At 46.2% G+C, this 143,690-nt stretch overlaps 2 protein-coding genes, 3 long non-coding RNA genes and 1 pseudogene across 5 annotated transcripts; 1 reads left to right on the top strand and 5 right to left on the bottom strand.

The window, feature by feature from the left end:
- Window positions 1-4,065: 4,065 nt before the first annotated feature.
- Window positions 4,066-5,292, top strand: LOC147344648 (uncharacterized). The gene is made up of 2 exons (XR_015155081.1): window positions 4,066-4,272; window positions 4,468-5,292. It is a non-coding gene; the product is annotated as an uncharacterized LOC147344648 (long non-coding RNA).
- A 46,874-nt stretch (window positions 5,293-52,166) lies between these two features.
- Window positions 52,167-68,943, bottom strand: LOC147344647 (patched domain-containing protein 3-like). Its single transcript, XM_086376953.1, has 4 exons — window positions 65,980-68,943; window positions 64,777-64,898; window positions 58,028-58,173; window positions 52,167-55,268 (listed from the first exon to the last, which is right to left on the bottom strand). Exons 1-4 carry the CDS (start codon window positions 67,006-67,008, stop codon window positions 53,764-53,766), a joined length of 2,802 nt encoding a protein of 933 aa, XP_086233079.1. The 5' UTR covers window positions 67,009-68,943; the 3' UTR covers window positions 52,167-53,763.
- Window positions 68,944-72,368: 3,425 nt separating this feature from the next.
- Window positions 72,369-73,279, bottom strand: LOC147344646 (olfactory receptor 8U3-like; annotated as a pseudogene).
- A 7,853-nt stretch (window positions 73,280-81,132) lies between these two features.
- On the bottom strand, window positions 81,133-103,820 carry LOC147344645 (uncharacterized). Its single transcript, XM_086377038.1, has 6 exons — window positions 103,801-103,820; window positions 103,402-103,445; window positions 102,946-103,068; window positions 97,787-98,150; window positions 91,282-91,446; window positions 81,133-81,900 (listed from the first exon to the last, which is right to left on the bottom strand). Exons 1-5 carry the CDS (start codon window positions 103,818-103,820, stop codon window positions 91,317-91,319), a joined length of 681 nt encoding a protein of 226 aa, XP_086233164.1. The 3' UTR covers window positions 81,133-81,900; window positions 91,282-91,316.
- An 11,026-nt stretch (window positions 103,821-114,846) lies between these two features.
- Window positions 114,847-126,747, bottom strand: LOC147344644 (uncharacterized). Its single transcript, XR_015155080.1, has 4 exons — window positions 126,428-126,747; window positions 126,011-126,190; window positions 125,333-125,427; window positions 114,847-115,578 (listed from the first exon to the last, which is right to left on the bottom strand). It is a non-coding gene; the product is annotated as an uncharacterized LOC147344644 (long non-coding RNA).
- Window positions 126,748-137,917: 11,170 nt separating this feature from the next.
- Window positions 137,918-141,770, bottom strand: LOC147344643 (uncharacterized). Its single transcript, XR_015155079.1, has 2 exons — window positions 141,566-141,770; window positions 137,918-138,960 (listed from the first exon to the last, which is right to left on the bottom strand). It is a non-coding gene; the product is annotated as an uncharacterized LOC147344643 (long non-coding RNA).
- Window positions 141,771-143,690: the final 1,920 nt, after the last annotated feature.

Here is a 143,690-nt window from a genome sequence, read left to right as displayed (position 1 = left end):
TGTTATTCCCAGGAATTACTCAAGAGTAGATGAAAACAAAACAAGGGAGTTGTCTATAAAAAAAAATGAGCACATAAACAGGGCTTCTCAGTCACGGAAAACACTTTTCTGCCTAAATTCGAATGGACCGGGACAAAAGGTGTGCGGGCCCGGAGGGGACTTGGACCTACCCACCAGGGTGGACATTACTGCTCACATCGCTGGAAAAACCTGTACTGCAGAGTCCTGGGAGCAGTTCCCTTTGTCTTTCATTCTTCCCTTGACCTCTGAAAGCCTTTCTCTCCCAGAATTTAGGTAGTGGTTCTGGAAGAAGCTGCAGAGGCAGCCTGGCTGACTGGGCTGCTTAACTCCATTCAAGTCAGTGAAAATGAACAGATCGCTTAGAGTCATGGGTACTTGATTTCATTCTCCATTTGCAACAGTGAAATTTGCTTGATAGCATGGTTAAATATCCCCCAATTATAATTAATTCTAATTAGCCAATAAAATCTTAGTGCACTAAAATCTTGATTAACCAGAACTGAAATAGCCAGAATTGCCATGCTGTATTCTATTTTTAAGAGAGCGACAGATCAAGTAGAAATACAATCTAAAACCAGATTGTGATACAAATTTCAGGCAACATTCTGGGATTGGTTTAGCACTGCTCTCACCTGGAATGCAAGCCACATTCAAATTTGCCCATGGGAACCATGCTTTGGCTGGCCAGTCCCTTCCTCTGTCCTGCCAGGCCCAAGTCCCCTGACCCCTTTGAAGCCGTTTGGTGTCGTTTCAGGGGGGCAACAAAGAGCGCTGGGACCATAGTTCTCTTTGTCTCAGAGTAGAAAAGAATTTAGTGAAACAAAGTGGTAGATAAGAAGTGATTTATTAGAACAGGATGTTTGTGAGGTTTGCAAATAGGTGGGTGAGAAATGCTGTGCCCCAGAACTTACTGGGCTACAGATTTTTTTAATTAATTAAGCTATGCATTCTTGTCTGTGCTGGGTCTTCCTTGCATGGGCTTTTCTCGAGTTGTGGCAAGCGGGGGCTACCGTCTAGCTGTAGTGTGCGGGCCTCTCATCGCAGCGGCTTCTCTTGTTGCAGAGGACAGGCTCTACGGCGTGTGGGCTCCAGTCACTGTGGCATATGGGCTCAGTAGAGCCCAGGCTCAATCGTTGTGGCACACGGGCTTAGTGGTTCCGCACAGTGAGATCTTCCTGGATCAGGGCTGGAACCTGCATCTCCTCCATGGGCAGGTGGATTCTTCCCCACTGAGCCACCAGAGATGGGCTACAGTTTTATAATCAAAGGAAAAGTGGGGAGAGGGAGAACTTGTCTTTCTTGAAAAGATGTCATACTTCCATCATCAGCTCCTCCTCTAGGCTGAGCAAGGACTTTGCTCGTTCCCACGTAGTCAAGCTAGGTCCACAAGTTGCTGTTTTCTGGGCAGAGATCATGTTTGAGGGAGCATTAACTTACTGAGCTCAATGGGCAGTATGTGGGTCCCATGCTGTCACTGCTCCTTGTTTGAGGGCATGTCTGATGCTTCCGCAGCATGGTTTTGTTGCTGAGCAAGCTTGCTTGGTGTTGTGGTTAAGCAAATCTGCTTTCTTGAGTAATCATTAACTTACAAGGGTCTCTCCTATTTTCTTCTACTTATAACCTCCAGCAGGATTAACTATTTAATCATCTACTTTGTCACTTCTGTCTCTATCACCTCCACACCCTGGGAGTGTCACGTCTTCCCCTCTCCTTCCTGGCGGGCCTCCTTCCAGCCTATATTTCTGCCTCAGTCAGTTCAGTTCAGTTGCTCAGTCATCTCCGACTCTCTGCAACCCAGATGTCCCATATTCCTGCCTGGACCCAGCCAATCCTGTTCATTTCAAACAATGGACTGAAGGCCAAGCTGGTATCCTTCCTTGACCTTTGTTTTCACTGTCTTTGATGAATACACCAGGTTTGCCTATGAGAGTTTAGGACAAGACACACCTTCCACCCCCCATCCCAATACTCTTGCACCTCACAGGCCACATGCCCCAATTCTCAAGAAACAACTCAGAGGGAGTGGGGAGAGCTGAGTGGGTGTGCTGTCTGGGCGCTAAGTGGCACCTCCCAGGTGGGCAAAGCCTGAATAGGTAAGGCCTGTGTAACTGCCCCTGGCTCACCTCCCACACAAAGGGGAAAGGAGGCATCACTCTGACCCGTAGCCCAGACTGCATGGAGCACGTTTGGAATGGCAGTCCTTCTCTCCCCATTACTGGGTAGGTTAACTTCACGTGGAAAGGAAGACACCACCCACCTGAAAGTGGAAATGACCCTGGAATCCCCTCTGGAGCGAATAACTGTCCCAGTCTGGGCCACCCATTCCTGGCCGTAAGGCTGGGGGGGGGCGGGGCATGTGTGTTTGTGTGTGTGTGCGTGTGTGTCTGTGTCCATTTCCCAAGATTTCCTTTCCCCAAACTCTTCCCTGGTATCCTGACTGCACACTCCCCTTGACCCCACCCCCCACCCCCGCACTCCCCTGCACTGTCCCTGGGAGGGACAAGCTTCGGAGTCCTGGCAACCAAGATCCCTACAGAGAAACGAGCAGGCCCACCTCCCAACAAAACAAAAAAGGTCTAACAAGGATGTGAAGACTTTAGTTGGCTGCAGGACTTTTGCAGCGAAATGGAGCTAAGATAAATAGTAGTATGGAGGCCACTGAAAGTGAAAGTCGCTCAGTCTTCTCCGACTCTGCCACCCATGGACTATACAATCCATGGAGTTCTCCAGGCCAGAATACTGGAGTGGGTGGCCTTTCCCTTCTCCAGGGGATCTTTCCAACCCAGGGATCGACCCCAGATCTCCCGCATTGCAGGTGGATTGTTCACCAGCTCAGCCACCAAGGAAGCCCAAGGCCACTCAGTTCAGTTCAGTTCAGTCACTCAGTCATGTCTGACTCTTTGCGACCATGGACCATGCGACCATGAAGCGCAGCACGCCAGGCCTCCCTGTCAATCACCAACTCCGGGAGTTCACTCAGACTCACGTCCATTGAGTCAGTGATGCCATCCAGCCATCTCATCCTCTGTCGTCCCCTTCTCCTCCTGCCCCCAATCCCTCCCAGCATCAGAGTCTTTTCCAATGAGTCAACTCTTCACATGAGGTGGCCAAAGTACTGGAGTTTCAGCTTAGCATCATTCCTTCCAAAGAACACCCAGGGCTGATCTCCTTCAGAAGGGACTGGTTGGATCTCCTTGCAGTCCAAGGGACTCTCAAGAGTCTTCTCCAAAAAAAAAAAAAAAGAGTCTTCAACACCACAGTTCAAAAGCATCAATTCTTCGGCACTCAGCTTTCTTCACAGTCCAACTCTCACATCCATACATGACCACTGGAAAAACCATAGCCTTGACTAGACGGACCTTTGTTGTCAAAGTAATGTCTCTGCTTTTCAATATGCTATCTAGGTTGGTCATAACTTTTCTTCCAAGGAGTAAGCGTCTTTTAATTTCATGGCTGCAGTCACCATCTGCAGTGATTTTGGAGCCCCCCAAAATAAAGTCTGCCACTGTTTCCACTGTTTCCCCGACATATTAAATGATGACGGTCCCTTCTTGGTTATTAGCATTCACTTAGCTAAAGCTGAAACTCCAGTGCTTTGGCCACCTCATGCGAAGAGTTGACTCAATGGAAAAGACACTGATGCTGGGAGGGATTGGGGGCAGGAGAAGGGGACGACAGAGGATGAGATGGCTGGATGGCATCGCTGACTCGATGGACATGAGTCTGAGTGAACTCCGGGAGTTGGTTATGGACAGGGAGGCCTGGCGTGCTGCGATTCATGGGGTCGCAGAGTCGGACACGACTGAGCGACTGAACTGAACTGAGAAACAGGGACTCGTTGGGAGTCCCTGTTAGAGAAAACCTTACGCTGAAGATGAAACACTGCAAGTATCTTGTATCCGTGTTGAAGATAACCTGCACAATGAAGCTTAGGCCCAAAGGCCGAGGGCAAGCGCAGAGCTAACTGCCGGCCAGGGACGAGGCCGAGGCCCCCGCGCATGCGCAGAGCTGACTCCCCGCCAGGGACGGTGCGGAGGCCCCCGCGCATGCGCAGAGCTGACTCCCCGCCAGGGACGACGCGGAGGGGTCCCACGCAGGCGCAGAGCTGAACGCTGGCGCACCGCCAGTCTCGGCTGACAGGAGAGGTGACTGGGTCGAGTAGGAGGGGTTGCGGCGGACACTCTGGGGAGAAGGCCCAAGATGATGGTCAGGAGAGCTGAGGGGCGGGCGCTGTGCCGGCTGGAAACCCAGGTAGAGCGTCTGCCTCCGAACTAGGCAGTCCTAGAAGGCCTCGACCGAAGCGGCCGGGAGCGCGCGCCGGCCTGGCGGCGGAGACTGCGCAGGCGCGGGAGGCGGCGGCCCAGGCGCGCGCGGGTTGCATGCTCGCGGGCTCTGGGCAGGTTGAGAGGCCTCCCCGCCTGCTGTCGCCTGCCCCGCTCTCCGCAGGGTCGTTTGTGGTCTGCAGCCGCTGCCAGCCAGGAGCCTCCGCTGGGAGCCGGCCCTGCCGTTCACGCGGAACAGCTCGGGCGCGGCCTGCCTCCGGTGCGCTCTGTCCTCCCAGGCCGCGAGCGACGCTGACGCCATCGGAAGGCGACCGGAAGCGCCGCCGCTGACGCCATCGGAAGGCGACCGGAAGCGCCGGCGCCGCGTGGCCCTGTGCCCGGTCCCCGAACCCTCTCCGCGCGCTCTCTCCGTGTCCCGTCCTTGGTTCCCTTCTCTGATTGCAAAGTGGGTCTCTTTGACCTGTTTCTGAGCCCCGTGGGGAAGGATAAGAAGCGGAGTAGCAGGCGAGGGAGCAAGGAGTGAAGGAAGGGCCTCCTTGCAGACTGTATGCTATCAGGCCACGCTCCGGTTGGGACAGAGGCGTGGGTGAATTTGTCTCTTTCAAATAGACAAGTGTTTTAAGCTTTCACATTTACATTTAGTGTATCTTCCCCACTGTTGAGTGACCTCCCTGGCCAGCAAGGAAATCACCCAGGATGACCCACCTCCCGGGGGCTCGGCCCTAGGTGTCCTGTCGGAGAGCTGGGGTCCTGGAAAGAGGGTTTGGAGAGGGTGTGTACCTGGCGTCTGCCCTCTTCTCTCGCAGCCCCTCCTAGCTAAGGTCTTCCGTCTCAGACAGTACTGTGTAGATTCAGCCTCCGACTTCTTCCAGTTCTCCAGGCACCCGTGACCTCGTGCACCCAGAGGAAGGTGCATGGGCCATGGGACAGTGAGTGGGAGGAGTGGATAAGACTGGGCATTTGTGCAAAATAAACGTTGACATCTTGAGCCGCGTGTGTTTGCTTTATGTCTTTCTTTTAACCGTCATTTCAAGCCTATGGTTTTTGTAAGTCGTTTCAAGGATTGTAGTTGGTTCTAAATCAGAAGCACTCTGAAGTTAATAGATCAGCAGAGTCTCAAACTGGATGGGGAGGGAATGCAAGTAGAGTGCTTTTGAGAAGTTCTGATCTAAAAATACGCCCCAAACCACCATTTCTGGCCACCTCCCCAGGGTGGTGGTGGTTCAGTCGCGGGGTTGTGTCCAACTCTTTGCAGCCCTGTGGACTGCAGCATGCCAGGCTTCCCTGTCCTTGACTGTCTCCTAGAGTTTGCTCATACTCATATCCATTGAGTTGGTGGTGTCATCCAACCATCTCATCCTGCCATCCCCAGGGTAAATGATGCGTGTTGTGGGACAGTTGCTTTGAGGCTATGCAGCATCCTGTTTCTTTTCAACTTTTTGCCTAGTAAATAAATATTAGGAGACTGTTTCCCTAATGGTGATACTCTGTTTCCCCCATTCCTTGTTTATTTTTGGCAGCACCTGGTGGTATGTGGGATATGTAGGATCTCAGTTCCCCAACCAGGGATCAAGCTCATGCCCCCGTTCCTTGGAATACAGTCTTAACCGCTGGACTGCCAGGGAAGTCCCTCTTTCCTCATTTATTAATAAGACTTTTCTGTAGGAGAACACTGCTCCTTCCATATTTCTTTTTTTGAATGTTTTTATCAGTGTGGACCCAGACGGTATGATCTATGGGAGATTAGTCAGTACTGGCACACTCATTACAAGTAAAGATTATTTTTGCTTCAGATCATTCCGGCTTTGGCCATTAGGAGCTCTCTCAGACTCCTTGGTGTGTGTGTGGCGGGGGGTGGGGCTGGGGGTGACCTGTGACTCCGTGAAGTTCTCCAGGCTGACCTTTCCAGCAGCCTGTTTGCAGGTGAGGAAGTTGTGGGAGAAGCCGTGCAGACTGTCGGTCCTGGGAGAGGGGATTTACTACGTAAACGGCCAAGTCAAAGGATGAAGGTGGCGGTAATGGTAATAGTGGCCATCTGCTGGTGTGTTGGGTAGTGGGTGAAGCACTTGGGGCACAGTTTTTATTAAGCCCGCATCATAAACCTTCATTTTCCTGGTCACCCATGAGGAGACTGAGTCGGGGGGGTTTGGGGCCTGAGCTGGGTTCTCTCTGCAGAAGAGGAGGACAGGCTCCAGGCACTCTGCCTTCCCTGTTTGCCAGGCATCTGCACTGGGAGGGCATCCCCACTGGGAGGGCAGTGCTGTGCTTACCTGTGTCCTTGGCGACGGTGCCATCCTTGTGGGGCGTCTGATAAAAAGGGCCTTTCTGTGTGCACGTTGGCACACGCTACACCCATTCCCAGTGGAGATGGGAAACATATGTTTTCTGTTTTACTCAAAAAAGAGGAAATAGGCAGTGTTATTTCGTAACATTTTCTGTTTTGGAAAACCTGAATTTTTCCCACATGTATTTTTAAAATTCTTAGGAACAACCCTTGGAGGGAAAGACACGACGCAGACTTCACCAAGGGTTCTTCTGCTTTTCATCCACATCTTCAAGAAACAGCTCCAGCAAGAAGGGAAACCTTCCCCCAACACTCATGGCTAAGGGATGGGCTTGGAAGCACCCTCCCAGATCAGCTCTCACGGGGCCCTGGGGCCTGCAGCCCCGGCCAGGGTCTTGGCATGGCCTTTTCTGTGTGTAAGGGGAGGTGTGCTCTCCCAGGGTCACTGGCTGCCTGCGAGAGAGCCAGGCCTCCGGGCTCAGCGTCGCACCACCCTCTGACCCCTCTTCCAAAGGAAGGGGTCGGGCTCTGTGCTGGGTCTTTGTCCCCTGAGGCTTGTTTGCCCCTGTGCCAGCCAGTGCCGCTGACCCACTGTCCTGCTGGTTTCTCAGGCCGCCCAGCAACGGCAGGAGCTGACCAGGCTGAGGTGGTCACAGGCCGGTGTACCAGTGCAGCCCCATGCCCTTCCTTCTCACGGGGGCTCTGTGGAAAGTTAAGAAATACAGAGAGGACAAAGTAAATGAGACACAAGTCTCCCACAGGAAGCGGGGAATGTGGTGTGTAATCACCGAGACCACAGGGATATTTCCGCTGAGCCCAGGGCAGAAGTACTGTGGGCGAGTGTGGGTGCGGTTGGACGTGCAAGAGCGTCCTTCCCACCCAGACCCCTGCGTGTGCAGACGTGAGGGGAGACAGTGAGGGGCTGGGCGGGGGGCTGGAGTACATGGAGAGAACAAAGTGCACGTGTGGAGTGAGCGTGTTTCCTGTAGAAAGCCAGTGGTGACTTGAGTATGGAACACGGACAGACAGAGCTGAACAGGACAGGCTCAGAGCAAGCTCACCCAGGAGGCAGAGGCTCCCCGTGAGACAACGGTCATGGAGGTTACAGAGCGGTGTGAGAGGGAGAGACAGCCGCTGACTCTGGGCTCTCTGGTCTGGATGCTGGGCAAGGACAGGAGAGCAGATGGGTTCTCTTGGGTTCTAAGGACTCAGGATGAGTCCAAGCGAAACGATATCTGAATATTTCTAAACCCACTGTGTGGTTAGACTCCCCCAAACCAGCTTCCTTGCTGTCTCTGGTCGTCCAGTCCCTGCCTTACCCACACTCACTTGCACTACTGACCTTCCCTCTCATCCAGGAGCCTAATTAGGGAAAACCTCCCTGCTTGCCCTCTGCTGCCCACCTAACAAGTGTTCTAATCTTAGATCCAAAAACAATGCAGTTGGTGGCTCCTTGGAAGAAAAGCTATCACAAACCTAGACAGTGTGTTAGAAAGCAGAGACATTACTTTGCCAACAAAGGTCTGGTCAAGGCTACGTTTTCTCCTGTGGTCATGTATGGATGTGAGAGTTGGATCATGGAAAAAGCAAGAGAGTTCCAGAAAAACATCTATTTCTGCTTTATTGACTATGCCAAAGCCTTTGACTATGTGGATCACAATAAACTGTGGAAAATTCTGAAAGAGATGGGAATACCAGACCACCTGACTTGCCTCTTGAGAAATCTGTATGCAGGTCAGAAAGCAACAGTTAGAACTGGACATGGAACAATAGACTGGTTCCAAATAGGAAAAGGAGTACATCAAGGCTGTATATTGTCACCCTGCTTATTTAACTTCTATGCAGAGTACATCATGAGAAACGCTGGACTGGAAGAAACAAGCTGGAATCAAGATTGCCGGGAGAAATATCAATAACCTCAGATATGCAGATGACACCACCCTTATGGCAGAAAGTGAAGAGGAACTCAAAAGCCTCTTGATGAAAGTGAAAGTGGAGAGTGAAAAGTTGGCTTAAAGCTCAACATTCAGAAAACAAAGATCATGGTATCCTGTCCCATCATTTCATGGGAAATAGATGGGGAAACAGTGTCAGACTTTATCTTTTTGGGCTCGAAAATCCCTGCAGGTGGGGACTGCAGCCATGAAATTAAAAGACGCTTACTCCTTGGAAGGAAAGTTATGACCAACCTAGATAGCATATTGAAAAGCAGAGACATTACTTTGACAACAAAGGTCCGTCTAGTCAAGGCTATGGTTTTTCCAGTGGTCATGTATGGATGTGAGAGTTGGACTGTGAAGAAAGCTGAGCGCCGAAGAATTGATGCTTTTGAACTGTGATGTTGGAGAAGACTCTTGAGAGTCCCTTGGACTGCAAGGAGATCCAACCAGTCCATTCTGAAGGAGATCAGCCCTGGGATTTCTTTGGAAGGAATGATGCTAAAGCTGAAACTCCAGTACTTTGGCCATCTCATGCGAAGAGTTGACTCATTGGAAAAGACCCTGATGCTGGGAAATATTGAAAGCAGGAGGAGAAGGGGACGACAGAGGATGAGATGGCTGGATGGCATCACTGACTCGATGGACTTGAGTCTGAGTGAACTCCCGGAGTTGGTGATGGACAGGGAGGCCTGGTGTGCTGCGATTCATGGGGTCGCAAAGAGTTGGACACGACTGAGCGACTGAACTGAACTGAACTGAGTCAAACTATGGTTTTTCCAGTTGTTTTTCCAGTTGGATGTGAGAGATGGAGTATAAAGAAAGCTGAGTGCCAAAGAATTGATGCTTTTGAACTGTGGTGTTGGAGAAGATTCTTGAGAGTCCCTTGGACTGCAAGGAGATCCAATCAGTCCATCCTAAAGGAGATCAGTCCTGGGTGTTCACTGGAAGGACTGATGTTGAAGCTGAAGTTCCAATACTTTGGCCACCTGATGTGAAGAACTGACTCATTGGAAAAGACCCTGATGCTGGGAAAGGTTGAAGGTGGGAGGAGAAGGGGACAACAGAGGGGGAGATGGTTGGATGGCATCACTGACTTGATGGACGTGAGTTTTAGCAAGCTCCAGGAATTGGTGATGGACAGGGAAGCCTGGCCTGCAGCAGTCCATGGGGTCACAGAGAGTTGGACACGACTAAGCAACTGAACTGAACTTAATCTTTAGATCTGCACGTCTCCGCCTTGATAGCTTATCACAGGGATAGTTAGGGCTGTGCTCCTCCACTGATTCCCAGCGGATGAGCTAACCTGGCGTCAGGTCCCCCACAACTCCCCCTCCCTCCAGGGGGAGAACAGTCCTCACGTCCTGCCCTGCGGCAGTGGGCATCACTCCAGGACCCTGCTTCAGACCTCCAGGTCTGCCTCCGTGAAGTCCCTGATGTCTCTGCTGCTGGCTCTGGGCTCTCTCTGGTCTTGAAACTGGCCAAGGACAGGTCTTGCAGGCCTGCAGGGGGCAGCCCACCACCTACTAATATGATTCAGACGCTCATCTGGAAAGATAGGTGCAGAGGAAGAACTATGGCCCTTTTAAAATATTTACTTTTAACCTTTACTTGGCTATGCCTGGTCTTAGTTGCGGCATGCAGGATCTGCCACTAGTTCTCCGACCAGGGATCGAACTCAGGCTCCCTGGGTTGGGATTGTGGACCCTCAGCCACTGGACCCACAGGAAGGTCGCAGAACCACAGCGTTTTACCAGAAGAATGTCAACGACAGATACCCTTTATCAAGTATCACACCATCAAATGTGCCCAGCTGTGGGCATCCAAACAGGGATGAGCTGACTCCAGGGATCAGTGGCTCATGGTCCCGTGGGGGCTCCGGCATGGACTGCAGGGTGCTTGCTGAGGGTCAGCGGAGGAGCCCTGCTGCCTCCTGACCTGCTGACCTGGCTGTGTCCAGGTTTTCAGAGAAAGTGTGGGGCTGTGGAGCCTTCGGGCCAGCCACGTGCCTTCACGGCAGCTAGGACATTTCACTGTGCCCCGTGGGTTTGAGATTGTCACTCAACAGCCTTTGAAGTAAGACGGACTTTTTGGCCCAGCAGTTCTATTTTGGGAGTCTGTCCTGAGAAATAATGAGTGACGCCAGTGGAAAGACGGGTAATTCTGTGTAAAACGTTAGAAACAATGTAAGTTCCTACCAGTCAGGAGACACGTGGTGATGAAATCATTCCATGTTGAGTCGTGTTTGTGGAATGTGTCCGAGGTGTGATAATCACTGGAGTAAGTTTAAAGAACAGTACATACACAAAAATCATAGCTCAAGAAGATGCACGGAAAGGCCTGGAAGTCAGGGAGGTTTAGGAAAGCAGGCTGACTGTGTGTCAAAGGAGGTCGAGGGACGGAGGAGGGGTCCCAGCAAACCGGGGAGAAGCTGGTGGAAGACAGGACCCTCCCCGCCCTTTAGCCACTTCCTGACATTTCTGCCTGTGGCTTGGCCTTCCCTTCGGACACCAGCCCCAGGAATAGGTCAAGGTCAGGAGCCCAGTGGCCTTGGGATCCTGAAGCTGGCACAAGCCTGGCAGGTTCCAGGGTGTGAAAGGAGGTAGGCCTTCCTGGCTGTGGTCCCTACATCCCCAGGGTAGCTGGGCGCTCCGGGCAGTTCACCGGGCTGGACTGTGGCTCCTTGCCCACATAGCCCCTGGGAAAGGACAGTCACTCTCCCCAGGCCCCTCCATTGCCCTCGTATCCTCAGTGGGAGCCCTGTACCCTGTGGAAGCGAGGTCATGGCGGCCTCGGAGCAGGCCTGGCCCGTGGCCGCCGCGGGCTCCGTCTGGGAAGGAAGTCCATCCACAGGGAGGCCCGCTGTCAGCCCGGGCAGGGCTGAGGTGGTGGCACGGGCACGGGTCCCCGTGGCTGGCAGTGCCCACCCTGCGGGGGCCGTGGCACTAGCCCTGCTTGTCTGGGGCCCTGCCTGCACCTGCCTCTCGTCGGCTGGGAACTGGAGACGCAGAGGTTCTGTGATGAGCCAGCAGCCGTCACCTCCGTTGTGTCCTGGCCCCAGGGACTCTTGGCAAAGGTTGTAACTGAAGCCTGCTCCATGGACAGAGGAGCCTGGCGGGCTACTACTACGGGGTTGCAAAGAGTTGGACACGACTGAGCAAGTGACCCTACTTACCTGAGAGTCAGCCCATTCTGGGGGCTGTGGTGCTTCTGCTTGGGGTCTCTGGCCCCCGTCAGGGGGTGTCTCTACTGTGTGTGTGTGTGCGTGTGTGTGTGTGTGGTCTCTGCACCCTGTTGGGGTGGGCGTGTCTCTGGACTGTGTGTATGTGTGGAGGGGACCTGATGGTGACCCAGGGGTGTGTGTGTGTCTGTGTGGGTGGACTCTGGACCCTGTGTGTGTGTGTAGGGGTGTGTGTGTGTGTGAGGGGTGTCTCTGGACCTTGTGCATGTGTGTGTGTGTGTGTGTGTGTGTGTGTGTATGGGACCTGATGGTGACCCAGGGGTGTGTGTGTGTCTGTGTGGGTGGACTCTGGACCCTGTGTCTGTGTGTAGGGGGGGTGTCTGTGTGTGAGGGGTGTCTCTGGACCTTGTGCGTGTGTGTGTGTGTGTGGAGGGGACCTGATGGTGACCCAGGTGCAAGAGAAGGAGCCCCACACATGGGTCTGGCCGCAGCCGGCAGCACCCACGGGCCGGCGTGAGACCCTGCTGGTCACTCAGCCTCTCGGGGCCTCGGGCTCTCCGTCTCTGCAGTGGGTGTGGCAGCAGCACCGATGCTGAGGGCCTGTTAGGGGACATCAGCACCCAGCACGTGCAGGGACGCCTGGAGCAGAGTGTCAGCTTGCTGTGAGGACCAGCCTCCGTCCTGATGGCAGCAGCCGGTAGCGGGCTGCCCCTGGGGGCCTGGGGTCCCCTGCAGGGCTGGTGGAGGACTTGGGGCCAGAGCTGTGCTGTTGCCCACGAGTGACAGCTACTCTCGCTGGTCACTTTAAAGGACGGGCAGTGAGCAGGTCCGGGCTCAGCCCTGTGGATTCGGTCGGCATGACCTGCCCCATGCACCCAGTGCCCCTGTTGCTGTGTCTGTCACCCCGACCCCAGGAGAGGGGATCTGTGTGTCTGCAGCTGAGGGTGGGCTGGCCCATCCAGGACAGAAGTGGGGCCTAGCCCTCGACTGCTCACCTTGAAGCTGTTCCCTGAGCCCCATCTGGGAGCAAGGATGGCGGAACTTGGGTCCCCAGGATGCCTGAGCCCAGCAGTGGGGTCAGCATGTGTCTGACGGTGGATCTGCGTGGTCTCTGGGCTCTCACTGGAGCGCAGATCCGGGAGCCTCCAGACAGGAATTTCACAGGGGGCCACCTGCGTCTCCTGTAGCTGGACAGGGTGTGGGGCACCTGGAGCCCTCTCGTCCTGTGGGTGGAAAAGCTAGAGCTGTTCTGGGCAAGTGCTCAGCCATCTCCTTAGGCGAGTGCACACCCAGCCCAGGACCAGTGACTTCAGGAGTCGGGTGCCCCTTGAGAGCAGAGTGAGCACGCACACGCGGGGAGTGCACCTCCCAACTGTCAGTCCCGTGGCGGAAGAGGGCGCCCGCAGCATGACCGTGACAGGCAAGCAGGCCACGATGGTGGGAGTCGGGGCAGTGGCTACTCTTGGGATCTGTGACTGAAAGGTGCTTAGACTTCTCAGGTGCTGGAACTTTGTATGTCTTGGTCTGGGTGTGGACGGCACACGTTCTCAGTTTATAAAGCCGTGCTTTCAGCATATCTGTGCTTTGCTCTGTAAGTGTGACACTCGAGAAACCAAAGTGCCCTGACCGAGGGGCTGCGGTCCTGGCCCGCGTGAGATGCCTGCAGGCCTGGGCTGGCCCATCCCGCCTGGGCCTCAGTTTTCCCAGCTGGAGCAGGGGGACCCACACAGCTGGGGAGGCTTGAGCCCCGCCCACAGGCACGTGCACCCTGACTTTGACCACGCTGCTCCTGTGGCCCCCACGGCGGGGCTCAGTGTTGGGAAATCGCCGACTTGCTTCCCTCGGCTCATCCAGAGCCAGCTGGGGCCTGGCCGCACTTCTTCCACTTGGAGGGGACAGCGGGGGAAGGCCCTCCACGTGGTGGGTGGGGGTTGGGGGGAGGCCCTGTGGCTGCCCCGGCTGGTACTTAGGGGGGCCCTGGGGACACCGGCTCAGGGCCGTCTGAGTCCCTCTCAGACCCCTCCCTGCCGCAGGAAGGGCCCTCTGACCACCACTGAAACTTGTCATCACAGTGGTTCAGAAAATCTCAGTCATTTATTAACACTTGGCTCGAGAAAACAGCGACGGTTGAATGCCCTTTGTGTCAGACTGCTGAAGACAGCAGCCTTCAGACCCCTCCCCCACTGGGAGCCAGCCTAGGGTGGACAGCTGGCACACCTCCTTCCACGGGAGAGTAAACGAGGCCACTGGCTCAGGCTGCCCAATCCCGGTGCCACGGCAACCTCCAGCATCACGTGCCAGGCGCTGACGGATTCTTTCCCTTCCTCTCTTTTATTGTATTTGATGTTTCTTCATCCCTTTATTTGTTCATTCATTTTCAACAGCTTCATTGAGTTTTAATTCACAGATTACACCACGCACCCACTTAAAGGGTCACCTCGATGGTCTTGGTTGATCCGTGGACGAGAGCAGCCATGACCTGGTCCATTGTGGGGCATTTTCATCACCCCAGAGAGAAGCCTGTACCACTTACTGACGCTCTCCCCCGCCTGGCCATGGGCAGGTGTGCCTGTAAAGCTCAGCGTGGTGGTGATCTCTACCCAGGGCTCCCTCTGGCTCAGTGCGCTGACCTGCGGCCCAGGCCGTCCCCGCTGGTGGCTCCTGCCTGGCTCTGCTCTGCTGCGTGTCTGCCCGGCTCTGTCGCTGAAAGCCACTCAGGGGCAAGCGTGTGGGCAGGGCCTCCACGTGCCCAGATCTGCCCGTGCCTTAGAGTCTCCCTGGAGCCACTGAGAACATGAACACAAACTAGGAGAAAAGGGGGTGCCTCGTCTTCACCACTGGAAACTCACCAGGCCCCCAGGTCACAGCACAGTTTGCCCTGGAATCTCCCATGGTGAGCGCGATGCTCCACCCAGCCTGGGGCTCCAGGGACCACACCCCAGGGGAAATAGTTTCTGTGGCCCAATGTGAGTCCAGAAGAGGTCCTCAAATTTGCAGCATGTTGAGCTGGTGAAGGAGCAGTTATTCCCAAGCGTCTCCGTTTGTAGGTCTCTTGTCCACTGTGAAACCCAGGTCACTACTTCTGTGGGCCCATTGCAGCCGCGGGGGCCTCAGCCTCGGGGTGCCAGGCAGGTGTTTGCCCCAGCTGCTCCCCCCGCGCACCCCTCTCGGCTCAGATGGGCCTCAACCCTGCTCTCATTGCAGCGGTGTTATTTTGATTAAACATTTATTTTTCAAACTGGTAGAAATCACTGTCTTTGACCAAAACATACATGATTTGTGTTTTTTAAGTCAACTGTGCTCTACTCAAAACATATTTAAAAGACGGGCAAAGTCAGTCTGGACTGTTTAGGTGATACCATGGCGACTCCAGGAAGAAGCTCAGGGACCAAGAGCTGACCCAGGGCCTGGAGGGTCCTTTCCGAGCGGGTCACAGGCAGTGAGTAAGAGGGTCCAGCCGAGAAGCCTGTCCGCCGCGGCTGCTGCAGGCCTGGCCTCCTGGGAGACGCACGCAGGGTGGGGCAGGCTGCAGGACCCCGCCTTCTGGGGCATCGGGGTGGCCTCCTCAGACCTGTCTGCCTCCCCCTGGATCCCCACCTCCCTCAGTCACAGACCCTCCCTCACTGCCCTTCGCAAGGCTTGGTCGGCTGGGCCCGCCCTCATGCTTCCTGCTGACCTGGTGAGAATGGGCCAGATTTTCTGTTCATGAGAGTTTCCTTGGATCCCGGGTAATTCTAGGCAGAAATTTGGGGTCAGCCTTGGACTATTTCTCTCCAGCCACACTGAGTTCTGGATGACCCCCCATCTGCAGAGACAGCTGTTTGTGACAGCAGCTGTTCACAGCAGCACCTTCAGCTGCAAGAATCCGGATCCCTGCTCCCAACGCCCAGAGCACACCTCTCCATCCCTGAAGGTCAGAACTGTGCTCCTGGCCCTGTGGTCGTTTAGGGCCAGACCTTCTCTTCTTGATGACCATGTTCTGTGGGTCCCTGGGGTCTGGTGTGTACATATGTGTGTGTGTACTCACTTGGGTGTGTGGAAATGAACACACCCAAGTGTGAGCAGCCAACACACGTGACATTACACAGGTGGATAAACGGCCTCAGGCACCTCGCTCAAGGTCACAGTGAGGACGGGTGGGAGGCAGGGCCCTGCTCCAGCTCCGTGTGGCACCCAAGCCCGGGTGTGCGACCATGGCTGTCCTACCTCCCCACGGGCACAGGCCCCCAGCCCGTGTCCGGAGGATGAATGCCTGGGCGCCTACCTTGAGGAACTGTTTTGGGAAGAAGTGTTTTTTGTCAAAGAAACCACCGATCCCTAATTAAAGCGGGAGGAGCAGTGGTAAGTGTGTCAAAGGCGCTGTCTCTGCACGTCTGGTTCCCAGGCTCACGTGTTAAGTCCCAGCATCCAAGGTGACGCTGTTGGGGGTGGGGCTCAGCCTGGCAATTTTAGGGGTGGGGCTCAGCGTGGCACTGTTTGGGGTGGCTCAGCTGGCACTGTTTGGGGTGGGGCTCAGCTGGCACTGTTTGGGGTGGGGCTCAGGATGGCACTGTTGGGGTGGGGCTCAGTATGGCACTGTTTGGGGTGGCTCAGCTGGTACTGTTGGGGGTGGGGCTGTCAAGGAGGATCTGGGCCCCTGATGAGGCCCCTCAGTGCTCCCTCCCTGCCTCCACCTGGTGGGTGCACAGTGGGAAGCAGCTGGCATGAAGCAGGCAGGCTCACCACCGTGCTGGTCGGGGCTCCCCGCCTGCAGACTGTGAGCAGTCCATGTGCACTGTCTGCCAGCCACCAGGTGCAGCATTTGGTTGTGGTGGCCAGAGCTAAGACAGGGAAGACCAGGAGCGGGAGGAGGGCCCCCAGCTCATCCTGGGGCTGGAGAGCCTTTCTGGGGAGCGGACGTGGAGATGGGCCTTGAGCTGAAGGAGGGCCAGATGGATGGAGTGGCTGTAGGCAGAGGCAAAGGGGTGGGTGAGGCCTGGGGCAGCCTGTGAGTTACAGGAATGCAGAGACCTTGGTGTGACTCCACGAGGTGTTTGGGGCTGGAGGAAATAGGAAGACCCCCGAAGGTGCGCGGGGTGGAGGTGGGCGGGGCAGGTGGGCACAGTGGAAGTGGTTGGGTGTCCAGCAGACACTCCTCTGATTTACTGGGGAACTGTCACTGGAGAGTCCATTAGGGGCTGACCACAGGGGCTCTTTGAGGGCAGGGGCAGGGCCAGGGAGTAGCCATGGAGAAGGAGGGCTGGGCAAGTCAAGGAACTCCTGGGAGAGCCTCTTCACATGATGAAGGTTTGTGGGGAGAAAAGATTTGCTTCATTTTCCCTAAAGACCTGGAAAAAGGAGAGCAGACGGCTGGTGGAAAAGGCAGGTTGCTGTGCGGAAAGTGGGAGTCTGGAAACGGAGGTCTGAAATGCTTGCAGGAGGTGCCCTCTCTCCCTCCCTCCCTTCTCTCCTCTATGCAGGCCCAGTTCTCTGCTGGCAAACATCGGGGCTCTACAGCTTCCCCACTGCACTGCAGCTGTGCCTCTGTTAAGACAGTAGTCTATTTTTTCCAGTACCTTGCAGTGAAACCATCGTGACCTTTGACATAGATGAAATGTATGCTTTTTCCGAGTGTGACTCAAAGCATGTGACGTTTGTGACCAGGCAATTCTAAAAGTGGATGGGTAATTGCTGGTTCTCCTTCCTGTGAGGACTTTGTAAGATCACGTACATTCACCCCCTCACAGAAGACAACTAGAAAATCTGCACAAAATGCAAAAAGGAGCTGCTTGAAGGCATCAGCGGGTGAGCAGCCGCTGCAGACAGGTTCTGGACAAAGGTCTGTTTGAAGAGCGTTCTGTGGCTTCCAGTTTGGGGCGCGTGGACAGTGCTTCTGGGATAAATGGGTCTTCACCCAGAGAACGAGAAGATGGAATTAGGGGAGCAGTGGCCTCTGGAGAGCAAGGGGGATCCCAGACAAGGAGAACTTGATGGGAACTCTCAGATGGCCCACCGCCTTTCCTGCTGGCTGGACCACATGCACACAGCATTCTAGAGTAGCCCAACACACACAGACAGAGATCTGATCTGGGCGTGGAGCTGAAGCCAGACCCCAGCTGTGCTCACTGCCTGTTAACTGGAAGGGATGCCCGTCACTGAAGACCTGTTTTATGTGCAATAATTGGTTTCTCCAAATACTCATACCAGGGTGATCTGTTGGTGCCCAGGAGTGGGATTGCTGGTTCATGTGGCAACTCTCTTTTCAGTTTTTTGAGGAACCTCCATACTGCTTTCCGTAGTGGCCACATGACATTCTCACCAGCAGGGTAGGAGGCTTTCCTTTTGCTCACACGCCCTCTGGTGTTTGTCATTTGCCATTCTGACCACCATCAGGTGGGTTCTGATTGGCATTGCTCTGATAATTAGCAACGTGGAGCATTTTTTCATGGGCATACTGGCCATCTGTATGTCTTCTTTGGAGAAATGTCTATTTAGACCTTCTGCCCATTTTTTGATTTCTTTAAAAGTGGTATGAACTGTTTGTATATTTTGGATATTAGACCCTTGTTGGTCACATCATTTGCAAAGTTTTTTCTCCCCAAAGTTAGCATAGGTGCCCCATATGCAAAAGAATAAAGTTGGACCCTTGCTTCCCCCTGAATACAAAGTCAATTCAAAAGGGATCAGAGCCCTAGATGTAAGAACCAAAATTATAAAACTCCTAGAATAAAACATGAAAGTGAGTCCTCATGACCTTGGATTTGGCCATGATTTTTTGATCTGCTATCAAAAGCACAAGCAACAAAAGACCAAATAGATGAATTGGACTTCCTCAACAGGATAAACTGCTGTGCATAAAAGGAGCAAGGAAAAAAATAATCCACCATCCAAAATGGCACAATATGTTTGTAAATCATGTACCCGATGACGTCTGTAGCCCGCCCACCAAGCCCCCGCTGGCCCAGTGGGGTGCCTGTGGGGTCCCTCCCATCACAGGTGATAAGGGGGTTTCAGGCCCCGGCACCCATGGGGTGGACACTGGTCACCCTCAGCACCCTCAAGGAGTGAGTGCTGGATGGTTTTGAGTGCAGGTTCCTTCTCATCACTGCCCTCAAAGACTGGAGGCTTCAGCAGCCTCCAGAAGAACACAGAGTCTCTGGGAGTCTTTGAGAACCAAGAGAACATCCTTCATTTTCCTGAAGAGTACGTCTTACTTCACCTGCAGACAAGTGAAGTAAGTGGTGCTCTGTGCTGGTGAACTGTTGGGGAGGACACACTCCGTGAGTCTAGGGTTAGCTCTCAGTGTTTACTGAGTTTATGCTTTTGGACTGTGAACTTCACAAGTATTTCTTAGTTTCTTTAGTGCTGCTGGGAGTAGCCAGCTGTTGGCTGTGGTGAAGTGTAGTCCAGCGCACACATGGCTGCACGCGCCTTTTCACAACCTGGTCTGCAGGATCTCAGGGTGGCTCTTTTCATCCCTTAAGTGCTGTTCCGTACCCTTTATATAGTGACTGTGACCATTTACATGCCACCATCAACATAAAAGCTTCCCTTTCTCCATGCCTTTTTAACCAACTATTGTTTGTAGACTTTTTCATGATGACCTTTCACACTGGTGCAGAGTGACACCTTGTTCTGGTTTTGATTTGCATATCTGTAATAATTCTTTACAGAGTTTTGCCAAGAGAACACACTGGTCATAGCAAACACCCTGTTCCAACAACACAAGAGATGACTACACGCAGACGTCACCAGATGGTCAACACCAAAATCAGACTGATTATATTCTTTGCAGCCAAAGACGGAGAAGCTCTATACAGTCAGCAACAACAAGACCAGGAGCTGCCTGTGGCTCAGATCATGAACTCCTTATTGCCAAATTCAGACTTAAATTGAAAAAAGTAGAGAACATCACTAGACCATTCAGGTATGACCTAAATCAAATCCCTGATGATTATACAGTGGAAGTGACTAATAGATTCAAGGGACTAGATCTGATAGACAGAGTGCCTGAACAACTTTGCTCAGAGGTTCATGACATTGTACAGGAGGTGGTGATCAAAACCATCCCCAAGAAAAAGAAATGGAAAAAGGCAAAATGATTGCTGAGGAGGCCTTACAAATAGCTGAGAAAAGAAGAGTAGCGAAAGGCAAAGGGGAAAAGGAAAGATATATTCATCTGAATGCAGAGTTCCAAAGAATAGCAGGAAGAGATAAGAAAGCCTTCCTCAGTGATCAGTGCAAAGAAACAGAGGAACCAAGAACAGTAGAATGGGAAAGACTAGAGCGCTCTTCAAGAAGATTAGAGATATCAAGAGAACATTTCTTGCAAAGATGGGCACAGTAAAGGACAGAAACAGTATCAACCTAATAGAAGCAGAAGATATTAAGAAGAGGTGGAAAAACTATACAGAAGAACTGTGTAAAGAAGACCCAATGACCCAGATAACCACAATAGTGTGGTCACTTACCTAGAGCCAGACATCCTGGAATGCAAAGTCAAGTGGGTCTTAGGAAGCATCCCTACAAACAAAGCTAGTGGAACGAAGCAACTGGAGCTCAATTCCAGTTGAGCTATTTCAAATCCTAAAAGATGATGCTGTGAAAGTGCTGCAGTCAATATGCCAGCAAATTTGGAAAACTCAGCTGTGGCACAGGACTGGAAAAGGTTAGTTTTCATTCCAATCCCAAAGAAGTTAGTTCAGTTCAGTCGCTCAGTCATGTCTGACTCTGCGACTCCATGGACTGCAGCACGCCAGGCTTCCCTGTCCATCACCAGCTGCTGGAGCATGTTCAAACTCATGTCCACTAAGTCAGAGATGCCATCCAACCATCTCGTCCTCTGTCGTCCCCTTCTCTGCCCACCTTCAATCTTTCCCAGCATCAGGGCCTTTTCCAAGGAGTCCATTCTTGATGCCAGGTGGCTACAGTATTGGGGCTTCAGCTTCAGCATCAGTCCTTCCAATGAATATTCAGGACTGATTTCCTTTAGAGGGACTCTCAAGAGTCTTCTCCAGCACCACAGTCCAAAAGCATCAGTTCTTCACTGCTCAGGCTTCTTTATGGTCCAACTGTCACATCCATACACGACTACTGGAAAACCATAGTTTGACTAGACTGACCTTTGACAACAAACTGACGTCTCTGCTTTTTAATATGCTGTTTAGGTTTGTCATAATGTTTCTTCCAAGGAGCTAGCATCTTTTAATTTTGTGGTTGCAGTCACTATCTGCAGCGATTTTGGAGTCCAAGAAAATAATGTCTGTCACTGTTTCCCCATCTATTTGCCGTGAAGTGATGGGACTAGATGTCATGATGACTGTTTTATGAATGTTGAGTTTTAAGGCAACTTTTTCAGTCTCCTCTTTCACTTTCATCAAGAGGCTCTTTAGTTCTTCACTTTCTGCCATAAGGGCGGTGTCATCTGTATATCTGAGGTGATTGATATTTCTCCTGGCAATCTTGATTCCAGCTTGTGCTTCATCCAGTCTAGCATTTCTCATTATGTGCTCTGCATATAAGTTAAATAAGCAGAGCGACAATATACAGCCTGACATGTCCTGTTGAAGCCTAACTTGAAGGATTTTGAGCATTACCTTGCTAGCATGTGAAATGAGTGCAGTTGTACAGCACTTTGCACATTCTTTGGTGCTGGCTTTCTTTATGATATATTGGAAGAGCACGGGTTTGTGACGCAGGTTTTTAGGTGTCCAGGAACTTGACTCAGATATATGTAGATGTATGTCTACTCTTGCTCTGAAGAGTGTGTTCAGTGGGTTCTCTGTGCAACTCGGTGTGTCTTTTCTGATGACCTGTTGGGTACGTATCAGTGTGTCTGGGGCAATGCCAGTCTTAGCTCATCCTTCTTCTTTTTTTTGTAATCGTAAGTTGGTTTTCGAAGTTCCTAAGCCTGTTTCTGTTTTGTACAGTAATTCATTGGTATAAACTGATAGATTCCATGTGCGGGTGATACCTGATGAGACTTCTCTCTCTGTGTCTGATTGACTTCATTGCGCACGATCATGTCTTGGTCTGCCTCTGCTGCTGCATGACATTATTTATCTGATTACCCTGTTTTATATGTGAGGAGTATTCCAGGATCTAGCTGTCTCACTTAGTCTTCATTTTTCACTCTCTGGCCTTGTTGGTTGATTCTCTATCTCGGCTCTAGTAAATAGTGCTACTCTGAATATAGGGGTGCGCGAGGCATTTCAAATTATGATTTTTCCCCATGTCTGAGCCCAAGACTAGGACTGCTGGCTCACGTGGTGCCTGCGTGTTGGGTTTTCAGGGAACCTCCGTGTTGTTTCCCGCAGTGCTGTGCCCATCTACACCCCACCGAGTGTGGGGAGACCCCCTTTGTCTCCGACCTCTGCAGCATTTAATCTTTGTGGCTCTTTCTGATGATGGCCATCCTGACCATGGTGAGATGATTCCTCAGTGTTGTTTCGATTTGCATTGATTTGATAATTAGACATGTGGAGTGTGTTTTCATGTGCTTTTTGATCTTATACAGTGTGAGTATAGTTTACCTGTTGAAATTGGCCTCTTGAACATAGACCCGGTTTTGAATTCTTTTTTTGGTGCTTTACCCTAAGGACGTTTCTTGAGGGCGTTTCTCCTTTCCAGCCCTGCATGCCTTGTGAATACTGAGATCATTAGCACCGGTTTTAAAGTTGTTGTTCTGGAAAATGGCCACAAGGCGGCAGCATTTCTTCCTGCCCAACTCTGGTTACTCAGGCAACCAGGGGCGGGGCGGGGCGGGGCGGGGCGGGGCGGGGCGGGGCGGGGCAAGCCTTGCTCCCGGATTGTCGATTTCAGCGGCAAGCGGCCTGAGTAACAAAGAGCCAGGTCGTGTTGTGTCTCTCGATTTCTTCCCCCTTAACCTTTATTCCCCGGACACACGCTAATTCCTGCAACTCCACTCTGTGGAGGGTGATGTCGTCTGTAATGGGGTTAACCCCAAGGAAGGAGGCTGGAGTTGGGATCCCCACCACCAGGAGTCTTGGAGACCAGGGGACTTTTCAAAGCTCTCCCATCCCAGAAGTTCCAGCAGCCTTTGAGTGCAATAGGCTTGGCTTGGCTGCAGGAGGACCCCCGCCCCCCGTGCCCACACACACGCACACACTCCCTGAGCTGGAGATTCGCCAGGTCCTTGGGTAGAGGGCTCATTGCAGGCACTTCTTTCTAGACCACTCAGATGCAAGACACTCCAGCCTTGGAACCCAAGTCTGCTCAGCCTCCAGGGATGTGACACCAGCCTAGGCCACCATGTCTGAGGGGCCTGGAGCTAGCATTTCCATTTCTTCTTTTTTTATTGTATCATTTGAATTGGGGTGTGTAAGTGATTTACAATGTTGTGGATTTTTTTCCTGGTAGACAGCAACTCTGTTCACTTATTGGAGAAGGAAATGGCAACCCACTCCAGTATTCTTGCCTAGAGAATTCCATGGACAGAGGAGCCTGGCAGGCTGCAGTCCATGGGGTTGCAAAGAGCTGGACACGACTGAGCGACTTTCACTTACGTATAGACTGTGTGTTCCTTTCGTGTGCTTTTCCATATAGTTAATTGCAGAGTGTTGACTAGGGTTCCACATGCTATACAGTGGGTCTTTCTGGATTATTTCGTAATTAGGAGTGTGTATATGAACCAGCTAACTTCTCCCCACTCCCTTGCCTTCTTGGTAACCATGTTTCTTTTCTATGTCTGTGAGGCTGTTTCTCTTTGGAAAAGATGTCATTTTTATCCATTTTTAGAATCCACCTAGAAGTGATGCCATATAATCCTGGTCTTTTCCTGTCTTTCTGCTCCACTTAGCATGATCACCTTTATTTTCTCCTTTGTGACCAAACATGGCATTATTTCATCCTTCCTTACGGTTGAGTAATATTGCACTGAGTCCATGCACCCTGTCTCTTTACCGTTCATCTGTCCTTTCCCACCTGGGCTGCCCCGTGCCTTGGCTACCGTGCCCAGTGCGGCCGAGATTGCAGGGTGCAGCTGTCCTTAAACTCTGGGGTCCTCAGGACCCAGGACCGGGCATAGGATGGCTGGGTCCATGGACTTACACGTTGAGTTATTTAAAGAACCTTCACACTCTTCTCCCTAGTGGATGTCCTGATTTACATTTTCAACAACACTGTGGGCGAGCCCCCCTCTCTCCACACCCACTTTAGGACTCATTGTTGGAGATTGTTTGAGATGGCCATTCTGATCTCAGTGAGGCAGCAGGGATCAGTGGCATGAAGTGAGATCTTAATTCTCTGCCCAGGAATTGAGCCTGGGAAGCCTGGATGAGAACCAGGACTCCTAGCCACCAGGCCAGCAAGGGCTAGAGGCTAGAAGCTCTTTTTCCCTGGATCTTTGCCCCCAGTGAAAAATGCATCTGTCGCAGAGGCAGAAACTGTGAATGCAGGTACAAAGTTTATCCTTAGAGATATCGCACAACAACAAGTGGGAGAGCACCCAGAGAGACGTGTGTTTAGTCAAGACAGAAGCAAGGCGGAGTCGCAGCCCAGAAAGAAAGGCTGTGGGCACCCTCCCTGGTGAGGAGCGCAGTAGAGAGGCGGCCAAGGCGTTTACGTAGGGCAGTTCTTCCAGGACTTTGTCCTCCTTCAGGCCAATTATCTTGTTTCTTTGTCCACATCTGACCTAACCTGGGACCCTCCCCTGGGTGTGCACGCACCCCTCAGCCACGATGGGTCTTGAAGTGAAGGCTTCTGGGAGAAGCAACTCCTTGTGGCCTGGCATTATTCCTTGACCTTTGACCCACAAGGAGCCTTTCTGCACATGCATAGTGTCTCCCTTGTCCAAAAAGTGGGGGAAGGGAGATCCCTTAATCTTTTACTCACATGGGTTTCGACCCCTCTTTGTCCTTGCCTTGACTACTGCCATGACTACTACCTTAACGCGTTTACAGAAGACAAGCACCGGCTGTTCACCCTGTTTCTGTTGTTCCTTCCATTTCAGAGGGCAAACGAGGCTGATGTTAACGCCTTGACTGGAGCCCCCTGTCTCTTGTCTTAGGAAATGAGCCTGCAGCCCACTTCTTCCTGCCCCGTGGAATGTGAACAAGAGGCCAGCTGTAAAAGTCTAACCGGAGCCCATCTGTCTCCTAACTCATCCTGACTGGTGTGAGGTGATATCACTTTGGACTTGATCTGCTTTTCTCTTGTAATTAGTGATGCTAAGCATCTTGCAAGGAGATCAAACACGTCCATTCTAAAGGAAATCAGTCCTGAATATTCATTGGAAGGACTGATGCTGAAGCTGAACCTCCAATACTTTGGCCAACTGATGGCCAAAGAGCTGACTCATTTGAAAAGACCCTGATGCTGGGAAAGATTGAAGGCAAGAGGAGAAGGGGACGACAGGATGAGATGGTTGGATGGCATCACTGGCTCAATGGACATGAGTTTGAGCAAGCTCTGGGAGTTGGTGATGGACAGGGAAGCCGGGCATGCTACAGTCCATGGGGCTGCAGAGAGTCAGACACGACTGAGCGACTGAACTGAGCTGAGCATCTTTTCATGTTTTTATGGCCCTGTGTCTGCCTTATTCAGAGAAATGTCCACTGAGATCTTTAGTTCAATTTTTAAAAATAAATTATTTATGTGTGTGTTTTTTATATTGAGCTGCACAAGCTATTTATACATTTTGGAGTGAAATCCCATTTAGAAGCTTGTCTTTTTCTTTCTGTTAGGATTTCCTTTGCTGTGCAAATGCTGTTAAGGTTAACTAGGTCCCATTTTTTAATTTTTGTTTTATTTTTCACTAGCGTAAGTGGTGGATGAAGAACAACTTGCTGAGATTTATGTCAAAGCGTGTTCTGCCTGTATTTTCCTCAAGAGTCATATAGTACCTGTCCTTTTGTTCAGATCTGTTTGGAATTTATTTTTGTGTATGGTGTTAGGGAGTATTCTAATTTCATTGTCCTTTTCATTGTTTAAGGAAGCTCCATACTGTTCTTCAGAGTGGCTGTTCTCAATTTACATTGCCAGCATCAGGGTTGGAGGGTTCCCTTTTCTCCACACACTCTCCAGCACTTATCATGTCTAGAGTTTCACCAATGGCCATTCTTAGCGGTGTGTGGTGACCCCTCGGTGTAGTGTAGATTGTAGTTCTCTATATTTATCGATACAATTTTTCGTGTCATTTTCTGAATGGATTTGAGTAAAACATGCTTCTCAAGCATCTCCCCTTTTGAATCCTTTTTTGATGACCACACCTAGGACATTTCTTGAAGGCAAGAGTTTTTTACTGATAGCCCCACAGGCCTTGTGAACATTAAACAGTCCATGGAATTCTCCAGGCCAGCATACTGGAGTGGGTAGACTTTCCCTTCTCCAGGGCATCTTCCCAACCCAGGGATGGAACCCAGGTCTCCTGCATTGCAGGTGGATTCTTTACCAGCTGAGCCACCAGGGAAGCCCTAAATGCCCATCAGCACAGCTTTTAAGTTGTTGTCACAGAAAGTGGCCGCAAGGCTACAGCTTTCTTCATGCCCTACTTTTTTTTGTTGTATTTTTCATTTTTATTATATATTGTGGTAGCGTAGATTTCCAATGTTGTCTTTGTTTCAGGTATCTGGGAACTACTTCAGATATACATAGACATGCATCTATTCTTGCTCTGGGCTCTTTTTCCCGCATAGGTTATTACAGTGAGTTGAATAGGATTCCCTGTGCAGCTCAGTATACCTTTTCTGATTATCTTTCGGATATATGTTAATGTATATGTGTTAATGCAAGAGTCTTAATTTATCCCTCTTCCTGACTTTTTTTGATAAGCAGAAGAAACTCTGGTTTTCGGGGTTCGTGAGTCTTTCTGTTTTGTATAGTAGTTCCTTTGTACAGATTGATAGATTCTACCCGTAAGTGACACCTTATGATATGTTTTTCTCTCTGATTTACTTCACCGCATATGACAATGTCTTGGTCCATCTGTTCTTCTGCCAGTGGCGTTATTTTATTTTGGTTTGTGACTGAGTAGTCGTCCAGGGTCTTGGATCCCACTTAGTTTTCCTTTCTCAATCTCTGTACATGCTGGTTGATTGTCTGTCTTGGCTCCAGTAAATAGTGCTGCTCTGAGAATAGGGATGCCTAACTCATTTCAAATTTTTATTTTCTTCGGTTTTGACCTAGGAGTGGGCTTGTGGGGTCATGTGGTGCCTCGTGTTGGGTTTTTAGGGAACCTCCATGCTGCGCCCATCCACACCCCCACCAAGAGTGCAGGGAGACCCCCTTGGTCTCCGACCTCTGCAGCGTTTATTCCTCGTGGCTCTTTCTGATGATGGCCATCCTGACCATGGTGAGATGATTCCTCAGTGTGCTTTTGATTTGCACTGATTTGATAATTAGTCATGTGGAGTATGTTTCCATGTGCTTTGTGATCTTATACAGTTGAGTACAGTTTACCTGTTGAAACTGGCTTCTTGAACATCAGCCCTGTTTTGAATTCTGTTTTTAATGGTTCACCCCTTGGGATTACTTGTGGTCAGGTGTTTTTTCCAGCTGCAGGCCTTGTGAATATTCAGAGGCCTTCATCCCAGGTTTTAAAGTTGATGTTCCGGGAAGTGGCCACAAGGCGGCAGCATTTCTTCCTGCCCAACTCCGGTTACCTAGGCAACCAGAGCCTGTGAGAAAGCCGTTCTCCTGGACTGTCACTTAGGGCAGAACGTTCCAGAAGAAACACCTTAGGCTTCTTGTGTTTCATGACATCTTCCGCCTTATCTTTTATCCCCTGGACATAGCTAATTCCTGCAACAACACTCTGCGGAAGGTGGTTTCAGCCGTAGGTAGGGCGACCCGTAAGGAAGGAGGCTGGAGGTGGGACTTCACCCCCAGGGACTTGGCGCCCAGGGGACTCGCTCAGATCCAGGACACTGCAGCCTTGGGACCCAAGCCTACTCAGGGCTCCAGGGGTGTCACCTCAGCACTGGTAACCACACCCAAGGGGAATAGAGTCCGCATTTCTTTTCCACTTTTTTAAAGATATAATTTAAAAATGTTGTGTTTTATTGAAGGATAATTGCAATATTGAGCTGGTTTCTGCCATACATCAACATGGATCAGTCAAAGGTATACATTGTCCCCTCCCTCATGAGCCTCCCTCCCACCTCCCACCCCATCCCACCCCTCCAGGTTGTCACAGAGCCCTGGTTTGAGTTCCCTGAGTCATACAGCAAATTCCCACCATCTGTTTTACATATGTTAGTGTATATGTTTCCACGCTACTCTCTCCATCAGCCCCACCCTCTCCTTCCTACCTGCCACGTCCACAAGTCTGTTCTCTATGCCTTCTTCTCCATTGCTGCTCTGCAAATAGGGTCATCAGTACCATCTTTCTAGATCCCATATACATGCATTAATACACGATATTTATGTTTCTCTTTCTGACGTAATTCACTCTGCATAATAGGCTCTATTTCCATCCACATCCTTAGCACTGACTCAAATGCTTTCCTTTTTATGGCTGAGTAATATTCCATTGTGTATATGTGCCACAGCTTCTTTATCCATTCATCTGTCGATGGACATCTAGGTTGCTTCCATGTCTTAGCTATTGCAAATGGTGCTGCAGTGAACATTGGGGTACATGTGTCTTTTTCAATTGTGGTTTTCTCAGAGTATATGCCCAGTAGTGGGATTGCTGGGTCATATGGTAGTTTTATTCCTAGTTTTTAAGGGAATCTCCATACTGTCTTCTATAGTGGCTGTCTCAATTTACATTCCCACCAGCAGTGCAAGGGTGTTCCCTTTTCTCCATACCCTCTCCACCATTTATTGTTTGTAGATTTTTTTTGATGGCTATTCTGACTGGTGAGAGGTGATATCTCATGGTAGTTTTGATTCCATTTCTCTAATAATGAGCGGTGTTGAACATCTTTTCATATGTTTCTCAGCCATCTGTATGTCTTCTTTGGAGAAATGTCTCTTTAGGTCTTCTACCCACTTTTTGATTGCGTTATTTTTCTGACATTGAGTTGCATAAGCTGTTTGTATACTTTGGGAAGTAATCCCTTGTCAGTTATTTCATTTGCTATTATTTTCTCCCATTCCAAGGGTTGTCTTTTCTCCTTGTTTATAGTTTCCTTTGCTTTGTGAAAGTTTTTAAGTTTAATTAGGTCCCACTTGTTATTTTTTTTTTTTTTAATTTTCATTACTCTAGGAGGTGGGTCACAGAGGCTCTTGCTGTGGTTTATGTCAGAGTGTTCTGCCTATGTTTTCCTCTAAGAGTTTTATAGTTTCTGGTCTTACAATTAGATCGTTAATCCATTCTGAGTTTATCTTTGTGTATGGTGTTAGGAAGTGTTCTGATTTCATTCTTTTACGTGTAGCTGTCCAGTTTTCCCATCATCACTTATTGAAGAGACTATCTTTGCCCCGTTGTATATTCTTGCCTCCTTTGTCAAGGATAAGGTGCCCACAGGTGTGTGGGCTAATCTCTAGGCTTTTGAGTTTGTTCTATTAGTCTATAGTTCTGTTTTTGTGCCAGTCTGGAGGGTTGATTCCTCCAGCTCCATTCTTCTTTCTCAAGATTGCTTGGCTATTTGGGGTCTATTGTGTTTTCATATTAATTGTGAAAATGTTTTTTCTAATTCTGTGATTGCACTGAATCTGTAGATTGCATTTGATAGTATACTAATTTTCACACTACTGATTCTTCCAACCCAGGAACATGGAACATCTCCCTGTCTGTTTATGTTGTCTTTGATTTCTAGTATCAGTGTCTTATAGTTTCTGTACACAGCATTGTTAAAAATATATAATTTGAATTGTAGTATATATGTAATTTGAGGGCATCCCTGGTGGCTCATTAGTAAAGAGTCCATCTGCAAAGCCAGGAGACGTGGGTTTGAACCCAGGGTAAGAAGGCTCCCTGAAGAAGGAAATGACCACCCACTCCAGTATTCTTTCCTGGGAAATCCCATGGACAGAAGAACCTGCTGGGCTACTTTCCATTGCAAGAGTCAGCAATAGCTTGGTGAGTGAACCACCGCCGCACGCAGGCGATTCAGTGTTTCGGGTTCCCCTGATATACAGGGGGAAACCCCTGTATATACACCCTGTATATACACCACCACACGCAGGCGATTCACAGTGTTGCGGGTCCCCCTGATATACAGCAACTGTGGGGCTTCCCAGGCGGTGCTGATGGTAAAGACCCCACCTGCCAACAGAGGAAACATAAGAGATGCAGGTTCGATCCCTGGGTTGGGAAGGTCCCCTGGAGGAGGGAATGCAGCCCGCTGCAGTGAACGTGTCGGAGAATCCCGCGGACAGAGAAGCCTGGTACGTTACAGTCCACAGGGTCGAAAAGCGTCGAACACGACTGAAGTGACTCAGCACGCACACACACGGTCTCCAGAGTGGCTCTACCCGACTGACGTCCCAGCATCAGTGCAGGAGGTCGCTCATTTCTCCCCACCCTCTCCAGCCTTGGTTCTTTGTAGAGTGTTTGACAATGGCCAGTCTGACTGGTGTGAGGTGATAACCTCATTGTAATATTGATTTGGATTTCTCTAATATTTATCAATGTTGACATCGTTTTCTGTGATTTTTTTTTAAAGAATATGAGTAAAACATCTTGCAATTGACTCTTGAACGTCTGCCCTGTGTTTTGATAAACACTCCTAAAACATTCCATGAAGGCGGGTGTTCTTCACTCACAACCCCACGGGCCTTCTGAATATTGTGTCCATCAGCACAGCTTTTGACGTTGTTGTTACGGAAAACAGCCGCAAGGCGGCAGCATTTTTCATGCCCATTTCTTTTTTCATTTTCTTTCTGTGCAATTTCATTTTGATCTTATTGGAATAGAGTTGATTTTCAATGCTGTGTTTGTATAAGGTGTACAGGAACTTAATTCAGTCATGCATAAACACATATCTGTTCTTTTCCAGGCTCTTCTTCCCATATAACGAAGATCCTAAAAAGTACTGAGAAGCAAGAGTCGGAGGAGAACAAAAATGCAGCAAGAGGTGGTGCAAACAAATGCAAAATCCAAGAAATGTAATCCTGTAGAAGCAGGGCTCTACGAGTTTAAAGCCCGGAAACTGGATTCCGGAATTCTTTACAGTGGGCACGTTTCCCCTAAGAAACTGCCTGAGAAGCCACCCACCGGGTCCATCTGCTTTGATTTTGAAATGAAGAAAAGAATCAAACAGCGAAAAGCAGAGAGGGTATTGGAAGATAAACACTTTAAATTTATGTGAAGCCTTACCCTTCTTGTATCTTGTTAGGTGTTCCTGAAAAGAAAGAAACTCCACTCACTGACCCCAGGACGCCTGCCTTTACTGGGAAGAAGAGAACCCAACACCCACTCAAGAAGATGAAGAGGAGCAGCCAGTAGTGATAAAGAGCCCAACAATCGCCCCATGCTGGAGCACCTTTGAAGCCCAAAATCCCGGTGAGGAGAACCGTGGAAATGCGCCCTTTCTCTCTCTCTCTCTCTCTCTTCTTTGCCCTTTCTCTTATGATTAAAAAAAGTCCCTTACAGAAGGAGAAGAAAATAAAACAGCTGCAGAAAGGGGAGATGCCCAACTTCTAGGCACTTCCTTCACCTCATTTTACACCATTAACCTGCAGGAGAAGATGAAGAACAGGCTCAGGCTGAGCCTTCTGCGTGTTGCCTGGCAGAAGAGGCGCCTGAAGGCACACACTTGGCTTCTCTCCGCGCCCGGCGACAAGGGCTCCTCCTGGGGTGATGGGCAGAGCAGCTCTGTGTCCCGCCGGCGTCTGCAGCCGGGTCTGGGGGCGGAGTCGACTGGAGAACCCGGGTGGTACCCACCAGTGAAGGGCCTCACTCAAGGTAGTTTGTGCGGCTTCCCTCCTCCTCCTCCTCTGTTTTGTAAGTGTCAGAATATATCGTTGGTTTACTTTGTAATTTATTCACTTAAAGTGTAGTTTTTTTTTTTTTTTTTTTTTTACTGCTTTTATCCTTCATTTTTTATATTTAAATCTAAAGATACCTGATTTAGTTTACAGTTTATGTCTGATTCTTTTCTCTTCTCCAGCAAGATGAATTTGGAGTTAAGGAGCCCTTTGCTGTGAGAGGGGAGCCCCGTTAACCCCCCGATGAGGCGGACTTGATCGGTGCGTCCCTCACCGGGGCTGTCTGTCCGCTTCGGGCGGGGCTGCTGTTCAGCACCTCCTTCCCTTGTTGGTGCTGACGATGAAGGAACGCTGAGCAGGACACGTTGTAAGTCCCCCTGTGACCTGGGCTGGGATCAATATGTTTGTCTTACTAACAATTAAAAAAAACAGACAGTTCCGTACTCCGCTCCTCAGTGACTCGGCGTGCGCACCGCATCGGCGCCGCGGGTGTTCTCTTTGCTCCGCCCCTTCCCCGCCGCTTCCCTTCGCAGGCTGCGGGCGCCGTTCACACAGCGGCAGTGTTCCCTCGCCGCGGCTTCCTTTGCGCGTCTCTGCGGTTCCTGGTGTGCAGCACGTTTCCATGGACTTTGATTTTAACTAGTGTGTGTGGAATTGACTGCGGAAGTTTTCTTCTTCGCACTCTGCCCAGTTTTTATTCACTTTCAGTTAGTTACCCAGGGACATTTTTAAAGTGCCGGTATCATTTAGAGCCTAGCAGTCCTTGTGAATATGAAGTGTTCATAAGTGTGGCAGTGAAATGAGAAAGTTTTCTTTTTCTCTTTTGACGTTTGAGTCCTTCTCTCCTTTAACTGTTCCTGATCTACAGTCTGCAATGATAACTAAGTTTCCTTCTTTTCAGAAGACCAACCTGTTATGTAAGCTCTGTCCTGCACCTGTGTGTGTGTGTGTGTGTGTGTGTGTTAGTCGCTCAGTCATGTCTGACTCTTTGTGATCCCATGGACTGTAGCTCGCCAGGCTCCTCTGTCCAGGACATTCTCCAGGTAAGAATACCGGAGTGGGTTGCCATGCTTTCTCCAGGGATATCCCGCACCTATTGCCATCTAACTCTGCATGAGCCATACTTTGCATCTATTATCTTTTAATTTCATGCTAGCCACATCCTTAAGTTAAGTGATGCTTTACCTTATTCTCTGCAGATCTTCCCTTGTCATTTGTTTGTCTCTCTTTTTGCATTATGTAAGGAAAGCCGCAGTGCAATCTGCAAAAGGCAACGGCCCCAACTCCTGGGGCTGCCTGCCGGACCCAAGCTACTGGGCTCCCTGATGCCAGCCTGTTGGCTGTTTTGAAACAAAGCGAAAAGAAAGAACCCAGGGTCCTTGCATGCTTGCTCTCCATCTCCAGCCTCTGACCCAACTGTGTGATCCCTTGATTCCCCATTGGGGGAGACACAGCTCTTGAGGCACGAGCCTAGCGTTTTCTCTCCTCTGCCAGCTTGGGGATTAAAGCCATTTCTATTTCCTCCAGAAAACATTTGTTTCCAGAAAAGTATAAGGTTCCTGTATTTTTGTTCCTTTTTGCCTTGTTTCAAAACAGTCAGTAGGTCCTTCTGAAAAGAAGGAAACTTAGTTATCAATGCAGACTGTAGATCAGGAACAGCTAAAGTAGAGAAGAACTCAAAAGGCCAAGGAGAAAAAAACTTTTTCTTATTTAACTGCAGCATAAGCAATAGCTTTAAAGTTTCTGTTGCAGGAAATGGCCACAAGGAGACAGGATTTCTTCATGCCCTGCTCCTGTTACCACAGTAACCAGAGCCTTAGGGTGACTCCTAGTCCGTGGTTTCTTCTGGCACATGCCAGAAGCCTGTGGCTCATTAATCCTTGTTTTTTTCTTTTTAAACTTCATTTTTACTTCTTTTGGAGGATAGCTGACTTACAATGCTGTGTTTGTAGGTGGAGAGATTCTTCATCAGTTATCGCCATACGTATACTGACTCATCTTTGTATTTTTCACATACATGTTATTATAGAGTGTGTAGTACACAACTCCTCACTGCTTCCCTGGTGGCTCAGAGGTTAAAGCGTCTGCCTGGAATGCGGGAGACCCAGGTTCGATCCCTGGGTCGGGAAGATCCCCTGGAGAAGGAAAATGGCAACCCACTCCAGTACTCTTGCCTGGAGAATCCCATGGAGGGAGGAACCTGGTAGGCTACAGTCCATGGGGTCACAGAGAGAGTCGGACATGCCTGAGTGATTTCACTTCACTTCACTCAGTACACCACCCTTTCTAAAGTAGGTCTGTGTCGATTCTATATTCTATATGTATTTGTGAGGATAAATGAATCCCAACCTCCTAATTTATCTCTTCCACCTGCAACTCCCCTTTGGCAACCATGCTTGTTTCCTGAGACAGTGTGTGTATTTTGCTTTTATAACATAGCTCTTTGGTGTCAGTTCCTCCTTCTGAAGTACTTTGCTCACTATGATTGTTCTAGATTATCCCCCAAAATGGCATTATTTCTTTTCATGGCTGACTCATGCTCCATTCTATGCATAAATGAAGTCTTAATTCATTCACCTGTGCACGCACGTTTTGGTTACTTCCAGGTCTCAGCTGTTTGAACGCTGCCGTGTGCACGCTTGTGTGCATTGTTGCTGTTGTTCAGTCGCTACCTGGGCAACTGATCGCAGGGCACACGATCAGGCAAAAAGCCAATGAGCAGCAGGTGAGGCTGCCGCTGTGAGGCTGCCGCTGTGATCTCCTTCCAGCAGACCGTCCAGCTCAGCAGACACCAGAGCTGCCCCTTGTCTTCCGGCCCAGAGTCCGGTGTGTTTTTGCAGCACCTCCACGGGACAACAAAAACCCAAGTCTGCCATCACCAAGGCAGTGTGTGCAACATTATTGTGACAGCTGTAAAAACAGGACCACACAGAACCAAAGGGAAAAGAGGAGGCCTTCTCTGGGACACGTGCGGGGGAAGGAGACCAACCTGACACATCTCTCTACCCAGCCAGGAGGTTACAGGAACTCACTCGTCTCCACCATAGGGGCCCAACCAGCAGAGACCTGGTGTCCTAACCAAGGGTCTTGCCACCCTGGGTGCAGGGTCTGGGGGGGGGGTTCACCCTGGAGACTGTGGACATATGACCCCAGGTACAGGATCTGGGAGGTGGGTCGCCCTGGAGACTGGACGTGTGAGCACGGGTGCAGGGTCTGGGGATGGTGTGGGTCTCACTGCAGGCACGTGGGTCTGGATCCTGTATGTAGAGACCCCACGTGTGCTCTTTACCTCAGTGTGTCTGGTCCGCTCTGAGATTTCCAACGTCTGAATTGAGGGTGTTGCCTGGTTAACCTGTGGTCCTTTTTCTTCTCTTCGTATTGGCCCATTCACATGAGGTCCAGCACCCTTGAGTGAGTTGCTGCTCTGTGTTCTGCTGGGTGAAAGAGCCTTTGGTGGTGTCACATTAATATCATAGCATATCATGTGTCTAATTCACAGGCTCACCGCTGTCTGGCTTCCTCTAGACTGAGTTCATGTAATGTAATTTGCAGTTCACTGTCGTTTTATATTGGGAGTAGCATTGCTTTCTGATGTTTTGTTTGTTTTCGGTGTACCGAAACACCTGAAACGATGAATCAGCTGAACTTGACTCAGGTACATGGACGCGTATCTCTTCTTTTCTGCTTTTTCCTCATACAGGTTATTACCGTTTGTTCAGTAGAGTCTCCAGTTCTATTCAGTAGGTCCTTTTTCATTATCAACTTGATGTATATTCGTGTGTATATTTTCATCCCAAACTTAATTTGTCTGTCCGTTCTAGCTTTCCTTTGATAGTCATAATTTGATTTTCTCAGTCTGTGAGTCTGTTTCTATGTTGTAAATTAGTTCATTGTTATGAACTTACAGATTCCACTGTATATGATATCCTAGGATATGTGTCCTTTTCTCTCTGAAAAGCATTTATAGTATGATAATTCCTTGGTATATCCAAGCTGCGGCCTGTGCCATTCTTTCTGTTTTACGGCTGAGCAGCATTTCGGTGTAGATGTACCACACAGTCTTCATTTTTCTGTCAAGGACATTTTGGTGGATTCTGTGTCTTGACTGTTGTCAATAGTGCTGCCCTGAAAGTCAAGGTGCACGTGTCATTTTGAGCGGCGATTTTCTCTGCACCTAAACTGGGCGTGGGATTGCAGGATCGTACAATCCCCCTGTACTTCATGTTTCACGGAACCTCCATGCTGCTTTCCATCGTGGCTTCAGCGTTCACACACCGCCCAGATTGCGGGAGGACTTTATTTTCTGTACATTCTCTGCAGTGATTATTCTTTGTAGACCCTTTTTGATGAAGGCCATTGTCAGTGTGAGGTACCTCATAGTTTTTTGGCATCAATCTAAAAATTACTGATGTGGACTGTCTTTCCATGTGCTTTGATTATTATTTTACATCTTGTGAGAACAACTTACCTCTTCAATCTGGCTTCTTGAAAGTTGGCCCTGTTTGGAATTTTTTTTGATGATTTACCCCTGGACATTCTTGAGGGCAGGTGTCATTGACTGCCCTCTTGGACTTGTGGTGTTATGAGCCCTTTAGCATCTGTTTTAAGGTATATATATTGATCTGAACCAGCTACTTACTCCCTGTCCCTCCGCCTTTCTTTTTTGGTAACCATGAGTTTCTTTTCTAAGTCTGTGAGGCTGTTTCTCTTTTGTAAAGACGTTTATTTGCATCCATGCTTAGATTCCGCAGGAAGTGATACCCTAGATTTGTCCTTTGCTTTCACTTCACTTAGTATGATTATCTCTAGTTTCTTCCCAGTAACTGGAAGTGGCATTATTTCATCCTTGTACAGGTCTGAGTGACGTTGCATCGTGTACACATACCCCATTTTCTGTCTTCATCCATCTGTCCTCGTACACGTAAGTTGCTTGGTTATTGCACCGAGTGCTTCCATGATCATTGGGCGTGGGTATCTTTTTAAACTTCTGTTTTCTCTGGATCTATGCCTAGGTATGGGATTGCGGTCACTGGGCACTTCTGTGTTTAGTTTTTAAGAACCTCCCATGATATTCTCCCTAGAGGGGGTACTGACTTACATTCCCACCAACAGTGTAGGAGGGTCCCCTCTACTCCACACCCTCTGGAGACTTTATTGTTGTAGCGTTTTCAGTGTGGCCATTCAGATCAACGTGAGGTGATAGCTCATTGTACATTTGATTTGCCTGTCTCCAAGAACTGGTGATTCTGAGCATCGTCTCATGTGCTTCATTGCCATCTCTATGACTTCTTTAGAGAAATGTGCGTTTAATCTTCGGCCAATTTTTTATTGGATTGTTTGTTTTTTGCTGTTGAGCTGTACTGGTGGTTTGTGTGCGTTGAGGAGAAACTCCCTATGCGTATCTTTGTTTGCAAGACTTTTTTTTCCATTCTGAGATTGTCTTTTTCTTTCGCTGATGGTTGCCTTTGCTGTGCAGACACTTTTAGTGTTTATTAGGTCCCGTTTGTTTATTTGTGTTTCATTTTCATGATTCTACGAGGTGGATCAAACAAGCACTTGCTACCTTTTATGTCAAGGCGTGTGCTCTTTTCCTCAAGACTTCCGTAGCACCTGCCCTTCTACTTAGCCCTTTGATGTATCTGGCGGTTGTTTCCGTGTGTGCTGTTCGGCAGCATTCTAGTTTCACTGCTGAGGAAGCTGCCCCGCGTCCCCCACGTGGCAGCCCCCGTTTCCGGTCCGCGTCTGCGTAGGCGGCGCCCTCTCCCCACGCGCTCTCCAGCAATTCCTGTTTGTATTCCGTCCACGGCCGTTCTGACCCGTGTGAGGTGACACTTCCCTGAACTTTTGATTTGCATTTCTCTCACCTTTAGCGCCGTTGACATCTTTACATGTGATTTTTTAAACAGTGTGAGTGGCTTCTTGAACGCCTGCTCTGTTTTTAATGTTTTCCTGCGGCCCTCCCCTCGGGCATTTCTTGAGGGCAGGTGTGTTTCACTTACGCCCGCAGGCCTGGTGCCGGTGAGCAAAGGGTTCAAAGCTGCGGTTGTGGGAATTGGCCGCAAGGCGGCAGCATGTGTTCACGCCCCTACGCTGGTTACGGGGGACCAGAGCCTTAGCGCGAGTCCTGCTCCTGGACTGCCGGTTCCAGTGGAACATGCCAGAAGAAACACCGAAGGCTCGTGTCCCATTCCGTCTTCCTCCCTTACCCCTATGCCCTGGACCCATCCCAGTTCCTGCAACACCACTCTGTGGAGGGTGCTGTCATCACAGGCGGGGCGATCCCGAGGAAGGGAGCTGGAGGCGGCACCCAGGGCCTTCCCGACGCGCTTCCCGCCGGGCCGCCACGTCCCTTGGGTGCAGCAGGTGTAGTTTCAGCGCACGAGGACCCGCCTGGATCTGGAGGCTGCCGGCCGGGGCAGAGGGCAGCAGGCCCCCAGGCCCACGTGGCAGGGCTCAATGGCTGGCACCACCTCCCACCCGCCTCAGCCCCAACAGTCCACCCAGGGACCCAGGCTGCTCAGGCTTCGGGCACGTGGCGGCAGCCCAGGTCACAAGGCCTGAGGGAGCGGTCAGCACTGTTCCTCTGTACTTGCTGTTCTGTATTGGTGCAGATGGGACCTGCAGTGCTGTAGAGGGTGTTTGCTGTTTTGTTCCAGGTGTACAGCAGCATGATGCACTCATGCACAGCCGTGGACGTGTTCTTTTCTGGGTTCTCTTCTCATACAGTTTACGATGCAGTGTTGAGTATGGGCCCTTGTCCTACAGTGCGTTCTTGTTGATTGTTTTATAAAGAGACGTGTGTGTGTGGGTTCCCCTGCGCCCTCTCACTCCCTTTGCCCACCACTTTCCCTTTGGGTAACCAGAAGGCGCTTTGCTATGTTGTGAGGCTGTTTATGTCTGGTAAAGAAGTTCATTTGTATCCACTTGGAGAATTCACCTCCAAGAGATATCATATGCTTGTCTTCCTCTGTCTTTTTTACGTCACTTTGTAGGATCGTCTCCACTTCCTTCCTTGTTGCTGGGCGTGGCGTGACGTCACCCTCTTTTCGGCTGAGCGATGTTGCTGTGTATGCCCACACGTTTACCCCTCACCTGTCCTTGCCCACTCAGGCTTCTTCCGTGTCTTGGCTCTTGCACATGGTGCTGCCATGAACACTGCTGTGCACCTGTCTTTTAAAGTTACGGTTTTCTCTGGATCTGCGCCCAGGAATGGGATTGCTGGGTTCTAAGGTACCTCTCTGTTTAGTTTTTCGTGACCTTCTGCCCTGTTCTCCTTCGTGGATTGAATGACTTTCACTCCCACCAACAGGGAGGAGGGTTCTTTCCCTCCATTCCCTCTCCAGCACTTACTGTCGTAGAGTTTCTATGCTGACCGTTCTGGCCTCTGTGAGGTGATGTCGCTTCTGATTCACAGTTCTCTAATACTTACAGATGCTGAGCAGCTTTTCACGTGCTCCGTGGCCATCTCTATGTCTTCTTTGGAGAAAGGTCCACTTAAATCTTGTGCCCCTATTTGACTGGGTTGTTTCTTTGGTATTAAGGTGCCTAAGCTGTTTGTATATTTTGGAGAGAAATTCCTCATGGGTGTCTCTGTTTGCACATATTAGTTTCATTATGGGGTTTGTCTTTCTGTTATGTTTATGGTTTCCTCTGCTGTGCCAGTGCTTTTAAGGGGAGTTAGGTCCCATTTATTTTTATTTTTTTCCATTTATTTAGTTTTGTTTTATTTTTCAGGATTCTAAGAGGTAGGTCAAAGAAAACCTTGCTACATTTTGTGTCAAAGTGTGTTCTGCTTTTTCCCTTTGGAGTTTCGTATTATCTGTCCTTTTATTTAGGTCTTTAATCTTTTGGAGTTTATTTTTGTGTATTCCGTTAGGCAGTATTCTAATTTCACTCTCTTGACCATTTCTTAAAAACCTGCACACTGTTCTTCATGGTGGCTGCTACGAACTCACCTTTTCACTAACAGTGTGGGAGGGCTCCCTTTTCCCCACACTTTCTCCAGCATTTATTGTCTGTCAGCGTTTGGACAGTGCTCATTGTGAATCATGTGAGGAAATACCTCATTGTAGTTTTGATTTGCATTGTCTCCAATATTTAGTGATGTGGGCCTCTTTTCATGTGAGTCTTTTAAAGGGTGTGAGTTAGACTTACCTCTTGAAGTTCACAACTTGAATGCCTGCCTTATTGTGAATTTTTTTTTCAGTGACACCTAGGAAATTTCTTGAAGGCAGGTGTCTTTAACCTTCACCCCTTGACCCTTGTGCATTAAATGCCCAGCAAATAGATTTAAGGTCCTAGATCTGATAGATAGAATTCCTGATGAACTATGGATGGAGGTTCATGACATTGTACAGGAGACAGGGATCAAGACCATCCCCATGGAAAAGAAATGCAAAAAAGCAAAATGGCTGTCTGGGGAGGCCTTACAAATAGCTGTGAAAAGAAGAGAAGAGAAAAGCAAAGGAGGAAAGGAAAGATATAAGCATCTGAATGCAGAGTTCCAAAGAATAGTAAGAAGAGATAAGAAAGCCTTCTTCAGCGATCAATGCAAAGAAATTGAGGAAAACAACAGAATGCGAAAGACTAGAGATCTCTTCAAGAAAATTACAGATACCAAGGGAACATTTCATGCAAAGATGGGCTCCATAAAGGACAGAAATGGTATGGACCTAACAGAAGCAGAAGATATTAAGAAGAGATGGCAAGAATACACAGAAGAACCGTACAAAAAAGATCTTCACGACCCAGATAATCACGATGGTGTGATCACTGACCTAGAGCCAGACATCCTGGAATGTGAAGTCAAGTGGGCCTTAGAAAGCATCACTACAAACAGAGCTAGTGGAGGTGATGGAATTCCAGTTGAGCTATTTCAAATGCTGAAAGATGATGCTGTGAAAGTGCTGCACTCAATATGCCAGCAAATTTGGAAAACTCAGCAGTGGCCACAGGACTGGAAAAGGTCAGTTTTCATTCCAATCCCAAAGAAAGGCAATGCCAAAGAATGCTCAAACGACCGCACAATTGCAGTCATCTCACACGCTAGTAAAGTAATGCTCAAAATTCTCCAAGCCAGGCTTCAGCAATATGTGAACCGTGAACTTCCTAATGTTCAAGCTGGTTTTAGAAAAGGCAGAGGAAGCAGAGATCAAATTGCCAACATCCGCTGGATCATGGAAAAAGCAAGAGAGTTCCAGAAAAACATCTATTTCTGCTTTATTGACTATGCCAAAGCCTTTGACTGTGTGGATCACAACAAACTGTGGAAAATTCTGGAAGAGATGGGAATACCAGACCACCTGATCTGCCTCTTGAGAAATCTATATGCAGGTCAGGAAGCAACAGTTAGAACTGGACGTGGAACAACAGACTGGTTCCAAATAGGAAAAGGAGTACGTCAAGGCTGTATATTGTCACCCTGCTTATTTAACTTCTATGCAGAGTACATCATGAGAAACTCTGGACTGGAAGAAACACAAGCTGGAATTAAGATTGCCGGGAGAAATATCAATCACCTCAGATATGCAGATGACGCCACCCTTATGGCAGAAAGTGAAGAGGAACTCAAGAGCCTCTTGATGAAAGTGAAAGTGGAGAGTGAAAAAGTTGACTTAAAGCTCAACATTCAGAAAACGAAGATCATGGCATCCAGTCCCATCACTTCATGGGAAATAGATGGGGAAATAGTGGAAACAGTGTCAGACTTTATTTTTCTGGGCTCCAAAATCACTGCAGATGGTGACTGCAGCCATGAAAATAAAAGATGCTCTAAGACTCCTTGGAAGGAAAGTTCTGACCAACCTAGATAGCATATTGAAAAGCAGAGACATTACTTTGCCAACAAAGGTCCGTCTAGTCAAGGCTATGGTTTTTCCTGTGGTCATGTATGGATGTGAGAGTTGGACTGTGAAGAAGGCTGAGCACCGAAGAATTGATGCTTTTGAACTGTGGTGTTGGAGGACTCTTGAGAGTCCCTTGGACTGCAAGGAGATCCAACCAGTCCGTTCTGAAGATCAGCCCTGGGATTTCTTTGGAAGGAATGATGCTGAAGCTGAAACTCCAGTCCTTTGGCCACCTCATGCGAAGAGTTGACTCATTGGAAAAGACTCTGATGCTGGGAGGGATTGGGGGCAGGAGGAGAAGAGGACGACAGAGGATGAGATGGCTGGATGGCATCACTGACTCGATGGACGTGAGTCTGAGTGAACTCCGGGAGTTGGTGATGGACAGGGAGGCCTGGCGTGCTGCAATTCATGGGGTCGCAAAGAGTCGGGCACGACTGAGCGACTGAACTGAACTGAGCGCGGCTTTTCATGGTGTTAGTGAACGAAAAGGCCACGAGGGGGCAGCACGTCTCCATGTCCCACTCTTTTTTTCCCCCGTAATTTCCTTATTTTAAGTTGGAATGTTGTTGATTTCTGATGTGTGTGTTTCAGTGGTACAGATACACGATTCAGTTATGCTAGATGTTTATTTATTCTCTTTGGGCTCATTTTCACGTATAGGTGATTACAATGTGTTCCTATGCTATTCAGTAGTTATTTATTTGATATATATTTCTGTGTATACGTTAATTCCAAATCTTAATTCCCCCCACTTGTTTCTGAAGGCTGGGGGCTCTGCAGAGGGCAAGAGGCACTGTGGGTCCACTGTGGGGGCACACTGCCTGCCACGTGCTCCAAGCTCCCCCAGCCCCAGGACACTCCGGCCTTGGGACCCAAGCCAATCAGGTTCCAGGGATGGGACACCAGGCCAGGTCGCTGTGGCCTGAGGGGAATAGAATCAGCATTTCTTGTTTCATATTTTTCTGTTTTTACCCCATGGTTTGAAGCGTAGTGTATAGGTGAATTACAATCTCGTTGGATTTTTTTTTTTTTTCCCTTTTCAATCTAATGCAACTTGATTTTCTTGGTGACCAGAAGTTTCTTTTCTAAATCTGTGAGGCTGTGTCCGTTTGGGAAAGAAATTCATTTGCATCTATTTTAGATGACAGCTACAAGTGATGCCATGTGATACATGTCTCTCCCTGTCCCCCTGCTTCACCGGGAGTGATCGTCTCTACTTTCTCTGCTGTGGCCGTACTTGCCACTATCTCCTGCGTCCTTATTGTTGAGAAATATCGCACTGCGTACATGTGCCTCGTTGTCTGTTTCCATTCATCTGTAATTTCTACATTTAGCTTGCTTTCGTTCCTTGTTGGGCTGAACAGGGGTTCCCCATGTCTTTTAAATTTTTTATTTTCTCTGGGTTTATGCCCAGGTTTGGGACTGCTGGGTCCTCAGGTACTTGTGTTGCAGTGAAAAGGGAAAAAATAGGAATTTGTTGCAGTAAAAAGAAGAAAAAAAAAAAGAAAAAGAGAGATAAATGAGTTTTTCTTTTTTCCCTTCCTGAGAACAAAGAAGATAACGAGAATAGTGAGCAGGCCTGAGTATTCCTTGTTTTTTTCACTTTAGCCACTCCTAGCTCTGATGTCTATAACTAAGTTTGCTTTCCTGCCCCCCTAACTCTGCAGAAGCTACACTTTACACCTATTTAAAGTCCCCTCTGTACTGGGAACAATTAAATCATTCTAAGCATAATCAGTCTAATAACACTAGAACACTGGGCTGGGTGCCCTATGGGCAATGCCAGTAGATGGTTTCCTTGAAAAATCAGGGTTGGCATGGAACAAGCTAGACCAGATGACTTAGGTATGTGCTGGGCTACACATAATGGGAGTTCTTGACTTAAGTTCTTACTGATGACCTTATTATTATTGCTAGCTGTATAGTTTTCTATATTGCCTGTTTCTAAAGTGTTGTCCCGAGCCTATTATACAGACTGAAGTAAGTCAGAAAGAGAAATACCGATACAGTATAGTAACACATATGCATGGAATTTAGAAAGGCGGTAACGATGACGCTATATGCAAGGCAGCGTAAGAGAACCAGATGTAAAAACAGACTTTTGGACTCTGGGAGAAGGCGAGGGTGGGATGGTTTGAGAGAATAGCACTGAAGCATGTGTATTATCATATGTGAAATAGGTCACCAGTGCAAGTTTGATGCATGAAGCAGGGCACTCAAAGCCAGTGCTCGGGGACAACCCAGAGGGATGGGATGGGGAGGGAGGTGGGAGGGGGTTCAGGGTGGGGGACACATGTGCACCCACGGCTGATTCATGTCCATGTTTGGCAAAACCCAGCACAGTATTGTAAAGTAATTATACTCCAATTGATAACTTTAAAAAGTTATAAAGTGTTGTCTCTTACATCATCAAGTGTGTGACACGATGGGTATGTAGCGCCCCCAAACGATGGTCAGATTCATGACCCTGAAGGGGCTCTGCCATCTACCTCTACAAAGATTGGATCATGGCCACTGAAGCCGCTGACCTTCAACACCCCCTGAAAGGACTCCAGGGTGGAAATTGGGAGTGAGCACTCTGTGCTCCAAAAAAACTGCAGAAGAGGCCTTCAGATAGACATTCTTGGGAGATTTTAATGACCCCTGATTCTTGTATCTTCTCAAACCTAGAGAAACACTAACATCCTGACACTGACAGTCATTTTGGCTATTAAGAAAAAAAATTGCTATTAAAGTCAAAATAGAGTAGCTATGGAAACAACTAGGCGACACGACAGTGTGATTCCAGACAAGTCCTGGGATTGCTGAGAGCTTGAGTTTTCTGAGCGTCAGACTTAGGTTGCCATCAGCCCTTCTGAAAACCGAGTCTTCGAGCAGGTGACGGCAGCCTTACTTTTTAAAGGTCTCTTCTTGTAACTGTTGTATGTTTAGACAAGGAATTTGCTCTGGATCATATGCTGACAAGAAAAAAAAATGTGTAATGACCAACAGCCACATTAAAGGTTAAGACCTACGTAGATAAACCTAGACAACTGCCTATCCGGCTACAAGTTCCCTCAAAGTGTTAAGTCTACATTAGGATTCAGGCTCAATTTCAGGCTTAAGTTTTTCTAATTTGTCTAAGGTTCAGGTTGTCATTCCTCCAACTATTTCCGGGTCCGAATGGCTCCATCCCTTGGACAAGATGACCCAAGCACTGACCCTGTCTGAACCACAGTCAAAACCGTCAGTGGTGCACCCTGGTTCCTGCTCCTTCTCTGATCCCAGGTTACAGTAACTCTCTCACTGACCTATGGCCTCTGTTTTCTTAAATTACCTGTTAAGACTTGTCTCCTCCTGATGACAACAGAGTTACGTCAAGATAATAATGATGCAGAGAGAAAACCCACGCCCCCAAAGAGATGACAGCCACTCCTGCAAACAGATCCTGTGGGAATAACCACAAAAGTCACTCTGGGGCCCCTTAATAAAACAAGGCGCGAGCTCCGTGACCCTGATTAGATAGGGTCTGTGAGTCCCATTGAAGAGGGAATTCATAGGGCCTGGACTCCATCTTAGACCAGTTCATGCCGATCATGCTCGGCCACCTCTCCAGTGGACTCTGAACTCTATGTTTAGTGCCTATGGAAATGCCAACAGAAGGATAAGACCCCTTCTGGACAGGCCATAAATTTTCCCGTACCTATCAGAGAGTAACCTCGGGGTTATTGATTATTGGCCAATTGCTTAACTGTTTGAGCACATAACACGTGAGTGACGGGGTTATTGGGATTGTATTACTGTTCCTTTGTTTATGTAAGTCTCAAGGAATTTGGAGTGGTGGGTTCAGACACGTACACACGGGCTATAAAAGATTTTCACAAATGCTGGTCAGGGTCCTTGGCTAAGAGGAGACTCTGCCTTGGGCCCGCGTGGCTACACCATGTCAGCATTGAAGAAGTAACGAAAGATTGACCTCCTGTCCCTCATCACCCCAGTAAAGATTACTTGGGGTTCACGTCTCTCAAGGACAATTTGAAGCAGGAGATAGATGGGCCCCTGGGTGGAATAGCCAGTGATTGTCAAACAGCAAAACTGAGGTTTTGTCCTCAGCCAGACAGGAACAAGAATGACACCTATTTCCCTTTCTCCATTGATATGGAGGAAATAAAATGAAGGGGGAATTTGTTGCAGTGAAAAGGAAAAAAAAAAAACAAGAGGAGTGAGTTTTTTCTTTTCTTTCCTGAGAACAAAGTGCTGTAGCCGCGCGTTCCGGGAAGCAAACTCACTCAGAAGGACAATGCAGATCGTGGAGTGCAGTTTATTGCACCGGCGGGCCCAAGGCAGTCTCCTCATAGCCAAGGACCCCGACCCGTTTTGGTGAAAACCTTATATACCCTAAGTGTATGTGCACAAACCCACCTCCCCAAATTCCCTGACAATCAAGCCCAGGTAGTTAACAGTGGACAATTATCAATAGGCCTGTGGTCAAACCCCAATAAGCACAATAGAATGTATGATTCTATTCAGTTACACAGAAAATTAGGGTATTCTTTTAGGCGGTGGAGAGCCCTGGGGCTTTTCCTTCTTGGGGCCTGGTTTTCCGGATGGTATGTTGTTTCCATAGATGCTGGGCATTTAGCTCCAAGTCCACAGTCCGGCCCGAGACGGAGTCCTGCTTTCAAGATAGAGCCTGTTCTGTTTCCTCCTTCATTTCTAGAGCCGTCCCAACCCTCTCCTTGAGGCCCCAGATGCTGTGACCCCAGTGCTGATGGCTGACTGCAGAGAAGCCTCTCAGGCTGACAGTCACTTCCTTGCCCCGCCTCTGATTCCACTTCTGGGGCTGCAGATTCTCTTCCAGTTCAGCTTCACTCCCTGCTCTGGGTTCCGTTCTGGTTAGGGTTCCCATTCGGCTCAGGGTCCCCTCAGGACCACCTCTGGAGACACAAGCCTCATTTTCAGGAAGGAAAGGCCCTGTTTTCAAACAGAACAGATCAGAAAGGAGATGTTGGACAGAGCACCCATCTCCGCCTACCCAACAGTTCCCCAGAGAAATTTGAAGTGAGTCTGTTTGAACCTGGGCTGCGGTTTCGTTGGTGGGCATGTAAGTAACCTCGAGGCAGGAGATGGAGTAAAGCAACTTGAGATTAACTCCACATGGACTAAAACTTCAAGATGAGAATAGCAGGACAATTAAGGGAGGAGGCTGGGCCCTGCCCAGACCACATCTTTCTCATTCTCAGGAGACCTCGCCGACCACACATGTGCAGAAAGGCTCCCAGGAAGTCAAAAGGGGAGAGATGTCAAGGGATGCTCTACCCACAGGCCTCGGCAGTAGAATCCGTCTTGGCTAAGAGAAGCGTGCGCACACACGGGAGGATCCTGAGATACACCAAGTATAGGCTGTGAACCAGGGAAATGATTGGCCAAAGGAAATCCAGAGACATCCCCCATAGAAGTAGTTCAAGTTGCCACAAGGGTAGAACTCAGCCCTCTTTCTGAGTCCATCCGTGTGTCTATCCACATGCAATGTACTGTTTTTCCTCCAAATAGACACGTTCCTTGCTTTACTACTTTCCATCTTCGTGGAGGTTCTTTCCTGCAAAGCAGAAGGGCCAGGGCTCTTGTCACTGCCCACTGATCTCGTGGTCAGAGCTTGGTGCTCTCACTGCTGTGGCCTGGCCTCAGTCTCTGGTTGGGAACCCAAGCCCCGCTTCAAGCCACTGCAGGCCGAGGCCACCCGAGATCAGCCTAACTCACCCCAAATTTGTCCCTGGTTCTCACCCTTTCAGGATACACTTAATACAAGACACACTTCTTCAAGGCAAATGAAATGAATGGTGTCCTGCACGGCTCACAGTGTACTGGGAGAATTTGGCTTGTTCACGGACACACACACACCCCTCACACCCAAGGCATAGCTATTTCGTGTGTTCTAAGTGGCGGCTTTTACCTTTGGGGAGCTAACCCGGAAGCATGCTTCTCAGGTAAGGCTTTGGGAAACCTGGTAGACTTCATCTAGTTATTAAAAAATTTAGTTTCTAATTTTTATTCTTTAACAATAGATATAACATTCTCCTTGTAAAAACTTAGAAGTAAATGCATAGAATGAATAGTGAAAAAAAAGAAAAGAACCCAAAACTCAACCCTAAAACTTCATTCTGTCTCATTCCTTTTCTACATAAATTTAAAAAGTGGGTGTTTATCATTACAAACTGTTTTCTTTGCATTTGCAGGCACATCAAAATATATGCAAGTATATCTTTCTCATAAATATTGCTGCACTATCTCAGTATGCAGAACACAGTTTTCACCAAATATGTCAAAGGATCTTAACGTCTGCATGTAGACTTCTGTATGTAGATTTATCTTATTCTTTTGAATTGCTCTGTATTTCATCCACCACCCCCCCCCCCCCCAAGTACTCTTGCCTGGAGAAGCCCATGGACAAAGGATCCTGGTGGGCTACAGTCCATGGGGTTGCAAAGAGTCAGACACGACTGAGTGACTAACATACACACACACATAATTTTCCAGTGTATGGCTGAAACATAAATTAATTAACCATAACCCTGCTGAAGCTGAAGCTCCAATACTTTGGCCACCTAATATGAAGAACCAATTCATTGGAAGAGACCCTGATGCTGGGAAAGATTGAAAGCAGGAGGAAAAGGGAGCAACAGAGGATGAGATGGTTGGATGCCATCACCGACTCGATAGACATGAATTTGAACAAACTCCAGGAGACGGTGAAGGACAGGGCAGCCCGGCACGTGCAGTCCATGGGGTCACAGAGAGGCAGACACGACTGAGCGACTGAGCGGCTGTTGACAGATGTGTAGGTTGTGTAGTGTTTTGCTGGTATAAGCCGTGCTGAGTGAATCAATGTCTTTACTTAGAACATCAGAACTGTATTTGTGAGATTTTTCTTAAGGACTTAGTATGCCAAAGGATAGCCTCATTAAAAATTTTAAAACTATTGAAAATTAAAATCGATAGAGGTTGTATCAATTTACACCCTCAAAAGTAGTGTATGGTGTTCTGTTTTGCCGCAGCCTATCTCAGAAGGCCATTAGAGTGATTCCTGCCATCGGTATCTTATTCTGACTTAATTCTTTTAACTTGTTGCTTAGACTAACCATATGTCTCTTTGGGTGAACTACAATCCTACATCTTTTTCTGGTTTCCATTTTTGGACATGTACAATATTCTTCTTGACTTTTTCCTGTGTGTTGAGTCATGAGGACTCCCTTGCCTAACCCCTTTATTCTGGTTGCTATGGTTTAAGTTTGTGATTGAATCAACTAATGCTTTTTTTTTTTTTTCCTTCTTAATGAATTCGGGACTTTGTGTCACAGTAGGCAGATATCTTTCTTTCTGAGATTATAATTATCTACATTTTTACACTTAAATATTGATCCATCTGGAAACTTATCTTAAAGTAATGTAAAGAGGTTAAGAATCAATGATATTGAATGCTTGCTTCAAATAAAAATTGTGCCCCCTTTCCATAATATGGAATTTAATTGAAACACGGCTGCCCAATCAAGGACTGCATCTTCTAACTCCTTTGACTTACGTGTGGCCGTGTGACCAGTACTCACTGCAAAATGTGCGAGGGGGTGGTGTGTGTCACCTGTAGGTCAAGACCTTAAGAAGTTCTCTGTCCCATCTGCCATCTGGACACAGGCAACAGAAGGGGCCATTTGGATTGTGGCACCAGAAGTTGGCAGGAACCTGGGTCCCTGATTTACAGGGCTCAAGACAGCCACTCACTGACCAGGAACACCAGCGGTGACTGTTACACGAGTGAGAATCAGACTCGCACTGTGGTGAGCCACTACACGGTTGGGGTTTATTTATTGAAGTGGCCAGTACGGCTTCAGCAATACAGGATCCAGAGAGGAGCTAACGTTCCCTGAGCACCCGTGTCTGAGCACACTTCATTGTATTCAGTGAGCGCTCTGCCCACTGTCAATGAACAGGAGATATTGGTTACATAATGTTCGTAAAGGATGGGGAAGGGGGTGGTGTGTCAGTGGGCGACTTTCACATTTAACTACACGTTAAAGTGAAAATTCTATTCAGTGCACATGTGTCATCTACATCACTAGACTGGACCATGGAAAAATCTGAACATAAAAAGCGAGGTATATCAAACCAGTCCAGGCTTATTTTAATTCATCTCTTAATAATAAGACTTCATTTAAAACAAGGCATCCAGTACAAACTTAAAATAGGTGGTATACCAGGATGACAGCAGGAACCAATTTTGGCTGCTGGAGACAGAATTCACAATTCTGTAGGAAATTTATCAATGACCTGTATTAAGCAAAATAGGCTTCATCTGTAAATGTGAATGGATAACCCAAGATTGCATCTGGAGGACTACATGGAGGAGGAGGAGATGAGCTAATAAAACACCTAAAGTGACTGAACAACAAATATTTGGCAATTAAGTTGAGATTGAATTAAAAACATTCAGGCATGATAGTACACAGCTGTTTCTCTTAGCTGCCCAGTATCAGACAGAGTTTGCAAATGCTTGATTCTTTGTGGAACTGCTTTGAAAATCAAGCTGTTGCCCTGCAAAGCTATTGAGCTAGTTTGTAAAACTGTGACTAGTTTCTGAATAGAGTCCTCTTTTTTGTTGCAACTTGTTCAGAATCAGTGTGAATAATCAAAATGTTCAGTGAAGGGAACACCATAGAGATGTAAAGTTTGGAAGACTTTAGCGGAGTGGGATTCCCGAAAACGCGGAATATAAACAGGAAGCGACTGAGACTTTAGCGGAGTGGGATTCCCGAAAACGCGGAACATAAACAGGAAGCGATTGAGACTTTAGCGGAGTGGGATTCCTGAAAACGCGCAATATAAACAGGAGGGAATTGAAGTTGTCACTGCGAAGTGAGCAGCAAAATGACCAAGTCAAGTAAGAGGAGCGCAGTGTACTTGACTGAGACTTCACAGCTGTGGTTTGTGATTTCATAACTCGTGAGAACAAGTTTTGAATGAGCTTCCATTTGGGGGTAAATTTACATTCTGTAATGAATAGAATGCAATTGAAAAGCCCTATTGTTTTGTGACATCTCTGTTTTGTTTGGCAAAGTATTCAAGATAATTAGAAATGGAGAAATACTGTTGAGGGGTTTTGTGTTATAAAATATTTGTCTAAGAATGAGTCTTAATGAAATAAAAATGATATGATGAAAATATTCGGACTAAAATATTTAAACATTTCCATACATAAAAGCATAATTATGTACCTTCACTGAGAATTTTCCTGAGCTTACCGGGAATCTCAACATATGTAGAAAGAATTAATTTTTTCAACAAAATATGGGCTACAGAGAAGAGTTTTTTTGAAAGTGTCAATAAATTTCAATTTATTAATGATAAAACACAATCTTGGGGACTATTACCTTTTTATGACAACTGAAAATAATGAGAACATATTTATAATTAAAGTCACTGAAGGAAAGGGGAGAGACAATGTGGCAGAAAAACATTTGAACAAATAAAGGCTAAAATATTTCCAAATATGATGGAAAATATCAAGCCACAGGTCCTAAGTGCTTAAAGATATCTAAGAAGATTGAATAGAAAAAAAACACATATAATCTCATCATAGTCAAATTGCTGAAAACCAGTAATAAAAAAATATGAAATGAATATAGAGGGAAAAAAGGCATATTCCATAGAGAAGATCAATGTGAAAGTGAACACAATTCAACAGCACTGCACCCAGAAGACAATGCAATGACATTTTTAAGGTGTTGAAAGAAAAAAAGTCTTCTCAACTTAGAAATCTATATCTGTTTAAACTATTCTTCAAAAATGAAGAGAAAATAAAGGTATTGTTTAATTCATGGTCAAAGAAGAAATCACAAGGGAAATAAGGGCTTATTTTGGACTGAATGATAATGAACATCTCATAAAAAAATTTTTTTTGTGGATACAGTTAAAATAGTAGCTAGAAGGAAATTTATAGCCAATTGGAAAAATGGCAAATTCCATACAAAACAAACATACCAAAATTGACCCAGGAAGAAAAAGAACATTTTAATGGCCTTATGTTTGTTGAAGAAAGTGAACCTGAAATAAAAGCCATTCTCAGAAAAACTCCACACCCAAAGACTTCACTAGTGAATTCTATCAAACATTTGATAAGAAATGAAAAAATGATGTCAACCATATATCATATTGGAGAAGGCGATGGCACCCCACTCCAGGACTCTTGCCTGGAAAATCCCATGGACGGAGGAGCCTGGTAGGTTGCAGTCCATTGGGTCGCACAGAGTCGGACACGACTGAGCGACTTCACTTTCACTTTTCACTTTCATGTATTGGAGAAGGAAATGGCAACCCACTCCAGTGTTCTTGCCTGGAGAATCCCAGGGACGGGGAAGCCTGGTGGGCTGCCGTCTGTGGGGTCGCACAGAGTCGGACACGACTGAAGTGACTTAGCAGCAGCAGCAGCATACATCATATATTTCAGAAAACAGAAGAGGAAGAATATTTATTGGCTTGTTTCCTGAGGGCAGTATAACCCTGATACCACAACCTGAGAAAGGCATCACAAAAAAAGGAATTGTAGACCAATATGCCTCGTGAACACAGGGACAAATATCACTGACAAAATATTAACAAAAACGGCAATATATGAAGATAATGACATGCCATGACCAAATGTAAATTATTCTAGGAATGCAAGGTTAGCATAAAATGATTCCATATAAGTTGATTTAAAAAAATCATTCAGTGTAAGCCGTCACATTGCACAGACTACAATAGAAAAACAGACGTGACGATCTCAGATGACAGACAGGAATCTGACAAAATTTAATACCCATTCAGGTTAAAACACGCCAGAAAACTAGAAGTAGAAGGGGCTTCCACAGTCTCACAGAAAGTGGCGATGAAAGCTTCCAGGCCATCATCATATTTGATGAAACACTGATTCCATTCCGTACGAGGCTGACAGCAGGCAATGAGGCCAGTATGCTGCCCTATATTTTCCTGGGCTGTTTTAAGCCTGTGCAGTAAGGTAAGTAAGAGAAAAAGTTTATGTAGGGAGAAATAAAATGGTCTTTATGTGATCTTGACATAACTGCATAGATTAAAAACTACTAAAAAAAGTACAAAAGTCTACACGAATAAGTGAACCTAAAAAGGTTACACATAGTAGGGCAGGTACACTGAAACCAATTGCGTTCTCATGTACTAGGGAAAAAAATGAAAAAGGGGTTCAAAGTATTTACAGTGCTAAGAAATGATGATGTTTAGAAAGTAAATCCATGTATAAGACACTTCTGAAAAACACGAAATAAGTTAATAGGTAAGAGACAAACCATGTTCACAGATTGGAGGATTTCATGTTGCTAATATATCTGTTTTCCCCAAACTGATCTGTAGACAACATGACCCAATTACGATCCCAGAAAACTTTATTTTTTTGATATAAGGACAAGTGAGTCTAAAATTAGTATCTAAATGCAAATAATCTATAACAGCTAAAATAATTTGGAAAAGAGGGAAAATGCTGGATAACTTACCTAACTTAACTTCCATAATTAACATAAAGCTTCAGTAATCAATACAGTGTGGTATCCACTTTATTACAGAAAAACAGATAATAGAGCCACACATAAATTGTCACTTGGGTCTCTGAAAGAGGTGCCAAGTTAGTCGCTCTGGTGAGAGGACAGTCTTTTCACTGAAGACGCTGGGACGACTGGATAGCTATAATGGGAAGAAAGCAAGCCTCTACCCAACTCCCCACAAACATGGGTTTGTGATTCATCTGTAATATGATATAAAATGCAAATATAAAACTATTAGCTTTGAGAAGAAAATACAGATGCTTTTTTGTAATCCTGGATTAGGCAAAGATCTCTCCGAAAACACTAACCATAAAAAATAAAGATACATTTGATTCCAAAACTTTAAAAACTTCTGCTCATCAAAATACACCATTAAGAAAATGCACAGAAAAACCCCGGACTAGGAGAATAAATAATAGTCAGTTACACTTTTACACAATAATATATATGAGAAGTACAATGAAAATAATATTCCATTTTAGAGTATAATACATAAAATATTTGAATTCCAGGCATAAAATACTAATGATGAAATAAAAGGACAAATAATTGGAAAGTTATGCTTGATTGTATAGACCATAATAAAGATGAAAACACTTCTTAATTTAGTAAAAATATTTTAATGTGAGACATTAATTTTTCTCAGGATATTTTAAATAACATTTTAAAACGGTATTTACAAGCCAAGGAAACATGCCTTTGTTTTTAGTTTATTGACTATTCTTAACAGTGCATTTTCATCAGATTGGATTGGGCCAATCAGGAATTCTATAGTTGGTCTTTGATTTGTTAGTGGCTATTCAAAGCAACTTTCAAAAAAAGGTTAAGAATACTGGGATAAAAATTAGACCATGAGCAGCTCCAAATACCATCACAAGAAACATAATCTTGAAAAATGTCCTGAAGATGTATGCTTTAGCTGCGGACAGGACACACACCCCTATTATTGTTGAAACTGCACTCTGTAACACGGGGTAGCCCAGCAGATACAGGGCCTCGATGGCTTTTCTGTTTACTGAGGGCTCTGAGCTGGACACAAAGGCATAGGAAATGTGAGCAGAAAAGTCAAAAGAAAACCCTATGCAAATGACAAGATTAATCATGGATATAGAGTCAAGGTTGACGTTCCAGAAGGCCATAAAACCCGTGACGCCCACAATCACAGAAGCAATAGCAAAAGTTACCCACAGAGAACACAGGGGATGAGGAATTAATAATAAGGAAACAATGAACATAGCTGCAGAGGCAACAATCACATTTCGCACAGTGTTCTCTACTATTGCAGAAAACTGATCAAAATATATGAAAGCCGAGTTGTACACCATCAGGGGAACCTCGCACTTCTCAGCCATGTCTCGGAACTGGAGCAACATCAGCTTCCTACTGGTTGAAGAAGAAATACCCATGGTTTGAACGAAGGCCCGGGAACAAATGATTTCTTGTGATGATGTTATATTAATATCATATGCAAAAAGTGGAAAATCCATTAAAAAAGTGGGAATATTGCTTAGAAACGCTGTCTTATCATTTATATCTTGACGGAGGTTTTCCATATATTTTACATATTCTCGTAACCAAAACTCTGTAAGGTTTTCATCTACATACTCACTGTTTTCAAAATCTGCCAGACATTTTTCCAGTTTTTGCCTAGCATCTTTATCCCAGTAGTCAAGAGCCTCAGTAATGATTACCATAACCCTGGGACCATAGGTAGAAAAATGTTCTTCTTCTACATTAAAATACGGTGTGATGTAGGAGTCGTCACTTGCCAAATTTCGGAGGTCTAAGCCTTCCTCCACTCGGAAACACCCATATAAACTAGTTATGATGTACGACGCATATAGGAACACTACACAAATCTTGGACTTGGTGCTTGTGAGAAAAGGACCAAAATAGTCTCTAAAGAACAGATTCATTGGGTGGATGTCGGCTTCATACTCGTCTTGGAGAGAGCTCCCTGGGAGGCAGCAGGACTTTTTCAATGAAGAACATTCTTGGTTGGGCGTTTCTGGCTTCTTCAGCCAGCGCAGACAGACTCCTTCTCTTTTCCCATCCAGGGCCATACATGCTCCGAAACAGGTGATGCTGTAAAAATAACAGAAGAGCAGGGTTGTTCCTGTGTAGATGCAGAAGTATTGTACGGACCTGAAAGAGGTCATAATTCCTGTATAGAAGGCCAGGACGTTGGTCACGGTGGTGATCGTAATGGACACTGCCACTTTTGAGTAGACATCGGACATCCGCTCGCTTATGCTATCCGTGAGGCTGGTCTTCTGCCAGGCAGAAATCATGATAAACATGTCATCGACCCCAACACCTGTTAGAGAAAGAAACAGAGTCTTCGTACTTTTTAACATCCATCAAAAATTAACCAGATCAACTCAAACCGTTTTCTTTGCCCGTCTCTCAAGGGCTCACTGATCTTGCGGAGTCTGTGTTTGGATACGGCTTTCTCTGATGCCTTCTCTGGTTGCCTCTGAATCCACAACTCTTCACTCCTTGCTCTGTAATAACTCTGCGCTTTGTACACAGCACAGTACACTCTACTACTAGTCCTCATTCAGGGTGTTTCAGTGAAGAGTCAGGAAACCTGGCTGACTGGGTATTATTAGCCATGCATCTCGGATTCCACCAGAACATTTGAGAGACCATTTTCTCTTATAAACCATTTTACTCTAAGGCACTAATACTGAGTTAGCACTCTGTTGTTTAAAATATGAGCTGGATTTGTCTGTTCTCCAGTTAGCACCTAGCTATCAATGTGGTATGTACATGCACACACACACAGATACACACACACACACACACACACAGATGTACACACACATGTAGTTTTCAGTTGGTCTGGTTCTGACACCCAGACGCTGTCATTCAAGCTTCACTTGCCCGGGTTAAGGCATTATGTCAGTAAAATGCAGGTACTCTTGACACCAGAAACATGTACCAAAGTGAACCTTAAGAATCCTTTACATAATAAGTGAATACTAAAGTAACCAGTCTCTTCCACAGTGACGCTTCCTGACTGATTTGGAATAAAGAGGCCAGGAGGACATTTGAGGACTCTGAAGTGGTCACTGAAGGTTAGGAGAGGAGGACTACAGAGAAGAAAGGGGATGACCAAGGACAGCCTGAGCACGGTGCAGATAGACTTCACTTCCCTCAAGCTTCCTGTGCTTTCACTCCTATACACCTGTTTCTGTGTGTCAACACTTGGAACTGAATGCTGATTGATTTTAATATCAACCTTGGAAGAGCCTCTCCATGGATGACACGGGAAGGTACTGGGCACTGCACTTGGCCTCTAATTGGGCTGCTCGGTGCGTGTGGTCTGGCAGAAGGCCTGCGGTGGCACAGGCTTGTGTGGTCTGGCACATCTGCATCCTGACATGCCCCCCGCAGCCAGCTGTCTGGATTTCGCTCGCATTCAGCTGGACGAAGGGCAAGAATCTGAAGTACTAAGGACCACAAATAAGCTCATTGATACCGAACAGGTATTTAAAACCGGTTTTAGTATTTATGGGACTTGGTTCAGAAACTGTCCTCACACATTTCTTGAGCTACTGAAATCACAGCCCCGCCACACACATGCAGCCCTACACTCACATATCTATGTGTATACAGACAATACGAAGACGAAGTTGTCTACACGTCAGTTGTTTATGGCTGTGGGAACACTGAATGTGTAAGCTTGAGTGTGCTAGGAAGGCACACATCCAGTGCACAGGTCCTCTCCTATTTCCCCTGGGAAACTAATTATTAATTCTTCCAAGTTGCTTACCATCCAGAACAGAAACATTTTTGCCTTCTTATGCTTATTGTAAAATAAATCCTGAAAGTACAGGCAAATACAAAGAAAACCTTTAAACAACTGTAATTCTACCTGTCAAGGATAATCCTTGCTAATCTTTTAAGTATTATCTATCCAGAATTTGCTCTATACAAATATATATGCATATTTGTATATATATACATACATATATATCGGAGAAGGCAATGGCACCCCACTCCAGTACTCTTGCCTGGAAAATCCCATGGATGGAGGGGCCTGGTGGACTGCAGTCCATGGAGTCACCAAGAGTCAGACACGACCGAGCGACTTCACTTTCACTTTTCACTTTCATGCATTGGAGAAGGAAATGGCAACCCACTCCAGTGTTCTTGCCTGGAGAATCCCAGGGACGGGGGAGCCTGGTGGGCTGCCGTCTATGGGGTCGCACAGAGTTCGACACGACTGAAGTGACTTAGCAGCAGCAGCATATGCATATTTATATATCTCTCTGTTTTAAACATCTCTCTGTATATCTCTCTGTTTTAAACATTTTGTTTCATAACCAGCATTTTTCATTTAACACTTTATATCTACCTCTTTTGAAAGACTGAATAGGATTCCAAAACTTTAATGTGATCTGAGCAGACCAATCCCATGTTGATATAGGATTAGCTTGTTTTTGTTTTTTCCTATTCTAAATCACACTATAATGAACATGCTTATTTTATTTTGTGAAAACCTGTCCAATAACTAGGACAAATTCCCAGAAGTGGAGTTGGCAGGTCAAAGGTAATCCATTTAAAATTTTTAAGTCTTTTGATTCGTTGCAAAGTTATATCTTAGAAGTGCACCAATTTACAAATCTCCCTCAGCAGAATATAAGAGTGTTCACTTGCATACAATCTTCCCCAAACCTTCTATCTTCTATAATATTTGTTAATCTCCTAAGAAGACAAAGGATCTCAGTTTTGGTTTAACTTGCATCTCTTGATTAATCGAAAGGTCAAATATTTCTTTCTTACATTTTCAAGGATTAGTATTTTGGATTCTGTGTGTGTGTGTGTGTGTGTGTGTGTGTGTGAAATACCTGTTCATGTCCCTGGTCTGTGTTTTTCCATTTGGGGTACCAGATTTTTCCAACTCTAAAGGCATATGATTCCATTTGATTTCCTTTTTCTCCTGATCCCTGATTTTGGGTCTGTAGCCACCTCCATATGACTATTCTGCCTGATCTAACACAGTGCCCGTCCTCTGCCCACCCCACACCCCCATGCACAGCATGCAGCCTTGTGCTTCGTTTTACTCACCGAGGATAAGAAACGGTGAATTCGCGACTATGAGCACAAAGGGCACCCCGACATACAGCATCAGGCCGAAGCCACTCACCACGGCCAGGGCGGTGGAGATGACTCCGAAGACCGCGACCCACATTTTGTTCCGCACACAGTCACACCTGTAAATTTGGAGGGAAAAGTCATGGAACTTGTGGTGGTAGCTTCCATACTGAAATTCCAGCCATTCCTAACATTCTTGACTCGGACACCTCTTCAGAGCCTCTTGGGCAATAATCCCCATATCTGTCTGCCAGAAAACTTTAATTTCCAGGCACTAGCCCAGACCAACTGAACAAAAAAAAGGGTGGTGTGGGGCGGGGGATGGGGTGGGGACAGAGAATTGGGAATCTGTCCTTTTACCAAACTATACTCGTTGATTCTTATGCAGTGAGCCAAGCATGAATCCACCGACTGGCCTTTCAGAACCACAAAAAGATACTAAAACATTGCAAAAAGCTAATTCCACTCTGATCTCCAAAGGAGTGTGAATAGAAGCAAGCAGTATGAAAGTGCCCACGTCGAGGTAACTTCTCACCCACTTATGACTCCCGTGAGCCATAAACACAATCCCAAATACCTCCTGTATGTCAAAGCTGGTTTAATATATATTGTGGTTAACAAAAAGAATGAAAGCCTCCTCCTAAAAGTTTTTCATGGTTCTCCTCTGCTAAAGAAGTATGTTTCTAGAAAAGAGGCTCTGTGGGTGTGTATGTGTGCGCTCAGTCAATTCAGTTGTGTCTGACTGCTTGTGACCCTATGGACTGTAGCCCACTAGGCTCCTCTGTCCACGGGAGTCTCCAGGCAGGAATAGTGGAGTAGGTTGCCATGCCTTCCCTCTAGGGGATCTTCCCCGCCCAGGGGTCAAACCCGCATCTCCTGTGTCTCCTGCACTGCAGGCAGATTCTTTACTACTGAGCCACCAGGGAAGCCCAGGAAAAGTGGCTGCTGCTGCTGCTGAGTCGCGTCAGTCGTGTCCGACTCTGTGCGACCCCATAGACGGCAGCCCACGAGGCTCCTCCATCCATGGGATTCTCCAGGTTAGAGTACTGGAGTGGGTTGCCATTGTCTTCTTCGAGAAAAGTGGCTACTAATTGCAAAAAAAAAAAAAGTAATATATACTCCATTTTGAATAACAGAAGTTATATCTATTTCTTGGTTGAACCAACAAAAATGGGAATATATATACAGCATTTTAAAAAGATTGGATTTAATACTTTAACTCCCCAACAACCACAACTTTACATTTTAAAGTATTGATGACAATCTCTAGGTTTCTGTTTTACTTCATTGCCAACTGCGTCAAAACAAATGACTGACGGCTGCCTCTTGAAACTTCAGGAGGAGAGAGAAACAGTCTGGTTTGAAGACTAGGAAAGTCAACTATGGAAATGGAGCTGCTGATTCCCAAAAGCAAGACTATAACTAAAGACCTTATTGATGCAAGGCCACATTAAAATAACCAAACTTTCTTATTAAAACAACTCTATGTGCCTGTATTTCACTTTTTCTCAAACTGCTGGTGCTATCTGTTAAACTCAGGGCCCCAAATCAACACACATACACACACCAAAACAAAAGGGTTTTGCTTGATTCCAAAACAAAATTTGATCACAACCAATACTTTCTTGTGGGCTTCCCTAGAGCTCAGATGGTAAAGAATCTGCCTGCAATGCAATCCCTGGGTCAGGAAGATCTCCTGGAGAAGGAAATGGCAATCCACTCCAGTATTCTTGCCTGGAGAATCCCAGGAACAGAGAGGCCTGGTGGGCACAGACCCTGGGGTCACAAAGAGTCGGACACGATTAAGTGACTAACACGTGCACACAACACTTTCTTAAAGCAACAATACTGGTTTACAAGAGTTTAAGGTGAAAGTAACACAAATGAACCTTGAAACCAGAAAGATGAACAGGATAAAAGCTGCGTAGGACATGCTTAACCCCATTCCCTCTTTCAGGTTTCTGGACTGTTGGTATAAATTTTTCAGAGGATGGAGGGAGTGAAGTATAGTATTGGCTAGAGTCCTTTGACTTCGACTAGTCGCTGTGCTGGCTCTCTAAGTGATCCTTATTTTAGTGTTTGATAGGCAATAGAAGGAATGATGTGAATGCAGAACACCGGTGAACACACTCGCAGCTTTTCTAGTCCCCAAGAAGGACTCCAGTTAAGCAGTTTATCAGGATGACTTAGGAGAGTCTCAGAACTTTAGATTCCTGCAGTCCTGGAACACAGCTCTGCAGACTCTCATCTACAGTTTGTAGGGAAGTTGCAGAATCCGTGTGTCTAAAAATTTCATGTGATTCCAGTGCTCAGGCTGACTTGGGAATCACTGGCAGCAAAATGACCAATCAAAACAGCTCACTAACTACACATTAAAGAAGGCCCTAACCCTAAAGAAGGCATGGAGCAGGAGTTCCCTGGTGGTCCAATGGTTAGGACTCCTCAGCACTTTCATTGCTAGGGCCTGGGTTTGGCCAAAAAAAAAAAAAGGTATAAATGGATGAAATGAAGGATAATAGCTCTAATATTGGAGAAGGCAATGACACTCCACTCCAATACTCTTGCCTGGAAAATCCCATGGACGGAGGAGCCTGGTGGGCTGCAGTCCATGGCGTTGCTAAGAGTCAGGCACGACTGAGCAACTTCACTTTCACTTTTCACTTTCATGCATTGGAGAAGGAAATGGCAACCCACTCCAGTGTTCTTGCCTGGAGAATCCTGGGGACGGCGGAGCCTGGTGGGCTGCCGTCTATGGGGTCACACAGAGTTGGACGCGACTGAAGTGACTTAGCAGCAGCAGTAGCTCTAACATATACAGAATATTAAACACCCAAACAATAGAAGTAAGTCCTTCCTTGTCAGCAATTATTTTAAATCTAAACAGATTAAACTTTCCAATCAAAAAGCAGATATTGTCAGAATGTATAAAACAGCATGATTCAACTATATGTTATCTATAAGAATTCACTTTAGATCCAAAGACATAAACAGATTGATAAGATACTGAAATAGATTCTCCAATGAATAGGAACCAAGAGACTAGGAGTGCCTATACTGATAACAGACGAAATAGACTGTTTCAAAACCGTTATATATTTATAAAAGGGACAAGTAATCAAGAAGATGTAACAACTATAAACATAAATGGACCTCATAACAGGGACCCAATATATATGAAGCAAATATTAACAGTATTATAAATACATAGCTCTACAGTAACAGTTGGAAAGTTCAACGCCTCCCTTTCAATAATGGATAAAACATCTATGCAGATAACCTATAAGGAAAATGAGAACATACAAAATACCATAAAACTCATGAGATGTAGTGACACCAGTGCCCAGAGGCAAATTTATACTGCATTAAAAAAAGAGCAAAGATCTTGAACCACTTTGTGGATTTAGACACCTTGTGGAACCAGAAAAAGAAGAGAAGACCTAACACAAAGCTAACAGAAGGAATAAAATAAGAACGGTGATAAATATAATTGAGAATAGAAAAACAATAGAGAAAACCAAGAAAGCCAGAAGTTGGTTATCAAAAAAAAAACAACAACACAAAAACCCAACAAAATTGAAAGATATTTATTTAGAGTGATAAAGGGGAAAAATACAAATAACTAAATGAGACATAAAAATGGGAACATCACTACTGAATTTACAGAAATAGAAAGAATTTAAGACATTACTATAAGCAACCTATGCCAAAAAACTGGATAACCTAGATAAAATACACAAATTCCTATAAATACACAAAGACCTAAATTGACTCACGATGAAACTCTCAACAGAACATGTAAAAGGACTGATCCATAGTCAAAAACCTCCCCTCACCTCCAAAATAAAGTCCAGGCTTGATGGCTTCAACAGTGAATTTTATCAAATATGTAAAGAAGAATTAACACCAATCCTTTTCAAACCCTTCCAAAAAAAAACTGAAAGGAAAGGAACACTTCCTAACTCTTTTGATGAGGCCATTATTACACTGACATCAATGTCAGACTAAGATACCACAAGGAAGCTACAAATGATACCTCTTATTAATATAGATACAAAAATCTTCAATGAAATTCTAGCAAACACAATTCAGTAAGCATATTAAAAGAAGTATACATCATGACCACATGGGATTTACCCCAGGAATGGAAGAGAGGTTCAACACGAGAGCATCAGTGTGACACAGCACACTAACAGAACAGAGGATAAAAGGCACACGAATCTCTCAAAGGCACAGAAAAGGCCCTTGACAAAACCCAGTGTCTTTTCATGATAAAAACTCTCAAAAACAAGGAACGGAAGGAAAGTTCCTCAAAATTATAAAGGCAATTATGAAAACTGCACAGCTAACATTATACTCAACTGTGAAAAAAAGAAAGCTTTCCCTCTAAGATCAGGAACAAGATAAGGATGCCCACTTCCATCAGTGATATTCAAAGATGTACTAGAAGTGCTGATGGGACCAATTAGACAGGACTTTGAAATTAAAGGAATTCAAACTAGAAAGGAAGAATTGTAACTCTCTTTTCACAGATTATATGATCCTACACATGAAAACGCCAATGAATCCAAAGGAAGCTACTAAAGTTAGGAAACAAATCCAGTAAAGCTGCAAGATACAAGATCAACACGCAGGAGTAGTTGTTTCTGTCCATGTGCAATGGACAATCCCAAAGGGAAACAAAGAAAGTGATTCCATTTAGCGTTTAAAATAATGAAATACTTAGGAATACATTTAACCAAAGAAGTGAAAGACTGGTAAAAGAAACTAAAAAAGACCTAAATTAATGGAAAGACTTTCACAGTCCATGGTGGGGGAAGACTTAATATTGTCAAAACGACAATCTCGCCTAAGGCGATCTACACATTAAACACAATCTCTATCAAAATTCAAACAGCTTTTATTCAGAAATGTATAGGTCAGTACTCAAATTCATATGGAATTACAAGGAGCCCTGGATATTCCAGAATAACCTTAAAAAGAGAAAATAAATGGACAACTGAGATTTCCAGATTTTAAAACTTATAGCTACAGTATTTAAATCAAATTGGTACCAGTACATGGACAGGCATATAGACCAATGGAGTAGAACTGAGCACCTAGAAATAAATCCATATATCTACAGCCCATTGATTTATGACAAGGATGCCAAATCCAATCAACTGGGAGAGAGCGGTCTTTTCAACAAATGGCACTTGGATGACTGCATTTCCACGGGAACAAGAATGAAGTTGGGCCCCTACTTCACATCATGTACAACTATGATTACAAATTGTAACCACCTGAATATCGCAGCTAAAACCATAAAACTCTTGAAGGAAACATAGAGCAATTGCAGACGACCTTGCTTGTCACTGGAAGCTTAGAGGCAACACCAAAAGCACAAGCAGAAACAATGGAAATAACAAGCTGAATTTCATCTGCATTAAAGCCTGTGTACATAAAGGACATTATCAGCAAGTGAAGAGATAATCTACAGAGCGAGAGAAAATGTTTGCAAATTATATAACTTGATAGCCAAAACATATTCTCAACAACAACAGAATTCAACAACAAAAGGACAAACAGTTTCACTAAAAATGAACAAAGGTGGGAATTCCCTGGCAGTCCCGTGGTCAGAACTCCAAACTTTCGCTGCCAAGGGCCTCGGCCCAAGTTCAACCTCCAGTCAGGGAAAGAAGATTCTTCAAGCCTTGGGGCGCAGCCAAAAAAAGGGCAAAGGACTTGAATAGACATTTCTCCATAGAGGATATGCGTGTGTGTGCAGTAGCTCAGTTGTCTGACTCCTTGTGACCCCTAGCCACCAAGCTCTTCTGTTCATGAAATTGTCCAGGCAAGAATACCTGAGTGGGTTACCGTTTCCTTCTCCAGGGCATCTCCCAACACAGGGATCCAAACCAAATGTCTTGCATTTCCTGCACTGGCAGGCAGGTGCTTTACCACCGCACCACCTGGGGAGCTCCAAAGAAGATACACAGATAACCGACAACCACATTAAAAAGATAGTCATGCTTAGAAGGTAGAGAAATTGGAAAACTTATGCATTGCTGGTGGGATATAAAGCGGTGTAGCCTCTGTGAAAAATGGTGTGGTGGCTCTTCAAAAAGCTAACCAGGGAATTATCACACAACCCACTGATTCCACTCCTAGGTATATACTGAAAAGAACTGAAAACAGGAGCTTAAACAGAGATCTGGACACCATGGTTCACTGCACCATTATTCACTATAGTCCAAAGGTAAAACTATTTCAAGTACCCATCAACAGATAGGTAGCTAAACGAATGTGGTATATACATAAAATGGAATATTATTCAGCCATGTAAAGGAACTCATGCTACAACATGGATAAATGTGGAAAACATGGTAAGTGAAATAAGTCAGTCACAAAAGGACAAATACTGTATGATTGCAGTTATATGAAGTCTCTAGAATAGGCAAATTCATGGAAACAGAAACTAGATTAAAAATTAGCCAAGACTTGGGGGAGACAGTGGGGAGTTATTACTTAAAGGTTACGGTGTTTGTTTGGGGTGATGGAAAATATTCATAAAGGGATAGTTGTGACGGTTGCACAACACTGATAATGTAATTAATGCCACTGATCTGTACACTTAAAAATGGCTTTTGAAGTGACACATTTTATGTTATAAATGTTACATACACATTATATACATTATTACAATAAAATTTTTAGAGTTTAAAAAACTAATACAATAGCTTTACCTGTAGCATGATACAATTGCAAATAATATGATTAGAAGGTAGGCCAAGTGAAACAAGGGGACCACGGTCATAGAAGTTGCCTCAAATTCCAGTTGTCTAGAAAGTGATGAAAAGTAGACAACCTGCCACAAAAATATATTCAGGTAAATGACTTTCAATTCTGATATTGCATGTGAGTTACCTATGATACTGAAAACTACAGCTTATTAATTTAAACATTAAAATTCAGTGAAAAATCAAAATACATGGATTATGATTTTAAAATAAAGAAGGTAATAAAGATTTGCTTCTTCCCACAAATCTCTGCATGCTTTTCAAAGTTTCTTTAAAAAAATCTAAAGTTTAAAATTCCTGAATACACAAAATCTGAATCTTATATAAAAATGTGAAAGTGTTAAGAACTATAGACATGATAACTTTTTCTAAACTTCTATTCAGTCCTTATCTTTTACTATTTTAATTGTACAAACATCATTTCAGACAGGCTTGGGCATTAAAAGGCTTTTCCCAGAAGATATCTTCTCATTTTCACCAGTTTTATTCAGAGTATTAGGTTTGCCAGCCCCCAAATCACTGAACAGCTAATATGTGCCTGGCAGTATGCTATAATTTAGTTTTAAAATGCTCATCTTTCTCAAAAACATCATGGAACTTTTGTTTAAGTTTTGCTTTTTTATTCCAGTGAACTCCAGAGTTTAGGGGGCTCCCAGAAACAGCAAAGGCTTAAACTGAAAGCAAGAATTACAGAGTAATTTGACCAGATAAACCAAACTAAACCTGAAGATCAACGTCTGTACTGAACAGACCTACCCTGAGAATGTACCATTTGTGTTTTTGACCAGAATGTTACCAGGGATTTAAGATTTGTGGCATTCTTCTCCTTTTTTTTAAAAGTCCTCTTTTTCCTTTATTGAACAGAATTATTGGAGTGTAGTTGAGTTACAGTGTTGTGTTAGTCTCACGTGTACAGCAAAGTGAGCCAGTTATACTCATATCCACTCTTTTTTAGAATCTGCTGTGGCTTTCTTCAGTGTGCTATTTTAAGAAAGTTGGATTATGGATCAAATAAAGCAGAGCACACCTAGCTTCCAGTCAAGGGCTCTATCTGATAATCCGGGAGCGCTGCTGCTATGGTCCTTGGAACGAGTGCTCTTATCCCTCCCGCCTTCTCCTGGCCTCCCATAAACCCCAGCCACTAGGTACCTGGATCTTCTTCAAGGCCAGACTCTCTTCAAGGCTGCCAACGTTCATCAGGAAATGGATCATCCACGCCTTGCTACGTTCATTTTCCTCTCCTTCACCTGTCTCCAGGTAGTACTGCAGCCGCATGGCTTTGGCCTGGAGGAGTAACTGGCTCGGCCCCATACTCTCGCCCAGGACAGTTCCTCCCAGGATGTTGGCCAGGGAGACGATCTGACCGGCTAGGCTGTGGATGGGGAAGGTGATGGTTCTCAGGTTGAGGCCCTTGTTCCTTTTCCAGGCGAACAAGAGTGGGTTGGGGGGTACACAGGAGCCCTGGTTCTTAGTGCACACCTCGCTGTAGGGGATCTGGGTTCCGTTGTCCTGGGTCACAGTCAGAGCCTGCACCGCGTCGTCCACCTTGCTGATTTCCTCTAGGATGTCCGGCTCCAGCAGGGTCTCGGTGTTGGAGACCACGAGGACGGAGGCATAAGGGACCTCGGTGCTCTTCCTGGAGATGGAGAAGATGAGAGAGTCGTTGGCGGTGAAATGTGTCTGCACGAAGCGCCGCTCGGCCTTGGCAGGGCTCCCGATGGGGGTGTACTGCTCCTCCAGGTCTTCTTCTCCATCCCGGGGCAGGTACATCAGGCCGGTGCCCAGGACGGCCGTTAGCGCCAACGGCAGCAGCAGGAAGATCCAGGGATGAGCGCCCACCTTCCTGCCCAGCCGCTGGAAGGCCCGCGACAGCGGCGCCTCCAGGCAGTTGGTGTGGCAGCGGGGCCGCGGGGCCCGAAGGTTCTCAGACCGCGAGGCCGGCGGGGGCGGCGGAGCCTCCGGCCCCGGAGAGGGCTCTGCGCTCGGCCCCGGCTTCCGGCCGCGCTCGGGCTCCCAGTCCTGACCCGCCGCAGAGGGCCGCTCCGGCTCAGGGCCAGGCCCTGCCGGCGGCCCGCTCTCTGCCTCCGGCCCCGGCCCCTGGGCCTCGGACCCAGGCCCTTGTCCTGCCTCCCGCTCCGGCTCTGGCTCAGGCGCAACCTTCGAGGGATTAAGGCTCATTTCCAGGAAGGAAAGCCCACGTTCTCAGCACGGCAGATCAGAAAGGAGCTGCCGTACGGAGCCCCCTCTCCACCCACCAACGGTTTCCTGAAGTTCCAGGCGCGTCTGTTTGACCCCCGGCTGCTCGCGCCCCCGATGCTGGAGCGTCGTTGGCGGTCACGTGGTTCAGCTGAGGTCAGTCGCGTCCGACTGTGTGCGACCCCATGAACCACAGCACACCAGGCCTCCCTGTACATCACCAACTCCCGGAGCTTACTCAAACTCATGTCCATTTAATCCGTGATGCCATCCAACCATCTCATCCTCTGTCGTTCCCTTCTCCTGCCCCCAATCCCTCCCAGCATCAGTCTTTTCCAATGAGTCAACTCTTCGCATGAGGTGGCCAATCTGATTACACATTTACCATTCAATTTATGTTGATTGGTGTCCACTTAATCTACCTTCATTCTTAATATAAGTGGAATACATTTTTTGTCCTTGTTGACTCTTGTTAATAATACCAGCATAAAAGCAAATCAGAAGCAGAAGTAATTTCTCATGAATGAGTTTATTCTTGTTTAAGGGCTAATCCAATTAAAAGGGGTGTACAATTGAACATGTGTAGAAAGACTCTGAGAAGTAACATTTACTTGTGGTAGTATCACTGGAAAGATGGATTCATTTAAGCACACAAAGTATTGTTACTCAGGCTAACGTACTAATTGCCACAAGCCACATTCCCTCAGATTGGTTCAGAGAAAAAGCAGATGGTGGGAGGAGAGTTCTTTTTCATAACTTTAGGTTCTGAGCAGGAAGAAAGAGTACCATTTTATTAGTATTGGAAACTACATTAACAAAGTTGTTTTTTTTTTTTTTTAATGTTTTCAAGTTTTAATGTTTTTTAAAGTTTTCAAGTTTCACCCAAGTTTGCTTCTAACAAGTTGATGTCAAGTATGAAACGATAGGCTGCTCAAGAAACAATCGTACTGACAGAGATCATTATAACTTGACCCTTTAAGATCACATTTTCTGTGATCCTTATGGCAGACATATTCCTCAGTGTCCACTATTTTATGTTTTATTTTATTAGTAAAACATTTGTCATCCAGCTGTTCACCACCGTTCCCATTGCTCCTTGTCAGTGGGATACATAATGTTTCAAGTCTTGGCAATGAGCCATCAGTAGAAAGTGGTGCGTGAAACCTAAAGATCACCTTCTCTATGTTAAAGCCACTAGATACGGACTTTTTTCTCTTCCTTCCCACTTGAAAATGTTGCCAGTGAAATGATCACTTTTTAGACAAAGATGGAAACCACATATTGAGGGTCTAATTGCCTTTCCCAAACCCCTTAACTCATACTGCTGCCTGAGAAAGCAATAATTTATTAAGTCACTGCATCTTGGGAGTTCACTTAGCTATAGTGCTATATTTGCTCTTATAATACTTTCCATAAACATATCTTTGGCAGTTCACCTCTGCATCTTACCACTCACTAGGACAATTTTCACCTGAGAATGATCAAGTCTCTTCAGAAACTATTCTGGTATTGAGAGAAGGGCATCTTGTCTTCTGTTGAGGTCCTTTAATGAACTGGAACTTGGTGGTCCAGAATCAATGATAAGAAAGTAAAGGAGAGAAAGGGGCTGATATTCCTTGGTTTACACAGAAAGCCAATAAAGCCCCTGCATGGGGCTTGCTCTGTTCACAAAGGCTTCAGGCGCCCTCTCGATGGGGTGAAGGCACAGAGCACCTTCTTGAGAGGGTCTTAGAAGCTCAGGCAGGAACGTGAACTCGGAGAGCCTCTGCGCTCCAGGGTATCAGCCTGAAAGGGGGGGGGGAGAGAGAGAGAGAGAGAGAAAGGGAGAAAGACACAGGGACCAGAGCTCTGATGGAGCAAAGGTGTTTTAATCAACATGGTGTGGGCATATATACCATCTTACAAAGTAGTTATTCTCAGCAAAGATAAAGATTAAAATTCCTGACTTACAAAACATAGGCAATCCATATTAGAGAGATTTGTAAACAATCACTTTTACCGTATGGTTCACAAGAAGGAAGAGGGTACTTATCACCATATAGAAATGCTACTGAAGGAAATGCCTGGATTCCTCAGTCCCGGGAGAGGCTTGCCTCTCCTTTTAATTCCTGAATATTCAGGAATTAATAAGGAGCAGAGAATTCCTGACAGATCCAAAACAGCACACAGGAAACCTCCTGTTAAATGCTTCCTGACAGTCTTCTGTCTTAACCAGAAGGAGAAAAACTCAAGCTTCTGATCTATATTAGATATTAGGTTATATATCCCTTTGTCCGAACTACTTGATGAGTCCTTGGGCTTGTTATGACCTTTAAGAGTCCAGTTGTCACATTAACTGGTTTTGGATCCCTTTTGACCCATCATCTAGGCCTTTTTGCTAGCCTTTTTAGGTACTTACAAGTCTCTTTCTTAAGCTTAGGAAACCTCAGCTATTTTTTGTCTGCACTGTGCTTGCAGGTGTAGATAAGGTGTGTTTTCACCATACATTTGAGCCAGCACATCTTTAACTGTCCTTACTTATTAGTGGGGCTTCCCCAATGGGTCAGCAGCAAAGAATCACCTGCAAGGCAAGAGACATGATTTCAATCCCTGGGGGAACATACCCTGGAGAAGGAAATGGCAACCCACTCCAGTATTCTTGCCTGGAAAACCCCATGGACAGAGGAGCCTGGCAGGTTACAGTCCATAGGGTCACACACAGTCAAACACAACTGAGCATGCACACACTTACATGCACTTATTATGAGTGAAATTGTTCCCCCAGAAGATGTGTTAAGTTCCTAACCTGAAGAACTTCAGAGTTTGGTTATAGGATCATTGGGTTATAGGGTCATTATTTGGATATAGGGTTGTTGAAGATGCAATTGTTAATATGAAGTCATACTGAAGTAAGGTGGACTGTTAATCCAGTGTGAGTGATCTCCTTACAAGAATGAAGAAATTTGGACACAGATGTAGAGGGAAGATGACCATGAGAAGACAGCAGAGACTGGAAAGATGCTTACAAGACAAGGAATGCCTGGGACCATGAGCAGCTGGAAAAAACAAGGAAGGAAGCTCCCCTAGAGCTTCATAGAGAGCCTGGTTCCACCAATACCTTGACTTCAGACTTGTAGGCTCCAGAACTGTGAGAAAATAAATTTTTGTTGTTCTAAGTCAATGAGTGTGTGGTCCTTTGTTAACGCAGACTGATGAAACTAATATATTTCTTTACAGTAATTTTTAAAAGTTAGAACTTGGGTTTCACTTTAGTTTTTCTTAGTGTCCCAGGCTATCATCCTTTCTGCTCTAGGAGCTCTTCAAATGTATCTGAAGTTTCTTTGGTAAACCTGTGGTTTTGCAGCAACCTCCCCTGAATCCAGTGTGCTACCCAGAAGGGGCACTGGGTTCCTTTCAAAAGATTCACTAACCTTTAAACCCTTCTCACATAGCCAATCTCAGGTTCAGCCCTTACTCTGCAGTTTACTATATAAGCTTGCTGCTGTGCTTTTAACTATTTAAATTATACTTTTGGAATTATTTTAAAAATAGCAACAACAAAGATGTTCTCCTCTCTTGAGTTTTATCTTTGGCAATTGCCAATCATGATTTCCAAGATTAATTGCTCTGCAACTGTGCTCCCTGACCCCAAAAGAAGTTGATTTAAGAACATGAAAATCAGGATTGCAATTCATTGCTTCTCCTCAGAATTTTTACAGTTTACATCCACTTAGAACACCTTGTTGCTGCTTTAATAATGGTGTTGAGGTTAGGTGAGGCATCAGATCAGATCAAATCAGTCGCTCAGTTGTGTCCGACTCTTTGCGACCCCATGAAGTGCAGCACACCAGGCCTCCCTGTCCATCACCAACTCTCGGAGTTCACTCAGACTCACGTCCATCGAGTCAGTGATGCCATCCAGCCATCTCATCCTCTGTCATCCCCTTCTCCTCCTGCCCCCAATCCCTCCCAGCATCACAGTCTTTTCCAATGAGTCAACTCTTCGCATGAGGTGGCCAAAGTCCTGGAGTTTCAGCTTTAGCATCATTCCTTCCAAAGAAATCCCAGGGCTGATCTCCTTCAGAATAGACTGGTTGGATCTCCTTGCAGTCCAAGGGACTCTCAAGAGTCTTCTCCAACACCACAGTTCAAAAGCATCAATTCTTCTGTGCTCAGCTTTCTTCACAGTCCAACTCTCACATCCATACATGACCACAGGAAAAACCATAGCCTTGACTGGATGAACCTTTGTTGGCAAATATTAAAATAAAGTTTAATATAAATAAGTTAAAATGGCAATATTGATGTCTTCACATAAATGTGAAATCTAATTTAACAATGAAATGTTTACTAAGATAACTTGGATAAAATAAGCTAAACTGTTTCTAAATAACTTATACAATCAAGTTTTTGCCAGTATTTTCCAAAATAGCAGACTATTCAGCATATTCAGGAATGTTTTTTATTTTGCCCTATGAGAATAGCTCACAATATCACCCACATGGTAGACAGCAAACATTTGAATCTGAATTAAAAAAAAAAAAAGACTTCCAGTTGATGGTTTAAGTGGTCTTAAATTGCATCACTGTATAACCACCCCAACATAGAACAATATTCCTGACATCTGACAGCAACCGCGTTTATAACTTGGTTTTAAACTACCGCTTCCTGTCAAACCATTGTAATTCCTTCAAATCCCTAAAATATAAAAAGATCTTAAGCTTTGCTGAGGGAATATAGGGGTATGTCTGCATTTTTGTTTTGATACAGAAAAAGAGAGTATGACTTTCCAAAAGCTGACCCTGATTTCCAGATCTGCATGTCAAAAAATGACATCTTTTCAAACAACATGAGAACCATGGAATTACAGATAGTGACCGACAGAGAGTCTAGTGGGAATCAGAAGCAGAGAGGAATGACAGCTTTTAGCAGACAGGGTGCAGCTGAGGAACAGCTACTGCCTGGAATGACATGGGGATGGACAAGAAATTTACTTTACCACCTCCCTTGTTCTGTCTCCAGAATGTATAAAATAGAAGCATTTTTGAAAGCAGTGGCTAAGTCTTATTATCAGTTAAACAGAAACTATCCAGGTCAAAACTATCAAGTGTCACAGATGCAAATAGTAGCAATTTGTTAAAAATGTGCATTAGAATTTTTTAAACCTTTTACTTATAAATTATATGAAAAATAGAACACATGTGCAAAGTCATTTTGCTCATATAAAAATGGTAGAAATAAAATTAACCTATCAAAGATAATAAAAACAACACATCTGTGTGTGGCATAGTTCCAAGACAGTGTTACAAGATACATTTTAATGTTTACTAGAGACAGGAAATAACATTTTTCAAAGACTTTCCTCAAGGCATTTTTACCTCTTGGTTCCGCAGGCTGTAGGTCATGGGATTCAACAAAGGAATGACTATTGTGTAGAAGACAGAGGCCATTTGTCTGTGTCAAAGGAATGGTTTGATTTGGGCTGCAGATATATGAAGATCAGAGTCCCTTGGAATATAGTGACAGCAGTCAGATGAGAACCACAGGATGAGGATGCTTTGTGCCTCCCTTCTGCAGATTGGATTCTCAGGATGGCGGCCACAATGTATAGGGAAGAAATAAGGACCGTGGTCAAAGAGCTGATTATGTTGAATCCAGCAAAGATAAAAATCAAGATCTCTTTGAGGCTGGTGTCTGAGCAGGCAAGAGCCAGCAAAGGGACATCATCACAATAGAAGTGATTAATAGCATTGGGGCCATAGCAGATCAATTGAAAAGTAACAGCTGTGTGGAGGAAAGCAACAGAAAAGCTGTATCAGTAAGGGCCTGCTACCAGTTGCATGCACACCTTTTGGGACATGATCACGATGTAGAGAAGAGGATCGCAGATGGCCACATAGTGGTCATAAGCCATGACTGCAAGAAGGAACGTCTCCAAAATCAAGAAGTTCAGGAAAAAGCCCAGCTGTGTGCACATGCATAGAGAGATATGGACCTGTGCTTGGTCAGGAACTTTGGGGCTATTGATGAGGAGTAACAAAAGTCTACAAAGGCCAGATTACTGAGAAAAAAAGTACATGGGTGTGTGAAGGTGAGGATCCAACCGGATTAAGGAAATCATGCCAACGTTTCCCACCAGGGTTAGAGAATATACCACTAAAATGAGAAGAAAGAGAAGGATTTCACTCTCTCTCTGGACTGAAAAACCCAAAAGAAGGAGTTCCATCACCTGGTAATATTCTCTTCAGTCATTTGTTGTAGTCTCTGAACTGCTGAAAAGAGGCAAGTTAAAGACAGATAAGTTATCAGGAGTAAGGAATTGTCATCAGATGCCAAAATGTGTGTGTGTTAACTTGAGAAAGTATTGCTCATTGAAGCAGAGTAAGTCGCTCAGTCGTGTGCGACCCTTTGCGACCCCATGGACTGTAGCCTACCAGGCTCATCCATCCATGGAATTTTCCAGGCAAGAGTACTGGAGTGGGGTGCCATTTCCTTCGCCAGGGATCTTCCTGACCCAGGGATTGAACCCAGGTCTCCCGCATAGCAGGCAGACGCTTCACTGTCTGAGCCACCAGGGAAGTTCCCCAGAAGTTCTGAAGCAGAATATCAGAACAAATAAATATATCCCCCCTCAAACTCTCCTGACTATTTTTAATTTTCTGAAGCCAAAAATTGAGGTTTAATAAAAATAATGTTTATAAATATATGTAATATTTTTTTAATTAATTTTATTTTATTTTTAAACTTTACATAATTGTATTAGTTTTGCCAAATATCAAAATGAATCCACCACAGGTATACATGTGTTCCCCATCCTGAACCCTCCTCCCTCCTCCCTCCCCATACCATCCCTCTGGGTCGTCCCAGTGCACCAGCCCCAAGCATCCAGTATCGTGCATTGAACCTGGACTGGCATCTCGTTTCATACATGATATTTTACATGTTTCAATGCCATTCTCCCAAATCTTCCCACCCTCTCCCTCTCCCACAGAGTCCATAAGACTGTTCTATACATCAGTGTCTCTTTTGCTGTCTTGTATACAGGGTTATCGTTACCATCTTTCTAAATTCCATATATATGCGTTAGTGCTTAAATATATGTAATATTTTAAGTTTAGATTATTTTTAGTCATATTAAATAATACAATGAAGACATTTTAAAATACCCTGCTCCCATATTTACTTCTCAGTGGAGTAAAACTTTAATATGTAACATTTTATTTGTTTTAATAGACATTTATTTTAACAAATGTTCATTATGCGAAATATAATACAAAGCTAAACAGGATATTCCATGGATAGAAAAGTGGAGGAAATTAAATATTCTATTTGTGAATTACGCAAATTTTGGATTCATATGTAATTTATTCATTTTCAAATACTACTTTCTAAATGTGAAAAAGCACACTTGTAGTTAGAGTTAGAATACACATCTGTTAAAAAGTAGAGTCCTTTATAGTCATTTACTCAATGGACTTGAGTTTGAGCGATCTCCGGGGACAGTGAAGGACAGGGAAGGCTGGCATGCTGCAGCACATGGGGTCTCAAAGAGGCAGACGCGACTGAGTGAGTGAGCAGCAACAAATGGTTTTACAGGAATTGTTTTCAACACATAATCAGGGATACTCCCTAAATTATTGGTGTAGCGTTATTGGTGTTACCAATTTTTAGTGATTTTTTGCCCGGGGAGCCCTAACGCGGGGAGGCCCAGCAACTGCCTGCAAAGGCCTCCCGTGGCTGTTTGCTTCCTTCTACCAGAGCTAGCTGTGCTCTCCGCTTCGGTTTTTTTCAAGCCAGGGCTCTGCCTGCCACTCTTCGCAGGGGCCCATGGGAGGTGCCAGGTGCCCTCAGCTAGGTGACCCCAGCATGGCACCCCGCTGTGGTGTTGATACACTCCTTAAGCCTCCTTCCCCATGGGCAGTAGAAATGCGTTTGCAAGGCTCGGAAAGTGTAGGGTGACACACGGCCCTGACTTGGGAATTGAGGCCCTTGGAGCAGGCTTGGTGGTCTGACCTCTGAGGAGCCAAACCCCAGGTGCGAGGAGAACCCTGAAAACACATTTTCTGGCCTGCCTTCCCTTCCTCCAAGATAGATAGCTTTCCCAGTCTCTTGTGTGCTGCGAGTCACACAGGGCTGGGATGCACTTGCTTTAATGTCTTTATTCAGTAGCAGTTGCCCCTGAGGCCCTGCACCTGGGTTGGGCTCCCACACTCACAGGCAAATCAAAGTGACCTCCAAATGAGTAAGCTCGTTGCATCAAGTGGCCAAAGTATTGGAGTTTCAGGTTCATATTTGTCCTTCCAATGTATATTCAGGCCTGATTTCCTTTAGGATGGAGTGGTTGGGTCTCCACAGTTCAAAAGCATCAAATCTTCAGCAGTCAACTTTCTTTATAGTCCAACTTTCACATCCATACATGACACATGGATAAACCATAGCCTTGACTAGACAGATCTTTGTTGGCAAAGTAACATCTCTGCTTTTTAGCATGCTCTCTAGTTTGGTCATCACTTTCTTTCTAAGTCATAAGTGTCTTTTCGGAGAAGGCAATGCCAACCCACTCCAGCACTCTTGCCTGGAAAATCCCATGGACGGAGGAGCCTGGTAGGTTGCAGTCCATGGGGTCGCTAAGAGTCGGACACAACTGAGTGACTTCACTTTCACTTTTCCCTTTCATGCATTGGAGAAGGATGTGGAAACCCACTCCAGTGTTCTTGTCTGGAGAATCCCAGGGACAGGGAAGCCTGGTGGGCTGCCGTCTATGGGGTCGCACAGAGTCGGACACGACGGAAGTGACTTAGCAGCAGCAGGAGCAAGCCTCTTTTAACTTCATGGCTGCACTCACCATCTGCCGTGATTTCTGAGCCCCCAAAATAAAGTCTGCCGCTGTTTCCACTGTTTTCCCATCTATTTGCCATGAACTGATGAGGCCAGATGCCATGATCTTAGTTTTCTGAATGCTGAGCTTTAAGGTAGCTCTTACACTCTCCTCTTTCACTTTCATCAAGAGGCTCTTTAGTTCTTCCCTTTCTGCCATATGGGTGGTGTCATCTGCATATCTGAGGTTATTGATATTTCTCCCGGCAATCTTGATTCCAGCTCGTGCTTCATTCAACCCAGTGTTTCTCATGATGTACTCTGCATATAAGTTAAATAAGCAGGGTGACAATATACAGCCTTGACGTACTCCTTTTCCTATTTGGAACCAGTCTGTTGTTCCATGTCCAGTTCTAACTGTTGCTTCCTGACCTGAATACAGATTTCTCAAGAGGCAGGTCAGGTGGTCTGGTATTCCCACCTCTTTCAAAATTTTCCACAGTTTATTGTGATCCACACAGTCAAAGGCTTTGGCATAGTCAATAAAGCAGAAATAGATGTTTCTCTGCAACTCTCCTGCTTTTTCCTTGATCCAGCGGATGTTGGCAATTTGATCTCTGGTTCCTCTGCCTTTTCTAAATCCAGCTTGAACATCTGGAAGTTCACGGTTCATGTATTGCTGAAGCCTGGCTTGGAGAATTTTGAGCATTACTTTACTAGCGTGTGAGATGAGTGCAACTGTGAGGCAGTTTGAGCATTCTTTGTCATTGCCTTTTTTTGGGACTGGAATGAAAACTGACCTTACAACCTAGAGGTTTTCAATTGCAAATGCTAAAAGAACCAGCTTTGCAGTTTCCAAGAAAAAAAAAAGTTTCCTTTTAACCAATTTTCTCTGAAATCCAAGGAATATCATGGCCATCCTGCATCAAAAAGTCATCTTTCCTTTCTGTAGTCATAGTTTCATGCCTAAATTATGACCAAATAATGCTCAAATTGACTCTGATATCAGGGGCAGATCAGCTGATAAAAAGCTTGGATTGTCCCTCTGGACAATCTGAGACCTTGGTCCCATCAGAAGAATCTGAGGGGTTAAGGGAATTTGCAGGAGTGGGGAAAGCTTGGTCCAACCTACATGTACCATAATCTTAAATAATGCTTATTTACTTTACTGAAGTAAAAAAAAAAAAATCAAAACAAAACAAATATAAATCACTGAAAGGTAAAGAAATTCATAATCTGTGATCGAAAGCTTCATTCTAAGCAAACTGTGTTCTCTTAACCGAGAGAGTAGACTAAATTCCAGTCTGACCAGCTTACCAGATAACAAACAAACAAAAAAAATGTTTATGGGTAAGCTTAGAAAAGTCTTTTCCATATATCTTGAAGGAGCAGTATTTTTGCAAAGGCATCAGTGTGAAACCATAGAAGGCATATTTAAAACCTGATTGAATTGAAATTGACAAAGTAATCTGGTCACTGCTATAACCTGAAACACTTGAATATGATAACTAGAATTATAACTGACAGCATTTTACCAGAACATATCAGGCTTTCATGAATGTCACATAATTTCTAGGATATCTATATTAGTATCGTCAACCATACAATATAACTTGAGAAGATTCATCACTTTTTCTGACAACACTTCCCATGTAATTTAACACGTCCAATGAACTCAGGTAGTTTAATACCTCTCTTTGGGAGGTCTCAGGGGCCCTCTGAAGCGCCCCAAAGTTAGCTCGACGTCAAATGACTTCTTTGGTTTTCCTCTTCTGTATGTTTTCCTGAGATCTAATCTTTACTATTTTCACTCCTCCTTCTAGCTTTGAGTTCGGTCTGTGCCCCCTTTCTGCCTAGGGTAAAGATAGGCTGCTTATTGAGCTGTCTTTCTAATGTTTGCGTTCTCAGCTCTGCATTTCACTGTTGGTGACGCTCTTCCAGAATCCCACACATTACTGCAGCTTCCTAAGCCCACACCTAGGATTTGTTGGCATAAAGTTCAACCAGGAAATGTGAAATTCATGAAAATCTGATATGTCCTGGTAAAATGTTGTCACATAATTTCTAGGATATCTATATTAGTAACATTAACCATACACTATAACCTGACAAGATTCAACTTTAAACAAAAGTTACTTCAAACAGGTCAACAAAAGTAACAAATCTTTAGCTATACTGACTAAGAAAAAAGACAACTAAAATCAGCAAAAAAGAGGAAACATAACTGCTGATATGAGAAAACAGCACAGTAAGGGAGACCTCTGAGCAGCTGAGTGCTGTGAGATGGGATAACCTGATGAAATTCTGTTATTTAAGCCTCAGTCTGTGGTATTTTATTCTGGCAACCCTAGCAAACTAGCATAGCTTTATCCTCTTTCTTGCAAATAAAAGTTACGAAAATAGTGCCAAACCCACAAAGTATATAAAGTATCCGAAAGGAGGAAAAAGAAAAGGACGAACTACCTAGGCTGTTGGTATGTTCTGCTGACCATTGGGCAGTGCTGACTATCGGGCAGTGCTGACCATCGGGCAGTGCCGGGCCCAGGCCAAGTGCTTGAGACAGAGGTGGTTGTAGTGGGAGCGGACGTGGTGCCCAGTGGCCAAGACTGTCTGCTTTAGCTGCAGTTTATTCCCCTTCCTCAACTCAGTAAACACTGGCCGTGGTCACTGGGTGGGGACAAAGGTCTGCAGAGGTGGCCCTGTCACAGCCACTGTTGACTCTCCTTGGACACCGACCCGCATGGCCTTCAGCCTGCCCCTGTCCTCTCTGCTGATGTGCCCTGAGCCCCTCCTGGGCACCAGAAGCCTCACCAGGGGCTGGGAACACAACCAGAGGCGACCGCCCAGCCTGCACCACAGGCCCTGGCCTGGTAGGGAGGCAGTGTGAGCTGCGTGAGTGATTCACAGGGTGCTGGCCGGGGTCTCGTCTACCTGGCAGCTGTGAGTCAAAGGAGGGAGTAGCTTTTTCTTTGTTTCTTACCAAAGTTAAAATAAAAACATCCAAACCACCAGCCTTGATGTACTCCTTTCCCTATTTGGAACCATGTATTGTTGTTCCATGTCCAGTTTTAACTGTTGCTTCCTACAGGTTTCTCAAGAGGCAGGTCAGGTGGCCTGGTATTCCCACCTCTTTCAGAATTTTCCACAGTTTGTTTCGATCCACACAGTCAAAGGCTTTGGCATAGTCAATAAAGCAGAAATAGATGTTTTTCTGGAACTCTCTTGCTTTTTTGATGATCCAGCGGATGTTGGCAATTTGATCTCTGGTTCCTCCAGCCCAGCATTTCTCATGATGTACTCTGCATATAAGTTAAATAAGCATGGTGACAATATACAGTAAGTCAAGGCAACAGCAAGATCACAGGATCTGCAATCAACAGGGATCTTAATGGTACCAGAGAGCCTTTTTTTTGCTGGGCTGCAGGAGGTGCATGCTGCTGCTTTATTCTTGCCACCCTGGAGTTGCAGCTTCCTAAGTCCTTACCTAGGATTTGTTGGCATAAAGTTCAACCAGGAAAAACAGAAAACAAAACCTGTTTTAGTGTGTCTCTTGATATTTGGTTTTGTTTTTACATTTGCAAGAGCAAAACACAGAAAATGAAGCAAAAGGTACTTTCAAACATATATGGTTACCTGATTTAGAATTACTGATTCAAAGAGTGTCTGTAAAAATAAAATGTGACTTCCACTTCCAGCTTTAAGAGGAACAGTATCTGAACTTCCTCACCTGGCACTGGTAATTAGAAAGCTGAACAAAATACTTGAAACAACTGTTTGCAGATCCTGGACAGCAGGCCATGTAGGACTAAGTTCCTAGAGTGAAGATGGATGCACAAATCCATCTGAAGACTCCTGGCTGTCTGCCTTCAGGCAATTTCCATGCTGCAGGTACAGGGAGGGGAACCCAGATGCAGCCCAGCAAAGCCCTGATCTGAGAACACAGGTGAGCCAAGGAGGCACAGAAGGTGATATGTGTGGGGCAGGGCATCCAAAAGAGAGCTACTCAGACAGAAAGAATGATTCCAAGTGCCTAATGAGCCTGCTGAGTCTCTGTCATCTGGTCACACATGGGTTGGCTTCTCTAAAATGTCTATTCACGAGTCTTTTCTGGTTGTAATGTTGTCTATTTTTTTTTCTCCTATAGATCTGTTATTATTTGCTTAAAATACTTAGGTGATCCAATGTTGTTTTATATATTTGCATATGTATGTGTGTGTGTGTGTGTGTGTGTGTGTGTATACTTTTTGATATATTAACCCTTTGTCATACAATGGCCTCCTTGGATGTTTGTTATCGTTTTTTCTTAAAGTCTATTTTGTCTGATATAAGAATTACTATGCCCCCTTTCTTTCTGTTTTCATTCCTGTCAAATACCTTTACCTATCCCCTCACTTTGAGCCTTTGTGTATCCTTAAAGCTGAAGTGAGTTTCTTGTAGACAGCGTATAGTTGGATCTTTTTTATTTTTTAAGCATCTGTGTCTTCTTATTGGTGAACCCACTCTATTTGCATTTAGACTGGGTATTGATATGTAAGAGCTGACTCCTGCAATCTGAGTAATTGCTTTCTGGTTGTTTTTTGTCTCCATTGATTCCCTTTCCCTTTGTTTCTGCCTACTTTTGTAAATTGGTGGCTTTTCATCGGGGTATTGTTTCCCCTTTCTATACTTCTTGCATCTACTCTAGATTTTTACTGTGGTTACCATGGAGCTTACATTAAAATCTTATACCTAAAACAGTTTGTCTTGTGCTGATTGCAACCTGGCTTTTTTAGCCAATTAAGTGGGTCCACCATGTAACTCTTTCTCTGCAATGTTCTGATGTTCCGGTTCTCTCTTTTATGCTGTGTGTTTGGTAATAAGGTGTATTAGCTGTAGTTACTTTTAGTCATTCTTTCCTTGAACCTTTATACTTGAAGTTGTTAATATACCATTCTTCTAAGTAACTGGAATTAACTAAATCTGACTATACATTTTTACCTGACCTAGTGTGTTATATACTTTTCTGTGTGTTCATGTGTTACTTTGCATCTTTTTTATTCTGCTTGAACTTCTTCAGCATTCTTTGCAAGGCAGGTCTGGTGGTGATGAACGCCCTCAGCTTTTCTTTAGGAAAACCTTTATTTTCCCTTCATATTTGAAGGATGTTTGGTGAATAGAGTTTTTCTGGTTGGCAATTTTTATGGCTCTGCCCTCTGAATATTCATTTTACTCTCTCCTGGCCTGTAGTTTTCTTCTGAGAAATCCCCTGATAGCCTCGTGGGGTTTCCTGTGTCAGTTATAGCATGCCTGTAAGTAAATCAGACATTCCTATTTTAGATAGGAAAATTTAATCAGTATTTTGTAACAACAGTAAGGAAAACGGTCGTGGTCTGGGCGCTGGTTGGAAAAGAATTTCCTGACATGAGACAGAGTGAGAGGGAAATAAAGTTTCTTAGCGTGGGAGACGCTATTAGAACAGCGGGCCAGCTCAAGAGAGAACCGTCTTTGAAAAGGGGCCCTTAGTCCAATTTTATACCCAGGGTACAGGGAGCAGGATACGGGTCTTGCGGGTCATTGCTGATTGGATGAGAAGCGGGGCGGAGAGTAAGGCAAAGACCTTCTCCCTATGGGCTAGGAGGGGAGACAGGTTGTACTGCTCAGGAGGACCTGAAATCCGTTAGTAGTTACACCATGGGGGAGGGAAGGACGATCAGGGTCTGGTTCTCGTTCCTGTGTTCCGTTCCCCCTCGGTTTTCTCTGCTCTTCCGTCCTTGGGTCTCCACCTTCCTCCCTCTCTTTATTTTTAGGGCCAATTCTTTGGCCCCCTTTGATACCCTGCTCACGTCTAACCATCTACCTATTTCCCTTCTCAGGCATTTGGGAACCCGGTCTCAGGGGAAAGGGGTGATGACCACTCTGGCTTCTTCAGGCTGCAGGGGCGTCGTGGGGCTCTAGGTTCCCTTTGCCTGCTCTCTGCCAGCATGCATTTACGGAGGGAGATGAGAGTCCATGGAATGATAAGGCAGCTTGTTTCAGCGTTGTCTGGGTGTTGGCCAGGGAATATTCTTGTCAAACTATCACTTGGAGGTTTGTTGTATTCTAGAAGAAACAAACGTAACAAGAAAGTTAAAGATACATGGTCCAAAGATTGAGAGAAGCAGAAAAGCTCCTGAGGAGCTAGCCAGGAGAACCAGGGCCAGACATTGGGTCATGACATTAGTGTTTCTCTAGGTGCAAGAAGAGGCGAAAAGTTGGGCTCATAAAAACCTTTACCTGAAAACATCCGACTCTCTGAAGGCTGGTTCTTCTGGGTTTCCCCAGAGCACAGAGTGCCTTATTTCTGATCTCCACCCTGAACTCCTTTCAAGGTCAGCAGCTTGCAGTGGTCACGATGTAATCTTTGTAGAGACAGCTGGCAAGTGCCAACTTCCAGTCAGCAGGGTCCCTTCATAACCACATGTTTGACCACGCTTTGGGGGCATTTCAGGGCCCTCGTGTCCCAGGTCTAATGAAGACTCCATCAACAGGCCATTGTGTGCTGTTACTAGACCAGAGCTTGCAAGTAGCAAAAGTCTCAGGACCACACCTGTCTTACTAGCCTTTTGGACCAGGAGAATATTCCCTCTTGTTGCTTCTTTCCATATCTAGAGTTACATTATTATATTCATTGATCTCATCAGTTCAGTTCAGTTGCTCAGTCATGTCTGACTCTTTGTAACTCCATGAATTGCAGCACACCAGGCCTCCCTGTCCATCACCAACTCCCGGAGTCCACTCAGACTCACATCCATTGAGTTGGTGATGCTATCCAGCCATCTCATCCTCTGTCGTGCCCTTCTCCTCCTGCCCCCAATCCCTCCCAGCATCAGAGTCTTTTCCAATGAGTCAACTCTTTGCATGACATGGCCAAAGTACTGGAGTTTCAGCTTTAGCATCATTCCTTCCAAAGAATACCCAGGACTGATCTCCTTTAGAATGGACTGGTTGGATCTCCTTGCAATCCAAGGGACTCTCAAGAGTCTTCTCCAACACCACAGTTCAAAAGCATAAGGAACTGCATATCAGCATTTTATCACGTCAGCCACACATTTAGTAATGTAAGAAAAAATCTTCTGAAACAAACAACATGGAAAATAATATAGCTAGCAGGTATTAGTAAGGTCACAAGCAAGAATTTAAGTCAAGAACTTTCATTAGGTAGAGCCCAGTATATCCCAGGTCACCTGACACAGTTAAGTGATTATAGCCAGGTGTTAATCTCCTGGTTGTACATCATGGAGTATCTGACCTTTATCCAAAGATTGGTTACTGAGATAGCTTTAGAAACAAACTTAGAGCATCCTTTTAAATAACTTAATTAATTAAATCTTTTAGCAATATAATGTAACAACAAGGAATGATCTCAGAAGTGAGTCGTGGTAAACACAATCCTTAACGAACAAAACTAGAACTTAATATTAAGTGAAATATATATATATATATATATATATATATATAATCATTGTGAGGGCATTAGCCCTGAAGCCAGGGAAGGCTTTAACCCATCAAATAAAAATGACGTTTGTCAGGGAGCTGGGAAAAGCCACACAGCTGCCTTGGATTTCCCATAGCCCTGACTCCTTGATTTACAGCTACTGTTCATGCATTTTTAATGCCCCATTTTAGGAGTAGACTGTTGCCATGTTTTAAGGACATTAGAATAGCAAAAGTCTAACAGTGAGGGGTTATTTTTTTGTGGAGGCAGAATGAGCTTTTACATGTTCCATAATCTTAAATAATGCTTATTTACTTTACCAAAGTAACAAAAGATTTTAAAAACAAATATACATCACTTAAAGGCAAAGAAATTCATAATCTGTTTTTGAAAGCTTCATTCTAAGAAAACTTTGTTCTCTTAACATAGTCAGTTCAGTCAGATCAGTCGCTCAGTCGTGTCTGACTCTTCGCCACCCCATGAATCACAGCACACCAGGCCTCCCTGTTCATCACCAACTCCCGGAGTTCACTCAGACTCACGTCCATCGAGTCGGTGATGCCATCCAGCCATCTCATCCTCTGTCATGCCCTTTTCCTCCTGCCCCCAATCCCTCCCAGCATCAGAGTCTTTTCCAATGAGTCAACTCTTCGCATGAGGTGACCAAAGGACTGGAGTTTCAGCTTTAGCATCATTCCTTCCAAAGAAATCCCAGGACTGATCTCCTTTAGAATGGACTGGTTGGATCTCCTTGCAGTCCAAGGGACTCTCAAGAGTCTTCTCCAACATCACAGTTCAAAAGCATCAATTCTTCGGCGCTCAGCCTTCTTCACAGTCCAACTCTCACATCCATACATGACCACTGGAAAAGCCATAGCCTTGACTAGATGGACCTTTGTTGGCAAAGTAATGTCTCTGCTTTTCAATATGCTATCTAGGTTGGTCATAACTTTCCTTTCAAGGAGTAAGTGTCTTTTAATTTCATGGCTGCAGTTACCATCTGCAGTGATTTTGGAGCCCCCCAAAATAAAGTCTGACACTGTTTCCACTATTTCCCCATCTATTTCCCATGAAGTGATGGGACCAGATGCCATGATCTTCATTTTCTGAATGTTGAGCTTTAAGCCAACTTTTTCACTCTCCACTTTCACTTTCATCAAGAGGCTTTTGAGTTCCTCTTCACTTTCTGCCATAAGGGTGGTGTCATCTGCATATCTGAGGTGATTGATATTTCTCCCGGCAATCTTGATTCCAGCTTGTGCTTCTTCCAGTCCAGCGTTTTCTCATGATGTACTCTGCGTTTAAGTTAAATAAGCAGGGTGACAATATACAGCCTTTACATACTCCTTTTCCTATTTGGAACCAGTCTGTTGTTCCATGTCCAGCTCTAACTGTTGCTTCCTGACCTGCATACAGATATCTCAAGAGGCAGGTCAGGTGGTCTGGTATTCCCATCTGCTTCAGAATTTTCCACAGTTTATTGTGATCCACACAGTCAAAGGCTTTGGCATAGTCAATAAAGCAGAAATAGATGTTTTTCTGGAACTCTCTTGCTTTTTCCATGATCCAGAAGATGTTGGCAATTTGATCTCTGGTTCCTCTGCCTTTTCTAAAACCAGCTTGAACATTAGGAAGTTCACAGTTCACGTATTGCTGAAGCCTGGCTTGAAGAATTTTGAGCATTGCTTTACTAGCATGTGAGATGAGTGCAATTGTGCGGTAGTTTGAGCATTCTTTGGCATTGCCTTTCTTTGGGATTGGAATGAAAACTGACCTTTTCCAGTCCTGTGGCCACTGCTGAGTTTTCCAAATGTGCTGGCATATTGAGTGCAGCACTTTCACAGTATCATCTTTCAGGATTGAAATAGCTCAACTGGAATTCCATCACCTCCACTAACTTTGTTTGTAGTGATGATTTCTAAGGCCCACTTGACTTCACATTCCAGGATGTCTGGCTCTAGATGAATGATCACACCATCATGATAGAGAGTAGACTAAATCCCAGTCTGGTACTAGCTTACCAGATAACAAAGAAACAAAATGTGTTTATCTGTGAATCTTAGAAGTCTTTTCCATAAATCTTCAAGTAGCAGTATTCTTGCAAAGGCATCAGAATGAGACCATAGAAGGCATGCTTAAAATCTGATTAAATTGCAATTGACAAAGTAGCCTGGTCATTGCTGTGATATGTAACACTTTAATATGATAACTAGAATTATAACTGACAACATTTTACCAGGACATATCAGATTCTCATGAATTTCACATAATTTCTAGGATGTCTATATTAGTAACATCAACCATACACTATAACCTGACAAGATTCACCACTCCTCCAACAATACTTCCCATGTAATTTAACATGGCAAATGAACTCAGGTAGTTTAACATCTCTCTTTGGGATGTCTCAGGGGCCCTCTGAAGCACCCCAAAGTTAGCCAGAAGTCAAATGATTTAGGAAATGTTTTCAATAAATATCAAACGGGTTTATAACACTCAGTCGGATAGGATCATATAAGTCTCTATGAAACAATAGTTACTCACTTAGCCAAAGGTAACAAAAGATTTCAAAGGTAAACATGGATCACTTCAGAGATAAAGAAACTTAAAATCCATGATCAAAGGCAGTTCAACATCTCAAGAAAACTTGTATTTATCCACAAAACTCTTCCCTTGGGGTCTACTTCCCATAAAACCTCATCATGTTCTGTACCCCTTGCTTTGTTCTCCCATCTGAAACAGCCACCTGTAAGTCAGACCCACTTCCTTCTCCCTCTGTAAAATGTATTTTCATGTCTCATATCTTTTTTTACTGAAAACACACATCCTACTTTCCTTAAGCAACCAAGAACTGACCTTTATATTAGCATTCTATAGATTGGTGAACATAATTACCAGTGATAATTTCTAAAGAAAATTCTAGAGAACATCTCAGGATGGCATCAAACATTATTCATTAATAGTCCAAAATCTCTAGTTTCTCTCTAAGAGGAAGTTAGTGTTCAGTAATGAATGTTTCAGAATCTTATTTGGAAATGGCCTAGGTATTCAATAAGCTTCTGTCACTTAGTTTAGCACCTCCCCCTAGAAATTCAAGTTACCCCAATCTGGAGAGACTACTTTAGACAGGCATTCCTAAAATATAGTTATTCTTAATAGTTTATGTAAAAGTTCATATCTCACTTACATTTTTTATGAGTTTTTTTTTTCTTCTAGAAGTACTTTCCTTGTTGACAAACTTGTAACATATATAACAATATAACAATATGTAACTTATAATAAACCTAGGCACAATGAAAATATTATGCTTAATGTTAATGAGTTTTATACATTTCTATATTAGATTAGCAAAAAAACATCAATACTAGATATTTCATATTGAACATTTCCCAGTTCACGTGAATCTGATATTCTTTTAGGTTAATTTCTCTTGTATTTAGAATTGTCTGATTTGTAAATATTTATTTTTCTTTGAAGTGAAGTGAAGTGAAGTGAAGTTACTCAGTCATGTCCAACTCTTTTCGACCCCATGGACTGTAGTCCAACAGGCTCCTCTGTCCATGGGATTTTCCAGGCAAGAATACTGGAGTGGGTTACCATTTCCTTCTCCAGGAGATCTTGTCGACCCAGGGATTGAACCTGGGTCTCCTGCATTGTAGGCAGGCGCTTTACCATCTGAGCCACCAGGGAAATGTGACCCGCAAATGTATGGCCAGCTGACTTTCAACAAACATCCTGAAAGGACAGTCTTTTCAACAAGTGGTGGTGGAACAACTAGAGAGCCGGTAAGTGAAACAAACCAACCAACTCCCCCCAACCCTTCCTTTAAGAACGTTTATTGTTCAACTTTTCTTTAGGCCAGTTAAATTAGAACTCATTTACCATTTTGGCAATATTATTAAAACAAACAAACAAAAGACACACACTGAGACATACAAATTGAGACAGACAGACAGAAATCTCATAGTTTTCCAATTGACATTTAAAATGTCTCTGTGGACCCCCCCCCCCATTTTTTTGAAGTTCTAATTTGCCCAAGGCTGAGGTCTCAGACAAAGTGGGCTGTGTATTTCAGGGACATGAAAAAGGTTAACTTCAAGCTTTTCCCTAGGCAGTCTTTTTAACAAACTTGTTGTTTTTAATTGCATATGCAAGAAGAACTTGTTTTGCAGTTTCCAAGAAAAAATTTTTTCAGTTTAACCAGTTTTCTCCGAAGTCTAAACAATATCATGGCCATCCTGTGTCAGAAAGTCACCTTTCCTTTCTGTAGTCATAGTTTACACCTGAATTATAGGCCAAATAGTGCTCAAATTGACTCTGCTGTCAGGGGAGATCAGCTGGTAGAAATCGTGGATTGTCCCTCTGGTGGGAAGGGAGGTCTTTGTCCCATGAGAAGGATCTGAAGGGTTAAGGGAATTTGCAGGAGTGGGGCAAACTTGGTCTTTCCCCGTCCTGAGAAACAGGAGTAGTTACAAGGGAATTCTTTAGGATGTTCAGGGGTGGGGGAAGCTTGGTTCTCTCCCCACCTGAGAGATAAGCATAGTTAGAAGGGGATCTTCAGAATGTTAGGAGAGCTTTTGATCCTTCAGGCTTTTGAATATAGGAGAAAGACCTGGACCAAAGGGAACCTCAGAATCCTCTCCAAGAGATCATGTGGGCATGAAAGGTCGAGTAGGGGTTGTCTAGGAAACCTGATGGAGAGAGACAGAGGGGGACAGGAGACAGGGAGGCAACAGGAAGACATGTGGCATGAGTCCCTGAGACCCGGATTCCGACTGAGGGCCCTGAAGGACTGAATGTAAAGAGATCTAGTTCCCTCACTGCTTTTGGCAAAAGCTAGTGTGCCTTTCAGAGGCCATTTTTTGGGGCCCCCCACGGCGCAGGAGTGTGGCTGGGAGGAGCTATTTGCACGTCCAAGATCAGGGGCGGCAGCTGAGAGGCACTACGTCACGTCCGAGGTAAGGAGCAGTGGCTGTGCTTTGCTGGAGCTGCCGTGAAGAGACACCCCATTTCCAAGGTAAGAGAAACCCAAGTAAGATGGCAGGCACTGAGAGAGGGCATCAGAGGGCAGACACATGGAAACCACAATCACAGACAGCTAGCCAATCTGATCACACGGACCACAGCTTGTCTAACTCAATGAAACTAAGCCATGCCCTGTGGGGCCACCCAAGATGGACGGGTCATGGTGGAGATGTCTGACAGAATGTGGTCCACTGGAGAAGGGAATGGCAAACCACTTCAGTATTCTTGCCTCGAGAACCCCATGAACAGTATGAAAAGGCAAAAAGATAGGACACTGAAAGATGAACTACCCAGGACGGTCGGTTGGTGCCCAATATGCTACTGGAGATCAGTGGAGAAATAACTCCGCAAAGAATGAAGAGATGGAGCCAAAGCAAAAACAACACCCCGTTGTGGCTGGGAATGGTCTTAGAAGCAAGGTTCGATGCTGTAAAGAGCAATATTGCATAGGAACCTGGAATGTTAGGTCCATGAATCAAGGTACATTGGAAGTGGTCAAACAGGAGATGGCAAGAACAAACATCGAGTTGGACTATAAAGAAAGCTGAGCACCGAAGAATTGATGCTTTTGAACTGTGATGTTGTAGAAGACTCTTGAGAGTCCCTTGGACTGCAAGGAGATCCAATCAGTCCATTCTAAAGGAGATCAGTCCTGGGTGTTCATTGGAAGGACTGATGTTGAAGCTGATATTCCAATACTTTGGCCACCTGATGTGAAGAGCTGACTCATTTGAAAAGCCCCTGATGGTGAGAGAAATTGAGGGCAGGAGGAAATGGGGACGACAGAGGATGAGATCATTGGATGGCATCACCAACTCAATAGACTTGAATTTGAGTAAGCTCTGGGAGTTGGTGATGGACAGGGAGGCCTGGCGTGCTGCAGTCCATGGGGTCACAAGAGTTGGACACGACTGAGTGACTGAACTGAACTGAGTTTGTATTTGGGCCAGGCCTTTTGCAGGGCTAAATTTTCCAGTTTCTGAGAATGTAGCCAAGGGGTGAGTCTGAGAGAGGCTCCTGGGATGTACCAGAGCTCACTCGTAGCCTATCTGCCATAGAATGGGGTACTGAGAGTCACCGGCTGACAGAAAAGCATCCCTTTTGCCCCAGTGATCTCCCCGTGTGACTAATGTATGCAAATGGCCGAGGGACCCAACAGTCACGCCCGACAGTGAGAGGTGACCCCTAAGAACCGTGCAGCTAGGGCACCGTGTGACCTGGGCAGAGACAGATTCCATACTTTTCACAAGTGCAGGGGAAACATTCTCCAAAACTGACCATACGTTAGGCCAGAAAATAAGTCTACTCTAAATAGAATGAAATCGTACAAAGAAACTTTTTCCTGTCACAATGCAATGAAACGAAGTTAATAGTAGAAGGAAAAGTGGGAAAAACCACAAGTATGTGAAGATTAAACACACTCTTAAATAATCAGTAGGCAAAAAAAAAAAAAGGAACTTAGAAAATACCTGGAGACAAATCAAAATATAAACAGAACATACCAACATGTATGGGATTCTGCAAAAACATCACCAACAATGAAATGTAAAGCTGAGAATGCATACATTAAAAAGAAAGCTCGAATAAACGACCTGTCCTTACACCTAGGCAGAAAAGGGAGAGCAGACCAAACTCAAAGCCAGAAAAAGGAATGAAAATAGTAAGATTAGACCTCAGATATACAGAAGAGGAAAACCAAAGAAATCAATTTTAAACAAAAGTTACTTCAAACAGGTCAACAAAAGTAACAAATCTTTAGCTATATTGACTAAGAAAAAAGACAACTAAAATCAGTAACAAAGAGGAAACATAACTGCTGCTATGAGAAAATAGCACAGTAAGGAAGAACTCTGAGCAGCTGAGCGCTGTGAGATGGGATAACCTGGATGAAATTCTGTTATTTAAGCCTCAGTCTGTGACATTCTACTCTGGCAACCCTAGCAAACTAGCATGCTTTATCCTCTCTCTTGCAAGTAAAAGTTATGAAAATAGTGCCAAAACCCACAAAGTATATAAAGTATCCAAAAGGAGGAGCTACCTAGGGTGTTGAGAAAAATCTTTTTCTTTGTTTCTTATCAAAGTTAAAATAAAAACATCAAAACCACCAGAAAAAACCCATGAATAGGCATTTTAGATAAGCCAAACAACAGCTGTGGTAAAATAAACCAGAAATTCATTCAGTTGGTAAAACCAGTAAAATAATATCACAAAATAAAAACAGTAAAATGCATTTTATTCTTTGGAGGTTTTAAAAAATTCAATTTATTGAAAGTTCCAAAGAGGTTATAATACAGGCACATGATTCAAGATACTGAAAATACACTTTGCCTTAATCTGTGCCTCCTGTCATTTAGCCTGTGTGTCCAGGGCCATCTGGCTTCCACAGGTAGTATTTTGTTTCTTACAGATCCTTCTAGAGTTCCTTGTAAGCAAACATGAAAATATATTTCTCCTTCATGCCCTAATTAAAAACGCAAATAGTGGTGTATTAAGCATGGTGTCTTGCTACATGTTGCTTTTGTTTATTTGACAATGCCTTGGAAGTTGTCCTCTATCAGGACATAATTTCCTGCACAGCAGTGCAGTGAATGGATGATGTACTATTTAATACACTTTGCCTGTCCATATTGGGATGGACACTGATATGCAACAGTCTGTTTATATTACGAACAATGCTGCAATGGAGAACTGTGACCTGTGCTCTTCTGCTGCTAGCAAGTGGAGGATATATTTCCAAAGGATTTGTAACCCAGAGTATTTGTAACAGAGAGAGCATTTGATAAGATGGTACCAGTAAGATCCTTGTGAGCCAGCAATGAGCCTTTCTCTTTAAACTGCAACTTCTCCATCACACCACTCCCCCACCTGTGTTTAAAACTGCTTTCCAACGTTTTCTAACCTTGAGAAACCCTCTATAATCTTCCCTTTCATCAACACTGCCCTTTATTCTCAGTGCAGTTACAACCTCACCAGGTACATACCTGTTGTCTCCACTCTTCTCTGGGTCCATCATTGCTCAACTCACTCCATTAGAGCTGGAGCCAATGTGGCCAGATAACTCCTTGAGTGTAGAGAAAAGGGTCATGGATGATCTGAACCATGGAGCCTGGTGCCCAGGAGAGAGGGAGTGTCCGTAAGGGGTGTAACTGTGGAGAAGGAAAGGTATATTAGGTTTTATCCATGGTAATTATTCAGGTGAAGATTCTATAGAGCCCAGACGTGGGAGCAGGAGTCTTGGTTGGAGATAAATACTTGGGAATTTGTCTCCAAATATCACAGCTAAAATGGGAGGCAGGGACTCCAAAGGGAAGATCGTGTGAGTGAGTCTGCTGTGAACCTACTGTGAGTGCCAGGGAGAGACACACATGGGAAAGGACGCAGCAGAGAGGCAGGAAGGCAGCAGCAGGCATTCCAAAAGGAGGGGGAGCATCATGGCAATAAGGACGTGCCACAGAAGCATGTGCCACAGAAGGGTGGTGGTAAATGGAAAAGGGATCAGAAGTCATTCATAAGTCCTGGCAAGTTGTTTCATGAGAGACTAAGGGCAAAATCAGACCACAGTATACAATGAAAGACAGATAAAATTTGGCAGGTAAAACCCACTCATGTTCAAATTGAGATTTTGCTAAAATGCTCTTTTAAGGAACATAGAAATACAATCTCAAATGGGAGGACGTTGACATTTAGGTGATGGCTGACAGAATGATTCCCTACCTAAAAAGAGATCCCTCCTGTCAGCAACAGTTCTGTGCAGAGTCGGGCAGAGAACCCATGACACCGGCGGACAGATGTGACAGGAGACACGTGTGGAAAAGGCTGGTGACTGGAGGTCTTCAGGGAAGAGGGAATTCTTGCAGACTACATGTGCCATTGTGCAGATTATATCAAGGGGGAGCTATTTGGAACAATTAACCTGAAAAAAATTACTTAAACTGAATTTTAAATTGGCACCATGTAAAGTGCTTTGGCTTCCCTGGTGGTTCAGGTGATAAAGAATCTGTCTGCAATGCCAGAGGCACAGGTTTGATCCCTGGGTCAGGAAGATCCCCTGGAGAAGAAAATGGCAACCCACTCCAGTATTCTTGCCTGGAGAATTCCATGCACAGAGGAGCCTGGCAGGCTACAGTCATGGGAAAGCATGGTAGGAATAAACCCAGCCATGTGAGGAAGTGTGCTGTGTGCTGGGTAGCCACCTTTTCACCAGGACAAAGCCTGCCAGCTTTGGATCAACCCCTTTTAGTCTCTGAACTTTTCTTGTATTTTAGTGTCTTTCTCTTTTACAATTAAAAGTCACATTCCTTAACCTTTCCAAGCAGTTTTCCCGGTGGCTTTCTCCCATGGAAGTAGGATTTCTAGGCATGGGTTCTATGTATCTTTTCTACATAAACTTTATGAAAATCCCAACCTTTTTTTTTTTTTTTTTTGAAGCAACAGTTCTGCAAACTGCAGAAATAAATTCATTTTGGTTCATACTGGCCAAGACTACAAAAGTTGCTCTTCAGTCTCCTGAGTTTAAAATAGGCTCTCTGGTCCTATCAAGGTTCCTGCTGATCTCAGATCCTGTGATCTTGCTGGTGCCTTGGCTACTTGCATGCACTCTGTCTGACTGCCAGGGCCCTGCATCATCCATCTGTGTGGGCACATGGCATCAATGTGCTGTATTTATGTGAGAAGTATTCAGAGCAGGATCAAATCCCCGGATCAGGGACTGGCAGCACTGAGCTAGCACTGACTCTGCCCACCCCCCCTCGCCCCTCCTTCCCCCGACCCGCCCCCCTTCCCTTCACCACGTGTGCGCTCACTCATGTCAACTCAGCCCACATGTGTTTCTACCCTCCAAGTTGGTGCCCATCTCAGGGCCCTTGTACCTGCTCTTCCTTCTCCTAGAATGCCATTGCCCTAGAGCTTAAAGTGGCTGCTGTTTTCTGCTCATCTGGATGGCAGCTCAGATATTAACCTCTCAGATAAGCATTCTTGGACCAGCCTGTCTAATGCTGGTGTTTCCCCTTTACCATCCCTCGTGACCCTGATGTTTTCCATCAGTGTTGTTGTTTAGTCACTAAGTCATGTCTGACTCCTGTGACCCCAGGGACTGCAGCCTGCCAGGCTCCTCGATCCCTGGGATTTCCCAGGCAGGAATCCTGGAGTGGGTTGCCATTTTCTTCTCTAGGGGATTTTCCTGACCCAGAGATTGAACCCATGTCTCCTGCTGGGCAGGTGGATTCTTTACCACTGAGTCACCTGGAAAGCTCAGTTTTTTCTTTATAATGCTAATCAAAAATTTTTCCCTGATTAAAATTTTTATTTATAAGAGTCCGTGTACTCCAGAATGCCACATGAGGGCAGGGTCCCTATCTATTCCATTTATTAATGTGCTTCCAGTGATTACAATTCTCAGTTGATAAGTATTTATTGAGTAATGAATGTAATATGGCACCCCACTCCAGTACAGAGTACTGTAAAATCCTGGAAAATCCCATGGATGGAGGAGCCTGATGGGCTGCAGTCCATGGGGTCGCTAAGAGTCAGACACGACTGAGCAACTTCACTTTCACTTTTCACTTTCATGCATTAGAGAAGGAAATGGCAACCCACTCCAGTGTTCTTGCCTGGAGAATCCCAGGGACGGGGAAGCCTGGTGGGCTGCCGTCTATGGGGTCACACAGAGTCGGACACGACTGAAGCAAGTTAGCAGTAGCAGTAGAATGAATGTAAGAGCCTTAAAGTCCCTTTAATTCTAATTCATGGATTAGAAATGAGACGTGAGCTGCCAGGTGTCACACAGGTGGTCACCTCAAGCCAATCCAGAGACAGTGAACTGCACACTTTAGAGCAGAATGAACTGCTAGTGGCTGAAAAAGAAGATGGACACTGGGATTCAGGAGAAAAAAAAAAATTCTCCACAATATAAGCTGTGGGAAAATTTAGTGTGACTTATTACACCCACAGATCTTATGAAAACAGGAGCAAAAATTGCCACAGTGACTTGATAATACCTGAAGGATTCAAATTCAGAGACTCCTAAGACCTTACCCAGGATTTATTGGCATAAAGTTCTTCTGGGGGGTGGGGAAAGCCATCTAGGTGTGTCTCCTGATATTTCATTTTATTTCAACATGTTCATGAGCAAAACAAAGACTATAAAACAAAAGACACCTTCAAGCATGTGTGGTTAGGTGATTTTAAATTATTGATGCAAAAGTATAATTTTCTCTTAAAATAAAATGTGATTTCTGCTTCCAAATAAATACAAAGAGTGTCTGGACTGCCTCACCAGTATTAACTGGTAATTAGAAAGCTGAACAAAATCCATGAAATGAACCTTGAGTCAGAATGCTTGGCCAGAGACAACCTGGAAACCAACCCCATCACCATAAATCCTGAGACTGCAGGCCAAGTGGCAGAGAAGTCCCCTGGGCTTCCTCACCCTGCTGCTGTCCTCCTGCCTGCCCTTCCCAATCAAGTCTCTTGCTTTGTCAGCACGTGTGAGGCCACTCTAGGGCCCTGGGAAGGGTTCCCCTTCCTGCAACCATAAGAGGAACAGTGTCTAGACTTACCTTCCATTGGGAATTAGAAAGCTGAACAACATACGAAACAACTGTTCTCAGACCCTGAACAGCAGGCTAACAGTGTTAGGGTTCCAGGACTAGGTTCCTCGAGTGAGGGTGAACACACACATCAACCTGATGACTCCGCAGCTCTCTGCCTTCAGGCGGTTTTCACGCTGCAGCTGCAGGCAGAGGAGCCATAAACACTCTGGCAAAAATCTGAATTGAGAACACTGGTGATCTGGGAGGCCACGGAGGCTATAACCTGTGCGGCAGGGCATCAAAGAGGAGGGAGATACTCAGAGAAAAAGTTCCACAACTGCTTCATGATCCCTTTGAGTTTTTATCGAATATCAATCTGAGGACAGACAGTTGAGATTCCATAATGAACAAAAACACAAAAACATAAAATATTGGTCTCACAAGCAAAAAATAAAACACTTCCTTCCGCATTTTTTTTCCAAAGTATGGCAATTAAATGAAGGCTAATGCGCAGTACACACATACATAAATGGATATGTTTCTAGAAAGCAATTTTTTAAAGATGTCAATAAGCCTCTTGTCATTCCAATTTTAGAGTTCTACTCAAGTGAAAAAATGTGGCAATATGTCTTTGCATACAAAAGGCATTCGCATAGGTTTATTATTCTTTCTTAAAATTTGTTTTAATTGGTGGAAAATTGTTTTACCATTTTGTGTTGGTTTCTGCCATACAACCATGCAAATTAGCCATAGTTATTTATATATATATGTCTCTCACTTGCTTCCTGAGCCTCTCTCCTCTCTTTGAATAGCTTTTTTAGAATGGAAAAGTTATAAGGAGCCCTACATGTAATGTCTAAATAGTAAGGAAATCGTTAACAATGTCACACATGTTCCTGACAGTATTATGCTTCCATTACCATGTTTATTAAGATTTTAAAATACAGACCAGTAAGTAAATTTAGCAGCTACTATTTGCATTGCAAGGGGTCAGCCAGCACCACTTGCACTAGGCTGAGACTAGGGGTACGCATAGGAGTGGTGGCAAAACAGGAAGGCAGGTCCTGCTCAGAGCTTGTAATGTAGGGAAGCTGGAAGCAGGCTCAGGGGAAGAGGGGCGCCCATGGGACTACTTAGAGGAACCTGTTCCCACCGATTTGTTTGTAATTGGAAAGGATACAGAAGGAAACAGTCACTGACCAAGACCGGACCTTGAGGCCTATTGCAGCAGAGTTTGGGGGTGTGGATTGCCAGAATGGTTGCTGCAGGGTATGGCCTCGTGGGTTGTAGAGTTCCCTCTATTTTTAAACAAATAGTTAGACATACTGAAACTCTTCTTTGGTCATCTTCAAAGCAGATGAGCAGCTGTTCTGTGGATAAACTTTATAATTACAGACAACGGTAGTAATTAACGTTGACTAACAACGATAATAGTAATTTTCATTATAGATTTCGGTACTTTCATCTAAAACCTGCTGCTGCTCCTCCTAAGTCGCTTCAGTTGTGTTCGACTCTGTGCGACCCCATAGACGGCAGTCCACCAGGCTCCCCCATCCCTGGGATTCTCCAGGCAAAAATACTGGAGTGGGTTGCAGTTTTCTACTCAATGCATGAAAGTGAAAGTGAAATCAGTCGTGTCCGACTCTTAGAGACCCTGGACTGCAGCCTACCAGGCTCCTCCGCCCATGGGGCTTCCCAGGCAAGAGTGTTGGAGTGGGTTGCAATTATCTTCTCTCTACTAAACCTACTATAGCAAATTCTAAGGAATTTAAGTTGTCTGACCATCTGGTCGACCTGTCGGCGGCCCAGCTACAAACAGCATGAACGCCACCGGGACAAATCTGGATCGGAGGGCGGAGAAAGCACACACCACCACTCCACACTCGCTCCTTCCGTAGGTTGCATTTCTCTCCCGCATCCTCTCTCACTCGTGTTCAGAGGCTCTGAGACTAAAGACCGCGCCAGGCTCTCGTCTCAACAGGACCCTCACCGGACGGCCCCGGACGCTTTCTGTGTCAAACATTTGGCGCTTCTGACCGCCGAGCCCAAGCAGGGCTGGTGCCGCGCATTGGGCGACCTCCTTGCTCGCCCGCTACGTTCCCTGTTGTCACCCCCGCCGAAGGGACCCGTGTGTGTGGGGTCCATACAACCGCCGAGGACGCTAGGGGAACACAAGCGACCACAGGCGGTCCCCGCGAAGACAGCCCGGCCTGCGGACGATCGCAGAGCTTGGAGAAACAACAGTGGCCGTCGGGGAGCAGGTACCCCGCTTCCCGGCCCTGGTGCGGACCTGAACCCCAGGCCGCGAGGACGCGAGCAGAGCCTAGCGCCAACTTCCTCCGCGTTCGGACCGTCCCCACTCCAGGGGAAAAGGGCTAGGATCCAGGTACGGCCGGCCGAAGCCAGCACCATCAGCCCAAGGAGACACACGGCCACTCCCAGCCAAGACGGGAAAACTGGTCAACGTGGCCCAGGACACGGCTCGGAACACAATCACTCAGTCGCGAGCTATAGCCCATGCGGTACCCGGGGGCAGAGGAAACGTCCTGAACGCCATCCAGCTCCTAGAGACAAGGCCCGGCCTCGCCGCGCAAGCCTGTCCATTCAAGCCAAGCGGGAGCAGGACGCGTCGAGGCCCGGAGACGGGGCCCCGGCGCGCCCGGCAACGAGTCCTCGCAGCACGGACTCGGGCGGGCTGGCCAAGCCCCGGAGCCTAGCATAGGAGTATCGTGGAGGAGAAACGAGGGCCATAAACGGTGACCCAGGAGCTTGGCCGCCGAGTCTAAGGCGCTTTGGCGAGAAAAACCCTCTCCCTGCCCGCCCCGAAGCCCCAGGGATGAATTGGCGCGGGGAGATGCTGGTCGACCCGAGCGAGCAGCCACAAACCTCCCCCCAGACAGCGCCAGCCCATACCTTGAAAACCTGCACGTCCAATCTTCAGCAGGAGGAGGCTTACCCAGATCTCCGAAGCACCGGGGTTATTGCCGCCAGTGATGCCGGCCTCTGGAGCTCTGCGCCCTGTTTGCCGGCTGAATCGCAGCCCTTGTGAAGGTCGCCGAAGGAAAGGAACGCTCTGAAAGCGGCCGCCGGGGGCGCCCGACAACCGGTTCGAGCGTCCCCGGGACGAGGCACCGTCGCCGGCAGGCCGCAGCGGCGCCGACCGCCCGAACGCCCGAGCTCGCCGGGGGCCTCTGCCTCGGAGGGGGCTCCCCGCTCGGGACCGCGCGACGCGGAGCGGCCCAGGCGGCCCAAGGCGGGCGGAAAGCGGGAGGCCGCGGCGGAGAGGCCCTCCCCCGCGAGATTGCAAGGCCCAGGCCAACCTGAGCAAGGGAGATTCTGCAGGGGGGTGGGCTGTGTGAACTGTGAGCTGGAACAGTGAAAGTAAAACAGAGAGCAAGCAAGCACAGAAGACATTTTATTCTGTAATTTCAGAGTTGAGATGTTACTGAAGTATTAAAAAAAACAAGGTTCAGAAGACATAAAAGTCTGAAAATTTGACTACGTAATTGGTCTTTTAGTCTTTACCATGCAGAGTCAGATGACAAGAAATGGGTGTGCGGGAACATTTGTGCAACTACACGTATAATAAGAATGTTGATATCAGCATTACTTAATAACAGAATATTTAGAAACCATGGCAAGGGACCAGTTAAGTAAATCTTCCACTGCATTCGCATAACACAAGACTATCACTTTGCTTTTTGGTTTATTGGTGTTATTTAAATGAGTTAGATCTATAGATATTGGAAAGATATCCATGGCAAACTGTTAAATGAAAACAAAAAGTTTTAGCACTTCCAGTGGTGCATATATATATATATATATATAGCATTTACCTTTTTAAAAAATGAAGTGGAAAAATGAAGAGTTAGAATAGCTAAAGCGGTTTTAAAGAGCAAGGATCAAGTCTGCCCTGTAGCCTGGAGTCTGGACAGAAAGACGTGCCAGAAACAAAGATGGGCCACACTACGTGCTTCTCTGCTCCCTCCTGCTATAGTCTTGGGAAGGCAGCTGGCATCTCAGCCCTTGCACCTCTCTGCTCCACTAACACCCACAGCCCCTGCAGGCAATCAGAACTCTGACTCGGCAGGCCTGGGGTCCCTATGTCCACAGTCTCTTCCTTCACATCAGAAGTCTGTAGCAATTCACTTGGTTTGCCCAATCACCCATGCCCAGAGCTGCTGGCTCTAACATACACCTGTGCAGTCCTCTCCATAAGCTTTGAGCTGATATCCCAAGGGAAGACCATTCCCCTCACAAAACAGGTATGACCCACGGGAACAACTGGAAGTTTGCACCTGGACCCATGATACAAACTCTGTGTGCACACTCAACTCCCAAAGACACTACCCTTTTCACTGTGCTGTTTGCATGGTATGGCCATTGCTTACTAGAAGCATCCAGACTCACTTATGTGGCAGGAAGAAATACTAAGTACACACACACCTGTGCGCACACACACACGCACGCACACACACCCATGTACAAACATAGAGGCACATACACACCCCAGGAGCTAATCTGGACTCCTGCTAGGGCTGGCAGTGGTGGGAGCAGAAAAGAGATCACTGTTGCTGCTTCCCGGGTCCTCTGCGCTGGCAGACCCTGGTTGCTTTGCTGACTTCACCATGGGGAGTGCGGGCTTGGGGCGCCCTAGTCTGCAGTTTGCTGTCCAGCGCCCTGGGCTTTATTCAGTCTACTCTACCCTTTCTCCTCAATGCACAGTCACCATTAAGAAATAAGAATCAACACACATTGCATTCAATTTTCAAACTTGAACAAAGTTTAAGAACAGAGAGAAATTGAATTATTGTGAAGAAGGTAGTGAGAAAATTTTGTTTATCTGTTTTGTAGCTACCAAAATGTTCAAATATAGTCTATAAAAGCTTAATATTTTTTAAACTTAGGAAAAGTAAATAATCCCTCATTACTCCTTCTTACCCATCACCACCTCTGCCCCAGCTTCTGTCACACTGGGCTCACCTGACGACATGCCTGTTCTCCCAGTTTGGACACTTCTTTCACACTCATCACTGTCCTCTATGCTCACTACACACCTGAGGCCATGGTAGCCATTCACATGGTAAATCAGGGGATTTTTCTCTAGTGAGCCTGAGGGTTTTTTTTTTTTTTTTTCCTTTTAATAGAAACCTCTCCCATCTGTCCTCTAAAGTCACAACCTTTACAGATGCTGTAACAAGTGGTGTGAATGACAGAAAGAGGCTCTTTCCATATCAGTCCCTGAGCTGCCATACGCCTAACAGAGTGGTGGATGTTACTGGCATTAGTATTTCCTGGGTGATGTTAGAAAATCCAGGCTGAAAGGAGAAACCGGACAATTTGGCAAGACACAGATCAAACCAGGAATGAGAGCAAGCCCCCCTCATTGTTTCAAGGTCAAGAACTCAGCCACCACTGTCCTCCTCTGCATCCTCATGCAGGATGGTTGAAACTGACCAGATAAAGCTGAGGAGATGGAAAGAAGTCATGAGATCCAAGCCTCTAAAGCCCTGCTAGATACTCCAGGATTGAGTCCCCAACCACTCACCTGGGTGTGACCCCTCCTACCAAACCACGGGCATGCAGAGATATGGGGAACACTCTTCTCTGGGGTCAAAGCACTATGGGCTACTCCCCACATAAACAAGGTAGTAATATTTCCATTTTACACAGAAAAAAAAAAAAAAGAAAGAAAGAAAGTCATGAGCCGTTATACTCTGATTGGACCTACTTGTTCAGAGTTATTTAATTAATATTCAATTCCTATGATTTACATCAAACCCCAGGAAACCCTCACAATGATCATTGGGGATTCTTGACTCCACAGAACAAACACCACTCTCTAACATTTCCATAAATAATTCTTGATCAAATGCATCAGGCTTTGTTCTCCAGTACCCACTGAAGTGGTTTAGAATTTCCCGTCCTTCCTGCTGTGCCCTCAACTGACCCTCTGGCTGCAACTGCCTTCTGTCTTCTTGACTGCCTCCCATGTGGGAATCAGGCAGCTTTGGAGCCTTAACCTTAGTTCCATCATCCTTGGCCTCAGATATGTTGCCAAGCGACTCTGAATCTTTTCAATGGTGGGTGAAACAACCTAAGGAGTCATGTCTTGGTGGAAGGTCAGCCACTCTGGTCACACAGATAAGCTCTTAAGCCCCCTTGCACAGGAAAGAAGCAGGAACACGTACATCATAAGTCCCCTGGTGGGTGTCACAGTCCCACAGGGCAGACACACTCATCAAATGCAGAGGAAGTTTAATTTGGGGTGAAATCTAGTTGACACCTTCAGAGACATGGTGAAATACTACATGGATTTCTGCCCTACTAACTATTATTGGTAGAAACGATCATCATTTCATAATTTTTGTCTAGGAAAGTATTTGTCTTTAAGGAAGAAAAAATAAACGAATTACATTCTTCATTGAACACATTTATGTGCCCACTCAAAGCATATTCTGACATTAGTTGATGCTTTCCATCTTATAAAAAGATAAGAAATATAATCATTTGTTTCATTTCACCCTGCTCATCTCCAGGTTTCCCATTTACCCAGAAGGGTGTGCTTCCTCTGAGTACAAGTCCCACCTACTCTCTTGTCTTCATAAGAGAGTTCAGGCCTCAACCATAAGTTTGCCCTGGAAATAAATACCTCAGATGATTTAATGGCCACAGGAGAAGGAGAAGCTGTCACTAATGTGCTGAGAACTTGGGTTCTCTCCCCAACTAATCTTCTGCCAAGCCTCCCTCCCCTCTGGGTTATTATCCTAAAGATGTCTGTGGGCAGCAGCTGATGTGAAAGAGAAGAGGGTCTCCAGAGGCCCAGCACTGTCCCATCCTCTCCCCCAGCAGCTCTAATTCTGGGTCTGGTTTCTTTTTTTGTTTGTTTGTTTTACCATGGGTGCTCTTTCCAGCCATCCTAGGACTTCCTTTAGAATAGTTCTTGAAAGATTCCCCAACCACCATTGGCCTCATTTTCCACTTCTATACTTCCCTTCTGAAACTAAATTCAGTTCTTTCAAAAAGATTGAGTCCAGGGACTTCCCTGGAGGTGCAGTGGAGGGGACACAGGTTTGACTTCTGGTCTGGGAAGATCCCACATGCCACAGAGCAACTAAGCCTGTGCACTCCGAGTACTGAAGCGTGCACACCCTGAAGCAGGTGCTCCACAACAGGAGAAGCCGCCATAGTGAGAAGCCCAAGCACCACAGTGAGGAGCAGCCTCTGCAGCACGAAGGCCCCAAGTACAGAAAGCGGTGTGCGGCAGTGATGGCCCCGTGCAGCCAAAGGAAGTAATTAATTAGCTGAATTTTTAGAAGACTGAGTCCAGAAAAAAAAAAAGACAATTTCTCTTTATGTTCATTCTTCTTCTGACATTCTGCACCTGATTCTGTTAGATATTTAGGATGCTTACAAAACTCCAGGTCACAGAAAAGGAGGAATTCCCAGTGTGTTCAGTGTCTCAGGGAACAGGCACACATCACTTGTGCTGAATAGTCCACGGAGATGTGAGGGGAGCAATGAACCAAAACCACCAGAAAACCCCAAGAGGAGAGCAGCCCATGGACCCTGGAGCAGCGGTGTGTGGGCTCACTCGGGGGCAGCAGAGGGCCCACAGGCTGGCCGGGCTTCCTGAGCCCCCAGACTGCTGGGGAAGGCTGCCGTCTGTCAATGATGATTCAGACTCCCCATCAGGAAAACCAGGCCTGATCTCAGCATCTCTGACTCAGTAAATACCTTCAGGACCCACCCCAAGTCCACCCTCTCCTCCTCCTCTCAGGCAGAACGAATCAACTGCATTCAGTGCGGGCTAGGTCGGTGATCATCCTGGGGTGCTAAGGCCAGGGCTGGCCACATAACTCACCACCCGGGGATTCTCGGGGTCATAAGAACTTACCTACTTCCTCATTCAGGGTGAGGAACAGCAGTGGCTGTGACAGGCAGGACATCCCAATAAGTCAAAGGGACAGGCAGAGTCAAGGTGAAACGCCAGGAGGCTGTCTGTGCGGGAAGCTGACCCGGGCAGCATGGCCAGCCCCTCTGTTCAGGGACAGGCGGGCGCCCTTGTCACCAGAAGCAAATGCGAATCAGCCAGGGCCCAGGGCTGTGACTCACAGCAGGTAATGACACCAGCGTCTTGGTCCCTGTACCAGATGGGCACTTGTGAATCTGGGATGGCCAAGGAGAGCCAAGCCAGGAGGAAGATCGGCCCATGGAGCCTGCAGACCTTGTCACCCACTGGGCGGAACACAGAGAGAAGGGCTGACTGCTCACCAACTCTCAGTGAGGGGAGGGCGGGAAGCTTTGGCCTGAGTCTCATTTCTAGGACCTACCTACAAGGTTAAAGATGGACCTGACCGTTACTAGATTCTTTTTAACAGAAGCCCAGGGTTCCTACTATACCCAGTTTCTAATGGGCCAAGGTGAAGATGGAAGAAAATGTTAGCATCATTCCTTCTTGGATTCATTTGTAAATTCATCCTATATTTACTGGACAATTTTATCACTAGTGATAAAGAACAAAATCTCTCTTTGAGAAGCTCATTCTCTGCTGGTAATACAGAAAGTTACCCCTATCACAGGGCAGTGGAGTGTCCACTGGCTCGCCCATGAGTCTGGGGGCCCTGACAGTCTCATAGAGGAGGGGAGGTTCAGGTGAGTCTTTAAAAGTGAGGCTTTTTTTACCTGGAGGTGGAGGCAGCTCGTGTGAAGAATGGGAACGTTTGTGAAAATGAACCTCATCCCCCCCCCCCCCCGCCCCCACCCCCGCCTTCTCCTCTCAGGTGCTGGACCACAAGGCACCCCGGGCTGTTCTTTGAAATCCCCACACCCCCTCAGTCACAGAGCATTTCCCTTCTCTCTGATTCCCCTGAAACACACTTCTCTTCCAGTGACAGAGAGCTCATTCCTCCCCTGGCTTCAGGCCTTTACTTAAATGCTGCCTCCTGGGGGAGAGACCCCACACCTCACATGGAGGGCATCAGCGCCATCCTTCTCCTCCACTTGTCCTGCTCTCTCTCTCTCTCTCTTATTTCTTGCATCTCTGACAGCCTCTAGGGATGGGGCTGTGGGTGAAGGGAGATGTGGGGAGAGGGTAGGGTGGTATCTTCTCTCCACAGGCTTTGCTGGAAAAGTAACTGTTTTTCTTCAGACAAGGCATGAATATAAACTGCAGGTAAGTTGAAACTTAAATTGAAGGTATTAATACATTAAACATTAAGTGTGAAAGACAAAAAGCATGAAACCTTTTGGAGTATACCTAACAGAATGCTATTATGATGTGTGGGGGATGAAGAACTTCTTTAAAAGCCAAACAAATGGGTATGCAAAAGATAGATAAATATGATCATGTTACAAGTAACAACTGCTGCTCATCAAAAGACATCATAAAATGAGGAAAGCAAAAGCCAGGGAGTGGGAAGTGACATGTGCAACGAGTGTAAAGATCTTTCACCAATAAATATTTTTTTAAAGTAGATGTCAAAAACACATTAACAGGCATTGCATGGAAGGTGAAACATGGAAGTCCAACGAACATTTAAAATGCGATCAATTTCGTTTGTGATAAATTAAATACTAGTTAAAATTGCAACAAAACACCATCTCACAGCTCACAGTTGAGCAAACATTTGTGAGTGACTATGAAAAGTCTGGCTCAGATGTGGAACAGAAGAAGCTGTCATTCCATGTTAATCGGAATGGCAACTGTAGTAACACAGCACAGCTGCACAAGTGCACACCCAAGGTTTCATTAATTCCCATCCAGCTCATAAAGTAGATACATGTGAATGACATTCTTAACAGTAAACAGCTGTAAACAGCTCCAACATCCAGCAACAATAGAATGGGTAGATCTGGTACATTTAAAGTATGGACTACTATATAGCAGTAAAAGTAATTCAATGGCATGCATACGAATGAATGAACCTCAGAAACCGATACCACACACAAAATAAGTATTATGTCACAAAAGGATAATCACTGTGATTCTACTCACATAACGGGACAAAAGAGGAAAAACCCATCTACTGTTTAGGAACTCATATGCATGTGCAAATCTCAAATAAAAGGCAGAGAATGATGTAGAATTGAGATATACAGAAAAATTAGAATCTTTTTAAATGAGAGTGGGTGTTGAGAACATGAGAATTTGCTTTACTATTATTCTGCAAATTATGTACTTATATTACCTACAAGCTTTTCTTTGTATAATCTATTTCTCAGTAAGATTTGTGCCACATATCAAAATACATTCCAAGTGGCATTTAATATAAAATTTGATACCATAAACCTTAAGAATAAAGTATAAACATGTATGCAGTCTTGAGATGGGGAAGACCTTGATAAACTCTGATGGACTGGGTTGTGTCCCCCCAGGGAGATGTGTTGAAGTGCTAACCTGCAGGGACTCAGAATGTGACTGTATCTGCAGACAGAGTTTTTAAAGAGATAAATAAATTGAGGCCTTTAAGTTGTGCCCTAATCCAGTATGACTCTTGTCCATGTAAGAAAAAGAAATTGAACACAGAAAGAAACCCCAGGAAGGGTGCACACAGAGGAAGGGGCAAGTGAGGACCCAGAGAAAGCCATTGTCTGCCAGTCAAGGAGCAAGTCCTTGGGAGAATCAACCCCAACCACACTATGATCTTGGGTGTGCAGCCTCTGGAGCTGTAAGAAAACAAATGTCTGCCATTCAAGCTTCTGGGGATGTGCGATTTTGTCATGGCAGCCCCAGCAAACTAATATATAAGCATTACATTGAAGGCCAAACTACATAGAGAAGTTTTCGTGGGTTTTACTACAACATTGCTAAACACTTACATGTCAAAAAGGAAAAGGAAAATTACAAACTCAAGACTATAATACACTTGACAAAAGTCTGACATTACCAATACATAGCTCCTGTAAGTATGTAATAAAACAAGTAATCTAGCAAAAAGTTTGGCAAGATCCATAAACTGAAATGTTCATATAAAGAAACACAAATGCTTGTTAGACAACAGAAAAAAAAGAAGTCAACTTCCCTCAACAAATTAAGGCTGAGATATTATTTTTTCTTCTATTAAGAGACAAGTGCCTCATAAAATAATAGCATACACACTTAACAAAGATTGCAGCTATCATCCTTAGCAGATTAAGTATTCAATATTCCCTCTTGTTTGGTCCTTTGACAGTACATACAGATCAAAGAGCGGTAAAAATGATTTATGTTTGGCATGGAAATTTTAAGTCTTACTTCTGGGAATTTATACCAAGTAATTAGGTAAATATTTTGACAATTAGAATATGTACTCTAAAATGAGAAATAATCTTTACTCTCAGCATAAGGGTTTGGTTAAACAAGGATAGCAACTTTCACACCATAGAAATGTTTAAATTGGAAAGGAAACAAACCAAAATATGAAGCAAGATCATCTCTGATAGGTAGATTTTCTGAATTGTATAGAGGTAAATTTATATGTCTTCTTTCCTAGTTATCAATATTTTTCAAAGTTTGCTACAATAAAGTATAGATTGCTTTGATAATAATGTGGTGGTGGTTTCACCAGTAAGTTGTGTCTGACTCTTTGTGAACCCATGGACTGTAGCCCGCTAGGCTCCTCTGTCCATGGATTTCCCAGGCAAGAATACTGAAGTGGGTTGCCATTTCCTTCTCCAGGGCATCTTCCTGACTCAGGGCTGGAACCCATATCTCCTGCACTGCAGGCAGATTTATTACAGCTGAGCCTGCAGGGAAGCCCAAGAAATCTATAAAGTCACTTCAAAAGAAACACGAAAGCAATTGCTGAGGCAATCTGAGTAGAATGGGAAGTGGACCTCCTGTGGGTCTGAGACCCAGAGACAGGACGCATCTGCATTTGAATCGTGGTCACTCTCACTTGCTCTAATCTTGGCTGGGTTTCTAAAAGTACCAAAGTCTGAGTTTTGTCAGAGGCCTCAGAACCTTGTTTCCTGAACTCAAAGGGCTCTGAGTGGGCACAGAGAAAGGCTGCTTCTAACCAACTCCTCCAACCTTGTACAGTGAAAAGTAGATTTTTAAAGTTGAGAGTAATAAGGTCTTTTGAACCAAGGGGGATGCAGAAGTAGAAACAGGCCAGACGGATGGAAAGAATCCAAAGCAGGATCAGAATCCAGAGGATGCTAAGTATGATCCCCATATGCTCAGTATCACGAGTCATTCCCTGGGATCTGGGGGGATTGCTAGCTATCCTCACTATGCTAGCTACCCTCACAGATGTGAAGAACTGACTCACTGGAAAAGACCCTGATGCTGAGAAAGACTGAAAGCAGGAGAAGGGGGTGACAGAGGATGGGATGGCTGGATGGCATCACCAGCTTGATGGACATGAGTTTGTGTAAGCTCCGGGAGTTGGTGATGGACAGGGAGGCCTGGTGTCCATGGGGTCACAGAGAGTTGGACATGACTGCGTGACTGAACTGAACTGAGCTACCCTCATCTAAGTGCCAATGCATGTCTTATCTCATGTAATTTTCCACACAGCTCTCTGATGAAATAGGATTGTCATTTCTACTCTAGAAGTAAAGAAACAGGTGATTAAAGACATTAGGTGTCCTGTCCAAAGTCATACAAGTAGACAGGGGTAGCGATAGGATGTGGATGTTTGTGTGACTCAGAGCCAGCTCGTGTTTGGCCCGACTCACACAAGCACAGTTTACTTCAGGCTTGTGCACTGAGAATGACTGGCTTCTTACCTCAGCATTTGGTAACATATTGCTGTCACTTTCGGATAGGTGTCAGAAGAAAGAGAAAGATGCAAAGCTAAGTTTACACGGAGCACGTTGTGATATAAGGTCATTTTTCCCCTGGTTACTCTTTCCCTCCAGTGGGACCCCCCTCCCCCCCCCCCCATTCTGGATGCTCATCTTTGAGGGACGGCGCTCACCTGGTGGTCAAGATGCAGATACAAGGCCCCAGGAGCCCCCTTGTGCATCACCCTCTCTCAGCTCAGCTGTCTCCAGAGCATCTCCAGATCTAAGTAAGATCACGAGCACACAGCCCTCCCAGCTGTTTCCCTGAGGTCCCTCTGCCTGCAGTCCCTTCCTGCCCCCAGGGAGGGCCTTTCATATCTACCCACATCCTCCCTTCCCCCTTTCTCAGGAGAGTGGCTTCTGAATTGCTTTTCAGAGGATACATATTATTGAATTACCTTTCCTCATTCTAACTCCCTGATACAAAGACATTCTTCCTACCAGTAGGGGGGCCACATATCTTTTAAAAAGATACATTTTTTAAAGAAAACATTTTAAATTTTAAAGAAATTCTTCCTACCAGTAGGGACCCATGTATCTTTAAAAAAGATGCATTTCCCTGCTGCTGCTGCAAAGTCACTTCAGTCCTGTTCGATTCCATGTGACCCCACAGACGACAGCCCACCAGGCTCCCCCGCCCCTGGGATTCTCCAGGCAAGAACGCTGGAGTGGGTTGCCATTTCCTTCTCCAATGCATGAAAGTGAAAAGTGAAAGGGCAGTCACTCAGTCCTGTCCTACTCTTCGTGACCCCATGGACTGCAGCCCACCAGGCTCCTCTGTCCATGGGATTTTCCAAGCAAGAGAACTGGAATGGGGTGCCATCGCCTTCTCCGACATTTCCCTACCTGTATTCATTTTTTACTGCTGGTATAACAAATAAGCACAAGTTCACTTTCTCATCCATCTGGAGAAGTCCAATGTGAATCTCGCTGTGCGGACATCGAGGTGTCAGCGGGGCTGTGTTCCTTCTGGAGGATCTGGGGGTGTTCTTTCTAGGGGTTGCCTCACTGCTCGCTTGTGGGCCCAGGAGCCACTTCAGCCCCACTGTGGCTCATGTCGTCACGTCTCCTTCACCAGTTGTGACCCTCCTGACTCCCTCTCTGACTTCTGAGGACTCTTGGGACTACATTGCACCCTCACCAGTAACCCAGAGAGCCTCCGGGTGTAGATCCTTTCTTTAACCACATCCACACAAGTCCCTTTTGCCGTGTGGGTTAACAGTCACAGGTTCTGGGGATTAGGACCCGGACGTCTTTTGGAGGGAGGAAAACTGTTGATCACACTACTCTTTCTGCACAACTTGAGAGAAAATTACTTTAAACAATTGCGAAGTACCTTCACAACAGCTCAGAGTATAGTGAAGTGAAGTGAAGTTGCTCAGTCGTGTCTCTTTGCGACCCCATGGACTATAGCCTATCAGGCTCCTCCGTCCATGGGATTTTCCAAGCAAGAGTACTGGAGTGGGTTGCCATTTCCTTCTCCAGGGGATCGTCCCTACCCAGGGATCGAACCCGGGTCTCCCGCATTGTGGGCAGATGCTTTATTCTCTAAGCCACCAGGGAACAGCTCAGAGTATAATCACCTACTAAAATATGATATACAGCTAATAAAACAATTGGGTCATAATGTGGGTCACAATAAACAGGCCTAGAAGAATGCTTTCCTAATTTTTTACCAGCGAGAAACAACGATCAGATTGTCAGGGTCGTTTCCTGAAGCCTGAGGTCGGGGAGGGTGGGTGGGGTCTGCACAGACAGGGCTGAGTCTGGAGAGGTCCCGGTGAACACAGGCACAGAATCCAAGGGACAGCTAGGCCTCTGCAGGGTTCAGGCAGGAGGAGCCCCAGACATTAGGGTGGGAGCTGGGTGGGCAGGATGTGGCTGCGGGTGTGGGGGTCCCTGAGACGCCGCGTCTTCTCACCACCTATTTGTGCAAGTGCCCACCCTCTCTAACGCCTAGTTCCCCCGTGATGTCCTGATCTACAGCGTCCATTCAACACAAAAGCACAACGTGGTAACAGCAGCGTGGCAGGACTGCAGAGGGCGGTTCGGACCGCTGAGATCAAGAAGCACTTGAGAAAGAGCAGCGCTGCTGAGCCCGGAGCCCCGGGAGACTCCTTCCGCCCCGCCCCGTCGGTGATCCCCAGTCCCGGAGCTTCCCTCTCCGGTCCTCTGCTGGAGAGGGGCCGGGGCGCCCGCACGTCTGAGCCCTGGGCCCCGTGACCGAGCTCGGGTGTGCCGCGCGCGCCCCTTCTCCCGGTCCTCCGCTCCCGGTCCCCGCAGCGGCCGGAGGCCTAGGGTCGGGCCCGGGGAGGCGAGCGGGCGGGGACGAGCGGCTCCGTCGGTGGCCGCGTGCGCGGAGCGGGTGCAGTTTCTCCCCGCGGGGACGAGCCCTGTCGGTTGGAAGCCCTTAGCCCAGCGGAGGGGCCGCTGTGCCGCCGGCGGAGTCCCAGGTCCTCAGCATCTCCGGCCCGCGGGGGATCGGAACCGGCTCCGATGCCCGGAGACCGCCCCGCTCTCTCCTCGCCGCCTCCCGGCTTCTCGGGGCGCACCCAGCTCCCGGGTTCCAGGGGCGGCCAGGGGCCCGGAGTTCCTGCGGGGACGGGACCCCCTGTGGGTGCGCGGAGCACAGAACACTGTCCGCCTGGGCTGGTCATCAGCCGTCAGAGTCAGACTCTCAGGGCTGGACTCCAGCTCCAGGGCTGGGGCTGGAAACGCGGCTTCTGTCCCTCTTGGAGCCTCAGCAGCTACTGACGACTTGATGGGTGAGGAACTCTGCCCAGCAAGTAACTGCTGCTCAAAACTCGATGGGCGCCAGCACACAGCAGGAAAGCGGGTACCGGACAGGGCAGCTTCACTCCCTGCTGGAGGCTGGGGACGCACAGATGAGGCTGTTGCAGCAAAAACAGAAACGAAGTGTTTCCTCTGTGAGAACAAGGACAGTGAACAGCGAAGCCTGGAGAAGACACACGACCGGTCGTCAGAGCTATTCGCTCCTAGTTTTACTTGCAGTGTTACTAATCTGTAGTGTCTGTAACCAGAAGTCCCCTAGTCTACGTAATCTTCATCCTGTACCGCATTTTTGCTCTCCCTACACCCTCTTGTAGCAGTCACCCCCTACGGCTGTTTGCATTTCGGAAGGAAGGTGGCAGGCTGAGGGACCCAGGAGACCCCGGCTGTGTAGTCTCTCAGGCCCCCCGGGTGGGGACAGGGCACTGTTCCTGGGGTGCTAGCCTGCTGTGTGCCCCCTCGGCCAGCTGAGGAGTAAAGCCGTCTACTTCCTCCAAAATCCCGTCTCCGTATATTTTAATTGGGCATTGGTGGGCAGAGAAAGGCGAGATTTTGGCAGTAACAAGGAGGCCATGCATGAGCAGGAGGTGGGGGGGTGGGGGAGCATCCAGGCGAAGGGTGGATAGGACTTGAACCCCTCACACCTCAGGCAGCTTTTGGTAATTTGGGTCTTGTTTTTTGAGTGTAGCTTTCATAGTCACAGCACGTAGCTCCATCACTCTGTTTTGGAATGGTGGTCCCTATGGGTGGGAGAGTCCACTATAAATGGATAGAATAGGCCATTGCATCTTACGCCCCCTGGACCAAATTCCACTCCCAGATTGTGCTGGTAGGGCCTGAAAGCTAAAAATGGTTTTTATATCTTTACATGGTTGAAAATAATTCTTAAGGATAATATTTGCAGCATGAAAATTATATTCATTATACTCATATTCATCCAGATTTCATGGTCTATAAGCAGTGTTTTCTTGAAACAGGCTCTTTCATGTACTTTTTATCTGTGGTGCTTCTTGGATACAATGACTGAACTGAGAGGATGCAACAGATGTCATATGGCAAAGCTCAAATACTTACTCTCTGGATCTTTATAGACGTTTGCCCACCTCCACTGTAGAAATATGGTAGGGTTTTTTTTTTTGTTTGTTTGTTTTAACACATATGCTGAGAGCTATACTTTAGAAACATTGTGAATTTTGTTCACATTACAAATTAATGTGAAGTTAATTCACATTACATTGTGAATTGTGTTCTTGAAACAAACCTTCTGTAGGCAGATGTAAAACTGGTTACATTGTTCTCAGTGATCTCAGCCAGAGTGAACACTGAGCCTGTGTACTCAGTTGCTACTCAGTTGCTAAGTTGTGTCTCTTTGTGACCCCATGGACTGTAGCCCTGCAGGCTCTTCTGTTAGTGGGGATTCTCCTGCCAAGAACACTGGAGTGGGCTGCCATGCCCTCCTCCAGGAGATCTTCCCAACCCAGGGATTGAACCCAGGTCTCCCTCATTGCAGGTGGATTCTGTACCATCTGAGCCACCAGGAAAACCTCTCAGGAGAATGGTCAAGCTGAATCGAGCTCTCAGAGTGATGTTCACTCTACTTTCTGTCTCAAATGTCACCCCTTAATTGAATCTCCCACCCTTTTCTGCCTGGATTTGTCAAAGTTTTCATCTCTGCCTGCCCCCTGCCCTCAAAGAGTCTCTCTGCATTCCTTCCAACCTATCCTTCCTACAGCAGAAAATGTAACTAAAAAAATAAAAACCCAAATCCTCCTTAAAACCTTCAGTAGTTTCTCACTACCACCAGGCCCAAGATTCCAGGACCTTCCATGAGTGACCTTGGTGTTTCTTCTCACTCTAGTCTCCCTGCCACCCTGGACTTCTTTTAGAGCCTGGCACCATATGTTTCCCCCTGAGTCATTGCTTTATATACGCTGTTCCTCCCACCTGGGGAGCTCTTCTCCCTACCCCTGATTCACCAGCTCCCCATCATTTCATCTTGATGTCCAATACTCCTTGTTCAGGGGAGTCTTCCCTAACCCTTCCATCAGCTCCCAGAGCACCTGCATTCACCCTCTGTAACATTCATCAGATTGCCAGTTCTTATGTAACCTCTGCTGGACTGAAAACTCTGCGAGAGCAGGGCTGTGTCTTGCTCAAGGTTCTCTCCTGGCTCCTGACATGAGTTGATTTTCAGTCACTGTTGATTGGATGGTTGAAGGATGAGTGATGGGGGTGTGCTGGGAGGGGCCTTGCTCTGGGATGATCTGGAGATGCCACACATCATTGGAGGATTTGGAGACTGGATGAGGTAATCGCTAACGTTCATCAGCTCTGACATGTATTAATCTCTAGGCTTACCCCCAGCCTCTTCCATTTGCTCCTAGATATTTGGTTGAACATTAGTTGTACTGAACTTGAGATTCAAGATTAGGCTGTGGATGAAAGAGTTAAAAGTGACAGCTGCTTGGTACACACATAAAACAATCTGCATAATGTCTGTGATCTTTCTCCAGTTACACAGGTCAGAGAACAGCCACCAAAATCACATAGTCATGCACTTGGCCATAGTTTCCTGGGTACTAAAGCACTGTAGCCAAAGAACCAAGTGTCATCTCTGAAGGTCTAGGAACTACCCATGCGTGGACAATGGAGAAGGTAACTTATGGCAGTCTTTATCTTCAGGTAAATACTGACACTGGAAAGTGATTGATGATCAACTGGCTTTAATTCCCTCACCCCAGGTCCCTCTGGGGGGTACTAATCAAGCAGGTTGAAACTTGTACTCTAGAAACACAAGGGGTCCTCCCCATGGGAATTTCACTTTATCAAAGCTTTTAACAATCTCTGAAATGGGAAATATACAGGGCAAAACTCTGCCAGCCATGCCTGCAATTAGAATTTGAGAAAGGGTTAAGATCTTTGTGTGTGGCTCTTTATATGAGTGAATTCTCATTCCTATCTGTCCATAGATTCCAAGAGCACAATTAATGTTCCCTGAGTTACAGAAGTCAGTTCTGCATCACCTAGGATTAGGGCAGGTTCAAACCCACTCCTGTGGTTTAATTAATGTAAAAGCAACCTTCTGTAAAGGCCTATAGAACATGTGAAGTTTTCATGGTTTGCTGACTCTGTGACTAAAATCTGGGGGAAAGTCTCCCAGGGAGTTGTTTTCTTGCCGGATGTTTGATATTTCAAAGCGAGAGATTCAGGTCTGGACTTGTGTTGCCAAACAGCAGTTGCTCTAATTAATGAAGTGTTTATCAAAGGTGATTGTTGGAAGCAGAGTGATTACTGAGTGACCACACACTTTACTGATGTGGAGTGGAGGTGCCCCAGAGCCATACACCAGGGCTGGGAGAATCTGCCCCACCACAGGCGGTGGGAGGAGATCACATTCCCATCTTACCGAGTTTACCATCCACTGAATGATCATTCTCACGCAGCAGCCCAAGATTCCACATGAATGTTGAGAGGGTAACAGATCCAGGACCTTCTAAGACCTGCACTAGTCCTACAGGTGCACAGAAAAAGGGTGAGCTCACTTACACGTGGCATCTTAAAAAAATAAATAAATAAAATAAGAAGCAAAGCACCACGGTCCTCAATCCAGGGCACAGCTTGGTGTTTGCAGAAGGTGGGCTGTGGGGTGTGAAGTAGGTGAAGGTCATCAAGAGGCACAAACTTCCAATTACAGAAAGTCACTCATGGGATCTTCATGTGCAGCATGGCAGCTACAGCTAATGATACTATTTTTAAATTATTTTGTATATTTGAAAGTTGCTAAAAGAGTGGACCTAAAAAGCCCTCATCACACACACACAAGATGTAACAATGTGAGATGATGGACGTGCGATGGACTCATCATGGTGATGATTTCACAGTACATACAGATATTGAGTCATTGTGTTGCTCATCCAAAATGAATATGAAGGGATATGTCAACTATGCATCAGTTCAAAAAAAGAAAATGGTGGAAGGACGATATGTGCTCTCACATTTGCTGAGAAAGATGAAGCACTGAGCTTGCCTCAGGGTCTGCAGTCTCCCTTCCTCTCAGGGATGTAAAGGATACTTATGGCCTTGGACACAGTGATGGGATAGGCCTGGGGCTCTCCATTTCTCACAAGCTCCCAGGAAATGCCAATTCCTGCAGACCCCTGGCTGCACTTTGAGTAGCAAGGTATTAATGCTCCTGAGGGTGGAGATTAGCTGACTGGTTTCTAAGGGATCCAGTTACACTTATGAGTACAGCACAGGGGCTTTTTTGGTCTCCATTTCTGACACTGTGAAATAGCTGTGGGGTGAGCCGAGGTGGTGTTTCCTTTGCAGAGAAGAGGAAAATGGCAACTTTCATCAGACTGGAAATGATGCTGTTTCATGTTCATATACTGATCTCCTCAGACAAATGGGGCCCACCAGCAAAGACCTTCAGAAATAAAGGCCAAAAGACCATGGTGACTTTTAAAGTATTATTTTGGAGTGCTATCCACAATGAATAAACTAGATTAAAGGAAATGATTTTATGTCACAGCTCAAGTGGTTCAATTGCCTAGGAGCTTTTTTTTTTTTAAGTTTTATCTTGAACCCTTCTTGGAAGTGTCTACAATTACATGAGGGCTTGACGGAGTGTGTCACTGCTTGTTCAAAGCTCTGGTGGCAAATAAAATATACAATGACAGGAAGGACCCTTCACTACACTTGTTAAAATATGGAAGGGCCCTCCTTGGGAAGCTATACATTCTTGGTCACCATGAGGAGTAGAAAGTGAGCCTGCAGAAGGCACAGCTGGGCCACAGGAGAGGAGCCAGCCGAGCTCCCGCCCCTCTCAGCCCCTCTGATAAAGGCTCTGTCTGACCCCCAGACACTCAGCCATGCCTCCCGGGGCTCACAGACCCTGAGAGGCCTGGCGTGGGTGCCGGTGCTCTCCTCTGACCTGGGGGAGGAAGCGGTGGGCTCAGGAGAGACCCTGGATGTGGAGTGAGGGCCCCGGCCCGAGGTGCGCCATGCGCCGAGGGACACCATCTGTGCGCTCCGCTGGTGTCGGCTTCCACGCGTGTAAGACGAGCGGCCCGGCTGCTCTTGGGTGTTTCTTTATACTTCAACGGTCCTTGGGCCTCAGCAAAATTGGCAGAAGTCAGAAATGTGTAATCTCAGGCATCCCTGCTGACTCAGCGGTAAAGAATCTGCCTGCCAACGCAAGAGACATAGGTTTGATCCAGAAAAATCCCACACGCCGTGGAGCAGCTGAGTCCGCGCACCACGACCATTGCTCCTGTAGAGCCCGGAGCCGCAACCCCTGACGCCCGGGCCTCCCAGAGCCTGTCTCTGCAACAAGAGCGCGGGGGGCTTTCTTGGAGTGAAAGCTGCTCCCCCACAGCACGCACAGTGCCTGAGATGAGACACAGATGGCCCTGCAAGCCTGACGGGGGAGCCACAGCCTTCAGTCACCATGCAGGTGAGCAGTGAGCACCTCCGGGCCTGAGAGAGTCGTGGAGAGTCGTGGGGCCTGGATTCCTGTCCTCAGGAAGCCCTGGGCCTAAGAGGGGCATCAGACAAGACGGAAGTGCCCCACCATGTGGCACGTGCTCACCGAGAAAAGGCACACAGGACCAGAAGAAAGACAAGGAGTTACAACACAGCCCAAGGGAGTCAGGAAAATCAGCAGAGCAGATGGTTTTCAAGCCAAGGCCTCGGAGGAATGCAGTTCAGCAGCCAGGAATCCAGAGCCGGGCCCAGTGGTAGGTGCAACAGAGAGCAGGTTCCCCCAGAAAGGCAGATGTGAAGGCAGAGCGTTCATCTCAACTCCTGCATGATGTCAAAGGTGGTGTGGACCGTGGGGTGGACGCAGGGGGTGAGGGCTGGCAGAGGCAGGGGGCAGGGGAGAGAGAGTGAAAGGCATTTAGAGCCTGGCCTGGGATGCCACTATCCTTCCTGGGAAGTGGGAGCCACTCAGATGCTGTGAGTAGAGAACGGACATGTTCAGAACTGCAGTTAAGGCAGATCAGGTATCACAGGGAGAAAGCGAACAGGAGGGCGGAGAGGCTGCAGTCAGAGGGGGGTCAGGAGCCCAGCAAGAGCGCCCTCTGGGAGGAGCCCAGACTGAACTCAGGAGGCGGAGCTGGAGGGAGGAAGCCTGTCAGAGCAGGGGGAGGAGAAGGAGAGGGGATGGTAGGAACATGGAGAGCAGCTGCTGCAGAGGCTGAGGATCCTCGTTGTTTGGTGATGAAGGGAAGCTCAGAGAAGTCAGTCCCTGAAGGAGGAAACCTGAATCCTCATCCCTGTCCAGATGTTTGTTTGCCTACAGATGTTAGAAGGGTAAGAACCAAACAAAACTCAGGATAAGATGTGTTTCTTGTGTGAATTCTTAAAAAAAAACCCATCCTCTATCAATCACAATTCTTAAGTTGGAATCTAATTCACACATCATAAAATTTACTCTGTAAAATGTGCAGCTCAGTCATTCATCATCTGTGTCAAAGCTGTGCCGCTATCACCGCTATCCAAGTCAGAGCACTTCATCTCCTCACAGAGAAAGCCACTACCCACCAAACAGGCACTTCCCCTTCCGCCTTCCCCCAGCTTTTGGCAATTGTCTGTGTGCTCTTTGACCCTAATGATTTGCCTATTCTGCATATCTAAAGTACATGGATTTGTACAACTGTGGCCACGTACTGGTTTCTTACACTTGGTGCTATGTCTTTGAGACTCATCTATGGCTTAGCACATGATTCATTCCTCTGTTTGCCTTGAGAATTTTCCTTTCTAGGCCATTATAATACACATACACACATACACACGAGTTCTTTTCTTTTTAATTGTGAAAAACTCACAGAATATAAAATTACCATTGTTGCTCAGTCCACGTCACTAAGAACCATCTTTGTGCAGGGAGCCTCTTTGCCTCACCCACCCTGAGTCACCGGTGAGCACAGAGCAACCAGCCCAGCCATGACACCCCTTCTCGGCACCCTCCATGCCACCCACCCGACCAGGACTCCATACGGGCCTACCCACGGCAGCCTAAGAAGAGAGGTGGTGAAGGAGAGAGTGACCAGGAGAGAGGAGAGCAGAGGCGGGTGGAGGAGCTGCCCATGCTGAGCTCCTGTCTCAGTCGCGTGCCCACCAGACCAGCCCTGCGTAACTGCTGGGACCAGAAATGGTCAGATGGCTGAGGGAGGTGTGACTACGGATGTCAGCAGCTTCAGCCAGACACCCGACAGTCTACAGTGCAAACCTGCCAGGCCCAGCTCCACTCCCCGGGCCAGCTTCAGAGCCCCAGAGGCCCAGCCTCATGTGGGGCCTATCCCAGCCCCATCCTCCAGAGCTCCACATACCAGCTCTCAGGAGAGTCTTCTGAGCTTCCAGGAGATCGTGTCCACTCAGGGCGTATGACAAATGGCATTAGGCTGGGACCAGCTGGAAGTGGCCAGAGTGAAATCCAGTTTCTCTGTATCTCTTCTGCCCCTAAAGTGCCCACTCTCTCCTACTCGCTCATGCCTGTTTTGTCCAGGCGTTCCCTGAACACAGCCAGGCTGCAGGGAGGGGTTTCAGGGCACAGCAAGAGCTGCAGCATCTCACGGTGAGCAGGGCTGGCCACCAACTCACACCCGACTCTGGGAGAGCATCACTGTGGGTCAGAAACTGACCCTCTGAAGGCATAGGTGACTACTCCTGGATCACACAGGGGCCCCAGAACTTAGGTTTTTCTTGTGACCTCTACAGCTTGCTCTAAGGGACAGAACATCAGCAAGGAGACATCTGGACCCTGGTAATCACAGTCAGATTGGTTAAGTACAAAGGGGGTGGGGCGGGGCAGTGAGGAAGGGGGTGGGTGCCGCCTGCCTCTGCTGTCCCCCCGCCAACTCCCCTGACCTTCTCCTCCTCAGCATCCTACCCCTGGGGTGGGGCAGTGAGGACGGGGTGGGCGCCACCTGCCTCTGCTATTTCACCCCCCACCCCTTCCCCTGGCCTTCTCCTCCTCAGTATCCTACCCCCGTATTGGGCTTTCTTGGCCCAGACACAACAGAAGTGATCATTAAGTTACTCAGTATTCAGTGGAATAGTCATGAAGTGACTTCAAGTGTAAAAAGAAATAAAATTGAAAATAAAATTCACCCAGACTGTTAATATTTTGGATGAGGTTAGTCTCAGAGAAAATCCTTGGGCTCCTGGTAAAGGTCCCCCTGAACCTCTTGATCTGGAATGAGGGAGATGAGCTTTGGTGAATGTGACCTAAGCCTGGTTTGTGTTTGACCAGCTCATTGATATGATTATTGGTCACCTTCACATTTTCTGAGCCCCGTTCTGCATCTGTTCGAGGTCCTTACAGGGCTTACAAGCTGGAGAGCTCATCGCAGTGTGCTTAAAGACTTGAGGGGTCCTGGGTGAGTCAGAAAATTGTGCGGGCAGAGCATGGGATGAAGAAAGGCCTCGTGGACCCGGTAAGGTCTGAGCTGGGTCTGCAAGGGTGAGTTCAGCAGGGCCTGGCTCTGAGCAGGACTCAAATACACAATGAATGACTAAATGAATGAAAATGGAAATCTTCCCAAAAAAGAGCAAGACTGTCAGCTCTTCTGTAACTGAGTCCAAGCTTGTCCTGCTCACCTCACGACAGGCCAATAAATTGAGAGATGAGATCTTGGGGCAAGGAACAGCAACTTTATTCAGAAACTCAGGACTCTTGTTCCAGGACCCATCTTGCCTGAATTAGAATTCAGGCTTCTTTTATCTTAATTCTCAAAGGTGGTAGGGGAGGAAAGTCAAATATTTCCTCATTCTGATCAGGCTCCAGAGGGGATGTGTTAATGTCTGCCTCCCTGCCATGATTCACAGGTGAGTCTGGTCAGGAAGTTTCCTGTGAGCTAAACAAAGTTATTATTTTAGCTTGGTGCTCATTACCTGGGATGCAGGGCTCCCAGAGACGGGACTTTATGTACAAGCTTATAGGCAACATTCCTTCAGTGGTTAACTCGTAATAGGTAGGATACAAAGGGTCCTTCTCTATAACGCTTTCAGGCCAAAGCTTGGAACTGCAGGACACCCGGGGACAGCGGGAGAGGCCCCACGGGGTGCCCACTCCACCCCTCACGGCTGTCTTGCTGACTAAGCAGCCTGTGTCTTGACTCCCAGGGGGGCACCTCTTTGCCCTCTTCCCTCGCACAGTGCTGCTTGCAAGGTATAGATTGGGCTGAGGCAGAAAAGGAGAGACAACCTCAACGGAAGTAGGTTACTTTTATTCAGGCAAGAAGGGGCGGCAGTCAGCCTAAGGACCTTGCTGAGCCTGAGAGGGATCAGGGAGGCTTCATATTTAAAGGGAGGTTTGTGGAAGTGATAAGGGAAACGTTAGTCAGGCAGGTTGTTTTAGGTATTCTTTAGTTGAGATGGCATGTGTAGTTGGGCAGGGGGTGATAAATCCTCTGGACAAGGGGTGATAAGTCCCAGGTAGATGCAACCAGCCTGGAGCATCAGGGCGGGACCTAAAGTTTGGTTTTGTTTTCCCGAAGTTAGATGATTCAGCAATGGCCTCTGAGACTGCTGTTTTCTTTTCTAGGCCCGAAGATTCTTTTACTTGTCAGAAGCAGCACTCACCTGTGCCTCTCCCTGATCAGGCCCAAACAAATCAGCTGCCCTCACCTGAAAGGGTGTTAGTCTCTCAATCATGTCGCTGTGACCCTATGGACTGCAGCCCACCAGGCTCCTTTGTCCGTGGGATTTTCCAGGTAAGAATACTGGAGTGGGTTGTCATTTCCTTCTCCAGGGGATCTTCTTGACTCAGAGATTGAACCCAGGTCTCTGACATTACATGTGTATTCTTTACCATCTGAGCCATCAGGGACATGCATAAGAAACTGCTACCTCCCAAAACTGGGGTCAGAAGGCTGGGCGTGTGGTTCAGGCTCTACAAGGCATTTCACATCCTCCTAGTATCTCCTCTTGTCTCCCTAGGAAGCTCTTACATCTCAGGAGACCTCTAACTAATACCCTCTTTTGGTGGGAGCTAGTGTTCAGCGGTTAACATTTTCAGCCCAGAGAGACACAGCCTGTGCTTTAGACCATGGCAAACCCTCCCAGCTAGCCCCAGTCCATGAAAATCTCTCCTGTTCCTCAGATCCCATGGCCAAGACAGTCCCTGAGTCTGTTCAGTGGACAAGCTCCCACAGTGTCCAGTGCTGAGGCTCCTCCCACCCCCGTGCCCCCTCAGCCCTGCACAATGAGCCCGCACTCCTAGGAATACAGGGTCCCCTGTGCGCTTCTTCCGGGGCTGCTGCTGGGCCTTCTTCCTCCTTCAACCAGAGCAGGGAGCTGGCTCGGGCAGGCCCATGAGTAGGAGGAGGAGGGGACGAGCTGTCAGTCCCTCCATCTCCTGCGTGCAAAGGCACTGGGGGCTGAGAGCAGGCTTGGCCTGCTCAGCGGTCAGGACTCGGGGCGCCTGTGGGGGAGGCTGAACCTACTGGGGAATGGTGACAGTGTTGATGGTGACAAGCTGTTTCCATCTCTGTACGAGCTGGTCTGGTTCACCAAATTCTCCCGAAACTAACACCCGTATATAAACACTCTTCCTCTGGCAACAGCGGGTGGGCTGAGTGTTTTCCAGGAAACTCCTCACTAACCTCTGGGAAAGATTCTGACAGAGTCTCTGATGATGCAACAAATGTCCGCTTTGGTTAGGAATCAACAAGGACTCCCTGTTTGGCACACGGATGTCAATGCTATGTAGCAGCCTCGATGGGAGGGGAGTGTGGGGGAGAAAGGACGCGTGTGTGTGTTTGGGTGAACTGTTCCCCTTGGTGTCACTTGAAACTGTCACAACACTGTTTGTTAACCGGCTACACCCCAAATACAAAGTAAAGTTAAAAAAGAGAACGTGTGACCAAACACAAAGAGAAGACACTGGATGACTTGAACATTGGCTTCAAAAGTGCATTTGTCAATACAGAAAACTACAGTATTTTAAAATCCTAGTTTATGATTTAGAGTCTATGATATTTAGGTGACTGATCAATTGTTTAATACAGGCACTGATAAGAATACAAGCTAAAGGCTAACCAATTTTAATATAAATTTCACCCTACAGTCTAAAGCCAGGGCACATAAGTCTATTTATCAGTCTCCCTCCCTCCAACTCCCTCTCTCTATAGTTTTAAGATTTGTGTCACCAGTGAGCTCGCTCCAGCTCTCCTGCAACACACACCTTTCATTCTGTGGGAGAAGTGATAACACTCGTTTACACTAGTGTAAGTGAGGAGGTGATGCACAGTGACAGAAGGAAGGAGACTGGCGGGGGGCTCAGCCCGACCTCGGCCTGGGGGCTTTGCCCAGATCCTCACTCCCTCTCTCACTGCTGACCATAACAGGGGCCTGGAGAAGCCTGTGAGGAACCCTGACCAAGAACCTTCATGCACGTCTCACCATTTACATCGTGAGCATGGAGTTTTCTCAAAGATCTTCAAATTTCTGTTTTTTTCTGACTTCTTTAGTCTTCATTAGTCTTCTCACCAGGGGTGTCGTTAACTAAATGAGCTTATATACTAATATTAACATATATCATTGATATATAAATATTATATTAAAATAATAATAGTACATAGTATTTTATATTTATTTACATTATATATGCATATACTTATGATGATGCTTTGAAAGTGCTGCCCTCAATATGCCAGTAAATTTGGAAAACTCAGCAGTGGCCACAGGACTTGAAAAGGTCAGTTTTCATTCCAATCCCAAAGAAAGGCAATGCCAGAGAATGCTCAAACTACCGCACAGTTCCACTCATCTCACACAATAGTAAAGTAATGCTCAAAATTCTCCAAGCCAGGCTTCAGCAATATGTGCACCGTGAACTTCCTGATGCTCAAGCTGGTTTTAGAAAAGGCAGAGGAACCAGAGATCAAATTGCCAACATCCGCTGGATCATGGAAAAAGCAAGAGAGTTCCAGAAAAACATCTATTTCTGCTTTATTTACTATGCCAAAGCCTTTGACTGTGTGGATCACAATAAACTGTGGAAAATTCTGAAAGAGATGGGAATAGCAGACCACCTGATCTGCCTCTTGAGAAATCTGTATGCAGGTCAGGAAGCAACAGTTAGAACTGGACATGGAACAACAGACTGGTTCCAAATAGGAAAAGGAGTTCATCAAGACTGTATATTGTCACCCTGCTTATTTAACTTATATGCAGAGTACATCATGAGAAATGCTGGACTGGAAGAAACACAAGCTGGAATCAAGATTGCTGGGAGAAATATCAATAACCTCAGATATGCAGATGACACCACCCTTATGACAGAAAGTGAAGAGGAACTAAAAAGCCTCTTGATGAAAGTGAAAGTGCAGAATGAAAAAGTTGGCTTAAAGCTCAACATTCAGAAAACAAAGATCATGGCATCCGGTCCCATCACTTCATGGGAAATAGATAGGGAAACAGTGGAAACAGTGTCAGACTCTATTTTTCTGGGCTCCAAAATCACTGCAGATGGTGACTGCAGCCATGAAATTAAAAGACGCTTACTCCTTGGAAGGAAAGTTATGACCAACCTAGATAGCGTATTCAAAAGCAGAGACATTACTTTGCCAACAAAGCTCTGTCTAGTCAAGGCTATGGTTTTTCCTGTGGTCGTGTATGGATGTGAGAGTTGGACTGTGAAAAAAGCTGAGTGCCGAAGAATTGATGCTTTTGAACTGTGGTGTTGGAGAAGACTCTTGAGAGTCCCTTGGACTGCAAGGAGATCCAACCGGTCCATTCTGAAGGAGATCAGCCCTGGGATTTCTTTGAAGGGAATGATGCTAAAGCTGAAACTCCAGTACTTTGGCCACCTCATTGGAAGAGTTGACTCACTGGAAAAGACTCTGATGCTGGGAGTGTTTGAGGGCAGGAGGAGAAGGGGACAACAGAGGATGAGATGGCTGGATGGCATCACTGACTTGATGGACATGTGTCTGCATTAACTCCGGGAGTTGGTGATGGACAGGGAGGCCTGGCGTGCCACAGCCAGAGGGTCATGGGGTCGCAAAGAGTTGGACACAACTGAGTGACTGAACTGAACTGACTGACGTTATAGTAAATTAAATTAATAAATATAAATAAACTAGCATAGCGATAAGAGTATATATTACTCCTCAGAGGCAGACCTTTGCCTTTTATGCAGTCAACTCTGCCTGCTGATCATATTTTGTTTGCCAGAAAAAAATGAAGACTGAGGCCAGAATGAAAAGTGAGGGGAAGGTAGGCAGAGAAGACCCAACCTGAAATTACAGGGGAGGCATAATTGAATCACTCAAGTGAAACAAGAAGTGTGTTCCCGAGATCAGCCTGAAGCTCACATTGTTAGTGAGGGGAGCGGATTCGACCCCGCACCCAGCCCATGGGCACCTTCTGGGGTGGGGTGAGCAGGAGGGAGCCTCCTCTGGGTGTCTCTCCACTGCCTCCTCCAGCTGACCTGCTCCTCCTCCCCAGGCTCTTCTGCAACCTGTGTGCTTTGCCACCAGGAGGCCCGTTTCCTGCCCTCCACTGTTCCCTGCCTACCGTGTTTCTTTCCTTGATTCTCTCAGCTGCCACTGGCCAGGCTGGAGACACAGGCATCACAAGACCTTCCCCTGCAGCCATGAGCTGCCCTCGCCCCGCCCTCCTCCTTTAGCGCTGGGTTAATGGGGTGCCTGGTGTTCATCACTGAGACTTTCCTTGCTCATAGTTTCTCCATTCCTGATGGTGGGATGCGCAGGGCAACTAAAGACATTTCTGAATTTCCCTGAATGTGGATGCTAGATGAACCTAGTTTGCTTATATCAGAATCATTTTGTTCTAAAAAAATATTTTTATATTCCTATTTAAAACCACTGGAAAACCTCCAAACAGGAAATGGTGACACCTCAAAGTCATACTGTTACATGACTAAAGCAAGTTGTAAAACAACACGCATTATTTGTCTAACTGAACTAAAAATGAACCTATATTATCTGTGTAAATAAATATATATTTGAAAATGTTTTTTAAAAAGCTGGAGCAATATATACAAGTGAACCACAGATACTTTGATAAGGATGAAAGAGAAATTCTACTTTTACTCTAAATTATCCAGTTTTTTTGTGTACTTTTAACTCAGGAGGAACTTGAACAAGAGTGTATATTGTTTGTATTTAAATAAATACTTTAATACAATTGTACAGAACCAGCTTATCATAAAAACCGGACCAATGTATTTCAGAGTCAAACAAATGATAAGCTGCGTAGAAGAGCGTGAATACCTGCTGAAGAGTTAGGGACAGAAAGAGCACATGAGCAGCACAAACAGTGAAATGCTGGCTGCACGCTGCTGTGCCCTCCAGTCACTGGGTCATTCCCTGAACACTTGTTGGGTTTAAGGCAGCCTGGAAGTCAGTCACCTGTCCAAGGCACGTCTGAATTGATGCCAAGCCCATAGTAAATACATATTTCAATTAGTAGCTCTCAGAGGTAGCAAAAGTACACTGTATTCTCTAAACTTATTTTGGCCCGTTCTATAATGGACTGTTCCACTAAAAACAAAACACTCAAACCAACATTAAAAACCACCCTTTTGGTGTACCTGAAAGCGTTTGCCATTTTAGAGCTTTCTCTTTTGCTGTCATCTCTTAAACATGTAAAATAAATACAGTCAAGTCCCCTCAGGAGGGGCTACTTAGGGAGCTCTGGGCCTCAGTCCTTCCTAGGAATAAAAGTGGCAAAGAGCAGTTTTGCTCCAGAACTCTCAAGGCATTTTGGTGTGGGATAATCGGGACCCGTGGAAAGCATATGATAGCCTGATACTGTTTCTCACATCTGCCACAGCTCAGTGATTTTCAATATCTTACTTTCTGTAACCAAAGATTGAGAATGCTCAGGAGAGAGCATAAATATAACTACATACTCGTTATAAATAGCATATAAGTAGAAAGTATAGTCAGATGTGAGTCTAACTTACCTTAATATCCTAGTTCCTGTGGCTCTCAGTCCATAAGGCTCAGACTACATTCCTCGGGCACCTCTACAGATTGGACAGTAGGTGGCGCTTTCAGCCTGTTTGAAACAGTTCACGGGCTTTGGCTTGTTTACTTGCTTTTTAACTGTTTTACCACCATTGCACAGAAAACCGAATAATTTGGTACATAAGTGTATGAAGTCCAGATCAATGTCATGGGAGCAATTCCAGAAGAACACAAAGCCATATAACTGATCTGTAGGAAGCGTTTACAAATATCCACAGAAAAGACTTTACCTGTCCATAGATTCAAACTGAAAACAGAAAGTGAAAGTCACTCAGTCGTGTCCAACTCTTTGGGATCCCTTAGACTGTAGCCCGCCAGGCTCCTCTGCCCATGGAGTTCTCCAGGCAATAACACTGGAGTGAGTTGCCATTCTCTTCTCTAGGGAACCGTCCCAACCCAAATTATCCAGTAATAAAACGCTTTTAGGGTTTGTGTCACAGATGCTCTTTGCTACTTTGATTCCTGGTAATGACAGAATCTCAGGTCGACCTGGGACCCGCCTTAAAGTAGTTTGTGTCCTGTGACTCTGGTCAGACACATAGACTTTAGTTCGGTTTTCTTGTCTGGAAACAATTTGACCTAGCTGCTCACAAGCGAAAAGCTAACTACTATACCTTAAAATGTTCCAGTAGAGTACAGTCAGGTGCTCTTGATTCTAGGTACTTCAAAGGATGCTTTTAAGCCTTGTCAGCCAGCAGCTTCTCTTGATTCTGAAAGCTGGGTTTACTAGGGACTGGCAGCAGTGAAAGTGTGATGAAATCACTGCAGCGGTGTTGTGCTTCAAAGCACAGGATCTGTACAGACCAGGAACAAAGATAAAATATTCTGAAGGGGTGAATCCAGGGCATTTACTCTTATCTGAACAAAAGCTTGTGCACAGATGCATTTTATGCATCACTTCTGGGAGGCCACAGGCTCCCTGGGCTCTCCAAATCCCTCAGGTTAAGAGCTTCTGGCCCGGGAGTGAAAGAAAGTAAAAGCCAGCCCTTCCCTCTTCCCCATTCCGACCTCTGGTCCCATCGCATTCTGACCTCTGGTCCCATGAGAGGGACGGTGGACGCTCAGCGCGCTGTCCCAGCCGCAGGGCTGCCAGAGGAGTTACAGGAGCAGACCTGCCCAATGGTGCCGCTGCTTCCTGCCTGCTGCCGGGCCTTGTGAGAAGGCCCCAAGGAGATCTAGGAAAAGCAAAGGGGAGTCCAGCTCAGCAGAGCAGCCCCGAAGCACAGGGAGTTAAAGACACAGGAAGCACGAGTCAGGTCAAGGAAGGACCCCTTTCTGAGGGCTGCGCTGAGAACGAGTGTGGCTGAAGCGTCCTGCTCCCTCCGCATGGGTCTCTGCGTCTGCAGGGACTTCCGGTTTGCCTCACCGTGAGCAGCGGCTGCTGGTCAGAAGGCAGATCTTTTCTACCATCAATAAACTGTCTTTTCCCCGCTGTCAGCCCTGCAATCTGGCACTATATGCTCCTTGTTCCATTGGAGCTAACACTTCTGTAAAAGGAGATCTAACTGTCAAGAGTTCAAAATTCCAGGGGTCTGTGGAGTCCTGCCACCAATTCACCCCCCAGAGTTGTGTGTGAATCAGGTAAAAACGCTCATTACAGGCTTAGGATTGAGGATACTAAAGTGAGAACATGAATGAATTTAGAACGTTTGGAAAGTCTGATTTTAAAAGTATTTGTTTATCTTTAAAGTCCAATAAGAAAATTTTACTCTTGCTTATTTTGTCTGAGGAATAAACATGGAAAGATACTGAAAAAAAAAAGCTACGAAATTTGAGGCTTTGAAGAAGGGAATTAAAAGAGAATGGGTCTCATGAAGAGTAACTCCTTTCAGACGGAGAAGCTGAGAGGAGAAAGAAATTGATTTAAGAAAATATCTTACTATTAGAGCTGAGGCCTTCTGCCATTTAGTCAAATTTTCTTTTCTGCATGCAGGGTCACCTTATACAGACTCGTACAGACACACAATACAGCTACCATCTCCACTGATACGCAGAGGGGTGCCCTGGCCACCGCTTCAGACCACCTTGTGGGCACTCAGGATGCTCAGGACTCTGTCCTGTGTGTGTCTGGGAAGTGACTCCCAGGAGGTCCATCCACTGAGCCGAGTTCCACTCTGTTTTGAAGCAGCCCTTTAAATCCCTGAGGCCAGCGCCCCTCTCTCATCACATAAAATGTCCCCCCGTGTGTCACTGCTCCTCATCAACATGGCTGCTGCTTTTATAATCAGTCTTCAGATATGGTCACCTGATTCTATTATTTTTTATTATGCTGAAGTCAATCAAGTGTCTTATATCTTACTAGCATATTAATATGTCAGATTCAGAGAAATAATTCAAGTATGAAGCCAACTGATTATCCTCCTATCCATATGAAGTATAAATATAATCTCTGGAAGTTGGTGAAGGACAGGGAAGCCTGGTGTGCTGCAGTCCATGGGGTCGCAAAGAGTTGGACATGACTAAGTGACTGAACAATGATAAAATATTATCTCAATTGATAATGAATGTACAGTGCATAGGGGAAAGTGGGAGAAAAGTGTTTTAAAAATTGGATCAAGCTTATCTAGTAAAATTAGCAGTTGCAAATATTGTTTGAGGGAAGAACATAATGAATTATGAAAATTTCCTCTTATGTGAAAGGAAAAAAGCAAAAGTCACAGAACATTCTCAAAGTAGACATATTTATTTATTTAGAAACTGCTTATTTTCTGTGAACCAATTTCCATTTTAAGAGTTTGTGGGGTTTCCATAATGGCTCATGGTAAAGAATCCTGCCAATGCAGGAGACATGAGTTCAATCCCTGGTCCAGGAAGATCCCATGTGCCTTCAGAGGAACTAAGGCCGTGAACCACAACCATCAAGCCTGTGCTCCACAGCCTGGGGGCCACAGCTCCTGATCCCACGCTCTGCCACCACTGAAGCCTGGGGGCCCTGGGGCCCACGCTCCATAAGAAGAGAAGCCGCTGCAACGAGAAGGTCAGGCACCACAACCAGAGTGCTCCCCGCTCACCGCAACCAGAGCAAACCTGTGCAGCAGCAAGGACCCAGCACAGCCCCCACCCAAGAAAAGAGCCTGTGAAAGAACAGCTGAAGCCCACGCAGTGCTGTGCCTACCCGTCCAGTGGCCTGAGCAGCGGGCGCTGCAGGCCAGCCTTCTGGGGTAACTGTGGAGTAGGCAGCGAGCTTGCCTGCCTGCCTGTGGACTAGGCCAGCACCTCAGATCCAGTAGCGTTGCACTCAGCTGCTGAAGTGACCCATTCACGGTGAAGTCCTCCTTGGTCAGAGCTTGCTCAGCTGCCACCTGCTCTTCCCCTTTAATCTCTTCAGAATCTGCAGATGTGGAGATCAGGCACGACCTCCCAAGAGTGTTCACAGGAAAGGATGCCGCGCACCGGCAGAACTTCCCGGGTGAGCATCCGCCAAGTCAGACCCACCGACTGAGCTCCCTGGTTGCCGGGAATGGGTGGTCTCCAGAGTGCAGATGAGAGTCCGTGTCACACAGACCGATGGTAAGAAGTTCACATACATGCCTCTGGGAGAGGCTGGCGGTCGGCCCAGGGATCGTAACTACCAGGAGTCTTAGCTCCTGGAAGCTGCCTGGGTCTGGTTAGTGGAGGCTCCAGGAGCGAAGCGGCAGCAAACTGCAGCTCAGCTCGCTGGCGAAGGTTCCTGGAGGACGCAGCAGGGACAGTAGCTGGGTTTTCAGTGGCAACGATGGCATGAGCTGCCTACAGAAGCTTCTCCCAGGTTCTCTTCGGATTCCTAATGTGGACGCCGCCACTTTTCCTTCTGTAGATGTACTGCTCCATTGGGAAGTAAAGGTTGGTGCCACCTAAGAGGGCCCCTGCTGCAAGGAACGTGATGACGTCGTCCTTCATTTGCCGGACAGCAAGGACCCAGGATAGTGTAAAAGATTCACTTCACATTATGACAAGAATCCAGACAGTGCCGTATGGACCACTGTCTGGGTAGTGTGGGAAAAGCCTGAGAAGATGTTTTAGAGAAGCCAGATAATCTTTCTGATAAAACAAACTTGACTTTCATTCAGTTTGTAGAAATAAAGCTGTGAGTTTTGTTCTTTAGAGGTTTAAAATTTTTGGTAACGTCTTGGCATTTCTGAGAAACTCAGAATACATGTACAAGGCTCAAGAACCTAAAAATATAAAATAGTTCATATTACATTGTTCTTCCTACCCCTTCCCTTCTTGTCAAGTCCTTGCTGCTTCCACAGTCAGCCACGTTTTTGTTTCTCAGGGATAGCTTTCAGAGGTGTATTTTTTTTTTCTTCTAAGTATTTATTTGGCTGTGCCTGTGGGACCTTTTCCATGAGAACTCTTATCTGTCGCATGTGGGTTCTAGTTTCCTGACAAGGGATTGAACTCGGGCCCCTACAATGAGAGTGCAGAGTCTTAGCCCCTGGATCAGGAGAGACGGCCCAGAATGCCATTTTATGGATACACAAGCAACTATGAATATCTATTTGTTCTTCACTCCACATGTGGTGCTAATGGTAAAGAACCCACCTCCCTGTGCAGGAGACATAAGGGACTCAGATTCAATCCCTGGGTCTGGAAGATCCTCTGGAGCAGGAAATGGCAACCCACTCTAGTATCCCTGCCTGGAGCATCGCCATGGGCAGAGGAGCCTGGTGGGCTACAGTCCATAGTGTCACAAAGTGTGGGACGTGACTGAGTGACTGAGCACAACCACATTTAAAACCATACATGGTCGCACACTGTGCACAATGTTTTATGTATCTTGCTTATATTCAGCTGACACTATCTTGGGGAATATTCTCTCTTGGGACACTATTTTCCACAAATCAGTCCACTGAATAGATGATGTACTATAATACGCTTTACTGGTCCACGTTGGAATAAACACTAATATAAAATGACATCTTGACATCACAATAAACTATGTAATGCATAACCTTAGCCTAATTTATTCCATTGCAGGAAAATGTATCAATTTCTAATGCATTAGGAATTTCTACAAATCTAATGGACTTGTAGCCTGAAGTATTTCCAACTGAAATACAGCATCTGATAGGATGTTGCTCGTAAACTAGCACGTTGCTGGATTCCCCCACCTCCACCCCCCCTGAGGAGCTATGCAATGATCATTTCTCTTTCCTTAAGACTCAACCTCTCCTCTCCCAGATTTCTCCCTGATCTGTTTTTAAAAACATTCTCCAACCTCTTCTGCCCTTGTGACTTCTCTATAATCTGCTCCTCTTCTTAGCACTGTCCTTCATTCTCACGCCCTCATTGCCTGGCCTGGTCTCTACCTGCCATCTCAACATTGCCCATCATTGCTCCACCCACTCCCCTGGAGATGGTATCAGTACGGCCAGATGGTTGAGTATAGAAAAATGGTTCGTGGATGATATTGAATCACTGAGCCTGGATGAGAAGGAGACATCCACAGGGGAGTCTAAGGTAGCTGGGGAAGAAGGAGAATTTAGGTTTTATCTGTGGTCTTCATTCAGGGGAAGATGCTACAGAGCCCACCAGGGAAGGAGAAGTCAGAGTCAGAGGTAAATACTTGGGAGGTGGTGTCCAGAAATTCCAGCAAGAACTCTGGAGAGAAGAGTGAGGGAGAGCGCCTGCTGTGAGGCTGCTGTGAGTGTCGGGCAGGGACACACACGGGGCAGCAGAGAAAGGAGCAGGAAGGTGATAACAGGCTTCCCAAGGGAGGGAGAGTGTCATGGTGATAGTGATGTGCACACAGTTACACATGTCATGGAGATGAGGGAGGACGGAAAAGAGCCAGTGAGAGGGGAGGGCGGATGCAACTAATACACCCTGTACACTGTTTCCTGAGAGGCCAAGAGCAGAGGCCGAGAGAGAGGCTGAGCCACAGCACAGGACACAATGAAGGAGACATCAGTTCAGTTCAGTTGCTCAGTCATGTCCGACTCTTTGCGACCCCATGCATCGCAGCACGCCAGGCCTCCCTGTCCATCACCAAGACCCGGAGTTCACTGACACTCACATCCATCGAGTCAGTGATGCCATCCAGCCATCTCATCCTCTGTGGTCCCCTTCTCCTGCCCCCAATCCCTCCCAGCATCAGGGTCTTTTCCAATGAGTCAACTCTTTGCATGACATAAACATAAAAGTTGATAAATAAAAACACAGGTGTTCAAGTCAAGATTTTGATAAAACGCTCTTTTAAGGAATACAATTGGGATTTTAAGGAACTCCTTTTAAGGAATATAGAAATAAAATTGCAGGTGAGATATTAACTCTTAGATGATGATTCACAAGAATGACTCCCTTGCCTAAAGAGTGACACCATCAGAAGCAATTCTGTGCAGAGGTGAGCAGGGAGACGGCACAGCACCATGGTGGAGACACGTGGTCAATGGAGACACTGGGCCTTCACGGGAGGAGGGGGTTCCTGTAGACCCCACACGCCAGTGTGCTGAGAACTTCGAGCAGGAGTTACTTGAGCCATTGAGAGTCACTGTACTTGAAGCGGTTTTTGTTTAAATATAATTTTATTTCTTTTGGCTGCCCTGGGTCTTCTTTGCTGCCTGCAGGCTCTCTCCACTTGTAGCGAGCAGGGCCTGTGCTCTAGTTGGGTGGTTGGGCTTCCCGCTTTGGTGGCTCCTCTTGCTGTGGAGCACTGGGCTCTAGGATGCCTGGGCTCAGTCTTTGCGGTATACAGACTTAATTTCTCTGTGGCATGAGGGATCTTCTGGGGACCAGAGATCGAACCAGTGTTCCCTGCCCTGCAAGTAGATTCTTAACCACTGGACCACCAGGGAAGCCCCTGTACTTGAAGTTTTCATTGGAGCTACCTAAAACATGATAAACGTGATCTCAGCAAGAGGGGGAAGGAGCAGTGAGTGCACGGCCTGCCTTCCACCAAAGAGAGCCTGCTGGGTTTGCACAGACCCCTTTCCGTTTCTGAATCGCAGTTGTCATTTACTCACTTCCTCTTTTTCCACCTGAAACCCACACATCTCTTAAATTCTCCAAGCAATCTTCCTGGTGGCTATCTTCCATGGAAGTAGAATTTCTAGGCAAAAGATTCTATGCAATCTTTCTATGTGAATATCAGAAGAAGGTGAACATTTTGTTTGAGGTTATGGTTCTGGAAATTCAGAATTAAATATGTTTCAGCTCACATTGGCCAAACCTGCTGTACCTGGCCTCAGCCTCCTGTATTTTAGCTGGCTCAATGGTGTCATTAAGGTCCTGGGATCCCTCTAGCCCCTCAACTACTGCATCCAGCTCCTACGGCATGGCAAAAAAAAAAAAAAAAAAAAAAGCTCTCTGGTCCCATTAAGATCCCTGTTGATTGCAGATCCTGTGATCTTGCTGGTGCCTTGACTTACTGCAGCTTCCTAAGTCCTTACCTAGGATTTGTTGGCATAAAGTTCAACCAGGAAAAACAGAAAACAAAACCTATTTTAGTGTGTCTCTTGATATTTGGTTTTGTTTTTACATTTGCAAGAGCAAAACAGAGAAAATGAAGCAAAAGGTACTTTCAAACATATGTGGTTAACTGATTTAGAATTACTGATTCAAAGAGTGTCTATAAAAATAAAATGTGACTTCCACTTCCAGCTTTAAGAGGAACAGTATCTGAACTTCCTCACCTGGCACTGGTAATTAGAAAGCTGAACAAAATACTGGGAACAACTGTTTGCAGATCCTGGACAGCAGGCCATGCAGGACTAAGTTCCTAGAGTGAAGATGCATACACAGATCCATCTGCAGACTCCCGGCTGTCTGCCTTCAGGCAATTTCCATGCTGCAGGTACAGGGAGGGGAACCCAGATGCAGCCCAGGAAAGCCCTGATCTGAGAACACAGGTGAGCCAGGGAGGCACAGAAGATGATATGTGTGGGGCAGGGGATTGAAAAGAAACAGCTACTCAGACAGAAAGAATGATTCCAAGTGCCTAATGAGCCCGCTGAGTCTCTGTCATCTGATCACACACAGGTGAAATTCCACAAGGATGAGCAGGAACAACTTTTGAGGAAAGAATGGTTACTGGAGATCTATGCATTGAGTGGGACTGGATGCCATGATCTTAGTTTTCTGAATGTTGAGCTTTAAGCCAACTTTTTCACTCTCCTCTTTCAATTTCATCAAGAGGTTCTTAATTCTTCTTCACTTTCTGCCATAAGGGTGGTGTCATCTGAATATCTGAAGTTGTTGATATTTCTCCTGGCCATCTTGATTTCAGCTTGTGCTTCATCCAACCCAGCGTTTCTCATGATGGACTCTGCATATAGGTTAAATAAGCACAGTGACAATATACAGCCTTGATGTACTCCTTTTCCTATTTGGAACCAGTCTGTTGTTCCATGTTCAGTTCTAACTGTGGCTTCCTACAGGTTTCTCAAGAGGCAGGTCAGGTGGTCTGGTATTCCCATTTCTTTCAGAATTTTCCACAGTTTGTTGTGATGCACACAAAGGCTTTGACATCGTCAATGTTTTTCTGGAACTCTCTTGTTTTTTTGATGATCCAGGGGATGTTGGCAATTTGATCTCTGGTTCCTCTGCCTTTTCTAAAATCACCTTGAACTTCTGGAAGTTCACGGATCATGTATTGCTGAAGCTTGGCTTGGGGAATTTTGAATATTACTAGTGTGTGAGATGAGTGCAATTGTGCGGTAGTTTGAGCACTCTTTGGCATTGCCTTTCTTTGGGATTGGAATGAAAACTGACCTTTTCCAGTCCTGTGGCCACTGCCGAGTTTTCCAAATTTGCTGGCATATTGAGTGCAGCACTTTCACAGCATCATCTTTTAGGATTTGAAATAATAGATGAAAAGATAGATGGAGAAACAGCAGAAACAGTGGCTGACTTTATTTTGGGGGGCTCCCAAATCACCACAGATGGTGATTTCAGCCATGAAATTAAAAGATGCTTATTCCTTGGAAGGAAAGTTGTGACCATCTTAGATAGCATATTAAAAAGCAGAGACAGTACTTTGCCAACAAAAGTCCATCAAAGCTATGGTTTTTCCAGTAGTCATGTATGGATGTGATAGTTGGACTATAAAGAAAGCTTAGCACAGAAGTATAGATGCTTTTGAACTGTGGTGTTGGAGAAGATGCTTGAGAGTCCCTTGGACTGCAAGGAGGTCCAACCAGTGAATCCTAAAGGAGATCAGCCCTGGGTGTTCATTGGAAGGACTGATGCTGAAGCTGAAACTCCAAAACTTTGGCCACCTGATGTGAAGAGCTGACACATTAGAAAAGATCCTGATGCTGGGAAAGATTGAAGGCAGGAGGAGAAGGGGACGACAGAGGATGAGATGGTTGGATGTCATCACCAATTCAACGGACATGAGTTTGGGTGAACTCAGGGAGTTGCTGATGGACAGGGAAGGCTGGCACGCTGCGGTTCATGGGGTTGCAAAGAGTCAGACACGATGGAGCAACTGAGGTGAACTGAACTGAATGCATTGAATAATGTCCAACATTCATGTGGGGCTGAGAATCCTCAGCAGCCAGAGTGAAGGAACCTCCTTGAATATGTAGGGCATTCAACTGAGACAGAAAATGCATGTATCAGAGCTGAAACTAAAAAAAAAAAAAAGAGAGAGAGAGAGAGATGAAACTAATCACAAGCCTTAAAATAAAGGGCACATAGAATTGTACTAACAAACCTTAGCAATAATCATCAAAAGTGTCTGTTATAAAAGTAATCATTTCCTACTAGGAAAAACCAAAGTGAAGACTTTCAGAAAACATACAAAGAAAACAAACCAAAAGACATTTCTATCACCCAGGAAACTTCAAGACACTTAGGAGTCCTGTGTCAGACAGCAGGTCTGATGTATATTTCATATCATCTCATACCCATCCACAAAATGAATATAAACCCCTTTATATACACTGCAAATATGCTAGAATATTCAAGAAATTGACTACTTTCTGGAAAAATATGAATTCTCAAGACCAATATTTAAAGCAGCTATAAGAAAAGAAAAATAAGCAAGGAAGGCTATAAAATAAATTTTTTCAAGAATTACTTCTGAAAATCATGTGAAGGCTATGCAAGCAAAGAACAACTGACCACAAAAGCACCACATAATTTTAGAGAATCAAGAATAGAGGAACAGAAGAAATCTGTATTTTGTGAACATAATTTAACCCTGATAGGAGTCGGACACAACTGAGTGACTTCACTTTCACTTTTCATTTGTGTGCATTGGAGAAGGAAATGGCAACCCCCTCCAGTGTTCCTGCCTGGAGAATCCCAGGGATGGAGAAGCCTGGTGGGCTGCGGTCTATGGGGTTGCACAGAGTCAAAGCAACTTAGCAGCAGCAGCAGCATGAGAACTTGACATAAGTGACATAAAACAAAACGACACACCAGTTTTACCTACTATTCTTGGTCTCCTAATCCATTAAATGCTAATTAATGATATATGAATCATTGCAGAGAAATGCCCCACCTCTAAAAAAACTTAGGTTTACTCACAATTTTTGTTCCTTTAAAATAAGTCAAGCTGTACAGTCTAAGAAGTGCTTGCTCCAGAAGATGTGGAATATATATACAATGGAAAATTACTCAGTCATAAAATCAAATGAAATAATGCCATTTGCAGCAACATGGATGAACATGGTGATTTCACTTTAAGTGAAGTAAGTCAGACAGAAAAAGACAAGCATCGTATGATATCACACATGTGGAATATTGAAGAATGATACAGATGAACTTATTTACAAAGCAGAGGTAGAGTCACAGACATAGAAAACACGCTTATGGTTACCAAAGAGGACACGGGGGTGTGGGAAGAGGTGAGTCAGGAGTTTGGGGTCAGTACGCACGCACTGCTGTGTGTACACCAGGTGACACAAGGAGCTGCTGTGTAGTGAGGGAGCTGTACTCAGTATCTTGTGACGACCTGTAATGGGAAAGAATCCGGAAGAATATATAGTCGCTCAGTCGTGTCCAGCTCTTTGGGACTCCAGGGCCTGTACCTGCCAGGCTCCTCTCAAAGGACGGGTCACAAAGAGCTGGACACAACAGTGGGACTATCTCAGCCAACTTGGAGAAAGACATGACGCCTTGTCAGTGCTGCAGTAAAGTTTTCTCTAAGATGCCTGCCCTGTAGGGAACAATTTGAACATATTCTGAACTTCAGTTGTGCTTGCAAGTAATTTTGTCAGGAGAAAGAGTTGGTGAAAGAAAACACAGCTGACCCAGGGGAAACTAACCAGGCAGGAAAACACAAAACACCGCTTAACACACAATAAACATTAAACTGATTGAGGACATTGCAGGAAGTGTCATAATTCATGCTCTATTTGTCCACACTTAATTGAGTGTGCTCAGTTAAGACACTCTGTGTCTAGAGTGCGCTGTCATTCTTGGCTAATTTAAAATATAGTGTATTAATAGGAAATTGGAGGCATAATAAGGCAAACAGATCAGGAGATAACTGTCCTCGAAAAGAGAGTTGATGACTTACAGTTCCCAAGAGGAGGGACAGGCCACGCCATTGGGCCACATGGGAAAGGATCGGCCTTGTCCAGAGAGGGAGGGAGGGGAACTCAGCACAGGGGCCTTTACTGTGACTCCTCAGGAGGGAACAGTGAGCTGGGTGTGCAGGCTCAGGACTGGCTGGTGCGCGTGATGTTAGCGGCCATCCTCGGTATCTGCCTCTGGGTGACAAGGGAAGGGGACAGTGGCCCGGAGCGCAGCTTAAATGTCACCTCCTCAGAGACACGTCCCTGTGTGCATCTGCAGTGACAGCTCCCCCATGTCTCCTGCCCTTACCACCTCGGTCCTTCACGGCCCCAGGGCCGGCCCTGTCAGCACCCGCTGGGGCTCGTCACCCATCAGTCCTCTGTCCCAGGACTCCTCTCCTCCCCGTGCCCCCCCCCCCCCGCCCCAGCTCCCCCATCCCGCTGTGCCGTGTCCTGCCCTTCACTCCATGGAGCTGACTGTTCTACAAGCTGTTCTGTTTATTCCTTGTCTCCCTCCACAGCGTCAGCTCTGTGGGAGCAGCAGAATCCTTTCTTTTTAAAGTATGGTGGTTTTCTGTTTTACTCTCCTCTTGAATGTCAAGGACTGTGAGGTGTCGTGGCTGGGTCCCTGTCCCCAGCACAGGCCTGGCACAGAGCACATGCGCTCTCAGCATTTGGGGAAGAACCAGCAGTGGTAAGCCTTGTTGCTGCCCCCCAGGGGACTGTTAAAAACAAGACAACAGCCCCAAAGGAGTTGCTTAGTTATGAACCGTGCTAGCAAAATAGACTTAAATGCAGTTTTGGCTCTTCCAGAAATGAAATCTTGAACCAGTCAGCCAGGGATCTTCTGATTATCACTAGTTAAGTCATCTGCCTGAGAAAGCTTTCCAGCCTCTAATGGAAAGTAACCTCACAGTAACCACTTGGATTCTTTGCCCAGTACAACTTCCTTGTTCCTGATCCCTTATGCCTATAAAAGTCTTTTATTTTGTGCAACTCCTCAGAGTTTCTAACTGCTAAATTGGATGCTGCCTGATTCATAAATCTTTAAATAAAGGCACTAAGATTTTAAAATTTTACTGAGTTGAATTTTATTTTAATAGAGCTTATAGCTTATTTTGGAGAAGGCCATGGCACCCCACTCCAGTACTCTTGCCTGGAAAATCCCATGGATGGAGGAGCCTGGTAGGTTGAGGTCCATGGGGTCGCTAAGAGTCGGACATGACTGAGCAACTTCACTTTGATTTTTCAAATGGCAACCCACCCCAGTGTTCTCGCCTGGAGAGTCCCAGGGATGGGGGAGCCTGGTGGGCTGCCGTCTATGGGGTCGCACAGAGTCGGACACGACTGAAGGGACTTAGCAGCAGCATAGCTTATTTTAAGATTATATTTGGCTTTTAAGAGATTGTTATAGATTCAATCAAGCTTACTGTGAACGATGTCAGATTCAGGATCTCCGAAGAAGATTTAGCTTCAGGACCAGGGACCAGGATTGATCACTCAAGAGCATTTGTGTAGCAGAGTTTTATGACAGTGGGAAAAGGTCAGAGAAAGCTTCTGACGTGGACAGCAGAAGGGGGTGGAGAGTGCCCTCCCCCCCCCCCGTTGATGGTGTTAGCAAGGGATGTATATACTTTTTAAATTAGTTACTACATTAAATCAAAAGAATGTCTCAAGTTTGTGAAAGTTTTACCAGACCCACTCCCACAATTAACATTTTAGGATAACAGGATTAGAATTTAACAGAAAGATCCTGCCAGACCCATTCCCATAATATACATTCTAAGATATCAGGATTAATCAGAAGGTTTTCAGGAAGAAGAAACTGTCCTCAAGCAGGATACATTGTTGTTATATGATCCCTAGTACAGAGTTTAATTGGCTCAGATGGTAAAGCATCTACCTACAATGTGGGAGACCCGGGCTGGATCCCTGGCTTGGGAAGATCCCCTGGAGAAGGAAACAGCAACCCACTCCAGTACTCTTGCCTGGAAAATCCCATGGACAAAGGAGCCTGGTAGGCTACAGTCCATGGGGTTGCAGAGTCAGGCATGACCAAGCAACTTTACTTTCTTTCACAGAGTTTAAACTGACTTGTGTAGTCATCAGTTCTGGGCCTAAAGAAAGAAAGAAACAAAAACAAAAACAAAAACAAATGCTTTGAGTGACTAAGACTAAGGAATGTAGAGAAAAAAAAAAAAAAAAGATGTTTGTCCTTTCTTCCTCCTTGAGAACTCCAGGCCCCTCTCTCCTCAGCTTCCCTCGGACTTCTTATCAACCTGCCTAGGAATTGACTCTCTCACTTTGAGCACCTCTTCAGCCTGTGAGCTCGATGAGAACATCGGGCCAGAAAGATAAAAGACCTTGAGTAAATGTTATGATGACTGAATAACTGTACAGATAAAATGACTACACAGAGTCCATGTGAAGGTTACATTCACTGAAGATCAGCTTTTTCTTCCTCCTCCCTCCCTCTTTTCAGAACAGAAGTTCAAGGGACCTTATATCACCCTCACCTCATACGGAACTCCAGTGGTCTGGGTGAGTTTTATATTTTCTCTATTTGTACACTGGAAGACATTTCATGACTGTACCCCTCAAAACTGAGAAAATTACTACTTGAGGGGCAGGGACCCTCCATGTTGTCTAAGTCAAAAGAGAACAATATGTGAACACAGAATATTGGGATGTCTTGGTCCCCTGGGCAGCTGGAAGGAGGGAGACAAAGGCAGAGGGGTGCTGTTTCCACCTCCCTCCTCCCAACATGACACACTTGTCCCTCTTTGTACTTAATCAATCTGATCCTGATTATCTGGAGATTGACATGTCTGCTGGCAGATGGTGTGGTCTTAGGTCACAGCATTAAGGCCACCAGACCTCAGTTCTGAGCTGTTTGCCAGACCTAGGACAAGTCTTCAGCGTCTTAGATCTGCTGTTTTATCCCTGAGCATTGACAGCGGTACTCCCTGTGTGAGGCCCAGAGCCAGAGGCATCGGCACTTGGATTGGTCACGGAAAGGCTGCAGCCCCGTGAAGGCTGCCCCTAGAACCCCAGCCGGAACACAAGTGGTACGTGCAATATCTGGATGAAGCAGTGAAGATGTCAGCGAGAGACACTCAGTTGGTGCCAGGACAGCATTGAATTAGAGCACTGGGCTTTTCTCCACTCACTTCCAGAGGGTCAGGCCCTATTGCCACTGGCCACATACCCTGACTGATAACCATCTCCTGGGAACTCCAAGTCACAGCCTGGTGGCTGGGCCTCCAGAGGGCTGAAGGATGTGTCAGGAGCAGTTTGTCCACAGATGCTGGGCACCCCAGGGCTCTGACAGGGGCTGGTGAGGCTGGCATGGCAGGGTCCCACAGCACAGAGTATTGGGGTGCCTGGTCGGGGCTGCCATCATCTAGGGCCATAGCACCATGAAGGCCCCTGGTAATTTCTGAGCTCAGAAGCTAAAGCAAGGTTGAGCCTGATTAGTACTTGGTTGCAAGACCAGCTGGAAAGACCAGGTGCTGTGGACTTTCCCACTTGTCTCTCCTTTCATCTCTCTCACCCTTGGCCACCCTTGGTCTCTTCTTTGGCCATTGGGAAGTGGACCTATTGTTTAGCCTTGGCCTGAGTGGGTGCTGTGGGGGTTCTGACAATGGGCAGCACAGTTGGGCTGTCGTCCTCTGTGCTTGCTGGCCGCTGTGGGTTGGTGGGCAGGTTGAGTGCCTACAGGAAGGCAGTACTTTATGCCATGGAACTGTGTGCATAAAATGGTTCTAATGGTGACATTGGACCTCTGTGTATTTTCCACATTTAAAGAACTGTAGCATGTCTGTGTGTGTGTGTGTGTGTGTGTGCATGTGTTAAAGACAGGAAAATTCTGAAGCCAAACAAAAAATTGGATCACATGATAAAATATGAATGAGCTTCAAAAACATGACACTGTGTAAGAAACCGGACCTAAATGGCCACAGTTGTACAAAGCCATGTGCTTGAAATACACAGAATAGGCAATTCCATGAGGATGAAAGAGTGAGGAATGTGGAATTTAAGTGACTGATTAACGAACACTAGGTGTCTTTGTAGGGAGATAAAATATAAAATCTTCTGGATCAGATAGTGATGATGGCTACACAACTATATAAATAGGCAATCACTAAGATATAGTGCTTAAAGGAGAATTTTTGGGTATATGATATATATCTCAACTTAAAATGATTAATTTGATTTTTTTTCAAAAATAACAAAACCCACATATTATCCTCAGTGCTTTATTTGGTTCTCACTCTAAGCTCTGTAGACATAAACGAAGATGCCTGTGTCTGTGTGTGCATGCTCAGTCGTGTTTGACTCTTTGTGACCCCACGACCTGCAGATGGCCAGGCTCCTCTGTTCATGGAATTTTCCAGGCAAGAATACTGGAGTGGGTGGCCATTTCCTACTCTAGGATATTTTCCTGCTCCTTCACTGTTTCTTCAGAATTTGTCTCCAGAGCAAGGAGTCAGCCACCACCACTCGCCTAGGCTGAGACTCAGGGCACACACAGGAGTGGGGACGCGCTCTGGTGGGAAAGAGGGAAAGTGTGTCCTGCTCACAGAGTGTAATGTGGGGAAGTCAGAGGCAGGCTGGCAGGAAGAGGGCCGTCCCAGGTGACTGCTTAGATGACAGATTTGGCGTCCCCAATTTGGTACTAAATTGAAAGGAAGAAAAATAAGGAAGGTGACAGTCACTGACCACGCACTGAATCCTGGAGCCCATTGCTGCAGGGGCTGGGGTCTGGTTTTCCAGGTCGGTTGCTGCAGGGCAGGGCCTCGTGGCTGGAAGGAGAGGTTCCCCAACTTCTCAGTGTGTTAAGAAAGTTCTTCATTTCAACACCTTCTCTGGTCGTCTTCAATTGGATACTCTGTGGATAAACTTGAAACAGTGTTTCTTAAATTAACTGCAAACAAAGGTAATAATTACGTTATTGTTGAGTAACAATGATAATGGTGATTTTCATTATAATTAATTTCAAGATTTCTCATTGAATACCTACATTACAGTATAAATGTTAACCAAAATCCCCAACAACCTGTCGGGCCATCTGGTCGACCTCGCCACAGCGGGCACCAATCTGTAGGCTTTGTCATCCTCACATAGATGTATCGGTGTCTCACACCCCCGAAACACAGCGCCTCCACACGGACACCATCCTTTCTACTTCCGAGCCCGAGGAGAATAGAAGGGACTCCTGGCACCCCTCGAATAGATGCAGCCGGACCCGCAGGAAATCCCGTCTGCTGAGTCCTGAGCACTTCACTGGGAACCGTGGCCGCCTGGGAGCAGCCTCAGCGCCGCGAAGGCAGTGGGACGACCGTTCCCCCAAGGAGGCAAGGAAGCGCTTCCGGGCCCCCTTTGGGGAGGAGGACGGGCGGCCGGTCGTCCCTTGCGGTGCCTCCTGTTCTGGACACCAGGGCCGGCCGTCTCCGGGGAGAGGACACACGTTTGTGAATCGGGACTATCGGGGTCCATGGGGGAGGCTGGGAAGACTGGACATGTCTGCGTGCATCCGTGTGGTCCGCACCTCCGGGCGCGTGGGAAACATCGGGAGGCTGTAACCCCGCGGACGCCGGCGCCATGCCCTTTCCTGCTCGCGCTCAGCTGCCCCGGCGGTGCCCGCGGGCAGAAGGGGCCCCGCGGCGCGCTGGTCCACCCGGCCGGGCAGCGACACCGACCGACACCGACCGACACCGACCGACGCCGCCCGCCCTGTCCGCCGACCTGCAGCCCGAATCTCCGGAGACAGCAGGCTCTTCCCGGGTCTCATGGCACCGGGAGCGTTGCCGCTGTCACCCCCGGCCTCTGGAGCTCTGCCCCGGGCTCGGCGGCCGAACCTTCGCGGGAGTCGCCAACGTTCCCCGGGAAGGGACCGGCTCACGGCGTCCGCTGGGTGGCTCCCGACGGGCGGCGCACACGGCCCCGGGCGGACCCCGACCGCCGGGCCGCCCTGACGCCCCGCTTGTCCCGCGCGTCCGCCTGGGAGCCGGCTCCCGGCCCGGCAGGGCGCGGAGACCCAGACACCAGACGGGAGGGCGGGAGCTGGGAAGACCTCCCCGGGCAGCTGCTGGAGAAGGAGCGCTCCTCAGAGATTCCCGAGGCTCGGACCCAGGCGGCCCAGAGGGCAGGCCCTGCTCCCGGGCGGACTTAGGAATTTAGTGAGACTTAGACTGTGGGGACTGTAAAACTGAAACCATGAAAGGACTGGGTAAAATCATGTATGAATGATTTTTATTCTGTGGAGTAGAAAGATTGGAATCATGATACAACATTTGTTTTAAAACAGTCTCTTCAGAAGCCATCAAAGAAATGAATGATAAACAGCCATAGATCACCTTTTCATATTCCACACGGAAGGTCCAGTGATAACAACTCAGCGTGGGAGGAACATTTGTGCAAATACTTGTGCACTAAGATTGTTGATATTAGTATCACTCAGTATAAAAACAGAACATTCAGGAAACAGCCATTAAGAGGGATCTAGGAAGGAAATTTGTGTCGGTACCTACCTGGAAAGATCTGTATAATGAATTGTTGGATAAAAGTAGCCAAGTTATAGGATTTCCACTGGTGCTAAAAGAAAAATATGTACATTTGTACATTTATCTTTAAATGAACTAAGATGGAAAGGCAAATGAATTAGAACAGCTAAAGCAGTTTTATAAAAAGAATACAAGCTTTCCCATAGCTTGGCACTTGGTGCCAGAAAGAAGTGTCTTCAGAAACCAAGATGAGCCACACCGCCTGCTTTTCTGCCCCCTCCTCCTGTGGCCTCCAGGCAGGCAGCTGGCATCCTAGCCCCTTAAAGTCACTGCTCCACTCA

Source organism: Bos grunniens, chromosome 25, assembly GCF_055505025.1.
Source record: "Bos grunniens cultivar Pamir isolate PY7600 chromosome 25, Bosgru_T2T1.0, whole genome shotgun sequence".
In the NCBI taxonomy this organism is placed as follows: Eukaryota; Metazoa; Chordata; class Mammalia; order Artiodactyla; family Bovidae; genus Bos; species Bos grunniens.
The sequence above is the reverse complement of the archived record's forward strand: the minus strand, read 5'-3'. Positions and strand labels throughout refer to the sequence as shown.

Excerpts from the sequence above, each read along its gene's own strand:
- LOC147344647 (XM_086376953.1), bottom strand. The coding sequence starts at position 67,008 with ATGAGCCTTAATCCCTCGAAGGTTGCGCCTGAGCCAGAGCCGGAGCGG. Across the intron at positions 64,899-65,979 it reads TGGCCTTGAAGAAGATCCAG|GTTGTCTACTTTTCATCACT; the intron begins GTACCTAGTGGC and ends TTTTTGTGGCAG. Across the intron at positions 58,174-64,776 it reads GCAATTGTATCATGCTACAG|GTGTGACTGTGTGCGGAACA; the intron begins GTAAAGCTATTG and ends CCAAATTTACAG.
- LOC147344645 (XM_086377038.1), bottom strand. The coding sequence starts at position 103,820 with ATGGCGCTGATGCCCTCCAT. Across the intron at positions 103,069-103,401 it reads TCCACTGCCCTGTGATAGGG|TGGGTGACAAGGTCTGCAGG; the intron begins GTAACTTTCTGT and ends TGTTCCGCCCAG. Across the intron at positions 91,447-97,786 it reads CCGGTGCTTCGGAGATCTGG|TTACACCCCTTACGGACACT; the intron begins GTAAGCCTCCTC and ends CCTTCTCCACAG.